Here is a 144,179-nt window from a genome sequence, read left to right as displayed (position 1 = left end):
CCAACAAGAGTCTCTGCCATTAGGAGAAGGCATCCCCCAAACAAGGAGAGAGGATACTCTCCACAAGGTAATCTCTGTTTTTTAATTCAGGAACATGGAGAAGACATGAGTAAGTGGCATGGAAAACCCACCTCCTCCTTAGCAGCCTGGGTACGTGAACTAAAAAGAGGGAAAACTACCACAAGAAACTCATCTAGAGTCAATGCTGCTCCAGTCTCTCGCACACAGAACTCCAGATGGTGTAGGAATGATAACATGACCGATCCTCTTGAAGGGAGCTCAGGAGCATATTCACCAGAGGGAAGAAATGTGTACCATGATCAGGAATAGAGGGGCCCTTCCTCCAGCCAGGTAGAGGAAAAGGACAATCAGGTCTTTTGGACTGTGTGGATCCGATGGCCTGGCACATCTGACCCACAAAAATACACGGCTTTGGTTGACACTGGTGCTCAATGTACTCTGATGCCATCAAGGTATGTGGGAGCAGAACCCATTTCTATTTTTGGGGTGACAGGAGGATCCCAGCAACTGACTGTACTGGAAGCTGAAGTGAGTTTAACTGAGAATGAGTGGCAGAAGCACCCCAACATGAATGGCCCAGAGGCCCCATGTATCCTCGGCATAGACTATCTCAGAAATGGATATTTCAAGGACCCAAAAGGACATTGTTGGGCTTTTGGGATAGCTGCTGTAGAGACAGAAGATATCAGACAACTGAGTACCTTGCCTGGCCTCTCAGATGACCCCTTTGCTGTGGGACTGCTGAGAGTTGAAGAACAAGTACCAATTGCCAGAGCAACAGTGCACCGTGGGCAATACTGCACGGACAGAGACTCTGTGGTTCCCGTCCATGAGATGATTCGTAAACTGGAGAGCCAAGGGGTGGTCAGCAAGGCCCATTCACCTTTCAACAGCCCTATATGGCCAGTGTGTAAGTCCAGTGGAGAATGGAGACTGACACTGGATTACCGTGGCCTGAATGAGGTCACGCCACCATTGAGCGCTGCCGTGCCAGACATGTTGGAACTTCAGTATGAGCTGGAATCCAAGGCAGCAAAGTGGTATGCCACCACTGATATTGCCAATGCCTTCTTCTCCATCCCTCTGGCAGCAGAGTGCAGGCCCCAGTTTGCCTTCACCTGGAGGGGTGTGCAGAACACCTGGAACCGATTGCCCTGGGGTGGAAGCACAGTCCCACCATCTGCCATGGACTAATCCAGACTGCATTGGAAAAGGGTGAGGCTCCAGAACATCTGCAATACATTGACGACATCATTGTGTGGGGGAACCTGGCAACGGAAGTATTTGAGAAAGGAGAGAAGATCATCCAGATTCTCCTGGAAGCCGGCTTTGCCATCAAAAAGAGCAAAGTCAAGGGACCTGCCCGAGACATCCAGTTCCTGGGAGTAAAGTGGCAAGATGGACGACATCAGATTCCCACCGAGGTCGTCAATAAGATCATTGTGATGTCTCCACCAACCAACAAGAAGGAAACACAAGCTTTCCTAGGTGCCATAGGCTTTTGGAGAATGCACATTCCTGAGTACAGCCAGATCGTGAGCCCTCTCTACCTAGTTACCCACAAGAAGAACGATTTCCACTGGGCCACTAAACAGCAGCAAGCCTTCGCCCAGATCAAACAGGAAATTGCTCACACAGTAGCCCTTGGCCCAGTCAGGACAGGACCAGAGGTGAAGAACGTGCTCTACTCTGCAGCCGGGAACAATGTCCTGGAGCCTTTGGCAGAAAGTGTCTGGTGAGACTCGGGGTCGACCACTGGGATTCTGGAGCTGAAGTTACAGAGGGTCTGAAGCCAACTACACTCCCACAGAGAAGGAAATCTTGGCTGCCTATGAAGTTCAAGCTGCCTCAGAGGTAATCGGCACTGAAGCACAGTTGCTTCTGGCACCCTGACTACCGGTGCTGGGGTGGATGTTCAAGGGAAAGATTCCTTCCACGCATCATGCCACCGACACCACATGGAGCAAGTGGATCGCCCTCATCACACAGCGTGCCCGTATTGGAAACCCAAATCGCCCTGGGATTCTGGAAATTATAACAAACTGGCCTGAAGGTGAGACTTTTGGATTATCCTCTGAAGAAGAGGAAGAGCAAGTGACCTGTGCTGAGGAAGCCCCACCATATAATGAGCTACTGGAGACTAAAAGACGATATGCCCTCTTCACTGATGATTCCTGCCGAATTGTAGATGCTAACTGGAAATGGAAAGCTGCAGTATGAAGCCTCACAGGACGAGTTGCGCAAGCTACTGAGGGACAAGGTGGATCGAGTCAGGTTGCAGAGCTTAAAGCCGTCCAGCTGGCTTTGGATATTGCTGAGCAAGAGAAGTGGCCGAGGCTCCATCTCTACACCAACTCGTGGATGGTAGCTAATGCTCTGTGGGGATGGCTGGATCGCTGGAGAAATGCCAACTGGCAGCACAGAGGGAAACCCATCTGGGCTGCTGAGATTTGGTAGGACATCGCCGCCTGAGTAGAGAGGCTGACCGTGAAGGTTTGACATGTGGATGTACACGTACCCAAGAGCTGGGGTAACTAAGAGCATCGCAACAACGAGCAGGTGGACCGAGCTGCCAAGGTGAAAGTATCACAGGTGGATCTGGACTGGCAGCATAAGGGAAAATTGTTCCTAGCTTCTTGGGCTGGTGATGCCTCTGGTCATCAGGGGAGAGATGCAACATACTGATGGGCCTGTGACCGAGGGGTGGACCTTACTATGCACAGCATCTCACAAGGTCATCCACAGCTGTGAAACCTGTGCTGCAATCAAACAGGCCAAGCGGGTGAAGCCTCTGTGGTACGGTGGACAATGGTCAAAGTATAGGTACGGGGAAGCCTGGCAAGTTGGCTATAACACCCTTCCCCAAACCCGTATTGACCACAGTGGAAGCAACCACTGGGTGGCTGGAGACCTACCCTGTACCTCATGCTACTGCCTGGAACACCATCTTGGGCCTGGAAAAGCAAGTCCTGTGCACACATGGCACCCCTGACAGGATCGAGTCAGACAACAGGACTCATTTTAAGAGCAGACTCATAAAACACCTGGGCCAGAGAACACGGTATCAAATGGATATATCATATCCTTTATCACGCACCAGCTGCCAGGAAAGTTGAACGCTGCAATGGACTACTTAAAACCACCCTGAAGGCACTTGGTGGGGGGACCTTCAAAAATTGGGAAGTGAACTTAGCAAAGGCCACCTAGATGGTCAAAACCCAAGGGTCCATCAATCGAGCTGGTCCCACCGAGTCTGAACCCTTGCACACAGTGGATGGAGATAGAGTCCCTGTGGTACACCTGAGAGGTATTTTAGGAAAGACTGTTTGGATTAATCCCACCTCAGGCAAAGGCAAACCCATCCGTGGGATTGTCTTTCTCAAGGAGCTGGTTACACTTGGTGGGTAATGCAGAAAGATGGGGAAACCCGTTGTGTACCACAAGGAGACCTAATCTTAAGTGAGAACGGTGTGTAGAGTTTCATTGTATATATATATATATGTATGCGTGTGTAGAGTTTAAGGAAGGTATTGGTTTGGGATGATGTAGATGGTAATAGAATAAAGGGTGGATAATGTCCTGGGTTGCAGTGTATTCTATTACCATCCTCATGAGCTGTTGAAACCAGGTGGGGCAGTGTTTCCTTGCCTCCTCCCCCCGAACTATCTCTCTGTTAATGGCCTGTCAATGCCTGGCTGCATGGCTCAGAGATAACTCCCTCCGGACCATCTTCTGTTAATGAGCCTAATAAACGCCTGCCCTCTCATGACTCATCATTCCATTGTGAGATGCTCCACCCAGAGGGAGGAACCAAGCATTCCATCCTGCATATAATCTGAGATTCCAAACACTGCAGACAGCCTTTCCACTGGATTTCCAGAGGACAGGAGCTACACAGCCACCACCCGACCTTCCGAGGAAGAGCAGGCCCTTTCTATGGGATCACTGCTTCGACAGAACCACATCCATCACTTCAGGAGGACTGCAGCCCCCATTTTATCGGACTTCTACTGCCACCCTGACTAACAGGGTGTCAGGTTGTATCCTGACTATGTCAGTTTAACCCAGTATTTCCTGCCTTTTTTTTTTTTCAGTATCCCGGTTAAATTGTTATTCTGACTTGGTGCCTTCTACTGGTTTGTTTTCAAACTAGTACACAGAATTAGAAAAAAGTTTATTTATCTCCAACCATCTTGGTGGTATTGTTTCTTTTCCAGGCTGGCATAGACATGCACAGATTTGTCTTCTTAAAGATTTAGAAGATGGTTGTTAATTATATTAATCATTAAGTAATAATCATTATCTGCTTGAAAGAAATATTATCTTCTTTGAAGGAATGATTTTGACTGTGTCTAAAAAATTAGTTACATAAAATTATGAAATCTAGGGAAGATGAATCTCTGTTAAAGGTTGTGGGATGAGAAGAGTCTGCCTGGAGTAGCCAGAGGAAAAGCATAGAAAACTGAAAGAAGGACCTGGGGAAAAAAATTTGATGGCTATTTCTTGACTGAAAACTGCAGATGTTGTTTCAGTCAGAAGTACTTGAGAATTCATGCCACATTTCGGTTGAAAGTTTGCTACTTTTTTTATTATTATTTTTCTGTAAAAGTGATATGTTTAATTTCAAACTCTTCCAAATGAATTGTTTTACTGTCTTTCTTTAGTGAGATATTTTGTTTTGAAATAAGCTCGTAAAATTTTAATGGTAAAAACACAGAATAAAAGTTCTTCTCTTTCTTTCGCAGTTTACTTTGAGGAGATGAAAACTTCTTTTCTATTTTGAATTTCTTTAGATTTACTTTGAGTTATTTCATCTGGTTTGACCAGGGAAGCAAAAAGTCAGTTTTTCACACAGTTCCGTTTCTGAGAAGTCAGTGTACCTATTATAGAATATCATTAAAAGAAATACAGTAAGAAAAGACTGTAGTAGTACACCAGCTATTTTTGTCTCATGATGTGTAACTCGATTAAGGCTATTTCTTCAACTAGGAGTATTTTGTATCCTGGTTTACACTGTGATTGAAGACATACTTTTCTTACATAAAACTGTTATGTCATGTGAAATGTGCATGCTATAAAAACACCTTATAATGAAATCTGCCAAAACTGCTTGAAAAAGCAACAGTTCAAAATGGGGTTGAGAAAGTAATTCTGACCAGGACATCCTATTTTGCTGGTTTGACTGCTCTGATTAAAATGGTCTGTGAAGAAAAAGCCTTTGCGTGATAGGCCCAGATACAAATTAATAAGACAACACTGCATTGACCTACTAAGCAAAAACACAACAGCCCAGTAACTACAAACAGACACAGCTATTTTACTGCTTTGCTAAAAACTTCCCTTCTCCCACCCAAATTGTCTTGCGGTGGCTTCTTTTGGCTGTATGTAAATTGCCCTGTTAAAATGCACACTTCCCCAAACAATCCCACCTGTGAATGATTGCAGCCTTTAACCCTTAGGTTATATTTTCTCCTAATTGTTCACTCAAAGAGGCATTTCATTCTGGTTTTTTTTTAAGCAGCTTAGTAGTTGTATTATATTAACCAAACTGGATGGTAGGGAGCTTGATCCCAAGGTTCAAAACTTTAGAATTTTCCACCAGAGACCTCTGATCACTATTATAATCTGCATCAAAATTATCTCCTGTAACAAGTCAGGGTTAACATCGATCCTGTAACTTGAATAAAATTACCAAACTACAGGTAAGGACTTTGTACTCTCCTGAAGGAGGTGAAATACAGTTTTTATGTGACTAACACAAAATATTTTATAGCATCAGAATAGCAGTTAATCTGTTTTAAGTGTCCCTGTGACAGAAGAATCCAAAATTGCCTTGGTCTCTGCATGAGATGTTACAAGCCTTCTGCCGCCAATATGGACACTCTGACACTCTGCACATCATGTGTTTGACAATTTATTTCACTGAACTTGAACAATGTTTTTTTCATTATCCCTGTGTTTTACTGAAGTTTTGTAACACTGCCTAATCTGTCTCCTAATGATATTTACAGCAGAGAGGGTATATCTCAAATGCCTTTTTGCAAGATAGCTGAACACCTGGATAGTATCAATATTTTAATAGAAATTCAGATTTTTTCTCTTTGGTTGTTAGCTGTTATTTGAAAAAATCTATTTGTCAATATCAGGAGAATTAGACTATACAAGTGAACAGCCATAACAGCTTTCAAGAACTGTTTTCACAAGTAAGTATACTCACAGTATAAATATTAATCTCGCTGTCCAATAGTCTATTCAATTTATTACTTATTTCATTCAATTTTTAAATTCCAAATTTGAATGGACTAATAGTTTCCATATTGAAGGTATTTTCACAGTATAAACAAAATAGGCATTTTCCCATGAAAAGAACACTAAAAATTTGAACAACATCCATCAGGCATGAGGGGAACGGCAAGATGCAATCTTTCTCCAAATGTAGAGCTCATGCAACCTCATGGGACAGTAAGTGCCAAACTGATTGGTGCTCAGCAACAAGACTCATGGAGCCAGTAAATATTAACCTAGAACTGTCTAGCAGTCTAAATTGTCTGAGTGATATGTGGGTGGATAGTGTGTCTTTTCTGTTCCATTAAAAAAATTCTTCACTGTGTTTTAGATGCTGTATGAATCTGTAGAAAAAGTCTATGTTTTGAAATAACTGGCTCCTGGAAATACATTTGGGAGACAGTAGGCTTTAATGTGCTCTTAGAGAATTATTCATTCATGGTTTCAGTTGTAACCAGTCATATTATGTGTAAGAAAATGTAAAGAGTTTAAAAATGTACTGTATAATTCAGTAATTTCCTAGGCTTTCTTGAGATGTAGTATCAATTTTAATTAAAAACCAACCGACCAACCAAACACTCCCCAAACAAACACCACCCAAAAAAAGCAACCAATCCATTACAAGAGAGTACATAATTTAAGAATAAAAATCTTTCATTTTTAATTAATTTTAAGCCTGTTTTTCAGTTTGACAGTTGCTGGAAATCCCCAAAGTATTTTCCTTTCAGCAAAAAGAAAATTTCAGTTAGTGAACAGCATATACTGTATGTTTGAATATATGTTGCTACACAAATTGAAGATTCTGTTCTTGCTGTGACTGCCACAACAGTTCATGAGATGTAACTCATCTGTCCCACTCATCCTTGATTTATTTAATATTACTTCAAATCCTTTCTTTGTCTTGGAAGACAGATTTTGAACCTGGACTGCCCTATTTAAGACATATTCTGTGTCCGAGGGTTGAAAAAATATGTTAAACTCTCATGGTGCAGATGTTTTACTTCCCTGGTGTTACATAAGAATTATTGGGGCCAGAAGAAATGTGGTGGTGACTCCATGTAAAGTGGTGAGGCAGAGACTCAACTCTGAAATACCTTCTAAAATGGAGCAGCAGAATGGTTTGGACTAGATGTTTCAGCATCTCTGATGGCATTTTGTCTAAGTGGAGAATTATCTTTTTACAGTAAAGCTGTATCTGATTTAAACTGCCTAACACCAGGAAATAGTTCATTCCAAAGAACATGTGGTCAGGTTATGAGGTTAAATGTGTAACGTTGTGAGGAAAATGAAGCCTAGAAATGCCTTTTTTTGCATTTCTTACCTCCTAATTCAGTCCAGGAATTTCAATGTTGTGGCTGACTTTCACCATTCCTGTTTTAGCTGGCTGATGCTATGATGAAAATTCTAAAGCCCGTGTGACAGCCAAATCTCACTGACAGGTCTTGAAATGCCTTTTCTAGAAATTAAATTTTTGAGAAGCTCCAGTGATAAGCAGAGCAGAGCTCTCAGCAGCACCTGCCCATTCATCCAGTTCTTTCCTTCATGCCACTTGTGACTGAAAATTTTCTCAGGCAATGAACACAGTGAAATATCAATGGTTTTAACTGACAGCTGACAAGTCTTTCCTTCAGCTTCAGTGGGGTATCAGCACATGACCATAGGATAATTCAAGCTGGAAGGCTTAAAGTTAACTGCAAGCTTAAATTGTTTGCTGACTGCAAGCCGTTAGTTTGTACCTGTTGTTCTAAAGACTCTTCTGTGGTACCAAGTGACTCACAAACACATATTAAAAATTTCAGCTTCCCACATGACCAGCACATTACAGAGCTGGAAAGCAAAGTCTGGAGAATTTATGAGAGTGGCTCAGATAACACAGGAAGCCATAACTAGAATGGAGTTCCTGACTTTTAATAATATTGACTCTTGACTCTGCTTTTCTCATGGTGATATCCGCCCCTGTGGGAATGAGAGCAGGGGTTTACTGACCACCAAACACATTTTTGATTATGTAGCATTTCTAAGAATACTTGCTTCTAGTTTATGTTAAAGAATCATGTATTAAGGGATGTTTTAAGAAGCACTTGCTTCTAATTTCATGGAGGCACATATACTTCCTTAAATTGTTGTACAGATAATTGTAATCAAAGATAAGAAAATTAAATTCAAACTGATGCCTTTTCCTGGTCTTAAAATCAAGAGTCATACACGGTTAGAAGGGGAAAAGGGATTTTACCTTGGTATTTATTTTAAGGATCCTTAGGTGCACACATCCAGGTCATACGCATCGAGATGCACCCCACCGAGTCTCTCCCCCCCAACATTGGGTATAACATTATAGGTTTTAATAATTAGCATATCTATCAAAGATTCCCCAATGAGAGGTTCAAGTGAGCCCACCTCCCCAAGGAACCTTCCCCTGGATGGTTCTATCTTGGTTTACAGAACGTATTCTGGAGAGGACCTTGGGGCCTGGGGCACACTGATCCCTAGCTATGAAGCTTCTAAAATGTTTAGTCTCTTAGCTTGACAAGTCCAAGAATGTAGGCAAAAAGCACTAAGAATACAGAAGTTGCAAAAAGGTACAACAGGGATATATAAAAAAAAGGCAAAAATCTTCATGGCACCAAAACAAATAAGAAGCTTCTAGCTGGTGAAGTATAGGAAGCTCTTTTATCAAGGCAAAATATGTTTATCTCTGCAGACAGTCTGACCAACACAACAGGACTAATGTATATTCTAAGGTCAAATGGTGGCATAACATTTTTCATGACACAAATAAGCGTTATGTATGCACTATATGACAGTTGAAATATGGTGGGTGCTTCCAGCAGTCTGGTATTTCTAGTTCTGCCAATAGGTTGGTATTAACCAAGAAGGGAAAATACACCTTCCTGTAACTCCCAGGCTCTCTTATCTAAATTTTCATTTGGCCAAAGTCCAGGATTTCATTTATGACCTCTGATGAGTTCACAGGGCAAAGCAGAAAATCCACAAATCTCATGCACGTAATCTTACCCATTTCCCTTCTATTATATTATTTCTCATAGTTGCTGTAACTTTCCATGCTTGTATTAACATTGCACAATTTATTGGCAAAGTAGTTTAATTACTTGCTTTTATTAACAATTAATTGATATTGGAAACCCATGCTCTGGGGATATTTATACATGGAAATTTTAGTTTTAAAAACCAGGAAAAAATAACAGCGTGTAAGTTGAACTCTTTTTATGTGGCATATTTTGTAGGGGATTTTCCTTTCACATCTCATCAACTGCCAGTCAAATAGTACTTTATAACATTAATAAAATGTAAGTGGAGAATATCTGATGACAGGAACATTATTTTCTTAAACCGTTAGCTAAACTTAGAGTTTTAATATTATCACCAAAGGTGGGTACAAAAAGATACCTCACAACTTTTTCATTTATATGCCAAACTCTATTTTTCCTGTTCCTTCTTCTTATTAAAGTAAGATTCTGGTTTAATTTAATCCAAAGTAGTATGTTTTATAAATTTCCTGAGAGAGCTATTAATCTGCAGGAGTAGAGTTTATCTAAGTTAGCTGAGGGACCTACTCTAAGTCAGCATTTTTCAACCGTGAGGTGGTAACATCTCTGGGGAGGATTAAGTCTTATAATAGAGATTCAAGAAGGATCTAGGAAAATGAAAAAAAATTTTTTTTTTATTAGATACTTTTCTTGAGGGACCTACTAAATGTTGAACCATTTATTGAATATCCTGTAAGCATTTTAGTTTTCTGTCCTAAGAGCAAGAGAACAGCTGGATAGTTGCTGTGTTTCCCGGGGTGAGTGAACAGCAGATGTGGTTGGTGGAGGAATCGCTCTTTCAGTTCTCGACCGGGATGTGCATCTCCTCTACTCTGCATGGAGGAGGGAGATACGGAGACAAGAGCAGGACAGGGCAAAGGCCTGAGAACTGGCAGGGGCTTTGGGATTTTGGTGGTATTTTGAAGACATCAGGTCATGTGATCAGTCTGTGATCAGTCAAGCTGGACATTCACATAGGTACCATGGCACATGAGTCTCATCCAACACACTGGAGATCAGCGTCAGTTTCATTCTATGTTCTCTCCATCAGCTGGCATGCAATAAGAATTATAAAGATGGTTCAAAATACTGGCAGACACCACTTCAGTACCTTCTCAGTTCCTGCCTGTCTCGTCTCTGACACACAATCTAGCATTTGGCAGGTCCTTTTGTCTCACTTCTGTGAAAGTGGAAAATTCTTTGTGCATGGCCCAGACATGAGACCAAATTTGTATTGAGAGTAAATTTGTGTTATTTCTTCCAATGGTGCAGCTGGGCAAATATACCTTTGAATTTCATATTTATTGGGCTACTCAAGTACTAGGCTTTGGTAGGTCCTCCACAGGCCTCTCAAATAAACAGAGCCTGGGTTTTGGTTGGAAACTTGGATGACTTACAAGAATCATTTTTGACTTCAATGAACTGGGCTATCTCTGATCCATAGGAACTTAGTTTGTATCTATTTTGCAAGCCCCTCTGCATCTTCCATGTCACTGCCTTTAAAAAAAAAAAATATAAAGCTTGGGGTACATCTATTTCCCTGAATATTTGTTTAGATAAATTAGTTTCCTAACTTACGCAGCATAAGGAATTTTTATTTACCCTTTATCAGGTCATCTACTGACACTAATTTAAAGAGGAGTCATCTGATAATAGTAGTGTCCAAGAAATAATTATATTTTATGCTGAAAATATTTCTTTGTTTAATGACTTTTGGATTGCTCACTGGATAAGACACTGGAGGTCAGAGAATACTTTACCCTGTGAGCAAACAGTGAAAGTAAAGGGTCCATACCTTTGACATTCCCAAAACAGAGGCAAACAAGGACAGAAGTAACTCATTTAAGTGCTCTAGTGGCATGCTTAACAATGGAAGGGGAAAAATGGATGCATCACTGTAATTAAAATAGATTAAACAGACATGGAATTTATTAGTCATGGAAAAATCACAGCTTCCAGCTCTTGAGGAGACAGTTTCTGGAAGGCTATTTTGGTGATATGATTGACTCTAAAATGGAATCCACAGTACTTCGGGAATTATCTGGACGCAAGACCAGCAAATGCATTCAAACTCTCATAGATCAGTATTGGGAAAAGGAATAATTTGGAAAAAAAGAATAAATCTTCCAACATTTTATGAAATACCCTGCTACTTGGAAGCTACTGTGGTTGTCTTCCTTTCTGCAGGCTAAGAAAACAGGCAGTGCTCTGCTTCTTTGCATGTAGCATGGGAGTACCAGGAATGTGCAGAAAGTCTGGATAAGGTGTAGAGCAAGTAAATGGAATAGCTCAGGTGAGGCCAGAAAAGTGGGAAGAAATCTAAAATTGTAAGTACAGCTGGTCAAGACAAGCACAGCTCTGTCCTAACACTTACTAGGTGATGCAAACTTGATGACCATGGAGCTTCCTCTCTCCCTGCCATATAGTCAGAGATGCACCTGTTCCTACCCCATCTCTTAAGTCATATTGCTCTCTTCAAGTCAGTTTCTCCATCTATCATATCACCTGTTTACTTGGGACTTTGGGTAGTTGAAGATTTGATCTTGATGAATTTTTTCCACTGAGAAATGCTTTCAAATGCTTTCTTCTTTTATGGCTACAAGTGTATTCAAGTAATAGAAGTGTCAGTAGTAGTAGTAACAACAACAACAACAGCAATAATAATAATAATAATAATAGTAGTAATGCTTGCGCATGAAGAGCTAGACTTTTCCTGAATTAAAGAGTGTTATGCTCATCAGAGTTTTGAGAAATTGTATAACATGTTATATGTGTGATACTTCATAAACAGAATTTATGTTCATTGATTACATGTTGCAAGGAAGCAGATGCATTTTATAAACACACAGTACTAACACTTTTGAAGGGAGCAAAATACTTTAAGCACTTCAATAAAAATATCAACCATTATGAGTAAAAGCCAATGCACCAAATTAATATCATATTGTGTGAAAAACGAAAGGCAAGATTCTGAAGTAACTTATTTCAATATTTCACTAGTTTAACTCTCTTGACCCTAAGAGAATTGGACAAGGTTCATAAATGAGCAAAATATGCTCAAAGTTGAATGATACTTTTAGTTGTGTGATGGGAAAGACTGGGGGACATGAAACTCTTTAAGAAGCTGATACATTTTTTTCAGGTATCTTAGGACAAACAGCAAAATTTAAAAGCAGAGATGTTTATTACAATGTTTCCAGTCTTAAGTCTCAGGGTCCTACCAAAGATTTTGAAATTGTCAGCATGGCCCTTTATAAGTTTATTACTTGCCTATGAACTGGCATGTGTTTTAGATTTGTTAGAGGAAGTTTTCTAATGTACACTTTCAGTGTTTCTCTACTGTAAACAACTCTTTAATACAGAAGGTTGTACTGTGAGCCAAGCTGGACTTCACTGGTCACCAGGGTCAACTGCAGAACCAAGCCTGACCTTCAATCTCTGACTCCAATTAGTCACAGAACTAATTTATTTTTCATTTTCCAGACCATTTGTCTTCTTGGAAACCACAGTGACATATAATTCCAAGAGTTACACTTGGAAAAAATTATTGTAGTGTGTTCATCTGTATTTAGTTTTAACACGTGTCCATACCAGTGATTTATACATTACAAAAGGTGCTAGTTTATTTGAATTAGAAGATTTCATGGCTCTCTGTTAGCTTTTGTGTCTGGAATGTGTTCTCTTCAGGATGAATGTGGTTTGCTTTTGATCTTTTTATGTTTTCCTAAGCATAGGTACATAGATACAGTGCAGTACATGTCAGGTTGTCATGTTTTAGCTATTTGGTTAAATTTTATACTGCTCTATATTGTGAGCAGCATGGCAGAACTTTTTAAATTTGCACTTAAATGCAGCTGGCTGTTCAATGAATATAAGTTTTCTTTGTGCCTATTGGAGATACCATAGCTGTATGATTTCCAGAATTAGCATATCATATTCTGTGGCATACCAACACCATTTTTTCATCAGTGAAGAATTACATTTCCTTTGTGGTGCAGTACCCTGTACACATAATTATCATGAACACTAACTAGAATTAAGCATGTTGTTCATCATGATGTAGGGTAAATAATAATCTTAATTCTCTTTCTCTCTCCTTATATTCTAAATAACATAGAAGATATATGCATACATACATACATACATGACATGCAAAAGTCAAAGTTAGTAGTGGAAATTTAGACAATGACAACCAAGAAGAATAAAATCCTCAGAAAGTTATACTGGATTTCAGAATGTCTCAGAGACTGACATCTTGCATCCATACTGTTTCTTCTAAGTAGGTTGCTCTCAGCCTGAGGCCCAAGCAGGCTTTTTTCTCTCCTGTATTGTACTGGACAGGGTAGCAACCCAGACACACAGGAATCACAGAAGGAACCAGTGACAGAAGGAATCACAGCATGTTCATGTAGTCTAGACACAGCCTCACTCTTCTTTTGCTGAAAATCCCTTTCCACTATAGCCTATTCTTAGGTTAGGCTACTGACTACCTTGTAGCAAGAAAGGACCAGTTTGGGAAACATGCTTCTCTGTAAAAAGAGGCATGCTTCCCTGCTTCACTGTCTCTCTCATGCTTCACTGTCCTTAAGACCTTCCTACAGCTATGGTGCCCTGGCCTTTCTGAAGGTCAAATTTGCAAGTGCGCAATTTCACCATTCCTAGTTACAAAACCTTTTCTCTGATATGAAAGCACATGCACTAACACACTGTGTTTTTCATAAATCTATTTTTAAAAGATTTAAAAAAATCTTGTTGAATGGTAGCAATTTATATGTTAATTTTATTTGTGTCAAGCTATTTAAAGTTTGTTTTTTTCAATTTCTAGAGCTAATCTTGGAACACAATGTCCAGAGAGACAGACGATGGAAGAATTTTGAGGTTGATTTCTAAAAGCCTCCCAATTTTCCCATTGGTAGTGACTGTGGGATTTTTTGGAAGCCATATGGAATGCGCTTTTTTCAGTTTTCCAGTGAAACATCCAGAATGGGCATTCTCAGAGCCCTTTCATACTGTCTAGGTTAGCAGCCAAGCCTTCTCCCACTCAAACATTTTAAGCTCACTAGAGCTTCAGTTGGTAGAAGTGGATGATGACATATCACTTTCAGTGACTTTAACAATCACTGTATGAAAAGCACAGTATTGCTTATGTTTTCCTGAGAAAAAGGAAAGGAAAAAAGGCTAGTGTACACAGTATCAAGTCAGTGGGAAGATGCGACCTTGGAATTTTTCAGATAAGCAGGGGAAATAGGCTAATTAAAACCAGTCAGTGGAAAAATAACATGTATGGTTTAATGTTTTAGGTATTCTGCAGAAAGCAGAAAGCTGAGGAAACCTCAGGATCTCACTGGCGAACCAGGTCCTTTAAAGGTGCCCTTGAGAGACTAATTTCCCATCAAGCAAACACCATGGTAGTTTGCTATAAAGATGACTTTGAGGATCTTCTTGAAAGTTCTCTTGTGAGAGGCATGCTAGGATAGAGTTGAGACCCAGGAACCTACTGTGGTGCGACTGTACTTTGCAGCACTGGAGAGTCTGGGAGATCCCAAGGCTGACAAGGAAATTCACTCAGAATTTTCTTGAGGTCCAAGGAAAAAAGTAGTATCTCAGTGACCTACAGTCATCAATTACATCCTTCAAACTTTGCTATAGTCTATCTGTAATACAATGTATGCCTACTACACATATCCATCTGCATCTGTTGAGAATGCATCTCAGTTACCTGATGCAGAAAATAAGCTAACAATCTTAAAGCTAATATGTAAAGTCTATTGAAAGTCTACATAAGCAAGAAAATGTAGTAAGTGGACGCTGTAGAAAACAAAACATCAGAGAACATTTTCACAGATAATGAGAAAAAAGATAATGATATGCTGTTAGCCTCATTGTCTCCAAGAGGCAATTTGGGATGAAAAAAATCTCATAGATGGATCAGAATGCTTAAAATACCTGATTCATTTTACTTATAAAATGATAATTTATGCAAAATATAATTAGAAAATATAATATCATATGGGTTTCCTTTTCTAAATAGAACCACACCCCAGTATTCCATTAAGGACTAAAGACTTCAGATGAAATGTTTGGAATTTTTTTCCCTGTAACATAGCATAGAAATTTGTGGAAAACAACTTCTGAATTAAGAGAAAAACGTTCTTGTCAGTGTTATTTTTCCTGGAACATACTCCTAAAAATCTAATATAATAGTTTTGCTATTTTTAGATCTGCATCTGTGCAAGAGATATTCAGAGCATCACATTCCTTATTTCTAATGACTTTGACAGATGACCCTTCACTCCATAAATTCCTGCATCCTTAAGTTCACTGTATAAGATGTGAAGCCTGCTTTTTTTGCTTTCATTTTCACCCAGAACTGTTTTTCGTTTACGTTTTGCATTCTTGCTATCATTACTAGTTCACATTGTGAGGTCAGTGGAGTTCAGGATATAGAAAAGAGAAACCTCTGGCTGATTCCTAAAGATGGTGAGCATCTCTTTTGCATTGGATCTAAAAGGAATTGCAGGGATTCTTCATGTTTCAGATAAAAAGGACTCAGTCATTTTACGGCATTTACTAGATTGCTGAATATTTCCAGTCATTTCCCATACAGTTATGGCAGCCAATCAGTGTAAAGGATGAGTAAATAATAAAGAGAAAAATTAAAGGATGAGCAATAGAGGGGCTATAAAGAAAAAGTGTTAATAAAAGTGTAGAACAACAAAAAAAACCCAATCCAAAACAACAGGAGAAAAATAAAGAAACAATCCAAGGAATAAGAAGAAGATGGAAAGAATAAGAAGCTAGTGGGAAGTAGGTTTTTCAGAACTAGCAATATGTGGAGAGAGAGAACCACTATGTACAGAATTTGGAAATGCATACTAGGCAGACGTACAGCTTTGGCTTAACAGCAAGAGAGCCTGAGGCTTGACTCAGTGTTGGATTCATATACCTCCCATATTGCTCAAAATGGAGAGTCTGAATTTAATAGCTCAATCTGCATTTAATATTTAAGTTATCAAGACTGCAACAATGAATTCTCTTATTCTCAAAACAGACACAGGGCTATGGCACAACTCTGTTCCCACTTAGCAAGGCAATGCAGTCATGGATCCAGTCTCAGTCCACACTGGGATGAGATCAAGTCACTAAGTTTGGAATGATGTTTTAGCTCATCTGCTCCTCAGTTCTGGATCATTTATATCCAAGATTTTGCTTTGTGTTCTGTCCTCTTTTCTTTTCTGTCCATTGCCTCTCTGATTATGGGTATTAAGTCTGGGGACTGGGCCCGGTTGTGTTGTATCCATACTTCCATTGCTGGCAAATCTTTAATCATTTGTCTTCCGAAACAGATGGAAATATTTGCTTACTACAGTCTTATGACAGGAATCTTGAAGAAAATAAATTAATTTTACTTTAGAGTGAAAACATCACAAAAGCTTTTGCCAGTAGGAAGGAGAGTAGACATCAAAAAGTGGTGCACCAAAAGGAGGATTTTAGCTTGAAGGAGGCTTCAAGTCTTACTTTAAATCCTATTTTGCAATAGTTTCTTGGCCTGTTCATCAGCCACAGAAAAAGTTCATCAACAGCCAAGCCTTATTGCTTATTCTATTGTGCAGGAAGGGCTGTGATTAAAGCTGCTTATGTTATAAAACAGTGCACTTACAACTGGAGCAAACAATTAAGATCCGTTTCAGTAGACTTGCTAACTTAGTTAGCAAAAATATGTTTTTTACTCTAACTGCTGGAACAGTTCTAAATAGCAGACCTAAGGTAGTATCCCTGTCGACAGTAACTGAGATAGGGAGAAATATTTAGCAGAAAGATTCCTCTGAGACATACATGTGGGTTGTTTTTAAACTGGATTTCTTGCTTAGAGGGTAAGCTACCAGTTATTCTGTTTTCTGTTAACTCACAGAGTTGCTGTTTTCCGAGCATAGAAGTCTTTATTTTTATTTGCCATAAGTCTCTGAAATAAAATAATTCCAGTTACTTACTACTGTTGTTGCTGCTGGCAAGAATACTACTTTTACAAGCCATACAACTAAGTATAATGGTAATACCTTCCTGAGACTTGCTGTTTGACACACCTTTACCTTATTTAACACTGGGACAGTGCCAACTGGGACCACCCATTCTTGGAAATATAAAGGACCAGCACAAATTGGAAAAATGTTGATTGTTGAATCATCGTGTGGTATATCCAGTTCCAGTTCCTCAGGGCAACACTTAGAAGCAGCCCACATGAAATACCAGGTCACAAAGAGAAGCTCTGAGCCTGTCTGTAGCCCTTATTCAGAATTTTTTTTTCAGAAATGGTGCTAACGTGTGTTCTAACAGTTAGCATGTGTTTTAAACCCTTTTGACTTCAGTCGGGCTTTTAGACACATTCATAAGGTCTTGTGGGTTAAAGTCTAAGACAGCAACCATCTTTCCCTGAAAAATTTTATGAAGCTTATGGGACCCTCTGCCAGCATTTCATAGATGCTTAAATTTCTTTGTCTTACTGACACTTCTGCAGTGACATGAAAGTTACTACTGTGTGTTCAAGGATGTAAATATAAAAGCGTTACTCTTGATTTACCCACTGTAGGACAGCACATAAACTTACTGAAATAAAAGGATTACTATTAGTTGGATATCAATACAGCTTTTGCTTGAAATAATCCCATTAATCCAAAAAGATGTCTCAGGACAAAATGTGCATGCAGACCAACAAGGCCTTGGTTTCAACCAGAAATTATGAGGTCATTTAATCAGATTCATAGACTTGTCACTCCTGCTGGGAATTTAATAGAAAGCACCCTTCTCTGGTTCAGCTTTTGGGTACTTTTAATAGGTTCCAGCTCTGGAAAAATTAACAACTTTCATAGTACTTAATATGTTATCAGGGTATGAAAGTACTGACAATTCTTACAATGTATATGAGTAATCGAGCATTGAGGTACCTAAATTTGTAGAGTTAGCTATTAGGAGAAAACAAAATATTGGGAAGGAAGGCAGCAGCGGATTAATGTGTCTTTAATGCACCAATGTGAAGTAAATATGCCAGTGCCACATTTAATAATTAAGGTTATTTGGAAAGAATTTGTTGTTTCCATGAAGTAATCTGGAGAAGATAAGAGTTATGCTAATTCCTGTGCATAAAAGGAATCCCTGTTTCACAAAGTCACCTAGGATATATCTAAGTTAGAAAAGTTGCATTAACTTTTGGAAGAGGTTTCATAATATGTCAAACTCTTTTCATAGCACTGTTTATGAATGGACTTTACTGGGGTTCTGATTTTCCTTGTGGATATAAATTTCTTCAGTGAGATAAATGTGTCTCTTCTGACTGCAAGCTTTGTGAAATTGAAAGTCTGGGATATCTGTAAATATTTTTTTGTCTAACTAAACGAGGATTATATACAAAACAGAAGCAGAGTAATACATTTTAGTAAGCCCTCCCAGACTTCAGGAGCAACAAAGAGGTCTACTGAACTGGAAGAGAGCTGCAAATGGTGCTGGAGCATATCCAAAGAATGGCAACAAAGCGGGTGAAGAGCCTGCAACATAAGTCTTTTAAGGAATGGCAGAGGGAACTGGGGTTGTTTAGCTTGGGGAGAAGCAGGGTCATGGGAGACCTTGTTGCTCTCTACAATTACCTGAAACAAGGTTGTAACCAAGAGCATGTCAGTTTCTTCTCCCGGGTAATAAGCAACAAGAAAAGATGAAGTGGCCTCAAGTCTCACCAGGGGAGGTTTGGATTTGATATTAGGAAAAATTCCTTCATGGAAAGAGTTGTCATGTGTTGGAACAGAGTGTCCAGGGCAGCGGTGGAGTCATCATTACTGAAAGTGTTTAAAAAATGTGTGGATATGGCACTTGAAAACATGAATTTGTGGTGAACACGCTGGTTGTTGACAGTTGGACCTGATGATCTTGGAAGTCTTTTCCTACCTTAATGATTCCATGATTCCATGAAATATCCATACAGCACTCTTCTAGAGAAACACAATGAGATGGAGCACTCAGCAGGGTCTGAAAATGTTCCAAGACATTTACATTTGCATTTAAGCACTTCAGACTTACACCTGCTAAAAGTCCTTTTCAAAGGACTCAGTGAAGCATTTTAATGCATAAACCACTGTCAAAGATTAGGATTCAAGATGAAAGCTAACTTGACAGATGATTATCCAACATGTGCCTATGCTGAAATTCTTACACCTTTCTTTGGTATTTACATCTGGTATTTACAACCACCGCAGATCAGATACTGAACTCTAATGGCAGAACAACAGAATGGCAGAAGTTTGCAATACTTTGAGAGAGTTTATAATGTTTTCCTAAAATATTTTCTATGCTAGGAGGTACGAATATATTTGAATGTACAGCTAAGAGTGTACAGAACAGAACACAGAAAAAAAGAGTGTGTTACATGGCTAATCTGTTAATTTTTGAAATGGTTCTAACATGTTTTATAAGGGGTATTCATTATGTGTATTGGGTTTTTGTATTCCACTAATGACATAATACCATAAAGAATAACAGTTAGCATGGAATCATACCACAAAGCTTCGTTTCAATTATGAGAGGAAAAAAAATATTCTGCAAGTTAGTAACTTTTCCTTATGCCTTTTCTTCTTGGTGTAACTGTACAAATTTATGTAGCATGTCACTGAAATATATATGTCCTTGACTTCTTTATGAAAGGTAATTAGCAGTGAAAAGACAGTAAAAAAATACAGAAAAATCACCCAGTCACTCAAGCTAATAAATCATATTTATTTCCAAACTGTGACTTTTAAAAATGAAGCAATATAAGCACACTAATTTAAACGTCTCTCCTGAAGGAGAGATGATCTTCATTCATGTAATAGTACTGCTGGGGCTCCAAGAAGGTAACCCTTTGATATTATTTTTAGTTTTCTCTGACTAAAAAAAACATAATGTAGGGCAGAAATACCACATAGCGAGAGAACACTAGGTAGTTGTGGAGAGGTACTTATGCTGTGGGTGGGTGGAAACCTTGGTGAATGGACTGCAGTTACTGCACTTTTGTAAGTTTGTTTATGTTAGTGGCAAAGACATGGTTTGTGCATCATGTCTGAAGGACATGTTGCATGTTTTGCTTATCTCTATATCAATTTGGCAAATCTTAATTTATCCACGAATAAAAGGATCCTTTGTCCAAGAATAAAAGGCAGCAGGAGACAATGAGGTATTTTATTATTCTCTCATCACCTTAGTTCTCTCCCTGTATTTCCAAGGGAACCATTCATGTGGAACAAACATGTGCAAAGAACACAAGATCCACATAAAAGGGCACCAAGCATCCTGTTTGTGAATAGTTGTCATGTAGTTGCAGCCAGCTGCCAGCATGTAATGATGATTTATACTTTGGCTACCATTTGCTTGGCTTACTTGTGATTGGCTTTTAATCCTGACTAGATGGAACAAATGAGCAGCTTTCAAAAAACATGGCACTTGAAATGAGTAGTTGTTAATGTTTTTCCTAATCCATCCATCATCTGAGGGGCTCTAATCAATCTGGTTCTAACTCTGGTGAGCAAAACTTACGGAAAGCATAGGCAGGCAACAGAATGCAGCTCCAAGATGAGTATTTGGGCCAAAGGAGAAGCAGCCATGCCAGGTAGTCATGCTGATTTTTCTAGAGTGCTTACAGAAGCTCTGATCAAGAGAGATTTTGAGAAGGATACTTCATCTTGCCAGGAGTATAACTGACAGTGCAGAGAAGAAGGAAAATTCTGACAAAGAGTATGTGCCATTGGCAATCATTTAGGCTGAAGATCTATGAAATGTGTTTGCGTGAGACCTCTGCTTAAAAGGCCAGAAATAGCTACATGTAATTACCAAGTTTTCAGTTGGATAATTTGACAACCTTATGGAACATGTGCAGAGGGTTTCCATCGTCTCATGTGGTCTGTGTGCTTGTGAAGGGTGAGAAACACTTAAACTGAAACAGTCCTGATGTATGGGTTCTCTCCTGGACCAGCATTTTTAACTTAGTTTCCAAGGGTCAATTACTTTTGAGTTGGGAAGTTATGCTAATTAATTCCTAGCCAACATGGCTTCTTGGCTTACAAAACAGAGCAGACAAAGCAGGGACAGCAAAAAAAAAATACAAATTAAAAAAACACCAACCGAAAACAAACCAACAAACCTTTAAAATGTCTTATAAAGTTCAGGTGTTGTTTCTGTGAATAAAGAAAGTTTCTGTGAATAAAAAGAAGTGTCTTGGGAAAGACACTTTCTACCCATGCAGCAGAGTAGGAGTGTATGTCTATTCCTGAATTCTCTGTGACCCATAAAATAGTGCCTAGAATACAGTATCAGGCAACTGACCTAAAAATAACACCTACAGTACGTATAATATGTACTACATGTACATATGTACAATATGTAATATAGTACTACATGTACTATATGTACAACATGTTAACTGTGACCTGAAAAACAGCAAGGAGGAAAAGGATTTTACTCCTTTTTAGTATTATTTTTTTTTTTAGCATGGGTAACATAAGAATTTCTCAGAGTTAAAAATTATTTTTTTAAAGTCTTCAAGATGTCTCACTAGATTTTTCTTCCTGGATGTCAACTGAACTTCATGAGTGATTCTGCTTTTAAGTGTATAAAACTTCCACTTCCTTAAGCTTTCTAATTCTCCCCTTTCCCAACATTTTTAAATAGAAAGAGCAAAAATCTTCCTCTCCCTTCTTTCACAGTAAAGATTTTAAAAATACGGTCCCAAATATGATAGCACAGATTCATATTAAATTTTAAAGGAAAGTTACAAACAATCAACATACCATCGTTATTTTCATGTAAGATTGTAGGTTGAATACAGCAAATAGTAGAATACCATGTACACATGTGTGCCCTCAGTGAACAGTTTTAGTCGGTGGAAGTGTCTACTGTCTGTGTAATTAAGATGTTCTTTCAATTTTATTTCCATAAACGAATGACTGATCACATAATGAGGAACCTCTAAGTCACCATGTCTTTGATCAGGACTCTGTGTCTCATTCTGTGTTAAGCAAAACATGGAAATGGCCAGCTGAGTTTACCATTTAGCAAAAAATTCCATTAATTAATTCATTCACATAAAGTTTCATGAGTAGGAATTACTGAGGGAGGAAGAATTACTGAAAGCTGCTTTAAGTTTCCTTTTTGGCATATGGGAAGACTCCAAATATGAACTCTGAGAGCTCTAATTAAGCCCCCAAAGAAAAACCATTTACAATTTTCTCAACTGAGACTATGCAGGGATTGGAATGGTCTGAATCTGATGTTTTTTATCAGTTGCAAGAGAAATTATTTTTTCAAGAAACTGAGAATATTTATGTCATTTGCAGCAATTTTGAAGTCAGCTACCTTCATCAGGATCTACTTAACTACAGGGAATTTTTAAAGAAAAATGTAGACTAAAATATTCGAACAATGCTGAGCTTTGAAAATGGCTTAAATGAAGCAGCTTTGATTTGTGAAGATTCTCTCTTAGGTACCACTTGAAATGTTCTAGAAAGTGTGAAGCACTGTGAGAAGTCAACATAGGTAACACATATAATGTTTACTTACTAGACTAATTCAGTATAGTCATAATTCTTTTATATTGTAACAATAAATTGGAGGAAGAATAAGATACAGTTAAATCCGTTTAAAAAATGCTGCTTGTAGGAAGGTTGAAATAAAGCAGTGAGCAAAAACAACATAAAAACTCATTATTAAAAGCTATGCAAAATTGGGGTACACACATACATGTGTCAGTGTTTGTTTGTTGCTTCTTTTTAAAAAAAAAAATTAAAATTGGTTGAAAATAGCTTTTGGTATTGTGCTCAAATGTTGCAATTCCAATGACCACTATGAAAAGATGAAAATGATGGGTTACAGATCTTGTCCTTATTTCAGACAAAAAGCAAAACAATTATCTTTTCTTTTTAGATAACTCTTTCTATTTCAGAAAGATTTCTTAGGGGAAAAAAAAAGGACATACCCTCTCTCAGTTTTTTATAAATTTAATTGAAAAGTTACGGACTGATTTTAATAGAGCATAGTTTTTTTGTGATCAGTTTCTAGATGAATATTATAAGGTAATTGTTAATTGGAAAGTGTAAAACACAGAATCTCTTGTTGGAAGGCACATGAAAAAATTCAGATAGAACAAGGATTTTATTTATACTTCAAAATGTTTTAAATATTGAGCAACAGTTTATATAAATATCTTCATTAACTTTAACTATGTTAAGATTTGGAAGTAAAGACAAGAGGAATAGAAAGTAATAGTTGGAGAAGAAAATGTTTTATTGAAAGAAGTGGCAGAACTCATGATAACTTCAATTGTACTGGAAATAAAGTATAAGTCATTGTTTGGCTTTTAGACAACTGAAGAGAAAAATAATTTCTCCTTCCTATTTACTTGATACCAGATATTTCAAGAACTTCTTTCCTACAATTCCATGTTTAAAAGGGTTCAGTTTTGCTTTTTTCCTCTGGTGTTGTTATCTGTTTTTTTGAGTTATGAACAAAGAGCTGTTTGAATTTTATTTTGGCTTAGTGGTAGGATGTTTCAGGGGTTTATATGGTTGTTATTTTCTTGGGACACAGCAAACCATTTTAGGTTTGCTGTGTCCCAAGAAAATGATGGGACACAGCAATCATGAACAGCTTTGAGGGCCAAAAGGTAATTAGTTACCTCAAGATGAGAAGGCCTTTCTCACTAGCATTTGAAAAATTAGCAAATGCAGCTAATTAACTTTCATCTTGCTGTCAGTCTGTCTTACTGTCAATCCACTTGAACCTAGGCACTAATTTAGGCTCTTAAACTAAATCGTTCTTGTTGATTACTTATGACTTTCTTCTGACTATACATGTAACAGAAGTAAATTTGTCATGGGAGTAATTACTCTTATAATACTCTAAGTATTCTTACTCTTAAATAAGATTCATTAACAGAGTCATTCATTTATATTCGGTAGGTATTCTTGGTAGTTCTGGGGAAATTATGGTCTCCTGAAAGGTGGCACTGCTCAAAGTCAGCAAATGTGATGGAATATGTGGCAGGATGATGTGCAGGTGTGAAGTTCATGTGACTTTGTGTAAGTTCCTCAAGTGCGTCCCCATTTCTTTGTGTGAAACACCTATAACATACTGGCACAGAGGAGTAGTAGCAAGTACCTGTATGGAAGATATTTAAGAGCAAATCTAAAAATAAGTGAAAAAACAATAAAAAATTGGACTTTACAGAATGTCACCTTTTATTTTAAGGATGATTATGTCCTATCAATCATTATCCACCTGATTTAGTGGGTGAAACTAATGGAAGATAAATATATTTCACTGTGAGAAAATTGGTGCTAAAATTGTCTAAATTGATAAATGAGACTGCTCAATGCTGATAATTTTTAGGCTAATAAAATATTCATAATTACATTACTGAGAACAGTGACGTTCTTCTTCGTTTCTTTACCATGTGCCACACTTGCTGTAACATACACACTGTGTAAAATCCTAGTGTGAAGTCGGGACTGCCCTCCTGTATGAGATACTGTGTGGGGAATGAAGATATCTAGTTTTCTACTGAACTTTGTCTTTTATCTGTTAAACATCCCTGGGTAAAATCCTTTAGCCCTTCAAACTATTGTTTCTCTTCCGACACTTGTCTAACCTGTTCGGTTCCTTCTTAGGGGTTTAAGCAGTTAAAAGGGCAGTGGGATGTATGAGGCATGTGGATTCACCATGCCTTACACAGCCTAAGCACAACGTATGAAGCCTTGCAACAGCAGCAACAATATGTAGTGAGTGCTATTAAGTACATTTAGTAATATATATAACAAACTGGTCAATCCAGTCCCTCAAAGAGCTCTGTTCAGTCTTGTGGAAATATATACACGTGAGCTCACAGGATTATGGTTCAAGTCTGTAGGGACAATAAATCCGATTGCAAAATATAAAACAAACATGCAGTCAGAATCCTCTATCCACATTGCCTATGCACTAAGTTACTTAAAATGTTTTCAACAATTATTTGTGTTAAAGATGTCTTTTAAAACACATTGTTCTCCTTTTAGTGTTTAAGTGCTTCAGATATCCCTTGGACAAGTGCAGATAATTAATTAAAGCAAAGATTTCCCAGAGTCTCATGAAAGCACACTTGTCAGGCAATCTTTACTATTATTTTAATCTTCATTGTTTTACAGATTGTTTATGTTAATCTTCTCCTGCCCTTTTTACTGTTCCAGGCAATTTTGTGGCAGAATTGAAAGTGGAGGAGGCTGAGACAGACAGCATGAGGCATGACAGCCGCTCAAGCTCTCCTAGCTTGTGTATGGTTTTATGTGCTTCTAATTATCAATGTGTGGGAGTTTTGTCAAAAAAAGCTGGGCGTGTGGTTCCTTTTGTTCTTCTGTGTCTGTTGTGGTTTATATTTTAAATGGGACACAAATGTGATTTATAGTGCATGGCATGATGCAGTTAGGGAAAATTGGTCTTTTCCAGGCAATACAAACATGAGAAGGCGAAAGAGTGCACGTGAACAGTATGTTCCTCTCAGTGGAGAAGAAACACTCCGGTAAAGCTAACAGAGAGTGTAAACAACATGTGAGAAGCCCTCTTCAAAAAAGGAGAAAAAAAGTCAATGGCTTACTTCACTGCATCTAAAAATACACATCATTGAAAGATGGAGCTGTGGGAGATCAAAGACAATAGGCTTTCAGCAGAGTCACCCTGAAGTATGAAAAGCACCAAGATGGCATGGAAAGTACTGTATACTGACCAGAAAAGCAAGTGCTGTAACACCGGGGTTGCCTTCTGGGGAGCCCAGTGCTGGGTAATGCATCTCAAAGTGATCCTGCAAGAAGATTCACACGAGGTTCCTCCCAGCTTCCTGCAAAATGTGGAAAAATTGTTTCTAGGCCCTCAATCTCTTATCAGCCTGTAAGACAGGAGGACACAGGACACAAGGTGACAGATCTCAAAATGTCATTTTTACATTGTGTGATTTGGGAAAGGTAAAGCATAAGAGGAACATGCCTTTTCCTTGTAAAAAAATCACTGCATAAACAGAGTTTCTTGTGATTTACTTCTCCCAACAGGCTGCTAATGAAGAACACTTCATATTTAATTAAATGAAATTAAAGTATGCAGAAGTATATTGGAGGGCTTGATATTTATACAATTTCTAGTTCCTGATACATATTCTCAGAACAACTGAAAAAGAAATTACAAGAAATCTGATGGAACCCACTGGTTTTTGCTTCTCTAATTAAATGGTGCAGTAAGGCACAACACCTGAAGTTCAAGTTTTAGTGCAGAGGTGATCATCCCAAGCCAGGTATTGGAAAGGGCCAGCCTTACCGTACTTCTAAAAGACTTTAAATTCCCTCAAAAAAGTCCCTCAAAAAGACATAGTTCAAGCTGCTTGTTTTACTACTGGTAATTATGTAATCAACAACGTATGAACGTGAAATGAAACAGAGAAATGATTTGTGAGAAGAATGAATACATGGATACCTAACCCAAAGGACAAAATAGGAACCAAACATTTAATTAAAAGCAGTTCTTCTGAAGATAACACTTAACAGCACATCTCTAAACTGTGCAAAGGTCAGTCAGTGGGTGGCAGGTAGTCTACAGAGGCATTTTTGTCTCTGTTTAAGTATGAAGCATGATCTTGCAAAGGGGTTAAAAAAATTCTTCAGGGTGTTTGGATTCTCCCTGGACTCCTTGTTTGGGATCTGTGGATAACTCCCAGCCCTGGGAACACTACAGCCTCATTTCCAAATTCTTTAACTCAGACCTAAGGACAAAAGAATGAAGAAAAATGTGGTTTCAAATGAAAATGGATTCTTGAGTGTGGCAGTAAACAATAAACAAGCAATGTTACAAGTATACATTGTCTGCAATCTGCATTATATTTGCATACAGGAAAAGGCAGGGAAATACTTTTCTGGTTAGGACAGAGAGAAAAGTAAAAACCTATGTGAGAAAAAGTAGAACTTTTTCAAAGTGCATGGGCGTTGACTCTAAAAAGAGACCTGTTCTTTTAGCAACAGCAATATCTACAAAGACTTTCTAGACTTTTGCTCAGCTCCTCATTTCAAGTGTCCCCTACCTCATTACAAACACACAACAAAATGCTGTGCTATGACAAGAAAACTAAAACCACTTCCGCCTCAGGGTATGCATGCTTTACTTTAGTGGATTATATTGCTTCATTCCTGATGTTTCATCCACTTACTTAAATTGTTCACAAAACATTTGATTTGTGTACATTAATGCAAAACACACTCAGCTAGAAGTTTCATGCATTCTTACTCTCCCCACTTCAGGTATTTACTGTTTACAGCTGTGGAAATTTTTTACTTTGGCACCTTTATATTCTGAAGTGTAATCATATTTAGATTTTAAACTGACTGATTTAAATGAACAGGCCTTTATACATATCCGTTTCTAGGGTAGCTTGAAGTATGAAAACTTACAGTCTTCTTTGTTTAAGGTGGTAGCCAAGGTACATGAATGTACAGCTTCTAAGCTCAAAATTTTAGAACCGCTAATAGCAGAAGAAATGTGGGACAAATTTGCCTTTTCTTTTAAAAATCCATTAACTCTATTAAAATTCTTTAATCTTAATGAAAGTAGGAAGATCCTCTGAAATATGCAATGGCTTGTGCCATCTGTGTCCTTTCTTGGTCTTCTATTTATTTAAAGAATTTGATTGTCCAATCAGCACAGATACCTGCAACAGTGTATCTACTTCAGAGTTTCTAAGAATGGTAGAGTCAATTATTTTCCGGGATAATGATTTACCCCAACTCTGCAGATACTCTGTTTACTTTCTTGAACGTTTAAAGTGGGAATGGACATGATTTGCCTTTGCAGATATGCCACTGAATCCAAGAAATTTATCTGTAGTTGCACTGCGAGTGAGTTCAACCCATGTATCTTATGCTTTTTTTCTGAATGATATTGACAGAGTATTTTAGTGTGGATCTAAGGGTGATATTTCCAGCAATCTTGTTTATTGCAGTAGAGCTTTTGTGTTGTCCTCACAGGATGCCTCCTCTCTTCCCCAATGAATTCCCTGTCGAGTAAAACTCCGAGGTATCTCATGTCACATTTTCCTGAAAGCCAGCGAAATCAAATAGAATCCTTTAAACTCCAAAGCTGTGTTTTAAACTGAAAACATGAAATTAAAAAAAAACGTGGAACAGCAAGCTTTTAAAATCACAGCTGTGCAGGGAGAGTATAGTGCAGGTGGGACAGTGCTTTCCCACAGGTGCTGTGTCTGCCTGTGGGGCAAGGGGGAAGGATGGCTTGCTACAATCTGGTTCCCTGTCCCGACACCTGCAGTGCTGCCAGCAGTGCTGCCATGCAGCCTGCCCTCTTCCCTGGGAAAGGCCCTTCTCTGCTCAGGGCTGGCTTTACACCTGCTCCTGCTCCTGCTCCTCCCCAGACAACCCACAGTGTGCCCACGGGAGCTTGGCCAGGCTGCCCAGCTCTAACATGGCTACTCCCTCTGGAAAATTCCAGAGGCTGGGGTCTCTGCTGTCAGGGCAGGGCCATGAGGACATTTTCTGCTTCTCTTCTCAGCTGTGTGTTGGGCTGCAGACTGCCACTGAAATCTGGCCTTGTCCTCCAGAACTCCTGCATCCTGTTTCTGGCTTGTTCTATCTGCCAGGCAGCACCCTCACCTTGCATTTTGCTGCATTTTGCTACATTTTGCTACATTTTGCTATTTTCCTTTGATGCCAATCTTTTAATCCACTTTTCATTTTGCTTTTTTACTGTTGTTTTCTCCTCTTTTTTTTTTTTTTTTGGCACATACCAGGAGATTTGTTTTCCCCTCCATCGGCCATCTGGTGTCTATCCATTATCACCTTTTGGAAAAGTGCCTGATTTTCATTGGGCCAGAGTCTGTTTAGTTTGAGCTCTCTGTAGACTGAATTCCTGGAACTCGAACCAGCTTGAGACTTTTGATTGCGGGGAACTGAGGAGTTATTTTGAGACCTGTACTGCAACATGGAAGGCAATGTAATTACATAGAAATAGGAGCGATAGTGAACTTAAATCCATCTTTTAGACATTTAATCTCTGCTGGAGTGAGTATATGGTGGTTTTTAATGGATATGTAAAATACAGATGAAAATTAATACGCAAGGGAAAGAAAATCAGCAAAGCAACAAACTGAGGATGATTGCATAACAAATAATAAAGCTAACATGCCCCTTTTTGGAAAAACTCTTGCTTTGATCCACTATTATGTTTATCTTGAAAACATATTGTTTATCTAACAGAGTATGTGGTTGGCTTCTGAGGTCACTGTCATATGGTGAAAAGTCCAGTTTGTTGTGAGTAGGAACATTAGGAAAATCTTGTAGGTCAGCCAGGATAAAGTGGAGAGTCAAACCATTGCACACTTTCCCTGGAATAAATGACTAGTTACAGGTCAGCACGTGCATGAGGATTCCTGGCAGTTAGAGAAGGTCACCATCTGTTAAAAGAAAAAACAAGTCCAAAATTAAATAAATGAGGTTAATCACCTTTTCTCAGAGGAGCCCAGTTTTCCCTCAGAACATTAAGGATTAGATTTAAGATTGCTGAACACTGCACAGTAGGGAGAATCTTATATTTGAATGAAGTAAGCAGCTAGCATGAAACCCAGGCTTTAAAAGTCAACGTTTAAATGAAATTTAGCATAAAAACTTATGAATATCTAATAGGCTTTGAAGTACCAGTGGAATTTAGGAATGGATTAATGAGTCTAGTTTATTGGTATCTAGCTGATAAACATACCAAGGCTTTTTTCAGAGTTGGTGAAGTACCATGGCTTTTCCCAGAAAAGATGATTTTTGAACATTTTCAGAAGGATAAGAATTGTGCTCAAGTAATTGAGCACAACTCAAGCTCGTGAATCTGTTAATGCTCATCCCTATGAATACTTTATTATTTTTCATTGACTGGAAGAAGAATTTAAATGTTGTTTCTCTATGACTTAGAAGTCAATAATTGGGATAGGTAGATGCCTAATATACTTAATAGATGTGGTAAGAGCCTGGCAATGTACTTCTCTAAATATACATCTACAGATCCTAGAAAAAAATATGAGTTATTTTCAGTGAGTATTGTTCCTTGTAAGATTACAAAAGTTTTTTTTACAGACCTGATTTTTCCTTTTCTAAACCGTTATTGATTACATCTGGATTTTAGTTGCAGCTGTGGGTTTCAGAAGAAGCCATCCCCTTGGGTTCCTTTCCCAAGAAATTAGAAACAGTATATGCTTTACAGAGACTTTTTTTATATGACCTGTATAATGGAATAACCATAATCATAACATCACTGCACATTGGCCTCTTTGCTATATCTGACAAGGCAAAAACAATGAGCATATTACTTCATCTGAATAGTTTAGTTACTCTTTTGAATAACAGTTTCTGCTTGGCTAAGAGTTTTTTCTGTACGTACATAAAATTCCATGGAAATTGATTGAATGGAAGTTCTTCAAAGCCTTTGAGGATATAAACAGTCTTGACTGTCACACAGTTATTTGATTTTTATGTTGCTCTTATAAATATAGACCAGTTAAGTAATATTTTTGGAAAAACAAGCAAAATTGAAATAAGGTACCTGGTGAGGGCTTCACAAAATGTTGGCATAATAGAAGTTCCAAATTGTGACTTTACAGTTTCTCTTGGAGAAATAAACACCTATTTTCTATTTATTTCTATTTAGGATATAAACCACAGTATACACTTGATTAATAATTAATTGTATACACAGTATACAATTGATTAATCAATCTCCTCATAATTCCCATACTGATTTGTGAATTCTATTAAAAATTTCATATTCTTAGTTCAGTATCTTCTGGATCAGGCCATTTTTCCAGCTGCTAACGTTGCTGTGTTTTTTCACAAGTGATGGAGGACGGCTTAGCGTGTGACCAGCCTCCAGCGTATACCACTGAGTCTGTCTGAAGGATACTCTGTCCATCAGTATATTGCCCAAGGAAGGACAGAAGATAGTGAGAGGAGTAAGAACCATCACCAAAGCAGCATATGGCAGGGAAGAACATTACTGCCAGCAAAGCTGTCTATGAAAATCAGCAGTTCACTGACCAGTGTCAACAGGCCTCTCTGACTATGGGCAATATCTGTATCTCAGCAAATGAAAGAAATTTGGAGTGAAGACAGACAGCGATTCTGTTCAGTTCGTTGCTCAATATTGGTAATGAGATGTTAATAACTTTATTCTAGAGAACAAATATTTTATATTTTTCCTAGATTTTGGGTTGGATCTCTCCTTGAGCATGTAATGTTCTTTATTACTCACTTTACTCATTTATAAATCTCTGGCTAGAGCTACTGTGTCAACTGTATTTTTAAACAGTATTAGGCTTCTTTTTTTCAGTAGGAGGACTGAAAGAATTATTGAGGAGTAATTTATTAGTCTCCCCCTTTGAAAGGTTCGCTATCACTTCTAGAAATATTAATAGGACCTTTAGTTGTATCCCTATCCACACAACATCCAGCTGTGGATTCTTTGGGCTAGGTCCTATGGGTGCTAGAGTGACATACTCCATTTTACTGCTAGGGTTTCATTCTGCTGTCTGAGAGTTTCTTGAGAATGGTTGCATTTTTCTCTTAGTAGTATTTTTGCCATATTTCTTATACCAGTGCCTTCCAGCATTTATCTTTTCTTTGTGACTTACAATTCCAGAAAAATAGGAAGGACTTCTGTGGGATTGAGCATTTGTTCGGGTTCAACCTTTCATTCCACATTTCTCTTGTAGTGCAAGAAATGGAGCAAAGGTCATGTCCACTTTAATTTGCCTTGCTTACTGTATGATTTTCTCAGCTAGCCTGCTGTACTACAAGCAGTAAGGGCTTTAGTTACGGATATGAAACTGCAATCATTTACAAACCTACAAAATCCCTCAGAGGCCAGTTGCACTCTATTATCTCAAATTAATTCTTTCCAACTAAGAGGCTCTGTGAAAAGAAACCCTGAAGCTGTAGAAGTTCCAACAGCTGCTTTGCCTGCCCTAGTTTTAATGATCGGTATTATTCATAACCTTGTGACCCACTGCCCAGTTGTCCACAAACTCTGGTCCATGTACTCCTAATTTCTCTGTCCTGACATCTATATCCTGGCGCCCATAACACTCTGCTCCCATGAAATGAACTTACGTCAACTCAAGCACTGTCAGAGAGATTTCACAGTGTCAGAAGCAAGATTTTATCCAGTAAAAGTAATTTGAGTTTGTTGAAACTCACTTTTTCTTTTACTTCTGAATATAAACAAAGACCTGTTTTGAGGCACTCTAACTGCTGCTACCACTAGGAACATAATCAATATTCAAATTAATCAAAACAACTTGGGAATGTGGTTTCTTTGTGTTGTCATTGGTGTTTGAATCACAACACCTGAATTCCTGCAAGAAAATAGAGACGTGTTTTTAGCTGCATGCAGAGGGAACCCTAAGAATTAATAGAAAATGACACATCCTCAAATATAGTACCAATATAAAACTCTTAGTTGTGACACATGTTGCAGGAACATTTTCTTTAGGGGTCAATTGCTACAATCCCAAGAATCTGAACTGTGGAAATAGCACCCCCTGCCCCTGAATACCTTGTTCATACAAATGAATTTCATTGTTTGGTTACTACAAGAACCATGCAATGGTTTTGAGGCACACCCTGTTCTTTAGGAGCTGACAGCTCCTCTGCAAGCTTTGGCAAGATTTCAGGTAATTTTATGTCTCCCCATTACTTCTGTACCGCAAGATTGAAATGTGATTAAATTTTTTTTTTTTTTTAATTTTCAGTCTCCAGTTCTTTCTCATAGTATTGGAGACACTTTTATTAGAATAAAGTTAGGCTCCACTCCAGGAAATGATAGCTATTTTGCCCACAAGAAACTTTCAGATGACGTGCTTATTTAAAACAGTTTTGTTTATATTCCAGAATGCTTGATTCTCTTCAACAAATGAACTTAATAAATGGAAACATAATTTTCTCCTCCTCTTTTTATGTCTGTTTATTCAAATTCTTGAAGGTTGCAGCAGATAGCTTCTTGTCATAGATACTAAGTGAGCAAACTAGGAAGGTTGCCCTCTTAGGCTTGCTATTTGTGAATAGAGAGGAACTCGTGGGGGCTGTGATGGCAGGTGGCTTGGCCACAGTGATCATGAAATGATTTGGTTTAATGTGTTTAGTGTAAAGAATAAAAAGAAGAGTAGGGTTGCCACCCTGGGCTTCAGGAGACCTAACTTTAAGATATTCAAGAAACCATTTAGCAGACTATCCTGAGAATTTGCTTTTGAGGGCTTACAAGTTTGTGAGTGCAGGTTTGTCTTTAAGAACCACCTTTTAGAAGCACAGGAGCAGGCAATCGCATTGCAGTGTAAGTGAAGCAAGAGGGGCAAAAGACCCCCTTGGCTCAACGGGGAAATCCTCATGGAGCTCAAGAGAAAAAGAAAACTATATGACCTGTGGAAATATGGTCAAGCTTTGCAGGAAAGTTACAGACCTGTGGTTCATATCTGCAGGGAGAAGACACAAAAGACTGAAGTTCAATCAGAGTTGAGACCGGCTAGTGATCTGTTAGACAGCAAGAAAGGCTTTTTTAAGTATGTTAATAAAAAGACTATGTCTAAAGAAGCATAGGACCAATACTTGTTGAAGATAGTTAGCTGACTGCTAGGGATGAAGAAAAAGTGAAGGCGTTCAATACGGCTTTTGCCTCAGTCTTTAATAATATGGATGGATCTGGGGCTTACCAATACCCCTGAGTGAGTGGACCACAAGTGCAGGAACTGAATTTCCATTTGTGGACACTGAAGCTGTCCCCCCACTGAAGGGACTGTATCAGCTGAATATTCTCAGGTCCATGGGGCTTTGTGGGATTTGTTACAGAATACTGAGGGAACTAGTGAATATTGTGGCAGGACTCCTCTTTATTGTCTATTAAAGTCTTGGAGGTTCCTCCTGACTGTAAGCGAGCCAGTGTTATTCCAATTTACAAAAAAGGTGTGAGGGAAGAGCCAGGGTGGTTCTCTCATGGTACTCTCAACTTCAGTGCCCCCATTGAGGCTCTCTAAATCATGGTCTGCTCTCTCACTCCTCCGCTTTCCCTCTCCATTCCAGCTGGGTAGAGTGGAGAATTTGAAGGCACAAAAGGTAAAGCTCATGGGTTAAGGTGAGAACAATTTACTGAAAACAGCAATGAGATAAAAGAATCAGTAACAGCAACAAAATTAATAACAAAACTGTACAAAAGAGAGATTGAGTCATGTGCCAAAATGTACATTGTGGAGCCCATGACCCAACTGCAGCCATGTTGCCCCGAGAAGAAAAGAGCCATTTCTTCTGGAAAGTGACTCCTTTCCTCCTGCACCTGGCAATGAGGTGTTATAGAATAACCTCTGGGTCCTAGGCATGCCCCCTCCCAACTACTGAAAAAATTAACTCTGTCCTGGCCAGAACCAAGACAGAACTACAGACCTGCTTGCTAGTCTAATTTGAGTTACTGGAAAAATTATGTAGAAGATTATTCTAGGTACTTATAAAAAGCATGTAATAAGCAATGCAATCATCTGATGCAGTCATCACGGTTTCACAAAGGGAAAGTCCTGCTTAATTAGTTTGCTATCCTTCTATGACAAGGTCCATCTAGTGGACAAAGGGAAGGCAGGGGATGTAGTTTTCCCAGATTTTAGTTGGGCTTTAGATACTGTTAAGGAAACTTTCCTGCCCTGCCACCCAGGAGCCACTCTGGCAGTCACACGTGCACCACCTGAGCTGGGACTCAAGCCCCTTTCAGTGAGCAGCTCCAGAGCTGCTAAGTGCCCTGATAACTCTGTACACACACCATATTCATACCATCAGACAAGATTTCCTCACTGACTCGACACCATGTTTTCCAAAGTAGAATCTCAGACACCTTGGTCCTTAAAATAATTTAATCTTGGTGCAATAACTAAATAACAAAATCACAGCTCATGCTGGGTGCCTCCAAAGAGATCCCAACCACAGGAAACCCTGGACTTTTATACTATCGTGAGTATAAGCTCTCAAGTGTCTGGGGTCCTTAGCCCTTGCCATGTCTCTGAGTGTTGGTCCCGTGGCTGCAGGTCCCTATGCCCTTTGTTAAGCAAAGGTCAGCAATGCGGGGCCTCTTGCCTGGAGTTTCTGTCACCCAGAGCTCAACCTGCAGCTCCACTGCAGCTGCACCCAGAGCCACCTGCACTGAATCTGTTCCTCAACAATACCATCCCTCACAACATTCTTCTGTGTAAGTTGTCCAGCTGTGGGACGAGCAGGCTCGTGGTGTGGTGGGTGAAGAACTGGCTGAGGGACTGAGCCCAAGTGTTGTAGTGAATGGGGCTACATCTGGTTGGTCACACCAGTGGGGCTCCTCAGGGCTCCATTCCAGGCCCAGTTCTGTTCTGTGGATTTATCCACCATCTGGATGCAGCAGGTGAATACACAGTTACCAAGCGTGCTGATGCCAAACTCGGAGGTGTTGTTGAATCTCTGGAGGGACAAGAGGCCTTGCAGAGGGATCTAGACAGATTGGATTGAACAATCATTAATGGGATGAAATTTGACAAGTCCAAATGCTGGATTCTGCACCTGGGATGGAGTAACAGCAGGCACAGGCATGAAGTGGCAGAGGAGTGGCTGGACAGCTGCAGAGGGGGATGTGGGGCTGGCTGGTGCTGGGCTCAGTGTGGGTCAGCAGTGCCCGGGCAGCCCTGAGGGCAAACCCCCTCCCAGAGCACCGAGCACGGCACAGCTGGCACAGAGAGGGGATGGTCCTGCTGGGCTCAGCCCTGGGGCAGCCTCAGCGTGGGCCCTGCTGGGCTCTGCAGGTGGAGAAGGATGGGAAGGTCCTTCAGCACATCCTGAGGAGGGAAACAAAGCTGGTGGGAAGGCTGGAAAACGTCCTCGAGAGTGGTGGTGGGATCTGGGCTTGTCTAGTTTGGAGAAAAATAGTGAGGGGTGACCTTGCTGCTCTCTGCAGCTTCCTGAGGAGGGGAAGGGCACAGGGAGGTGCTGAGCACCTCTCCCTGGTATGCAGTTACAGGATGTGAGGGAATGATTCAAAGCTGTGCTGGAGGATGTTTAGACTGGACATTATGAAATATTTCTTTACTGAGAGGGTAGTCAAACTTTGGAACAGGCTTCCTAGTGAGGTGATCAGTGCCCTCACCCTGTCAGTGTTTAAGAGGCATTTGGACAATGCCCACAATAACATAGTTCAACGTCTGTGCTAAGGAGCAGTTCAGCTTTGTGAATCAGGAGTAATTCTACTGAAACCAATGACTTTATCTTGGTTCTATTCATTTCTAAAGAAGGAAAAATAGATCTAACATACATAACGACTAGAGAAAGCATTTTAATAAATATGTAAGATATTCTATGACTATATGATTCGTACAAGCAGATTTAAGTTAGATACAGCACCTGGTGTAAGCAAGAAAAATACCATTTCAGAATCCAGGTGCAGTCTTATAAATACTGTTTCTGCAATACCAATAGTCTGATCCTGTTTTATATCCCTCTAGCAAGAAACAAAATTTCCAGAAGTCATGGGAAGTCACAGAAAAGATAACAGAGATTGGAGATGGATCCCGGGTACAGGTGGCATGCTATTATTCTTTCCCAACCTTAAAATTGTCTTATTTTCAGTAATTCTTATCATCATAAGAGAAATTGTCTGTTATTCAAACCATATCAAGCCTTTTCTTACAGTGGAATCTATGCTGCCTGAAAGTAGAGGCTGGTGTGTTGTAGCCTAGTGGATTCAGTCACAAATTTGGTGCAAAGTTCAGGAACCACTCATTCAGTTATAAGACTGATTCTGACAAAATTTCTACTGAAATTTTACACATCACTCAAGAAGGTTTAATTCTCAGAAAAGATACCAGAGCTGCAGATCAAGGTGATTTTATTTCCTTGTCCACAGGTTGTGCCAATGTCATACACTTAAGGCATGGAAAAAAATCTAGCAGATCCAGTCCCTGAATCTGATTCAGCTCATATTTGGAGACAGTTATATATGCATGTGGTGATGCAATGTTCTGCAAAAATATATAACTAGTTGATACTGGAAAATTAATATAAGCAATAAACGTACCTGCCAGTATTCCTGCCCTGCTATGTAAATGTTTCTAGGATTATACAGGCAGCAGTTTGTTGACACAAATAAAAACCATCTATTTGATGCATCTCCAGGTGAATTAAACTGGGTTTTAAGACCTTTGATGAGGAATTCATCTTTCAGATTGAGACACCTAGATTTAGCTGGTTTATCGGTTTATATAGGTGTCTGCATGTACACTCTAGTTACACTTGTATCACAGACACTGGGGTTCTAGTACATACCCTAGAGTTGACCCTAACAATTCAAGCCACAGTATAGCTTTATATACCTTCAAATACCTTTTTAAGAGATTCTTCAGTCCCTTTGCAGCATCAGCTCACATTCCAGACATTTTCCTAAGGCTATTTGCAGGCCATAAACCTGAATATAGTGTACATACTATGGAAATGAAGAAACATATATAGATTTTGATTTATTAATGATCAGTTGTCCTCTTTCAGGCTTCTTTTCTCATTTTGCGCTCTTTCAAACAGGTTTTTGACAGAGTAATATTTTAACTAATATAAATTTTAAACAACTAGATAAATAATGAAAACCATAAGCATTTTGGAGTACATCTTATTTTTCATGGATATTATCCATAATATTTTATCAGAGGTTGCATTTGCTCTTATGTAATGGAAAAGCTTTTCAGTACCACTGAAAGTAATTAGGAGCAGCAGGTTACTAAACAGCTAGAGTTTTCACAGAAATTACTATGGTATCCCTTCTTACTTGATTTAATATAAAGTGAAATGTGCTTGACTGGAACATATATGCTTTGACTATTGTGTTTGAACCACATTGCAAAGGCAGAATTGAAACCATACGTTAATGGAATGCGGATATTGATGACAGGAAGGATGTTCTCATAAACAGAGATTGGAATCCATATATCCCTCCTCCTTCTGCTTGTTTTCAGCTGCTGGCTAAGTAGATGATCCCACAACTCAGTTTGTATCAGTTCTTGGAAATAAGCCCAATAGTACAGTGGACCACAAGAAAGGTAACTGCTTAAGGACAGCAGCAGAAGCAGCAGCAGGGGTTGTAAAATATTAGCACAAATGTGAATTTTTACAAAGTCGTGTGTGTGAGTGCAACCCTCTACTGTCAAGGTAAAAATTTTTTTAGTGCCAAGACACATTTTTCTGCTGTGATATTTAATTGCTGAAAACAAGCACACAAGAAATCATTCGTTGTCAAGCAGTTAATTTTTCTTCATATAAGTGGATTAATAGCTGTATAATATATATATGATTGGTTCAAGACAAGTTTTATCTGGATTAAGAAAATGGCTTCTGTGACATGAGAACATAGTTCTCATGAACTCTGAGAACATAGTTCTCATCCTGACAAAGCAAATAGATGTTTTTGCAAAATGTACTTTTCTCATGATATTCATAATTGAAACTGGCATCTATTTTGCTGCAACTGCGTTAATACAAGCAATGGGATTATTTTGCATTGAACTTCTTATTAATGAAAAAATATTTAAGAGGCCTGATAGTAAATACATTAAACATTATATAAGAATTTTCACCATTTTTGAAAACTTGCAAGAACGACTTTTCATCTCTGTGGTGCATAACAGTCAACTGGCTCTCTAGTAAAATTAAAATTGCATTAGAGTCTTGTGGAAGACTATTTTCTGGAGCTTTAGCATAAAATAATAGCTTGAATTGTTTCCGCTAAATGACAGGCAATCCATAAAATTTCCCAATGATAGTTAAAGAAACCTTACCTTCAATTCGTTGGTGGTTGGGTCCTGGCCATGGAGATAGTGACAGGGCAGTGATAGGAGCCTGTGTGCATCTCTTTGCTTACAGTATCACTTTGCTTATGGAACCTGTTAATGGTAAATCTGTTATCAGTGAATGATAGAATTGGGGTGGGGGACTGTAGAGAGAAGGCTGTGAGTCTTAGATTCAGTTGTTCCATCTCAGTAGACAACGTTTGGCCTTCACAGCTCATGTATTCTTTTTATTAATTTCTCGCAAATGGGATGTAATAAAAAATAAACGTAGGATACAAGCACATCTCCAAAAAGATGATGATTAGATATTAGTTAATTTAAAAGAATGATTTTAAATATGTAAAGTACATATTTATAAAATTGTTCTGAGTAGTGTATAAGCAGCGTGCCTTTCAGAATAGACTAACAAAATTCACCTGTTGGACATATTTATTTCTTTCTGCTTTTGTTTTAATGCAAACCTATCCTGCTTTTCTCCAGCCAGTTCTGTGCTCTTTCCAGGCAATTCTTAATACAGCTATTTTTTTTTTTAAATGTCAAATCCCAGATAGGTTCAGTTACAAAGAATACTTGAGGGGGAAAAAAAAGAAAGATGAAGTCTTCTGTGTTTAATCTTCATAGAAAAGATTCACACACAAGTCAGATGTGGCAGGGTAAGGGTAGGTAACTCTTTAGAGGGAAACGAAAGAGTTATTTTGCCAAGAAATGCACTAAGTCAAGAGAAATATCATTCACAATGAGCTGGATTTGGCTAGAACTTTTCCAGATTCCTCCTTTGTATCATGCCCATTTTTTCTTTCTCTCATACCTTGCCTGTTCTGCATTCAATAAAGTGAAGAAGTTCCTAAAGGTAGAATTTTTATTCTAAAACAAGCAAGAGTAAGCAGTTATGTTGACTCACAGTCTCAATGTTGTCCAATTAGCTGGAAATATTGTCCAGAAATAGCTGTTTAATAAAATTTTAAAAAAGTAATTATATGCACATCTTTCTTTATGTGAACAAACATAACTTCTCAGTGCTACCACATTAAGCGAAAACTATTCAAGTATTTTCTTCACTGAAAATAGCTGAAATTCCCCCCTGGGTACTTAGGTAGAAGGGCCCAGATGATGTGTTGTCTGTGCCCTGCCCCCCATGCCCCTTCCCCCTTCAAAAAACCCCAGACAAGCAAACAACTAACTAACTAACTGTTAAAATCCCAGATACTGTAAAACCAATGCAATTCAGGAGCAGCAAGACAGCTGGTGGACAGAAAGTTGGTAGAGATTGCTTGTACGGGAGAACTTAAATCTTCTTAGTTTGCGGAGTTGTAGATACTCTTCTAATGTCTTCAGTTCATCCTCGAAGCACAAACAAGATTTCAGCTGATTTGTAAACATGAATGCAGAAGATCCAGCTGTGGGAGGAAATGACTAATAAGGAATGCATGACAACTTGACTTACTGTTGACTTCTTGGGTGACCAGTTCAAATAGCCAGAGGATGTGTTAACCAAACCAACAACCAGATTCCAGTGGGTGGAGGTCATGACAACATTTGTCTTTCCAATCCCATGCCTGCTGACACAGATGCAGGGTAGATTTCTGCTGGTTTTGTAGACTCTCTGACATATGGAGCAGTCTCGACGTTTGCATTGCTCATTTTAGCTTTTAATATAGAATAAGAGCAAGGGAGAGGAAGTGACCTAAACAACTAAATAATGAATAGCTCTAAACTCATGCAGATTTTACAATTTCATTTTGATTTAGAATAGGTTGTACATTTTGGCAATTGTCTAGCAAGTTAGAAAGACAAAACTTTATTCATACTTAGTAATGCAGTCAAGATATTCCAGACAAAATGATGCAAAGCATTAAAAAAAAGTATTATGATCCTTCTCTGAGCTTTTCAATAAGACCAGATCTTTCTTACTAGAGTACCTAAGTAAGATAACCTAATTTGCAGGTTCAGAGAGGATTCAAGATCTTAAGAGCCTCTGCTGTGCTCAACAAGAACATACTGGTTATAGATTTTTTAAAATTTTTTTTTAGGTCAGAAGTCATAGAAATGACTTAGAGACACTTATTTTAGTCACTTCTGTTTTAGAAGAGCTATAAAGAAAAAATGATCTCATTGTGACATACAAGTGTACTATTGATATAATCACTGTTTCAATCTGCTGCAAAAAAATTAACTTTGCATCTTTCCACTGTAATGGCAAGTAAGGTACACAGCTGTCCATTTCATAAGAACAGAATGTTCCATGTGAACAAATTTTCTCCTCAAAAGTTTCTATTAAATTTGGAGGTGTTGCCTCACAACTTTTTGTGAAAACTGAGGCAGAGAGTGCTGTGTGTAACCTCTGGTTACCTAAAAAGTCTGAATTAGAAATTCTGTTCAGATCACAAGTAGGAAGTGTCAGATTGCAAGGAAATCTATTTTCCTATTGTTTTTATTCTTTTCAGTTTTGTCGTTTACTGAAAGCTGCTTGAGCTGGATCCCTGTAAGTCTATAGGGCCTGATGGGATTAATTCAAGAATTCCTAGAGCTGGCTGATTTTGTGTCCAAGCTCTCTCAATGATTTTGAATGGTCTTGGGAATCTGGAGAGGTCCCAACTGACTGGAATCTGGTGAACATTGTCCCAGTTTTCAAGAAAGGCAGGAAGAATGACCTTGAAACTACAGGCCTGTCAGTCTTACTTTAGTACCTTGTAAAGTTATGGAGAAGATTATTCTGGGAGGTATTGAAAAACACCAGAAAGACAACAGAGTCATTGGTCACAACCAGCACATCCTGCTTATCAAATCTGATTTATTTTTATGACAAGGAGAGGGACACCCCAACGAATAATAGAGGGCTTGCTAACCACCAATGATATGAGGTTCAACAAGGGCTAATGCTGGATTCTGCACATGGGATGCACCAATGGTGGATGTACAGACAGACTGGGGAATGAGAGGCTGGAGGGCGGTGCTGGAGAAAGGACCCTGGGGGTCTTTGCTGTGGTGCCATTGCCGGCTAGCATGCCGTCCCAGGCACTGGGCAATCTTCTGCCTGCCCCGAAGGGGAGGACAGGGGCTGATCACAGTGCAGGAGGGCAGGCAAAACTCCTTCCTGGGTTCGCCTTGCCCACCGATGGCAAACGTGCACCACAGAGGTAGGAAAGAAGCAGAGGAACTTCTCGTGGGGGAGAGGGTTTACTGAAGAACACAGGAAAACCACAGAGAAGCCGAAAAAATGGGGCTGACATGGGGTTTTATACCCTGACAGAGTGGGTGCAGAAAACACGCTGTAACCAATAATACACCAGCTAGGGGGCGCTACAAAGGCGGGGAGAAGGAATTGCAGCTAATGGGAGAAGGAGTAGGTGGGTGGGGAGTAAAAAGGGCCAATTAACTTCCGAGGAACATAGAATTCTCTGGAAAGACAACCAAATACGAGAAATAAGGGGAGAGGAGAAGTGGCTAATGGTAAGGCACAGATCTAGATATTTTTCACAGCCTTTTGGGTGCTGCCTGTGACTTCAAGGCTTTTGGGCTGTGGAGGTGTCAAACCAATGGACCTTTTGGTCCACTTGATCTGGCTGACCCTGGGGTTGGTCATGGTTCACCACAACAGGTCTTGGTCAGTGGCAAGTTGAACATGAGCCAGCAGTGCCCTGGCAGCCAGGAGGGCCAAGCGTGTCCTGGGGGGCATCAGGCACAGCATCGCCAGCCAGGCAAGGGAGGGGATTGTCCCCTCTGCTCTGCTCTGCACTGGGGTGGCCTCACCTCCAGTGCTGGGGCAGCTTTGGGTGCCACAATATAAAAAAGATACTAAACTATTATAGAACATTCAAAAGAGGGCAACAAAAATGAAGGGTCTGGAAGGGATGCCATATGAGGAGGAGCTGAGGTCACTTAACCTGTTCAGCCTGGAGGAGACTGAGGGGACACCTCGTTGCAGTTACAACTTCCTTGTGAGGGGAATAGGAGGGGCAGACACTGCTCTCTTCTTTCTGGCCAGTGACAGAATTCGAGGAAATAGTGTGAAGCTGTGTCAGGGGTGGTTTAGGTCAGATGTCAGGAAAAGGTTTTTCACGCAGAAGGTGGTTGGGCACTGGAACAGGCCAGTGCACTAAGCCTGCCAGAGTCCAAGAAGCATTTGAACAATGCTCTAAGACACATTGTGTGACACTTGGGGCTGTCAGAGCTGCCCCTGTTTGCAGACTTAATTGGCGTTAATTGACTTGTGGGCTACTGACAGTATAAACTTTTTAGATCTAAAATCTAGACCATATACACATAATCATAATGTCTCTTTATTGCTTTTTTCTTACAGTAGAAATATTTCTTGCCGTAGAAATTACTGTAGAGTTCATTGATGAAATATGTTGACCTGCTGGAGAATAGGAAAGCTCTGCAGAGGGATCTGGATAGGCTGGACCAATGGGCCGATGATATGAGGTTCATCAAAACAAAATGTTGAGTCCTGTGCTTGGGTCACAACAACCCCAGGCAGTGTCACAGGCTGGGAAGGACCTGGGGGTGCCAGTGACAGCAGCTCAACATGAGCCAGGGTGTGCCCAGGTGGCCAAGAAGGCCAATGGCATCCTGGCCTGGATCAGCAATAGTGTGGCCAGCAGGACCAGGGCAGGGATTGTCCTCCTGTACTGGGCACTGGTGAGGCCACACCTCGAGTGCTGTGTCCAGTTCTGGGCCCCTCACTGCAAGAAGGACATTGAGGTACTGGAGGGAGTCCAGAGAAAGGCGGCGGAGCTGGGGAAGGGTCTGGAGGAAGAAGTCTTAAGAGGAGGCACTTAGTATTCTTTAGCCTGTAGGAAAGAAGACTCAGGGGAGAATACATCGCTGTCTCCAACTGCCTGAACGGAGGCTGTAGTGAGATGGGGGTTGGTCTCTTCTGCCAGGCAACCAGTGACAAGACAAGAGAAAATGGCCTCAAGTTGCTCTGAGAGAGGGTTATAATAGATACTAGGAAATTTTTTTCATGGAAATCGTGGTCAAACTTTGGAATAGACTTCCCAGAGAAGTGGTAGAGTTACCATCCCTGGAAGCATTTTAAAAAAAAGGTTATGGCACTTTTGGACATGGTTTTTTGGTGTCACGGTGGTGCTGCTAGGTTGAATATTGGATTTGTTCTTAGAGGCCTATTCCAATCTTAACAATTCTATTATTCTATGGTTTTATATATTATATTTTACAAATATTTAGAGTCAAATTTGGCCAATATAAGTCAACAAAACTGATTTATCAATTAAAGGTTGACTTATCCCAGTTGAAGTCTAAGGTTATTAAAATGTATATCCCGTAATTTTTTTTCTGAACTGCTAATTTTTAAGGTATCAGAGAAGTAAGCTACAAGTTGAATATTAATGGATTTTGAGATGTTATATACAGAGAGACATCACACATATATATGGTGCATATATATACATGTACCTACTCTCTGAGAGTAAGTTAGTCATGATTATGGCACTGGATTGGGAGTCAGAACATCTCAGACTTAGGCATGTCTAAAAGATGCTCACATTCAGCACTGCTAGTTTTGAACAGACTGTTTTCTGGTATTTGTCAGTTTAGATTATGACAGAGGGAAGCAGGTGGCTTAGGCACAGCCTTACAGCAGCATGTAAATTCAGCTTCTTGATCATGTGCCAAAACAAAAAAATGGTTTTCAAATCAAGCTGCAAAATTACTTCAGTTGTATGGACCCACTGTTCAAATGTATAAAGCTGGCAAATGGAAGCAAGAGCAACACTTTTATTGTTTGTATCTTAGATTATTCGAGGTAGTAAATGCTGGAAATTTAGGCATTTTAGAAGGTGCATAAAAAACTTACTGTTAAAACTGTTTGATGTTTTTGGCTAAAGTAAAAATAATCCTGGGCTTATTATAAGGTATCAGTGGCATCCCTATGACAGCATAAGCAGATTGTTGTTACCAGTTGTTTTTCTTCCACCTGTTGGTTTTCCATCTGAATTTCATTTGTTCCTTCTTTGCTCTGTGTCTTATTATATTTGTTTTGTTTTTCTGTGTGTCATTTTCTGTGCGTCATTTTAAATTCACTTTCATAGCAGGATTGTCTCCCTCTCTCATTCCCCTAGGAAGAAAACAAACATGACAACCACAATGTTTGGGTGGCCTCACATTTAAATAAGGAGTCCTTCCACCCTTTCACAAAACACAAAGTACTGGACTAACTGATCTTGGTTATGCTGTTTGAAACATTCAGACTTGCCAGAAGTACTGAACACTGCCTGTCTTCTGATACAGTAATGGTTACCAACCTAATATTTTTGCATCACAGCCTTTTCCGTTCCCATCCCAGGCTCCACTGTTTTGGTGTTTAAATCTTCTGCAAATAATTTTTTTTTTCATACTTGGTCTGTTTTTTTATTATTACTTCCACAGTGGGAGGTAGACATAGAGTGATAGAAAAAATTACTTAATTAGACATTAAAGCTAAAGTTGTTTTCAGTACAAGAAAAATATTAATGGAAATCATGAACTTATTCTTTCACATACTATAAAGTTGGTAATTTCTGATTAGCTATTACAATAAATATTGTATATTGATTCTTAGGAAACTGAAATAAATCTATTCCTTTAATTTAAAACTTCTATGCAAGTAGAGACCCATTAAAGTCACTTCATGACATTTGGCTTTTAATTTAGCCAGACCTGAGGGATTAAATTATTCCATGTGATGTAAAACCAACAGTGAGTCATCCAACAATTTAACTTAGGCAAAAATCTGCCATGCCATTCCATAAGCAATATTACCATCCTTTGCTTCTGTAGCTTTAGTCTCAGGTAGACATTTTGTAGACCATCTGCTGTGCAGTTTTTGGTGGACCAACTGCATACCAGCCTGTAAAGTTTTTCTCCTTGCACTTTAGTATATAGTCTCTGGAGATACAGGGTAACTGAATTTGGCAAAGAAATTTTACAAGATAAGGAAATAAGACAAAAATATGTAAAAATTTTAATGTGATGAGTTACAGTCTGTATCTACATGCATTCTGTTAAATATGTTTTCACAGTTCACTATATTTTGAAAACTAAAAGATATGCTGACTTCATATTTTTATTCAAAATAATATGCTTTAAATTTAAATGATCCTATGTAGAGTACCTCAAGAATACTGTAAACTGCCATAGGACTTGATGGAAGCTTTGGTAAAAGCTGCTAAACTCAGTATAAAATAGAATAGTATTTAATATCACTGAGTTGTTCCCTATTATTCAGTGCTATGACTGGTTAGCTTTAGATAATGGATCACAGTATATGTGTATCTATTCCCAAGCCTGGGAATGCTACATTAGAAAGAACTGAGTAGTCATTGTTAATTAGTCTTAGAAGAGAATGCAGAAATAAAAGATTTTGTTTTCTAAAAATGTGAAGGATTATTGAAGTTAAGAAAATAAACTCATTTCTTAAATTGATGTGTTTGTGCAACAGTATGGGAAATTTAAGGTGAACTAGAAAAAGAAATCCTGCAGTTTATAAAGATGGATAAATTCTAGAGCTCATTCTGGGATCTCCATTACTGAACACCTTAAAAATTGGGTCCAAAAGGCATCATTCAAGAATGATAAAGGGAAAAACTGGCTTTGGCAGTGGCATAGACTTGAAGTCTCCATCAGGACTTTCAGACTGTACCTGAAGGCTTCTAAACAAAGTTGAGAGTTGTGCCCCAGGGTTTGTATCTCAAATCATAAATACTTCATGTAAATATAATTTCATACACAGATGCAAACACTGCTTATATTTTACCATTCTCCAAATACTTTTCTCTTTTAAGCTGCTCGGTTTCAGGAAATTAATTGGAATGTTCTGTAGTGCATATTGTAATCTGGTTTTGGGTTACATTTTGTATTATTTGAACAATGTTAAATGTCAGAATCATGTCTGCCTTTTAGTATTGACCTAATTTTTAAGACCACAGACAGATTTTGTAGTTCTAATAGATCAGAATGAAATTAAAGTATTATCGTGCTTTATTTAAAACAATGAGCCATGACCAATAGTTATTAATTCTACAAGTAAGAGACTTTCTATTCCTAAATTTTTTTGTTTCTATTTTTAGGCACATTAAGTGCAACTTTAAATAATTTCCTTAGAAATTTAATATTACAATGCTTGTTTATTGCACAAAAATCAACTATGTTTGATTTCTTTTTTCCATTCCTGTGTGGACAGGTCAAATCCTGCAGAACATCCGTTCAACATATACTGAATTGAGTGGTGCTCTTTTTAGGTTTTATGGACTGAGGGATAGCCAGAAATATATGGATTCCAGTCTTGATTCATGTATGTCTCTTGTGGATCAGCTGTCACCTCTATTGGTAGATGGTATGCAGACCATGTCTAGGTAGTAGGAGGAAAAGGATACTTCATTTTTAAAGCAAAGAATAGGCTGGTAATGGGTTGTCTCGTGGTGCATGCTTTCTTTTTTTTGTGGCAAACAATTGCCACAGTGGTCTGGTGCAGTCTTGATCCACAGCAGTTCAGGAAAGTCCTTCTCAACTGATACGATTGGAGCTTCACTGGGGTGGCTGTGAGGCACTTGTGTCTGATAGTGTAAACACTTCTGTGCAAATGACCCCATAAAGGGGAGTAGGTGAGGAGGCAGGCAGTCCAGATTTAATTTGGTTTCAATAAAGACTGAAATTAAGGTAAAAAGGGAGGAAATGGGGTTTTTTTGCATGTAAGTAAAGAACCGTTGAATAATAACAGTTGGCTGTATGTAATTAAACTTCCTGAAGTGAAGCAGCACTTACGGTAGAAGGAGAATAAGGATGGAAGTGAGACATTTTGTAGGGGTTATTATTGTCTATCAATTAGTTCTGCTTGATCCCTAATGGAAAGAGAGCCTTTCAATAGGAGTGGCCTAAATGAAAAATGGAAAAGAAAAGAAGAATATAAGAAACAAACAAACTGAACATTCCATTCTCAAAGTGCTGAGCAAATCTGCCTTAAAATATGAGAGGGGTATTAAAGAAAATTGCCCAAAAGCCAAAGACTCTTTTCCATTCAGATCACAAGAGTTCTACAAGCAATGATGACATTTTAATATGTTTGCCCTCTTGCACAGTCAAACAAAGTGCAGAAGCTGTAGGCATGAATGCAACCGTGCAAAGGAGAATAGAACTGCTTTAAAACCTGAGTTATTGCCTACTCAGTAATAAGACATTTGATATCTTTCAGGGAATTATAATGTGGTTGTAAAAATGTTTTCCCAGCCTGACACTTAGGTATTCAATCCAGCAGCACATTTGTTTTCATAATATTTGAAAAACCCATTTGGTTCTTTTTCAAATTACAGTAGTGCAAATGAATAAACAGAAATAAAACTAAAAAGAAAGAAAAAGGAAGTTACAGCTTTCAGATGTTCTTCCACACTTCTCTTAACTCAAACATTGCATTGTTTTTTTAAATGTAATTTTGGAAGACCTTCCAATCCACCCTGTAGTTGTTGTGGACTGGTACTTTTGGCTACTCAGAGAAATAAACATTTTAAAATAACTAAATGCATAATTTTGGAAAAACTGCTCCTGCACATGTTTAGCCACAACATACTCAACCAGGAATGTCAGGCAGTTTTAAAACTGGAACATGTGGAAGCTGCACTGAGACATATAATAATAAGCCACAACAGGGGTGCAGATTAGCAGATTGCCGGTATACTTCTTGGATGTGATGTTAGTCTGGAGACCAAAGTCTGAGAGACTTCAGTGTCTTCAGAAGTGGGTTAATAGCCTTCATGATTTAACTCCAGCTGGCAACTAAGCCCCACACTGCCACTCACTCTCCCCCACAGGGGAATAGGGGAGAGCACTGTAAGAGTGAAAGTGAGAAAAATTGTGGGCTGGGACAGAGACAGTTTAATAGGGAAAGAAAAATCTGCATGCACAAGCAAAACAAAACAAACAATTAATGCACCACTTCCCACAGGCAGGCAGGTATTCAGCCATCCCCTGGAAAGCAGCATCCCTCATACATAACAGCAACTTGGGAAGACAAATGTCATCACTTCAATTATCCACTCCTTTGTCCTTCTTCCACCAGCTTCACATATTGAGCATGACATCGTACGGGATGGAATATCCCCATGGTCGGCTGCGATCAGCTGCCTTGGATGTGTCACTCCCATCATCTCGTGCACCCCCAGCCTCCTCACTGGTGGGGTGGGGTGAGGAGCAAAAACGGCATTGACCCTGTGTGACTAAAAGATCCCTTTATAGTCAACACTGCTCTCAGCACAAATACAAAACACAGCCCTGTACTGGCTACTTTGAGGAAAATTATTCTAGACAAAATCAGAACATTAGAAAATTCCTGTACATCATGATTAATTTGTCTTACATGCAGCTTGCAAGTTAACATATTTCACTGTAGAGTTTCATGTATTGTGTCTTTTCACTTTTAACAATAAAGATCAATAAAAGAATAACTGAAAATATATATAGTATGTAAGTGTATATAGAATATAGAGTGGTTTAAGTAGTTTAAGATGCAACTGCTATTATAAAAAGAAAATTTTAAAAAGCAGCAACTAATGCGGATTTTTGAAGAGACCTGCTTTAGCTTTTGCTTGTGTAAATTTAACTATCTGTTAATGCTCACTCCTCTTATGGGCTCGATGTTGCATGTCAGTAAATGATAGAGATTTAAAATGGCTTAACTCAAAAATCTTGTACGGGGTTTCAAATGTTCCAGTAGATTTAACTCATTGAAAGTATGTGGTTTGTTCGAATGCTGTGTACCTTTCCATGGGCAGAATAGAACTCCTCTCAGGTCTCCAGTTCTTGATAACACTATGCAAGAAGAGTAGTAACAAGATTTTAGTTTTCAGAATAGATATTTGCTTAGAAGTGACTTCCACCGGGATATCCATGTGTAATCATACCAAAGGTATTTTGTAATCTCCCTCAGTCAAAAACCCATAAATTTCGTATATTATTTCTGCAAAATACTTCCCAGAGAAACTGCAGAGTAGTACCACATATCACTCGATTTTAGTGTCTTTTGTTTTGTGTTTGGTTTCTGGTTTGGTTTTTTTTTTGTGGCTACAAAGTGTCATGTGTCCAAAGAATGCCTGTTGGTATATCTGAAAGTATGTATTTCATTCTGTTGCAAAACTAAGGGTGATATTTTCCTCACCTGTTCTCGTAGTCTGAGTGAGTACCCCGATGGTCAATGGTAGGAAGTTGTTACCTTTGGCGATCGGCTTATATCATCCTAAAATGTTACTTTGTACTCTGAATAAAGAAGGATCCCTGTTGCCATTTGGATGGCTGGAGAAAAACCAGATAAACATATATTTTACAAAGCTATCTATATCCTCTGAACCAGCAAGTTTAAAAATGTACTTCAGGAAGGAGTTTCCTACTTAGCACACTTTTTGTATAAATAAAATATATGGAAAACAAAGATATACTATCTCTGAAAAGGCAGTGAAAACTGCAAATGTATCTGCTGAATGAGATAGAATGATGTTAAAGGATCAAAGTCAAGTATAATTATTTACATCTTTGTGGTTTGACAGACTGTCCATTGTAATGAAATTAAGGTAAACCCACAGCATTACAGTACCATTCCTACAAAGAATGATAGCATTCTTCCAGATGTCATGAGCAAATCCTAGTCAGTCTAAGATAATTGATATGGTAAAAGGATCAACATTTGCATCCTGCTTTTCCAGTGGTGTGAAATTACAGTAAATTGTTGCATTGCAATGATACTCCTAAGTGTCTTAAGAAATGTATGTATGTGTTCTCGAATTGTAATTCATTTTTACAAGAATATAAACAAAATAAATAATTCATTTTAATGTGTCATCATCTACTAAACTAATATATAGAAAACAAGGATTCATCTTCTGGGCTGCTAGCCTAACTGCAAATTCTTTGTAAAATACCTGGATCAACATGTACTATTTACTTTATGAGGACAGGGAATGCCCTTTGGCATAATTATATCCTTTTTTTTCTTTTTCTTTTTATATGAAGGAGACTGAAGATAAAAAACCGTGAATTTTATTCAAGCCAGACCTCTGAGTACAGCTACACACAGAGAGGTTTCAAGCAGGCTGATACAAGGCAGAATTCCTTTCTTTTCTCCCAATTTTTTAGTGCAAGCTTGTCATACAGGAATTCTCAGTGCTTTTTCTGAATGACAAATCTAAACATTATAAAAGTTGTTTGGTTTATGTGACTAAGTCTGTGCTGTCTTCATTTTCTGTGAATTACATTTTGAAATTTAAAAGCACCTTCAGGTTTTCAGAGACAACAGCCATTTTTCCTTGAGTAAAGCTCAGAGGGAAAACATACCAGTTTCTCACAATGCAGTGTCTTTTTCATTTAGCTCATTTTGCAGCTTTCACTGTGCAGGAGAACTCAACAGAGATTCAGGTAGTACCTTGGAGTTAACACAGACATGCTGACACAGATCCTAAACAGCTTTAAGGCAGCAGAGATGCCACAGAAGTGAGTGGAACACTATCTCATGTCAGAGAGGGGTCTAATCAAAGGTTTCTCTGTGGTTTCCTTTAGAACTGAAACCAAATGTAAATGTTCTAAACAAATCTGAACACAAAAATAAGCCCAGAATTTTTTATTCTGCTAGTCAGAATGGATTCAGAAGGAGTGGTTAAGAGAACTGTAGACCCTTGAACATGACCTTGTGTCATGCACACTCCATATCTCCACATGTGCGTACAAATTGCCAACAGCAATTTTGTGGCTATGTGCAGTCCTGGTAGTAATAAGAAAATTAAAAAAAGAATGGCAGGAATGGCTGTTTTTCTGAAGATTTTGCAATGAGAAAATTGTCAGTATTTTAAAATCAAGCTGGCAAAACTAGAATGTTCTCAATAAAGTCAAAATATGGGTCTGGTAAGAAAAAATGTGTGACTCAAAAGTTAACAATATTGAATCCAACAATAACTCAATAACACTTCTGCCAGAGTAGCAACAAAAGTGTTTTTTTATGGAACAGAGTTATGCTGTCTGTTGCACTCAGTGAAAGTAAAGGCAGCATTTCTTAAGACATATTCACAATATTGAAAGTACAGCATTTTCAGGTTCTGTGGAATTCATGTGGAATTAACATATTACAGATTTATTTTCCTAGTAAAATGCAATCACAAAACTAAGTAAATGCTGGTCTACCACTGATGAAAAAGTAAGTAAATACCTGCGGAGAATTTTTGTAGGGGGCAGGCATTTTAAAAAAAATTAAAATAAAGTATTTCACAGTTATCTCTTTTTACCATTTTCACCTTAAACTGAAATTTTCTGATCAAATATTTTCAGAATTTCTTTTAATGCTTGCAGACACCTTTGAATCAGATCCTGAACTAGTCTTTTTCAGACAGGAGGGATTGCACAGTGCACATAGTAGTTACAATTTTCAGATGGTGCTTATTGTTCAAAGTATTTTTCTTTATGTTAATATATAAAATTACTCTTGCACAAGCTACTAAATCAGACAATTACTGTCAGGTGGTATGTTTTGCTCTTGTTGCATTAAGTTAGGGATATGACTGTGCTAAGCCAGTTTAATTTCTTGTTAAAACATTTTATCAAGACATAAAATAAATGAGATATGGTTTCTGCATACATACTTGGTCAATATTACCTAAATGGGAATAAATCATTGGGAACTGAGTGTACCATTAAGTAGAAAATGCAAAGGTTTGACCATCAGATAATTTCTTCTTTTTTTTTTTTTTTTTTTTTTTTACTGTAAACCTTCAACTCAGCATTTCCAGCAATTTCATGTTAGCATGTAGTCTTAGTAGGCTGCAAAGCAAAATGTCCTGCTGGTGATATACCTGTAGACTGCCTTTTGTTTTATAGGGTTCTTTCCATTACTGATACTATCTCCAGATCTAGGCATTGTGCAATGGAGCAGAAAATCCTCTGCCTTCCTCTACTTCACATCCGGAGCCAACACAGTAAAAACATTGGGAATAAATAAGACTGGAATAATTTCTCCAATGTCTCAAATGAAAACACTTTTTATAGAATTATTAATTGAAAATTATTTAAGAGTAAGCAAAGAACACAAGCAAGAAAGTATAATTGTATTAGCAAAATTAGAACATATTGATGTTGTATTCTAATGTGTAAAGTCTGTACCTCTGAAAAACATTCATAAACCCAATTACAGTAAATAAGTGCTTTGTGCCTTTTGTTCTTTGTGATACGTTTTAAGAATCCAGGGGTAACATAATTAAGTGCCACTTGCCAATATTTTCCAGCACTGTGTAAAGTTAACTGCACATATAAAACATATTGTCTCCTGCTGCTGACTTTTTATTGTCCTGTGTCTGTATTAAATGCTGGACTGGTGTGCTTAAGGATATAATTCTGTGCAGGAAACCACAATAAGGTCTGGGAGTAATTGCAACACAAGATCAACATTAAAAGATAGATTTTTTTCAAAAATCATTTGACATTTTTATCTAAAGGGTTTCTCTAAATACAGTAATTCTGATGATCAGTTCATGGGTAACGGTAAATGTGAGTGAGAGCAACTGACAGTTAATGTTGCCACATACCTAAACAGTTATATAAGGCTTGATCAAGCCATGACATCACCTTGTCATCTGGCTCAATGCTCAGTTTGAAAACCATTTTGTTATAACATTTTACAGTTTTTCTAGCCATGAACAGTTTGGCTTTAAGAGCAGGAGTTTGGCTCAGTTTTCCACTGATGGAAAAGTTCTTGGGAGCAATTGCCAGCCCTGGAGATCTATGCAAGACATGGTTGAACATAGTCTGTCTTCCATTATAGTTTGTTCCAATAAAGATTTTCTTTCTGGTGTATGAGGTCAGGAGAAAAAAATTGTTAAATAAAAGAGGCCGCTTCCTCTTTTTTTTATTCAGCAGGCCCGTTGTCCTTGATACAAACTGAAAGGTTACCCTAGACCCCTGACTCTTGCCATTTTGCGCAAAATTCCCTTTGAAATACGTTTTTATTTTAATTTGAGAGAGAGAAGAATTGATTTATGGTTCAAATGTTTCACAGACAATTCAAACTGAGTCCACAGCAACAGAACAAGCAACATTGTAATCCATACAGCATGTGCCATCTGTAGAGGATGTAATTGCAATAGTGTTATAAGCTGTTCTCTGTCCGCCAAACATGTGGAACATTCTCTAGATGTTATATTCGACTGAAAATGTTTAATGCCGTGGTGTTTTGATTTGGGATGAACATCCAGGAACAATGTTCTGATCCTAAGCATTGAACAACAGCATCAAACAGAGCATTTAAAGACAGGCTTGTAAAACACAAGAACTTATAAACCCCATACAGACTTCCTTGGGGTCAGAATGAAGGAGCTGCACTTCAGGGCTTCAGTATGAGATTAATGAAATATGCTTAACTGCCTTTAAACAGACCAATCTCATCTTGATCTGAGGACTTAATTCATGCCATTGAGTCCAGTTTGACTGAAGAAATAACAAACAAGCAACTACTTTCTTTCTGTAGAGGGCAAAGAGTAGAAAATGTCAATTATTGCTTTTTGATGTTAAAATTGATTGCTTAAAATAATGCCTAAACTTAGAGAACTCATAACTTTTAATGACAACACCTTATTCTTATTTGTTGCCTCAAATACATCTGCTGTCTTCCACAACACAGTGACTGGCAGAGTTGTTTTCCTTATCTATCACTCAGAAATGTGTTCTCAGAACTCTGGTAAGGATGACCTTTTCAGGGATTCATCCACCCTTGTGGGAGAAACTTCCACTCTCTGTCACATCACAATTGCCATATATATTTTGTTGATTTGTTTTTGCTGATGTAAGATTAGCTGTCCAAATCCTCAGCTCCTGTGAGTACATCACACAGAAGGAAGACATGCTTAGGAGGCAGCTTGAAGCTTAGATAGTGGATCACTGTAAGAGGTACAACACATAGAGAGTTGGGAATCCTGACCAAAAAGAGTAAAGTGCCTATGGGATTTAAGCAATAAACAAATAAAAGTTGTCAGATTGAAAGTGTAGAAGTGCATGGTGTGTGACAAAGAAAAGAAAGCTGAGTAATACATTTCTTATAAAACCCACCTTCTAACTACAAGGCGTTTCTGAAAAGCAGGTAAATAAGATTACAAACTTTGGTGCAGTCATCATATCTGCCACATATACAGTTTTGAATCTTTTCCATAGGCATTTTTATTTATATTTGTCTCTACCTATCTTTCCAAGGTCCTTTATAGCCACTGGCAGCTGAGATTTGAGGTCAGAATTCCAGTCCAGTGTCTTACTCACAAGATTATCTTTATGCTTACACACTAGAGACATCTTTTGAAAAGTTTGGTTTATGTTTAAGATTGCAAACATATTTCCTTTCTTCTACAGTAAACACTTCAAAGAAGGATAGCTTTTGGTTTGAGGTGACATGAGGATTTAGCACTCAACAGTTGCCCTTCAGAAGTGGAGGGTAAGGCTGCGATAATGTGTTTAATATGGGCTTTCCCCATTCTCCGTAGCTTCAGTTTCACTCTGTCAAAGCCAAATAAGATAGCACTTTTATATTTTTTAACCTGCTTTCATCATTTGAGGTTCCTTAATATTTCAGTGCTCATACCACTCAAAACCAGTGCTGAAATATGGTTTAAAAACAAGCTTTTCTGAGACTCTAAGTTCAGAATTAAATAATTGAAAACCCAACAAGTAATTCTGTAATTAAAGAAACAGATTTAAATCATATCAGGGCACCAGTCTTTACATCTTAGTTTCAGCATCAAGCAGGTTTCAGTAAGACACTGTTTACATTCAGCAGCCTGTTCTCAGCATGCACCATAATATCAGAGCTTATCTAAAGATAAGCTAATCTTCATACTGCTCATTTATCACCTAAACACAACCCAATGTGTTTTAGAGATCTTTCTCTCTTCCATTCTCTTCCGACCTGTGTCATGAGTATTTTAACCTTTTGTTTCACTGGAACAATGGCATGGAGAACATCCCAGACTGCATGTAGCAGAAGTGATAGCAGGCATATTTACAATGTTTTCTAAAAGATGTGTTGCAAAACTGAAGGATGTCTTCTTTTTAGCTATAAATTTTGCAGTGTTACAGACCTTGCAGCTGAAGACTTGCTGCTTTTTTTCAATAGGTTAATGGAATCAACCATTCCATAATTGGAATAGGTGAAAGAAGAAAATGAAGAAATTTTTTTGGATACTGATGGTCTGATTTTTCATACGTGGAATTAACACTGCAGGGTATAGGTGTAGAAGTACATGGTATGTGATCTTAAAGAAGAGAAAGCCAAGTAAAACATTACTTATAAAACCTACCTGCTAAATGCATAGTGACAGTTAAATAAATGATAGGTAATTAAGGCAATTTCTTGGTATGTAGTCTAGCAAGTACAGTTAAAATCCTGAATGAAGAATATTAGTTCCCTCAAAATTAAGGGGAAGAATTGAAGTGGTATTCTTGATGGTCTGCACATCAATGTGATGAGGATGTAGTAAAGGACAGAGTCCTAGGCTCTGTTCCTTAGACTCAGGACACTCTCTACATTAAAAAGCAGGTGGATGTAGGCATTAGAATCACTCAATATCTCTCAAGTTGGACATATCATCACAAGGAAAATAACAGAATGAAATTCAAACTTCTTGTCAACCTTCACATCTCTTTTCAAAGCATATTGGTTCTAGAATTGTTCAGAGTAAGCCGCTGTCATATCATTTAACAATAGTGAGTTTTAATGATGAATATTGTTTGAACAGTATTATTTATCACTTTTGAAATCTGGCTTTTTGTTCACTAAGTCCAATGAAAGTTAATTTGCTATTTGAAAAATAGTTAGCAGAAAACTTTTGGGTGGCACACAATTATGAAAATTCTTTTTATTTTTCTCCTCTGTGGAGTTCAAGATAAGTATCCTAAAATGTGACATTAATTTTCCTTAAAATATTCCAGACTCATACCATCATTTAGCTTGGAGAACACCTTTTAGATCATCTAGTCCAACCATAAACCCAACACTGCCATATCTACCACTTAACCATGTCCCTAAGTGCCACAGCTACACATCCTTCACACTTGTGCAGGGTGGTGACTCAACCAGTTCCCTGCACATCCCTGCACATCCCGTTCCAACCTCAAGATTGGAAACCCTTTCAGTGAAGAAATTGTCCCTAGTATCCAATTGAATAGTGAGCATTTCAGGGACATATTCCATCAGTCCTGTCCTAAGGCAGAGAAACAAAAACCTTAAAGGCTTTCTAAAGCTGACCTCAACTAACTATCTGCTCATAATGATAAAAAATATTCCTGGGGGTTTTTTATTATATAATATTAGGAGTAACGTTCAGAAAATGGCCTGTTTCAACAGACAGGCTAACTACTTATTTAGGGATATTTAAAACAATATCTGGGATTTGTAAGATAGCTCTAGATTATTATAGATGCAGTTAGCTCTCTGTTAGCTTGGCTTGGCTTGGCAAGTGTTAGAGTAACATAAACATGTTACATGTGTTATATGTTAGAGTAAGCTAACTAAATTAAACACTTGTCTATATGAGGTTTATATGAAAATTGAGGCAATTTAGCTTGACGTACTTTCTGGATCTCAGGAAGCAGATGTGTTAACTAAACTGTTAGAGAAGGAATAGGATAGGACATAGCTACAAGTCTGTAGTGAGTAATGTTGGAGGGCAGAGAGAGGAAATTCTTAGTTCATAAAAATTTTGGCTCTGAGTCTGGATTAATATTTATCTGTACTGTATAGATGCTTTCCATGCAACCCTCTGTTCCATGATCAATCAAGTCGAGGACTTATGGTTGTCAATGAAACTGATATAAAGTGAGGTCACTGATAGTTGAAAGTTCTCTTACCTATTGTTCACTGACTACATGAATAGGAAATGTGCAAGGACTGGCTTGGAAAATGCAGGAAAGAAGCTGGAGCTACATATGCAACTGAATGTCATTTATAAAAGACGCAAATGACATTTCAGATAGTTATTAAAAGCATGTATCTCATTAGATTTAAGATATGTTTATTTCATGCTACCTTATACTGATGAGCACTTTTAGAAGAGGGGACACTTTTGCTGAAAGACACAGAAATTGGAGATAACTTGTCATAAATAATACAAATGATAAGCAATTTAGAAAACATGACATCCAAGGCAGGTATGAAAGAATTTCATTTGTTTAGTCTGGTAAAGAGAAAAATGAAGAAGGGCTATGATAACAAGCTTCAAATGCATAAAAGGTTATTGCAAAGAGGATGGTGATCAAGTGTTTTCATCTCTGTAATAGACAGAATGTGAATTAGTTAGATTAATTGGTAGCAGGGACCATTTATATTAGATACTAAGAAAAACTTTCACTCAAAGGGCCAGATTAACACACAAGCAAGCTACTTGAAAAAGCAGCAGAATTTCCATAAGTAGGTATGTTAAACTGTTGGATGAACTTCTGTCAGAGATGGTCTAGGTATGGATTATACCTTGGAAAAAAAGGTCTGGAATAGAGTCAGGGTTATATCTCCAGCTCACTGATGAAACAATATTAGTAGTAATAAGTACTAGGCAAATAGAAAATTAACTGTCAATTTCCAGAGAGATTCAGTAATTAATTGCTTGGTTCTTTTACTGGGTACTGCCAAATTTTGCGTGTGACTCATTAGTAAGTGATTCATAAGCAACAAAACCAGCATGAATTTTCTTACTTGCTATGTTCCTGCAGCAAACTTTTGTCAATGATTAGATGAATCATTCTTAGCCATTTGCAGATTCAATATAAATGAAGATGTGGACTTATATTCAGCAAATTACACATATTGATGCTAGGTTTGTTTTTCTTAATCCTTTGGATTCTTTGGGAACTACCTACACAGGCTATATTTGAAATTATTGAATTAAATCATGTCCCTGGTACAAAGCAAATTACAAAATTGCAATTATCTTCTGAAAGGCATGTAGGACAACTCCATGGTATATAAACCATCCAGCATTATATAATTTCTGCAACAAGATTTGTGAACCAGAGAATGAAAGTATTGTAGTAGCTAATAGGACTCAGTGGAAATTTAGACCTTATGAAGTAAATGAGATTTTCTTTAATAAGAGAACAAGTTTGACAGATAAAAGTAATGTGTAGATATACTATATTTTATAAATTTTCCATTAGGCGTGATATCTTATTGCAGTTAAAAAAGATCTAAATTATGAAGTAGCAGTAAAACACATGTTAAATAATATACCCATTAGCAAAAGGTAGTAATCAGAAAAAAACAACTGAAAAGACAGGAGTTCCCTATTTTAATATATTAATATTAATATTAATATTTTAATCATTGCCCTGGACATAAACACCAATTTCTTACATATCTGTACAAACTAACTTCATGAAAAGCATTCTTTGGCAAAAGGTGAACTAATGTAATGCTCCAACTTATAAGTAGGGGTAAAAAACTAGGATTTTTGATTTGCATCTTCGTGGTAGAATACTGCAGATGCTGTCACCAAAAAAAAAAGAGAAATAAACTCTATCAGAGGAGGAGGAATGTGCCTTATGCTGAGCAACTGGAAGAATTTTTACTATTCAGAAACATAGGGAGTGACTTGATTTTGATCCTTCAAAGAGAGTAAAACACAAGCTATCTCTTCCTTTTAGCTACAGTGAAAAAAAAAGGAAAGCTGAAACTAAGATTTGCATTAAACCAGAAAAACACAATTTCAAATAATAAAACTGACAAAACTGGACTTGCTCTCTCTTCAAATACTCCTGTAGAGATAAGATCATTTTCAAGTGGATATACTTTAGTCGAGCACAAGTTAGGCAATAGTCACTTACAAACTGGTTGAGAAAATACAGCCATGACAGAGAAATTTGTGAAGATGAAATGATATTCCACTCTAGTTTCATGCTTTTTGGATATGTGAAGAAAGATAAGAAGATAATTGTCTTGTTTGAAAGTGCAATTACTGAAAAGTTCTTTAACTGAATATGTATAAAAAGCTGTTGTTCAGATACTCATGATCAAAGGCACAACAGTTGTGGGAGTCTGGAAGCAGTGGTTCATTCAGTGTGAAGTGTTTCACTTCAATCACGGAATGATTGTACAGATGGAGTTCTCATGATCACTGCAGACAGTAAGTACAGATAATTGCACAAAACCAAGTCTGGTAGCCCACTGTGCAGCCAGCTTCTTGCATTTTCTATTTCAACTCTTCTCTTTTGTCTTGACTTCATTATTTGTTTCTGATTTTTACACTTCTCTTGCTCTTATTGGTCTTTCTAGGAAGCACTGTTTAGAGCAGAGTGAGGGGCTTACCTGAACATGTCATACAAAACACTGGCTATATCAGATCTATTTTCCCTGTTTGCACCTTGTTAACTATCGGTTAAAGTTGCCATTCTTCCAAAAAGTGAAGTCTGATGTTGTGTGGCAACAGCTGCCAAAGTGAAGAACCTCTTCCCTCAGAAAGTCCCTGGATTTTCTAAGTCTGTTCAATATTAGAGATATGGTTTATAATGCATGCTAAACTGTCTGAATGTTCCCTGTAGAAGCACCTGGATTGGCACAGGCTCTGTCATGTACCCAGGTAAGCACAGATTGCTGCACAGACCCACAGCCAATGCTGTGACTTCGTACAGTGCTGGCTTATGCATTTGCAGGGAAGACTAAGAGTGAGAGTGTGCCTTGTTCAGTTCTACCTAGGTGGCAGGAAATCTGTTGTGGATTTCATGCTCAATAGAAAAAAGACAGGAAATGGCACAAGATTTCTATGTATTGCAAGAGTACTGCCAGCAGTCCTCTGTTTAATTAGGGCCATCCTCATTACATGGTGCTTGTTTAAAATGTAATCTGGCTCAAGTTAAGAAAATTCTCCATATTTACACAAAACACAATAATGTTACCAGGAAAATGTTTACAACGTGGACAGTGTGTGAGGGCTTGAAACAAACAAAATCACATTTAATTTAATATTTAGAAGCCAACAGCAGCTTGCTTCTAGGATTGATTTTGAAGACAGTTTCAACTTCTTCCTAGGGCCCAGACACTGCCCAAAACTTACATTGAAACTTTGCTGTGAGGTTCTGCAAACTTAATTTAACTCATACTTCCAAATACTACTTATTATCACTGCTGTGTTCCTCGTCTAGTCACATTTAAATTTTTCTGTTGCTTTCGTGGTACGATGCCTGTCCTGGCCTAGCTGTTTTTTGCAGTGATCTCCTATTCATAAAACTCCATATATCATCTTACTATGCTTAGGGCATACCTTCTAAGTAAAAGATTAAGGCTCTAATTTGGCTCTACAGTGTTGTTACAATCCCTATTATTCTCATGCATTATAGCTCTGAGCTAGCAATTTTCTTAAATAAGAAGTAACTTGTGGTAAAATATTTTCAGTGAAAGTTTTGTCTGTCTCTAGATTCATCCACTCTCCCCTTTCTGCAGCTCTTTGTTGACATAGATGATCCTGCCACTTCTCAACAACACTGAGCATTTATGTTGGTCATTACAGTGCACTGGCAATGTTCATGTTACACTTCTCTGGAATACATGCAGTATTTTCTTCCAAAGCACAATAGACAATTACTATGTTTTTCTCCCTAACTTTGTTTACTGAATTAAAATAATGGAGTCTTGTCTAGATACTATATTCCAAATGGGTAAATATTAATTTACTTCTAATTCCTTCCTTGAACTTTTGAGTAAGAAAGATGTGCTGTGTGGTGAAATACCAACATGGTGACATACTTCAAGGACTAAACTCTATTGCTATTTGGCTCAGATGCCAGCTGCACTGAGTCCCCTTATTATGAGTATTAAGGACGCAGCTGCTCAAATCTTTCTTCTGTCACAGGGCTTGGCACTCAATAATTGTCTTTCTGTCTTTGCCCACCCATAAAGAAGAGGATTTTCCCTGATAGGTCTTACGTGACTTACATGGTCTTGAGATATTAGCTGTGATTTATGCTTCTGAATTTTGGTAAGTCTGCAGGGGTTTTGTTCGTGTTCTTTCCTTTGGAATAAGAAAACAAAATCTCCAAATGAAAACCTGTATAATTTTTACTTTATTTTCTAATAAATTACTCCTTGAATTCTATCTCTTCAGTAAAGAGCATCAGCCTAACCTCCTTAAAGTGTATCTTAGAAGTATGCATAATAATACTTTGATGATCACACTCTCATTTATTTATTGTTCTCTGTCATACGCCACCATATCAAACAAGAGATAAGTAATCATACTGAATCATTAATGTGTATTATCTTTTATTTTTTGGCATCTAAACCAATGGAGTTTTGATAACAGGAGCAGCTGTAGCTAACAATTGTATTTCTACGATGAACAGCAAACTGATAGCTGTCAAATAGTGAAATGAGAACACCTGCCTTAATGATTTTGAGGTACAAGACTGTCAGATGGAGTTGTAAGGGCTGTGAACTTTAGAGATGGGCATTATCTCTGAAGGTTGCTGATTAAGCAAACTTCCTACCTAAGTTGTAAAAGCAACAGCAGTGAATAACATCAGTGTTCCTCCAGAGCTAAAGAAATGAAAACAATAGAATGAGTTTGGCAGGGAACTACCAATGGTACAAGCCTCTGTGCTTGTGTGTGTTATTAATAACTGTTGGATATAAATATTATTACATGCTATTATTACATGTTATATATATAAACATAGAATTAATTCAAGAATATGGCAATAGAACGTGCAGCATAATATATATTTCATGATATATCCATATCTGTTAGTGCTACAATTAACTGCAAGAATAATTTTGCCCTCTTCTCACTGTATTTTAGTCATGCAGAATCCTTGCCATGCTTGCAGTAACAGAATAGTCATGACCACTGTGTATTTTCCCTCTTTCCTAGAACAGACCTTTTCACCCTGCATATAAGATGGTGATACAGTGTGTCAGCAGAAGAAACTGTAAGGGGCTGAGCTCTTCCCAGTAAAAATAGAGGGCTCTATAGAATGCAGGGTCAGTCTGTTATTTGATCAACTACCACACCCTGTTTAAAATTAACAGAAGAAAACAACATGAAATGAACTTTACAAATTATTAAGCTGCCATCAAATCAAAATTTACATTAAATATGAAAAATTTGTGGAAGAAATCTTCATTGTGAGTATGGTGAGGCACTGGAACAGGTTTTCCAGAGAAGGTGTGGATGACCCATGTCTGGAAGTGTTGAAGGCCGAGCTGGACAGGGCATTAAGCAATCTGGTCTAGTTGGAGGTGTCTCTTCTCATTTCTCATGACAGGGAGGGTGGGAATTAGATGATCTTTAAGTTCCCTTCCAACTTGAACCATTTTGTTGTTCTGTGATTCTATTTACAGGTTTATTTATAGTACTGTTAGTTAAAGCTGAAATAAGTCAATTTTCTTGAACAATATCCATAAGTCAACTCCTATTAGGACATGCATTTTGAGGGGGAGTCGGTTAATGAAGGGTTTTATTCATTGTGGCATTATTCTTGCAAGAACCACTGAAAAATACAGCAATTATCTATGAAAATTATCTTTTGCTTTCTGTGCAAGTTACTGAGTGTTGAAAGGAGGTGGGCACTGACCTTTTCGTGTTGTAACTGCTTGTGCCAGTGTTGTCTCCTGCAATGGAAGCTTGAGTCAGATGCAGATTGCATCTCTCTACAAAGGTTAGTAAGATGGGACCAAACACCAGCTTGCCAACATTTCCCGGAAGTGTGTGCCCTGTTGAAAAAACTTGTTCTTTGTCTGCTTTTAGTCACTCTGATTTCTTTTACTTAGAAAGACTTTAACTACTAATGTTTCTTTCCTGTTGCAACACGCTTGTGTGAAGTAATTGGGCAGCTGTATGGCTCTGGATAATTTTTAGAGGATCTCTACATATTACTGGCTTGAGTTTGAAAATGTTGGTAGTGACTGGAATTTATGCCTGCTGCTAATTGTCTTGTGTTTTATATAGGTTCAGTAGATGGTTAATTGGATCATACAAAATATCACTGTAAGGAACTTTGCAAGTGATCTACTCCATGCTCCTCTCTGAGGAAGAATCAGCAAGGTAAACCATTCCTGACAGCTCTTACATGCCTAAAACTCTGTAAGTTGTACAATTACCCTAATCAGTTTACTTCAGAGCTCTTAGTGTTAACAAGGTTTTTCCAAATACTTTGACTTAAATTTCCCTTACTTCAGTTTGATAATTTTATTCTTAGATTAACCGTGGTTAAAATTTTACTTATCAACCTACTAAAATGGCCAGCTCAATGTGCATCAAAAATCAATGCCAGTTTTGACTGGTCTCAACATATTTGAAGAAGTAATTTAATCTAATGTTTCCTCAGTAGTTTTGAGGTCCTACCTCAAAATCAGATGATTCTACAGGTAGATGATGATATGGAAATGATCTCATATGATGGTCATAAGCATTGTGGTTTTTGAGAAGATCTCATTCTGTAGGATTATAAATTTCTTTCTAATATCTTATTTAAACCTATTCTCCTTCAACTTAATTCAACTTTTCACAATTCCCCCTTGTGAAATGTCCCTCTCCAGCCTCTAGTAAGCCCACTTCAGGTACTGGAAGGCAGCAATGAGGTCTCCCTGGAGTGTCCTCTTCTCCAGGCAGAACAACCCCAGATCTCTCATCCTGTCTTAACAGTAGAGGTGTTTCATTTTTGTGATCAGCTTAGTGGCTATCCTCTGGATTTGTTTCAGCAGAACCACATATTTCTTGTGTTTTGGACCCCAGAGCTGGACAGAGTACTCCAGGTGGTGTCTCATGAGAGCGGTGTAAATGGGGAGAATCACCTCCCTTGACCTGTGGTCAGGATTCTTGATAAAACTCAGGGTGCGGTTGGCTTTCTGGGTTGCAAGCAGGCATTGTCCTGTCATGTTAAGCTTTTTGATCACAAACATGCCCAAAACTTTTTCTCCTGGGCTGGTCTTGATCCATTCTCTGCCCAGTCTGTACTTGTGCTTGGAATTGCCCTGACCCAGGTGAAGGACCTTGCACTTGGCCTTGCTGAACTCCATGAGGTTTGCATGGTCCCATCTCTCAGGCTTGTCCAGGTCTCTGTGGATGGCACTCCTTCCCTTCCCTGTGTCAACCACCCCACACAGCTCAGTGTCATCAGCAAACTTGCTGAGGGTGTCCTCAATCCCTCTGTCCATGTCACTGACAGAGGAGCCAAAACGTGGCAGTCCCAATATGGACAACTGCTCTCCACAGCCCTTTGAGTGCAACCATCCCACAATTTTTTTTTCTGCTGAGCAGACCATCTGTCAAATCCATGTCTTGTTAGTTCAGAGACAAAAAAATTTGCTTCTAAAATGTTTTGTCTCCAACAGTGAGCACAGAATTATAGCTGGAGGGATTAGCAGAAGAATGGAGAAATTTTATTGTATTTCCTTAATGTACACTTCCAAAGTCCAGCACTAAGAAGCTCAAGTACTTCTTGTGCCAAAACCTTGTGTCATTAAACATCCTCAGTGGACAAGCTCATATGACTGTCTGAATCTTACTGACGTCCTTCATAACAAAACAGATGAAAAGTTTGAGGAAAATCTAATACAAGCAAGTCTTAACACCAAGCATAATGCCTGTCACGTGAGTGCTGAGGACTGGTCTGCTTTTACATTCAGTCCTGTGTGTCACAGGCAGTTTTCAGCAACAGCTTGTTTGCAAGACTCTACCTGAAGGTTTTAATTTGCTGTTTTTCATGTCAGTTTTCATCCTTAGTTGGTACACATAGGATGTATTGTTAGAAACCTCATGCTGTATTGCATTTCATCTGCAATGAGGAAAACTGTGTGTCAGGCCTCTGACAAAAGTCCAAGGAAAATGTTAAATGTTACAGAATGAGGGGGAAAGAAACAAAAGATTGCTGCAGGTCGCTTAAACTTGGCCACTGCCACTTTCTGACTGTCAGTAGAATTACCTTCACATTCTACATCTGTACATGTGATCAGATTCAAGTTTGTTGTGACTTTGATGTGGAGAATGGTTAAGACACTAGAGTACAGGGCCAATCAGAGCTTCTGTATTCCTCAATCTCAACACCCAGGCATTCATCTGCAACTTGATGGTGGCTTTCAGTGTGAATATCGGCTGAACCTTGCTGCAGGAGTTTGTATTAAAGCACTTTAACAATTCTGACACCGTACCTTCCCACTGCATCTCCCAATTACCACAGAAATGTAATAATTATGGGTATCAGCAAGACTTTTCTCTCACACTGTATCGTTCACTTCGTAGCATTTAAGAAGCAATCAGTTAAATAAATAAATGGGTTAAATCTTATCCATCTCCGTCAGGCAAGGGATACAGTACTCATTTAACATGATAAACAGAGCCATATCTCTTCTTCCAATGCTGGAATCATACAGCTCAAGTTATATTTAAGTGAGCACAAACTGCGTGCTATATCAGTAGCACTCAGTAAGTTGAATTTGCTGACCATAAGGAAGAGAAAGAGATTGATCCTTCTTTTACAAGACTGCTGATATCTCTATCCTATTTCATCACTGAAGCGAGATTCAGTCAAAGACCACAACAGGTCATGCATTGGCTACCAATTAGTAAGAACAACGAAGACTGTAGTAGAAGTAGTAGTAATAATAATAACAACAACAACTATAATAATAGTAATGATGTCATATCTTTTCCTCAAGAGAGCCATGGAAAAGGAAGGAAGGTGGAAAATATATTTTCATTTGCAATGTATCTTGTGTATAGTGGTTGTTAAAATTACCAAGTTATCCTCAATGCATACTTTTGAGCCTAATTTGTATGTTTACTAGTAAGTGTATGTGAAGTTTCAGGGGAGAAAAGGGTTATCAAAACACTACGGCGTCACAGGCTCTCTATGTCATGTTCTACATAGAACCAAAAATTAGAGTCTTCTGTTTGTGATATTAATGACAATGTACTGCAGACATCAGCAGTGTAAGTTCCCTCAGTGAACTATTTAGGAGTCTTGCTGTTACAGGTAAAAAAAGGAAGAAATCATAGGAAATGACCATAACTGGACAGGAAATAAACTGCACATAGCAGTGAAAGAGTGATGCACATTTTTGAAAACACGGGCAAGTGAAACTTCGAGTATTTCTAATGAAGGAAAGTATAAAAATTTTCTGGGCATCATGTAAACAATGGAGCAGAGATACTAACTTTTCATTCCGTTCACTGAATGACCCAGCAATGTGCACTCACAGCCCACAAAGCCAATGGAATGCTGGGCTGCATCCAAAGGAATGAGGCCAGCAGGTCAAGGGAGGGGATTCTGCTCCTCTGCTCTGCTCTGCTGCTACCCCACCTGGAGCACTGTGTCCAGCCCTGGTGTCCCCAGCATAAGAGGGACATGAACTGCTGCAGCAAGTCCAGAGGAAGTCACAAAGCTGACAACGGGACTGGAGCAGCTCCCGTAAAAAGATGGGCTGAGCAAGTTGGGGCTGTTCAGCCTGGAGATGAGAAGGTTGTGTGGAGACCTCATAGCAACCTGCCAGTATCTGAAGGGGGACTACAGGGAAGGAAGCTGGAGAGGGACTCTTTGACATGAACTACAGTGATAGGGCAAGGAACAATGGGTACAAACTGAAAGAGGGGAAATTTAGGTTAGACGTATGGAAAAAATTCTTTACTATGAATGTGGTGGAACACGTTGCCCAGAGAGATTGTGGATTGCCCCAGTAGTGGAAGTGTTCAAGGCCAGGCTGGATAAAGCTTTGGGCAGCCTGGTCTAGTGTCCCCACCCATAGCAAGGGTGGTTGGGACTAGATGATCTTTACAGTCCATTCCAACCCTTAACATTCTATGATTCTATTCTGTTTTAACAAAATAGCATACAGTGGCATCACTAAAAGTCCTGCTGAGGAATTTCAGGAGTGGAAATTCTCTTCATTTGTACTGCAGTAACTCAGAAATCACTACTCCCTTGTCAGTTACTTGAGGTTTAGTCATGATTTGTTTATTTTGTCTTTTGCAGGAGCATATTTTTATAAACTTCTGTAGAGGACAAAGGAGATATAACTTTTTTTTCTGGGATTAATAAGTGAAAATACATCAATCAGGTATGAGATGCACTGTGTTTCACTAGAAAATCCTAAACTTATTCCAAGAAAGCTCCATATAGCTAAACATGAGATTCAAAAAGTTTGGGAGGTATAACTATAAATCATAATTTACAGGTTGAAAACTAATTAATTTCTCCTATTCTATATTTTGCTAACAATGCCATGGAAACAACTTTTCTTTGCTTCGTTACTTGAGGTTGCACTGAAATTGTTTGAGTCCAGGATCTTTTTCTGAAAAATACCATTAGTATTGACACATTGACTAGATGGAGCAGAAAGTGTTTGTTACGTGTTATACTTTTCTTTCTCCAATTTAATGGGAAATCAGGGAGATTAATTCAGTCCCACAGTCTAACTTAATGGACTAAATAATGATACTTGGTACTTCAAAAGAAGGGTTGTTTTCACACATTAGTTTCAAGATGACTCCTTGTTACTGTTTGCGTGAATAAAGACAACCAGTTTCAGGAGGGGCATGAACTACAAAGTTGTGCTCCTACTTCTAAAGCTTGCTAACCGATAGTGAATGTCATAACCTGAAATGTCTTGAATGAACTCTTACACAAAATGTAACTATTTTTCCATATCTGAAGTTTACTTTAAAAAAACATGCTCTTCTTCCTAAACCCCTCCAGTCTTTCATCAAACATGCTTCCTCTGAATTCATTGCTTTATTCCACTATATAAAGCTAGATGGATTCAAATACAGGAAGAATCTGAAGCATTTGGTTGTTATTAGTATGGAGACAGTGGCCTCACACATACAAAATATTAAAAATACTTAGAAATGTTCAAAAGATATTTGTTTAGGGGGTATACAGCATGAAATCACAGCCCGTAGTACAACAGATCTTTTTCTTTTTTATTTTTATTGTGCAGTACAATTTCAGGTTAATAAAACAAAGACAATACTTTTATTCTCTAATCCCCACATTTTATTATTTTTATTTAAATATAACATACTATACATTGTTGCTCAGTGATTTTGGTATCCCTTTTATTTTCTAAACCCCTCCCCCTGTTTTCCTTTTACTCAGGAGACTCTTATGCTCAGGGTGACAGAAAACAGAGCTTATGGTTGAGGATCTGGGATACTCTAATATCTGCAGTTTGCTCCCACTACAGTGGGTGTTACAGTATACCAAACACACAGGAATCATTGATTCCTTCAAGGGTTTTTTATTTTGGTGAGTTTTCAGAAACCACTACTCATGTCACAAATGGCTCCTGGCTCACTTTGGGAAAGTGATATTTCCTGATCTTGTCATTTGAGCAGCATGGTGTTTTGAGTACTATGATAATATTTATGCATAATTCTCCCCTGACCAAGTCATCTAGGTAATTCTGTAAGAAGAGAATTTCATTTGTACCCTAAATGTTCTTTAAGTGGTCATTCAAGACTGCATTCATCCAAACTCATACTGAAGGTTCAGTATGGGTGGTCCATTATGTCTTGTCAGTTTTAATTACTGATTACAAATTTAAACAGAAACTCGCTTTTATCATGGTAGTTAAGTTTTGCTGTGAGCTGCAATTACATTTAGAATCTGAAATTCTTATTTCTCTTTCTAGAAAAATGTCATTTGTGAAGAAGAAAACTGGAGATAAAGTACCATGAAATACATCAGCTATCAACTAAAAATATCTTGTCTCTCAATGAATTCCTAGTTTTAAAACAGCTGACTTTATGTAAGGACAGGAAATATAATCTGACCATTCTGTATTTTATGGGAAAGCTTTTTTTTTTTGCTTTTTTTAAAAAAACAGCTAATATTTAAATAACAGATTAAGATTGAAGTGCTGGTTAAACATTGACTTAAATAAGTTATAGAAGATTCCAACAACACCAGCCTTTATAGAGGTTAAACATTCTCAAAAAGACACATTAAGCAAGGCTCTCCTTTGTACCAAAATACAGTCTCCAAACAATAAAAATAAAACCAACTTTTTCACAACAAGAAATATTGAAGATAAACTGCAGCATCAATATAATCTTATAGTTATCAGTTAAAGTATTTAGAACAAAATAATATTACACTACTTTTGTTTCTTACTAAAGACACTGCAAAGGCTTATTTATTTAGTGGAATACAATGTGAAGACAGTGGCACAAATTGTTTGATGTATTGTTTCCTATTTATCTGCTCTAACAAAATGAATCTCAATATGGTTACACTGGTGAGCTATCCAGAGCTCTCTAAAATTACTGAGTAAAGCAAAATATAAAACAAACCTTATGTACCTTTAATTGAACAGACTTCATATTATGCTTAACTTTATTATACTGCAGTTGCTCAAGTTAAGCCATGGGACGAGTAACACTTCATAAAAATGTGCTGGATATTATGTATTTTGAGCCTTCAGTTACTGTGATGGTTATGAAAGGCATGCTAAAGCTGAAAACCAGCACAGCTTTTCAGTTGGCTCTCATATATAATATACACGTGAGTAATAATCTCTGAAAAACGCACGAGCCTGATTTTGGATCTCCTGTCTTGCAGCCCTTAGATATTGCTCCCATTATATGCCTGTGATTCTACAAGTTGGGTACCAATGGCAAATGGGTTGAATGAGACTATTAATTGAATAAGGAGTGCAGGACTGTGTTGCCTTCTTGCTTACCTTTCAGAGGCCAAATGTTACACTTAGGAATTACACACTAGAGTTTTATTTTACCACTTGCAATCTCAGTGATTTTAACAGGGCTGTCCACATCAGGGTTCCAGCCCAACATGTGCTGCAGAATATCACACTGATAGCAGTGTGTTAGATCCTAGCTCCAAACTGAAATCAAAGTCAGATGAATATACACAGATGCATTGGCACCCAAGTACAGATGTGGCCCCTTCTCTCAATTTCAAAATAGCAGAAAGACCCTTTGAACAAAGTATTTCTTGAAGTTTGTTCTTGAGTGCTGATAAGTACAAATATTTCTCCGATATAAAGATACCCAATACCATAAATCCAAGCACTGCTTGTTTGGTCTTTTGCTTAAGTGCAAGACAGTTCAGGAAAAAAATGGATTATACACTCTAAATTCTGCCTTTAAAGCCTTGTCTAATACCTATTCTCTGAGTACTTCTGAGGTTTTGACATTTTAATCTATCAACCTCTGTGTGAAGTACTAAGAAAAAGGGAAAATAAGAAAGAAGCAAATGAGGAAACATTTCAAATAAAAAAGATATTTAACATCCTATTAAATAAATAACTTAGAGAGAAATAAAAAGAAATGAATTTAGGACATACAAGCAAACCATACTATTCATTTTGTTAGAACAGTTACACACTACTTTGCATATCCTATCCATTTGTCCACAAGGCTTCTCCAGAAATGTCATTATTTGTGCATATGACCCAAGTGCTTCCAGTAAATGCTTGTGTGTCTAACTGTTCATTGAATCATCAGGCTTGAATGAGCAATTAAGGACTTTGATATGAGTTAGTATTCCATAAATAGCATTCCCCATGAAGATCACGCAACAGATTGTCTTATGTCCATCAAGGTCTGCTGCAGTGACTTAAAAAAAAAAAAAATTCACACTGGCAATAAATTCCATCCCCTTTGATCCAGCTTGCATTTTGATTATAAGATACAACAACGAACTAAATAAAGGTATTTCATGTGCCAGCAATAAGTACAAAACCTTCAAAGGCTTCCCCTGCTCTCATCTCAAACATGCAGATGTCTGTGCTACTTCTCTGAGTCTACCTTTTAAGAGAATTACCAAATATTCTTGACATAACAGCCTTTGGTTCAACTGCATCAAAAAATAGTTCGTTCATCTATGACATGACTACCATAGGAAGAAAGTGAGCTGAAGTGTTTTTCCTTCTTGTTTTCTGTCCTCTCTTTGTGGTTCCCCTCCCATTCAGGGCCACAAACATTTGCCTTCCATTGTGCTTCCAATTTAAGGATGCGTATGTGTTATATCCATTTTCTTCTATTCTTTCCTTCAATTTGCAATCGCTATTAAACTCCTTCTGTTAAAAGAAGAAAAAAACCCCACAAATTGAGAACAAACATAATATTTCAGCATACTGAAGGCAAATACTTTTTAAAAATGTTTCAAAACTTGTAGTGTTCTCTATGTGACACTCTTAGGATTCTACAGTATATTTAAATGAAAGTTTCACTGTGTCCACAGCATATAAAGCAACATCAGTTAAACTGCAATAACAAAAGATATAATTAATTATTCAATGCATAGATATAGCAGTGTGGAATATGGCAACAATACTAAATCAAATTCTTGGTCATAAACCCAAAAGTATGAGGAAGCAATCTTGGAATCATTAATCACATTTCAGTTCTAACAAATATAACTCTTAAATATCTTGAATGAGATTATTGATACCATATGTTAAACAAATATGTGTGGAATAGGTCTATTTCTTATTTAAAGTAAGAATCTTTAGACCACATGGGACATGAAAAAGGGCTTTTTTTAGATAGGTGCAAATCACTGTTATGCTGCTATCACAATTGATGTGAGGCCTATTCATTCAGCTGACCTGAAGAGAGGCTTAGCCTAAAAAGGAATCATATATGACCTTGTATCTTATTGACTAAACAACATTGGAAGTAATTTTGTGTACAGTACCAGGGATTAAGGTTTTCTATTTTTAAAGGAGAACCAGTCATCAGGCTGTTAGAAGGAATAAAAAATACAAGCCTGTGGAAGCATGTAGGGGAGACTACTTTTTTCTATACTGTTAAAAGTACTTTTACACAGATACACTTTTCTATACTGAAGCGAAGAATACTTCTTTTCATAAACAAGTCATTCCTACATATAAACCCATCCAATTTTAACAAACTACTCATATTCAATTTAGAAGGCTTTTAAAAGTGCAGTGTTTAAAATGTAACTAAATTAAAATGCTCTTTGATTTTACGATTGGTAGTTATTTGAACAATGGTCAGTAAGGAAAACATTATTAAGGCAAGACTCTTTACAAAACCACTATTGACATTGCCTCAAAAAGCTATATATAGATAATTTACCAGTTATTTTCTGTAATATGTCACCTCCGGCATCAGGATATTAAAAAGGCAGGTGCTTATCAATCACAGTTCTACACACCACAGTAACTTCTCCTATCTGCCAATTTGTTAAAGTAGATTAAAGAAGTTTATTTTGTTAAAGAAACCTAATAGTGAGTCTTCTTTCCCTCATTTTAACTGAAATCAGTCAAATGGAAAGGTATTTGATTAACATAGAAGTGGCTTTACTTGTTTTCCCAGATGCGGAATTGTTCTCAAATCCAACTTTTAATTCTATTCTTAGATAATAGAGAAAAGATGATGTTGTGATGTGCTTAAGAAGTCTTACTGGCAGGGGTCTGAATGCTACACAGGACTGCTTTGCTCATTTCAAACAAATTTCAGCATAAGCCTGCACCAGTGTCTATTGTGCACGTGCTCAAGGGTGTTTTTACAATTTATATTGGTTCTGGTATTCATATCCATCTGCAAGCTGCCACACTGTAGTAATATGAGGCTAACTGCAAATCCTGGGATTATGGGAAAAATAATAACAGAAGCATTCTTGAAATCGCTAAAGTATTATGGAATAGGTTTTGATAAATCATTATGTTGTGATTTTATGATGTGAATATTGAAAAATTATCTCAGCTGGAATTAAAAAAAAGGTTTCCCACATTCATATCTTCCTGTCAACACTATTTCTAATACAGTATGAATTACTGAATCCTATGGCAGCAGTTTCCATGTATGGTACATGAAAGCTGCTTTGACATCTTTTGTACATGTATAGTTTTGGGATAGACTCTCACCACACCAGCCAAGGCAACAACTTGGATAGGAAAGCCCGTCTTGGGTTTTGGGATGGACAATCACAAATGATGCACACTGTAAACTGAGATGTGTGAATTGAAGATGGTGATTTATGTTAAAACCTTCACCTATGAACAGAAGCACACCCATGACCAATGACTGTACTGAGTAACCGTACACAGTTTTATCTCTCAGTAAGCACTGATCATCCTGTATTTTTGACCAGTGTAAATCTAAAAATTAAAATCTACATTTACAGGAGTTTAAGAAAAATTTCTTTGTTCTGGTGTTTCCTTAATGTGATTCTTTGACACTGTCACAGAGTTTAGAAAATCAGAATTATATTGTTGAACCAGGAGTGACTAGCCATAGTGCAGATGGGGGAGGACCATTTACATAGTTTGTATGAACTAAACATACCCTGTAGAAGTGTTTCCTTAAAAAAGAGGGCCAAATGACTGGAAGCCCCTGAGTCTCACTTGAGATTATCATAACTTCATTGTTTTCAGCAGAAATAGGAGGCCTAGCTACATTGCTTAACAATAAACCCAGTTCCTACCTGCAACCTTTTTGTATAAAACATATGGATGATATGAACATTAAGCAACCTGCAGATTGGTTCATAACCTTTCCAGGAACAGGCACAATATTGCAAAATTGCAAACCCAACCAGATGTAATACCAGAACAATCTGGTGGTTGTGTAATCATGGGAATGTGTGAGGATATATTTGAGTTTAGTTTAAGGATTTATACATCATATTGCTTTCCATTAAAAATATTTGGATAGTTACTGAGTTTTCTCAGGTTGCTTTGTTTTTGTTTGGTTGATTACCTTTGTGTTTTGGTGTTTGGATTGTTTTTCCCCCTGAAAGTATCAATAACCTCAAACTTACACAAATACTAATAAAGTATATATGGACAACTTTCAAATGTTACCTGAATTCTGCTCAGACAAAGCTTATCCACTGATATTTAAGGTCATGTCTCTCTGTACTGTCCATAATCTTACTCATTTATCAATATAGTCAATTTAAAACCTTCTACTCTAGGAATCTTCTTCAAGGTTTTAATCTGATAACTTGGAGTGTTTACTCCATCAGCTCAAGTTTCTGTGATTTCAGGTACACTTTATCCCCCTTCCCCCCACCCTTGAATTACTGCTCAGTGTGACTGCACTGTAGAAAAAACAGGGAAAACAAGCCTTAAACATTACATTTTGTAGGACCCTCTCTACTGAACACTCCTTAATAAGCGGTGTGACTGAGGCAGTAAACATGCTAAATCCCAGCAGCTGTGTTGGTTTGACATGAGCTTAGCAAGCAACAGGAAGCTTGTGCAGTGGGGTGATCCTGGTTTATCAGAGGATGAAATTTTTGATGAACAGCTCATTTCATCTCTAATTAGTAGCAATACACAGACAAGCAGTGTTTTCAACAGGCAAGACAGGGAACTGTGCTGACTACTGAAATCCATTTGGAATGTAAAAAGGTACTTACAGAGCCGTAGACTTTTCCTTTTTTGTTCATGGCTAAATAGTAGTTGCTCTTAACAGACTTAACTGCCACAACACCAATTTCTACAGATGTTATCTCCAATATGCCTAAAAAATAAAAATTGAGCTATTTAATCACTTTGTTACAGGATTTTCTCACTGTGGAAAAGATAATAAACCTGTAAAAATTAAATTAATCAAACTTGTAATATTTAGCACCAACTGACCAAAAATTTCAGCAAAAGTATTCTTTAAAGCACTGCAAGAATATACACAAATATTTTTTCAATTAACATGTTTCTTTTGCTAACCCTGCATTTTAAACCCCATAGATACTGAAACAACTCCATTCTTCTTAGCACAGATTTTACTAAAATTTATCAGAAAAGACATTGAAACCACAGCATCAAATTAAATACATAGCATATGTCAATAGAATATTAGATTTCCCCCAATCTTCAAAACCTTTGGTACACAATTTATTCCTTCTAGGACATTTAGAGAAACTAAATATCTTGGTTGCACTCAGCTGATAAATTCACTTTTGTCAAGTGTGTTGACAATGTGGGAAATAATAAGACCAACAGTAATGGCCACACTATCTTTGTCTTCCAGATACCAGAAACATTTTCCTCTGTTTGTAATAAATATGATTTTTTTTCCACCTTTAAAACAGATTCTTCCTGGGACACTGGATGGTTCAAGGGACCAGTAATGGGAAATACATCTTTTCATCTCTGTTTTCTGCCCAGGAGCATACTGATTTGGGAGCAGGAGACCGCATACCTGGCTCCAACATTTCTCCTGTTCTCCTGACATTTATGTAATAACAGTTGGATCAATAGCCCAGCTAACTCAGTGTGGTACATGAAGGGTGTACCAAAACTGCCCTCCTTATTTAGGTTGTGATAGCTTACATATACCAGGGTCATGCCATTGATAGAGGAATATCAGTGAGTCCATACTTGCCAAGGTCTGTTATCTTTATATTATTCTTAAAATGTTGCTCATTTTCACAGCAAAGAAAAGCCAAAGTTGCCTTCTTGATCTTCTGAGAGAGCATTGTTATAGAGAACTGAGCAGCTCTCCCAAGTGACATCTGCTAAAACAATTGTGCTCAAAATCAGAGTTAAGTGGACTAACTTGTGGATGGCAAACTATTAGAGGGCAAGTGCTACAATGCCATGAGTGACACATTTTTTTTGTATTTTCCGTGCCAAAAAGTGATGAGAAGAATTCAGTTAATTCTTTCTACAGAATTGCATTGCAGTAGCCTGAACTGTCTGGGTCCATTTCTAACAGCAGTAACAAGACGAAAAACCAAACCAAACCAAACCACACCACAAACAAAGAAACAAAAATAATACTGGCATAACACATGCTATTATAATTTTTATGTTGAAAGGCACTAAACTGATATAGATCTTGCCATACAATCCTTGAAACAATAACATATTAGACTATTTCAATTAACTATTTCACTAACAGCTGAAGGAAAACACTGCTTAAATAAGAAACTTTTACATAATTAACCAATTTTAAGTGTCTTTCACTTGAATGATGGACATCACTGCTTTTCAGTAAAATATTTAAATAAAAGTAACACAAGTATTCCTGAAATTAATGAAAATATAGTCTGGTTTTTCTAGTAAAGTTTGTTTGCAATCTCACAATCCATTATATTCCTGTTGGACCAACTGTAAGGAGGTCATGAAGAGAAATGTTACTACATTTACATTGTATCTTCCACAACTAGCTTGATTATACCTAGTTAAGCTATTTAGTTGTAGCCAAATATAGCAGAATGCTTCCAAATCAGGTTGATATTATCATCACCAATGATCCTGGAGTTATTCTCACTGAGTGTGTTCTGTGTACTTGAAAGTTGAAAAATGCGTAATTTTCATTGAGAATTTTTCATATTCTATCCTCCACAGTACTTCTTTTGGGGCAAGTGGAAATTTTAATGGATGTTTTTCTTTCAAATGAATTTAATCATGATTTGTTAACCCGTGGGTAATAGGGACCTAATTTGATATTTTGTGACTTTCTGTACTCCCCCAAGACTTCACTGGAGTTACCTGCTAGTTACAAGCACAGTTATAATCTAGATTTCTGTCTAGATTGAAAATTATTCAGCATTATTTATAGATTTTCCCAGGAGAAGCTCTAATTTGATAGAAGTCTTTTGAAGGCAATAGGAATCTTTCATTGGTTTCAGTGATGTAGACAAATTTCAAAGGTCAGCAGGAGAACATCTACTCATCTGATATGAATCTGCAATAAGACCTAGGAACTTTCTAGAACTTTGAAACAATTGAATTTGAATAAAAATAAGCAAAATGCTTTTGATGTAAGGGCAAAAATACACATTTGATTATTCTTGAAGCACTATTAAATTCAGCAGGAATATATTAAAAAAGGAAATTGAAACATACAATATGAAGCTTAAAACTACAGTGTTTTCCCCTTTTCCCTTCCCTTTTTTTTTTTTGAATTTCTAATTCTATTCCCATCATTGTTAATTTTTCTTTGGAGCTCTTTTTTTTTCTCTAAGACTGAAACAAAAAAGGCATTTCAACATGCTTCCTTGCATGCTTCTTGTATCTGATTTTATACCGTTGCTTGAGCTTAGGTATCTCCATACCTTAAGACTTCACTCTAAGAAGATGTGTAAATAATTTCTATGATATAATGTAACTTGTAAGTATTCTTGATAAAAAGCAGCACAAAAAGATTATTGTTATTGGGGTAAAAGTCTTAGGAGTTATTCATCCTGGTTTCATACTTCTTAGGAACTTGGAAATGAAAACAAATTAATTACAAAAAACCAAACTCTCTAGCCTCTATTATGGTTTTAAACCAGATAGCACATTATTATTTTACAGCCATAACTCTGTAAACTCCAGCAATTACAACTAATCCCCATTGACCACATCCACTGTAAAAGTATAGCTTTCAATATCCAAACCATTTCCAAATCTTTATAATTAGAAAGATTTCAAATATCAACTTGAGATGTGCCCTGTAGCTATGCATGTGCTCTCTTTACAGGTCCTGAAGGCTTTAAACATATTCCCAATAGAACCCAAACGTATTTAACTTAAATAAACTGTATTTTAATAGTTTATAAAAGTGATCATTATACATATTATGAGGCAACAGAAACCTGTTTGTCTTCTTGCTTTGCACAGAGGGCCTGTAAAAAATACAAGTGAAAATTGCACTTACATGATTAGGCATATTAATCAAAAATATCCTATATTTTGTAAAAAGGCTGATAATATGAAGCCAAAAAATTAAAAAATATCCTAGAAACTGGGTGAAATTATGTCAAGAAATTCTTAGGAAAGACAATTTGACAGAATATCAGATCTATTGTCAAGGCAGTAGTGCAATGGATGCAAACATACTCTGCAACAAGAAACACTTGATTCTGGGACCAAGTTCAACTTCTTTGCAGTGTGAGGCAGTGATCATTTTTCTGTAGTTGTGTCATTTGTTTAAGGAGTTCTTATAAACACATTTAAAACATCTCCAACACTAGTTGCAGTCCTCTCAACATAGAAGGACGGGACCACCTTGCATCTTCCTACACATTTCAGAGATTATCTTGTATATGCAACAATCCACAAATAGTCCCTCCTGCCTTTGTGTTTTCTTCTGTTTGCAAAAATATTGCAGATGAAGAGTGAGTTCAGCTGGATAGAAAGTGATAATGACTGACAGCTTCTGAAAGTTTTTGGTTTCCCAAATGGCGACGAGAAGCTGCTGGGCTCATGGAGGAAGCTGCAGCTCTTGGTAGGTAACTGGACAAGACAGGGCTTGGTGCCACTGCAGGTGAGACTAAAATGACTTTTCAAAACTTTGGCTTTTGTGCCCTACTGGGAGTTTCTCTGAAGGAGTACCTTTGACTGCCACTGGCTTGAGTCAAAACAAATTGGTGTTCAGGCGTAACATTGAAGACATGGTAGTTCAAAGACCTGTTCTTAGAAGGTGGCTTGAAAAATGGTGTTTTGAAGCAAATAGATTTGTTGGATGTAGTCATGGAAGAGTGAAGTGCTAAGGTGTTGAGGCCACTGCCTCTGTTTCCACTCTGTTTCAACAATTACACCTGTGCAAAGCAAGTTGAAAATATACCGAAATGACAAGTTATACTGATATTCCTATATTTTATCTGTATTTAGTGATAACAGAAAAAGGAAGATGATGGATTAATAGATAAAACAAACCTAGGAAACTGAAGATGGCAAGCAAGTCTTGCCTTTGAAAGCTTTTTCAGTGAACCAAAGTAGTTCCACTAAAAGGCAGTCTTACAGACTCTGTGCTTGACTTTGAAAGGAAGCCTAAGATCCAAACCTCACAACCCACAATGCCACAATTATGGGCAGAAATCTCAAATAATAACCAATCTGAACCATAACCTAAGCTTTGACTTAAAAATAAAACTTTATTGGAATTAAAACTAGTTCTGTGGTTTTTACTAATGCTTAATATTTTCGAGACTGCCATAGCTCCTACTCTAAATCAGAAGTTAATGCACTGAAAGACTACAAAGCTATCTGCTAATATGTCATATTTAGATCAACTATAGCCAAAATATTCATGTCCCATGAACTTTCTTGTCCAGTTCCCACATAGAATGCATTTGGATAAGCCTGAGATATGTCTCCAAACTTCTGAAAGATTATGGTAACCAAACCTCTGAGCCTTCTTACATCAGCATAGTATCAGCATAAGATGTAAAAATCTCCACAGTACATAAAAATCACATAAAACACTAATGGTTGGAGCCCATTCTCAGATCTGCAGAGTCTGTACCAATTCCCTTTTCATCTTCTACTGCTTTTATGGCTTTAATTTCAGAGCAGAGCACAGAAAACTCCACTGATGGTTCTATGTAGACCAAGCAAATGGAAGGGTGACAGCAGTCGGGCACCTGGGATGAGAGAGAACCTCTTAGTGATCAATAATGAGAGCTGCTGGTTAGCAAAGGGGGAGTTTAGGTTTAGCTACAAAACTGGCAGGAATCAATTTAGCTAGTATACATCCTGACATGTAACAGAAACAATTAGTTCAAGATCACAGTCAGCCTACATTTTTCCCTCTTGTCAGTGAAGACAGGCAACTTCAAAGGACAGTTCTAAACACCGCCACTCCCTCTATTAAGTTTCCAAAGCTAGATGGGTTAAACTGAAGCAAAGGAAATGCTGGAAGTGACTTTGAGGACACATCTATGTTGTCAGTTATGACGAGTTCAGATGTTCCCTCAAGGACACTTTCATCACTAACACACAAGCATGTAATCAGATTTAGCCGAAGTGCTAGGGAATATAAACATGTTTGCTTCCTTCAGATGAATTTCGTTCTTGTTGAGATGGGATGGCTACACGTAGAGCCAACTGTACCTAGTTCTGTTAATCAGAGCTCAGATTTCTTGAACTGTGTGTTTCGAGCCAAGATGGGAAGACATAAAAACAGCTGCGTGAATTTTGATGGAAAATGCTGGTGTCTGAGCATCTCAGCCTGCTTGACCCCAACACTGCAACATTTGGTAACTTTTAGATTAGACACGGAGAGCGTAGGAATACATTATCTAATCTGGTTTTGGGACAGAGGAGCTGTAAGTGACAGGTCCTACTAACCAAGGAAGAGTAGTGATGCCAAGAGAAAAAATAGAAAACAAACCACCACCACAGTATAGTACATATGATTAGATGCAGGGTTGTAGTTATCTGATTAGATCTCTTGACAAAGATGGCTTAAGGAGTTTCAGCCCTCCCTTCCCCCTGATACTTTTTCCTGCCTCTGTGCTGAAGTTCACCAACCCTTCAAATGTAACTGCTTGTGGAACAGCACTATAAACAAAATCATTGGAATGATCTGGCTTGGAAATAACTCAATAGAAAACAAATCAACCTAAACCCCTAAGGACTAAACAACCCAAGTTTTTTCAGTCAGTTTTAGTAGTATATATTTTCTAGACCTCCTATCGCTCTCCTTTTGGTCTCTTTCCATTTGGCTAATTTTTTTGAAGTGAGGTGCCCAAGACTGGACCAATGTTCTAACTAAGGCCTGATGGGTACTGACTTGAGCAGAATGATTACTTCATGTGTTTATAAGGAAACTTGGATCCTAATCCAAATCCTAATCGAAACTTGGCAGTCCATGTATGTTTCCATTTTGTAGACAGGACCAGGCACTCAGGATTTCTGCCAAATCTTAAATTTCCATGTCTCTACAGAAACATGCAGGAGAATGGAAAGCTCATAAGTGAGTAGTACAGCACAGTAAATTTTCCAAGGGCTGTGTGGACCTGCCTATTTCAACCTGCATGAAATCCCAAGTTATCTTTCACATTAATGATTATTATATTCACCTCTTGCATTTCACCACTTGTATAAGATTCGAAGTGAATAACTTTAACTGGAAGAAACTGAATAGAGGTAAGGCTATTCCATTCAACATCCATCCTAACAGATTAGGGAGGGATAACACATAGCTGCACTGCAGAAGAAACAGTCCAAATGCATGGCAACTGACAGAATTATCTGTATACTCCTGGGGAAGGGAGGAGCTTCTAGCTGGGTGGAATGTAATGGCAAAGGAACTAATGGGCAGAAATTAGGTAGCAGATCCAATACACATATTTGCAAATGGGGCGCAAATGACAATTAAATGGAGCCAATCACTATTTAGACACTGACAAGTATAAGCAGATGGGAGTGAGCCTTGGTGCTAAAGTGGTCAGAGTATGCACAAACAGATGAAAAAAACTCCTATGAGGCATTATATAGATGTCATGGGACAGGAAACTCGTTGTGCTGCAGATGTCCTCTGCAATGTGTCTACCAACAATCTTTATCCAAATGACAAATTTGTTGTCTGCTACTGAGACTGTCTGACACATACTGTGGCTGTTGTTCTAGCTAAGGCTGCTAGAAAAACAGCTAAGTGGGACAACAGTTCTCTTTCATCAGTTTTGCTTCATTTTGGACCTCATTTGTCCTTATGATGGATCCTGACTTCCCTTTGTGAAAGAAAATAGGACTGGAAAAATATAGTCTGTGATCTCCTCATCTCAAACACTTATCTTCTTGTGGAAAGTAGGAGACAGAAGCATAACTACTTGCATAACACTCACAAAGCATTGCACTACCTGTGGCAGGTAGGATCCTCTCCTGAATCTCTATGGACATCATGACCTAGTGATGGGGTAAAATAGAAAAAATCACAAAATTCTACAGGCTCCTCTTTAAAATACCACGACTAAGAACAGTTTCTAGTAGTATTCTTCTACTGCTATGTTTCTCTGGGAAAAAAAGCATGTTTTAGTGTTTTCCCTGCAAATCAGAATGTTGCCAAACACACTAATCCACAACATCAATTAGTTGTTGGTTCTAATGGTTTATGTCTGTCTTTGCCTCACACAGGAAAAAGGAATCCATGGTATTTTAAAATATGGGATCCACATGTTTATAATGAAAGATTACCCCTGGACAGCTATAATGATCATTCTTTTTCACATAATTATATTTGGTGGTAGTTACTCATCAACACTTTCAGCAGTTTTCTTCTGCAATGCCACAAATATTCCTAATGTTACTTGGTTATAATAATCACTTTTGCAAGAAAACTTTATAAGGACTCTGGGAACAGAATGAACATCTGAGAAGTGTAGATTAGGGCAGCTGTATGGCACAGGTAATCAATATTAAGAAAATGAATACAAACAGTATTTCATTATATCTAAAAATTCCTTAAAATTCCTATCTTTTTTTGTGCCTTGTAGCTTTTTTTCTCGAGAAATTTTTTTCTTAACCAGCCTGGATATGATCAAATAAAAGGCAGGCCTCTGACCTTAATACTTATATAGCTTAGGACAATGTTGTATATGATTTGATGGGTGGTTTTGAGTAGCTCATAACCTGGTGGATACTTTGCAAACAAACTACTGTCTAAACTTTTTCAGACAAAATATTTATTGAAGGAGACAATTGTTATAACACTTGTTATTCGACAGCCTTGGAGAAAAGAAAGAGAAATTAATTGCAAGTTGTTATTATGTGAGAAGATACTAAGGCCAGCAGTTTAGCAGCTGAAAAGAACTCAGTGACCTGTGATCACCAGTTCACTGCTTTATCCATTAATTGTTTTGCTTTCTCTGACATAAGTAATTTTGTGTACTTAATTAATCCTAAAAGACGACCAATCAAAAAGACACCATTCAATAACTCTATTATTCTTCTTACAATGCTATGTGACCCGCTTCTCTATTTTTTAATGCTAGATTTATACTTTGTCTTACCTATTCTGTGCATTTTTTTCTTCATCAAAGGTATGCAGTAAAAGCATGTAACAAGGTCTGTACTCTACACGTTTACACATGTAAACTATGGCCTGCTACACTGCAAGCACCTGATATATGTCTTTCACAGTGTTTTCATCTTTAATACTTGATCGTCTCTAACCTTGTTAGACCTGGTATCTTCAGACTGCTAGTACAAACAGTTCTTTTTAAACTTTGATGAGCACTGATAAGTGCTGTCTTCTTAAGCATTCATTCAACACCTCATAAAAAAGCAGGATGACAAAATCGTCAATCTTGCACAGAAACTTAAAAGGTTGATCTGAAGAGCACAATCACTTCACACCCTTCTGCTTTCATTATCTTCAAGTCTCCTTCTATATTGTTTCCATCTTCCCTGCTGACATCCTCAGATAGCAGCTAACAAGCACGTTTTGCACACAGGATTATGTGATCTATTTGCACGTGCTTGCAACTCAAGTCTTGTCGTTTTATAAGAACTATGGTTCCCTAGCCTGGACTGCTAAAACCTTTTTGGGGTTCCTTTTCCTTGAACTGTGTGTCTTGCACAAGTACTCACAAAACTATGCTTGAGACACTTAAAACACAATCCAGAAGGTTTGATACATTATTTCCAGCTTTTCTGCTCAACATTCTGTAATTTAACAACACAAATCATGCTCAGCCAACCAACGCCAATCAACCACTCAGATGACAGTGAGTGTGATTTCTGCTGTCATGCAGAATCCATGTCAGGAAATGTGTAGAAGGCAGGCAAAGAATGTTCCGTCTTCTCTACATACTTCTGTGTCAGGTTCAGAGGTACCTTTGCTTATACCACTGTCTAACACTACAAAGAGAACCTGTCCTGAGGCCACTTGGTGGAAACTGCCTGACAAGCATATTCACACCTTCTAGGGTTGGTCTGGTGTGCTCCTGAGAGGGCTTGGTTCAATCTTCCTCCTTCCTTCCTCTAGAGACTTTACCCAGAGGTCAGACACATCTGTGGATTTCCTGTTCTGAGTGTCTGACATATTGTGAAGATTGTGTGGTAGCCCATCAGTTTGCTGTTTGCGTAGTCTGATGGCAAGGTCATGTAGATGCTGCATCTGATGCCTGGCATCAAACTGTTAAAAACCAAAGGAACTAAGACTGGCTTGTCTGTATGGTCCCTGCAGTGAATTATCTTGAAAATTTTATGGAAGTTGATCCCAGAAGAAAATAGTTCATGTCAAATAAAGCTAAGTGTGAACTAACATGTGCAGTGTAAAACAGGAGTGCTAGATCCAATAGTCATCTAGGGAAATATGTTATTTGATAGTGTAGACCTGCAGACAGCGACGGAGATAAGCAGCTGAAGAACAGAGCTGCCATACAGAGGGATTTTGCATGTGGGTACAGAAACACCTGAGAATGTCAGGTCAATGGTGAGCACACTTCGTGTACAGCCTCTGCACAGGCATTAAATGTAAAACTATCTACAATGTCTCATTGCTTGTGCATGACCAGCTCCACTATTGTATTCCAGGTAGCATCAATTTTCTATACACATGTTGTGTAGCTGGTGTATAGAAGACAATAAATAAATAAGCTATGGGTTAAAAATAGGGGAAAAAAAAGTAATTTTTCTCGGGAAAGTAATCAACAAAGTCCTGGTATTTTCTGTGCTCAGCATATTCATTAATTATTCACAGTATTGCCATGACAAACCCTGCTGATTATAATAAATTATTCAGGGTACTAAATCTGAAGGAATTTGGAATAATTGCAAAAGACTCTCAGAACCCAAGCTGATAAGGTAATAAAATGCCACAAAAAATTCAGTGTAGGTGAATGTTGTAAAAAGTGATGCACAGAGGAAAAATAACATTAGGTTTATAAAGATTGAATGTGTTACAGAATGGCCTATGGCCCAGCTGCTAGTTCTTGGTCTTATAATAGATACTAAAAAAAATAAGGAATTTACTGGAGAGGAGTAGGGAATGTTTAGGTAAAGAAAAATACAGCCACAAAGTTTAAATCCATCCATGATTGCATTTTGAGCACAAATGCTACCCTTGTCTCTTGTCTCATGAAAGATAGAACAGAACTGGAAAAGCTACAGGAAAGAGTAACATGCATGATCAGAAATAAGGATTAACTATTATTTGAAGAATAACTAAACCACTGGACTTTACCAGGGTGGAACAGAAATGGTTTTGGTAGGGAAAATCAACAAAGCTGGAGGTAACTGAGAAATTGGAGAAGGAGCTACTATGCACTGAACATTAAATGAAATTATTGGCCAGAAAGCAACAATTCGATGTTTAAAACAAAAGAAGTGATTTTTTCACACTTGTTAGGTTACAGCAGTCACTGGTAGGATGTCAGTTTACCTGAACCGAGAATCAATCTGAGCAATTAATTCCAAAAATATGCTTCTAATAAAAATAAATCAATACCATCATTAGTCTCTGAGTTGCATTCTGATGCACACTAGCGAAGTATAGAAGGCAGTTAGCACTGCTTGCTTGCTCTTCTCCTCTTTGGGCTTCTCCTGCTGCTCCTGTCAGAGACAGGAAACCAGACTGACCTTTCGTCTGAAGCAGTGGAGTCACCCTTTAATTCTTACATATACATCACCCCATACAGAGAAATGAAAGAAAGCAGAGAAGCAGCCAGCAAAGACCTGTCAAGAGCAAATTCCATTAAATCTAATCTGATTTTATAACAGCGTAACAGGTCACGTCATGAAAAGGGTTATGTAGCTGGCTTTTGACACAATCACATTACATTATCATAAATACACTAGTTTAATATAAATTTATTTTAAGTAGGATGAAAAACAGGCTAGAAAACTGTATTTCGAGAATTGTTGCCAATGATTCACTGCAAAAATGGAATGAAGTGTAGAGGAACTGCAAATACAAGATGAAGAAGAACAAGGTAACTATTTTGCAGAAACTGGTGTACACTGTGGCCTTGAGGGAGCAACATGAAAAGTGAATAGCTTCCTAGAAGATCTAAATGTGTTGAAAATGCAAAAGAAAATCTTTCCATATAATCCAGAATTTGCAAGAATTCATCTGAGCTCTATGCTCATTTCAAGATATGTTTAAGGAGGGCAACCAGCATAGTGATAGGCATATAAAAAAATGATTTGTAACTGAAAGTTAAATAAAGTTATCCTATTTATCTTAGGCAGAGGAGAATTGGAAAGAAAAAGTGTAACAGTAACTTTCAAATACTTAAAAATTTCTGGGAAGAGGATGGAATATTCCATGCAAGAGATACCAGAAATAATGGGCTCAAGTACACAGAAGAGTAAGAGAGGATGTTAAGAATAGTAAGACTTTAATAAGGGTGATAAAAACTCTCCTTATTTATTAAAGATGTTTTGGAGTGTGTGTAGACTTTAAGAGCAGGTGATAAAAGTGTCCAGCTGAGTTGATGATCGATATGTTGTGGGACAAGGGGATGTACCACATGATCTCTTGAGAATGCTTCCAAGCCCATAAAACTGTGTTTTCACACACAGGAAGTCAATCAATTATTTCTGAAAATGTTGGACTTACTACACTGCAGAGCAGTATTTTGTGCAGGATTTGCACTTCAATGTACTTACAGTGTGCATGGTGTGCTGCTGATTTTTGGCTACAAAGAAACCAATCAGAACTCCTGTATGGTATTTGTGACTAGTGCAGTGGAATTCCAGAAGTGCAAAGAAACATTAAAAGGACCAGGCAGCAGCAGAAGACAGTTCAGATATGTGGCAGTCCCAGGCAATAATAGGAGTGTGATCATTTGTATTATGCTCGCAAAAAAATTCAACACCATAATGGTTTCAGATTGCATTGCCTTTAGAGATTACATATACTTTGGATACTTCCCTCTAAATTGTGAACTTTATGTCCCTCATCCCCATGTTCTTCATTTGCTTATTTTGTGCTTATTGATCTGATCAAATGCAACACTAACCATATTTCCTTTTTGCTTTATTAGAAACCATTCAAACACTGCAGTCAGAGCTGTTTATACATGAGACATTGATTTCTGTAAATGAGTAATGATTGAGAACTGTACTAGCACTGTTAGACTGAAATGTGAAGGGACTTGTACTTAAAAACAAGATAAAAAACATGTGTTTGAATATTGGTAAATCCTACAGAACTTGTGATTCAGTACATGAAAACTAGACTCCTGACGCCTTGATGGGCTACCTAAAAAGAGAGGCTACACAAAATTAACAGAATAAAAGCGGTTATATTTCTTGAAGGGCCTTCAAGGTACATTAGGGCAGTCAAAGTCCCAGGGGCTACACCCAAAATGGACAATGGCGTCACGGGTTTTCATACTTTTATAAGTTTGGTCCATTTGCGTATTGGGGGTTAATCCTCCAACTACAGCTTTAGGTAGTAAAGTCACTTACCCCAAGTCTGCTCCCCCTAACCCACTTCTGTTTACACTTCTCAGGGCCTGAGACAGTCAAGGACTAAGGTGTCCTTGAATTTCAGGCCTAGAGAGGAATCATTTTGTCTGACCAAAATGGGAGAACAGTAACTAACAGTCTATATGGAGTTTAGAATTATACACTAAAGAATTACAGGATATGAAAAATATAAAAGCTAAAATCCTAAGGCATCACTCCCAGCTGCAGTTCCTACAAAAACTACAAATTTGTGGGTCTCCTTTCACAAATCAGGCTCACAGACAGCAAGTATCCTACAAGGCAAAGCACAAAGATACCATGTATGAAAATTTGATTCTTAATATCCACGTTTTTCTGCCTGCCTCTACTGAATTTTTTTTTTATTCTTTACTTTCCAATGCCTCTTTTTATCCTCAAGCCCACACTGTAATCTCCTCCCCTTTTCTTGTAGACACTAACAAAAGAACTTGATGGAAAAAAAGTAAGTTGAAACATATGACTAAGGATCACAGTGGCTTTAATCTCTCAGTCTATTTATTTACTTTACATATTTTGCTGTTTGAAAAATTTTGTGCCAAGACCATGCTTTGGGAGCTCCTTGCTGGTTTTAAACTAACACAATAAACAACAGTTACAACACTCCTGAATCTATTGTCATGCATCTGCTCAATCGTAATTCACTTCCATGCAACTGCAAAGCAATTGAACTGCCTGACCCCACTCAGTCCCACCAGTTACATTCTCAGCTGCCTATGAAAACACAAAAGCCTACAGAGAGAGAAGAAGATAAAAATCTGATGGGAAAGATGAAATAAATTGTCGTATCAGAGTAAAAAACTGTATTCCAAGTATCTTCTTCGTTACAACAATAGCGTAGCATCATTTGACACTATTTGTGGTAACTTTTAATTTCCAGGTCCCATGTGTTTCGCTAACATAGTGAGCAACAGCAAATGCTCTGTAAAATCTTTAATGATGAAATTCCAGTTGACAAACCACCTTTGCAGCTCTCTGGTATTAAAGTGGAACAGTTCTGGTGCAAGGGGATCTATCATGTTGCCTGAAGTATCTCAAAGCTTCCAGCGCCAGTGCTAAAATATCAGCTGACAAGATCCAGCATCCACTGACCTCAGAAATCCATTCTAACTGATCTTACATCTTTAAATATCAATCTCTGATGTCAAAAGCAACAATTCCAGTGCTAATGGTGCACCTAAAAGGGAGATGTGTGGCCACGTTCCCAAAGAGACACAAGCTACCCACAGTCAAGAAGATGGTGAATTTCCAAAGGGTGATAAAAACTTATGCCAGATTTACCCTTCCTGTTCAAATCCCATTTCAACAGGACATATCAGATGAATTGTAAGTGACCAGTCAGTCACTGTTCTCAGCTGTTTTGCCATTGTTTGCTCAAAAATATTTTAAATCCCATGCCCAGAAATAGGAAGATTTTAATGGGCAGTATGCTCTGTTTTATACAGCCTTATCTCTTCTTAGACGTGTAACACGTAAAGCCAGCAATCAGTACTATCACAGATTATACTGCAATATAATTTGCAGCTGATACTTCAGCAATTCCTGATTTCTGTGCTACTTCTAACAAAACATACATAGTTTTGAAAACTATACAAAATACCTTCTTGCACATCTGTAGCCTGTGGTGGATTAAAATCTACCATTTTTCTTAGCACAGAACTAAAAATTTGTAACTTCTTGGATTTCTTGCCTAGTTTCTCACAGGAGCTACATCTTCATTTATACACAAACTGAGCTATTCATTAACAAAACTGAATAAAAATTTCCAGCATAAGTGACAGTTATTAGGAGAAGCCAACTAATACTTAAACTTCACTTCTTCAAGAAACATGGCTTATCTCTCAGTAACAAGCAGCAAAGGAAAATCACTGATGGATTTGTTATGGGACCACTCTATGATGTCTTCCCACTTTACCCTCATAAAAAGGTTTTTATCATGTACATTAAAAACAAGCCATTACCTCTGTAAGTGTTAACAGACATGTCCCTGAATGCCATTTCGACTTATTTTTCACATATTAGCATACATATTACCACACCCGGAAAGCGTGCGACCCTCATTGCAGGATCGTTAGCAATCAAAGCCAGTAAGATAAGTTTGTGGGTCTCCTTTCACAACAGTTGATTCAGAGGGCTGATTGATTGCTTTGCTTCAGTGACCTAGCAGAATAATAGCAAAGCCTGAAAAAGGCACTCTGCTACCTGAGATCTATGTCAGCGTTTCATGTGGTGACCCTACAATAATTAATAAAACCAAATTTTCCTATTTATTTCAAATGATTTGAATATCAATCTCTGAATCCCAGCTTAACAATTCCAGTGTTCTTGGACATAGCAGAGATTTCTAGATGCCCTTTCAATTCAGACAACACTCCAGGTTGAAAAAGCCTTTGAAGGTCTTCTGGTCAAAACCCCAGGGGCCAAATTCAAAATTTTCATATGTTGTTCTATTTCTTGTTTTTATTATCTATGTTATATCTGATGAGGCTGTCTTGAAAAAAAGTGACTCCTGTGACTGACGATCATTAGAATCTATCTCTATCAACTGTATCTTTCCAAACTGGATCTCATATGTGAACTGAAACCTCAGTTGAAGGCAATGTGTTGAAACTGGCATCAGATTTAGAATCTGGTCCTGATTCCACTGTAAATGAATTAGAAACATTAAGCTCAGAGAAGATCACTGACATTTGACAAGAAGGTGGCTAATGGGGCACTGTAAAACATATGCAGAGGACAGTGACAGCTGATTCTGATTTCTCTTCCAACATGTGGATTATGTTACACTCACCCAAGAGCTAAGCTTTCATCTCAAACAGTTGTGAAGGTGAAGGCTTCTAGGGGTCTCATTCTCTAATTATGCCTGACTTAGAATTCACTTAACTTAGACTAACACAGATAGGAAGTCAAGTTCTGTTAGCTGTTCCACCTTTCACCTTACCACACATCTGGGAAATATTCAGATCAAGATCATAACCTTGCATTTTGGCATTAGCTACCTAAAAAAACATTAAGATATCACCAACAATTTGCCTTTGACTGGGAAAATTAGAAGCATATTTGAGATGTAAACACTGTTGTGGCACTAATATTGCTGGTAATGATTAAAGGCTGCTACTTTAACTATAATGGAATAAACCAAACCTGACAGTCTTACTCCATGCCCATTTTCAATTTAAACAAGATAAGGAAATCCCAGTGGTATATCATATTCTGAATGAGGAGGAAAGCTGGGAATATTTACAGATGAGTATTTTCAATGAGGTCTACAAATGGAAAGCAGTATGTGTGAAGTACTGCAACAAATTTGTGGTTACAAAGCAGAAGTGAAGATAGTACCCAGCTCTTTCTGCTGAAAGAGACCTCTCTACCACTTGAACTTATAATTGTAAACAGGACCTATGCACATCCTTAGGATTGTTGCAGTAGAGGGCTGCATTCATTAGGCAATTTGTTTCATATTAATTAGTCAATTTATTAGAGTATCTTGACCATAATTATCACTTTATTTCAAGAAGAGATATCAGAAATCAGAAGCTAATAATATAGGAGTTCAAGGGGAAGAATACCTGGGGCATCTTTCCACATGAAGGAATGGGGAGTCTCAAACTCCCTTTCCTCTATAGTTTCCAATTCAAACTACAGAACTGATGTCTAAAGTTGGGCTATGTTAGACAGGATTTGCTCTTACAATCATAGTGGCTAACTCTGCTCACTTCTAGAATTATTTCTGTGCTGAGGTTTCTGCTAATTTAAAAAAAAAAAAAAGTTGACTGCCTAATATAAAATACTAGACACTCAGCAGAGACTGAATTGTAGAGGCTGAAGTCAGGGAAGCTCATTGAGAAAGAAACCACTTAAGTGAAAAATTTGGATTGGGATTTGGTACCACCTAACAAACAAAAAATGAAGTTTTTCTAAATACTGACGTATAACCCAAGATTAATGCTTATCTGGCTCTATGATTAGCCATATATTAACGATGCTAAATGTGTATGTTTCTATTCTCTTTTATAGTGTTAAAGGCAATAGGCTGCAATATATGAACTGTCAGACAAGATCCTATTGATTTTTTCATACAATAAAGAACCTTAAGATTTGCCTTATACTAGCAATTTTTTATCTATTTATTGCATTTTTTCTTTTCTTCCAACGTTGCATGTTTAAGCTATAATTCTTGTAAAAAATTCAGAATTTCATACTGAAACAAGTGTTTCTTACTCTATCAAATTCTCACATTAATAAGCAGGAAAACAGTAATTGTGTGAAATCATGAAGCTGTATATGCTGCTAAAGATTGTGAAATGAGATACAGCAGACATTAACAAAAGCATCTGTCTTGCATGTTTAGTTTCTTAAACCACTGATGTGTTTCAAACATCAGCAGAGCCTTCTCCTCATCTTCCCCATTGCAGTGCAAGTTCAAAGAAAACATAGAATAAAAAAGCTGAATTGTAACAGAAGCTTTCTAGCATCTTTGAGCTGCCACATACAGTTTAGCAATTATAAGAAATAGTACAATATCTGAGGTAAGTTTATTAAACTTTTTTTTGTTAATTGGTCTTCATTTATTTTCCACACTATGGTAGAAAGAAACTAGAGATGCTCGGGGACATCAGGAATATACGGGCTGTACACTGGCTGTAGGTTTCACTGTGAAAAATCCAGTTCTATAAATTAAACATAATAAAAAGTCCAGTCAGAAGAAAGCAGAAAACACCTAGCATACAAAAATTTTGTTCAAGATAAAAATACCTGTTTTATCTATAACCAAATTTGAATATCATTGCTTCTCATGAAAGTGATACCATAGCACATACATGAGGGAACTACTAAATACAGGCAGCACTCTGGAAAGGGTAGAAATATATACAAAAATTTGAGGCAGGAGTTTGCCTGCTAGAGAGAAATTAAAATATCACAGCGTAAACAGAATACAGATCTTCTGTAACCCTTGGAATTCATTAGTGTTTGGGACTAGAGAAACTTGGGCAACATCACTTACCAGAACAATTAAAACAGAACTACAAAGATTATGCAACAGCTGGGGCAGTAAAGAGAATATTTTAAAAGAAAACAGGCTTTGTCATCTCAGTATCTGAGAAACCAAACCTACCTGTGTGACAAACCCCCATGCAGGCTAGGAGCCTACACTGCTTAATTTAAATAGTTCAACTTGAATTTAATGCCTTTAGGGATTACACTGTATCTGAAAAACACCTCTTCCACCAAAAAAGCAAATAATATGTTTGATCTTATACGCTTTATAAATATGTACATGCTTATTTGCATAGGTTAAATGTATTTATTACATATATTTATGTCTATTTTGTGTAACAGAACACATTTTTTTCAGAGCAACTGTTTTGTATTTTGTACTTGCACTGCATTTATCATAAAGGGATTAGCACCATGGGGCATTGGAACTGGATGATCTTTAAGGTCCCTTCCAACCCTGACCATTCAATTATTTCTAAATGCTCATTATGCCACTGTGTTAGCTCTTCAGAGGGATTCAGCCCTGTGCCTTGATTGCTGCTAGTTCTTAGGCTAGCTTGTTTAATGCTAACTTAAAAATCTTTTTAATACTGTAGTGAAGAAATACTTTGTCTCTTCTCTAGTCTAAGGCTTGCCCTTTCTGTCTGAGTAATTCTATTCTCTGTGTGTGTGGGCCATTGGTCCAGCTGAACAATGATGTTTCTACTTCTGTTCCTATCTTATCATGTCATAAATGATAGCATTTGTAGACTGGCATCTGGCTGTAAAGGCTAAGTTGACACAAATAGTTTTACGTTACTCTTTACTTGAAAGACACCAAAAAGCAAATTAAGTTCAGCAATAAAACTGAACTGACAGAGGTAATATCTTCACCTATGCACCTGCTAGTGTCTACATTTATTGTTCACAGAATTAAATCGCATCAAGGAAAAGGGTTTTTTTCACATGTGTATTTTTGCATATGTACTAAGCATAAACATACTAAATATTGTATATGAATGTACTTTATTGTGTTGCTGATATGAATGTTGGCTACTGATGTACTGTTTATGAAGACATATATACATATGCACATATATATACACACACATATTGAGCATTTCACATTTAATTTAAATATACTCCTTAGCTCTGAAGTACATTTACCTGGATGCAAAATCCCTGGTGTATTTCCCATCAGAAACTAAACTGCTACATAGCTGTCAAATTGTTCATACTCTCAAGTTGGTTTGAACTTGTATAAAATGAACTAGCCAGTAATTAATATTTTTGATACAAAAAATGATGTAGAAAAAGAACCATTAAGGGATTCTACATGCAAGCACAATGATAAGTGACATACTGTAAATATTTCATGTAATCCAAGGGCGCAGGGTGAATTTGTTTCCCTTAGAATTTGATATATTTCAGCACAGGCATGAGACACCATTTATCTTCCCTTCTCATATTTCTACCCACAAGACAGATGTCAATGTTGTTTAATGGATAGATCTTGTCTAAGCTATTTCCCATCTGGAAGTAGGCCAAACAAAAGCAATAACAGCTAGAATGAGAGAATGATATCTTTCAGAAAGTATTCCATGCTGTTCACTAATTATGGGCATCTTTTCAGCTTAGTTGTATTTAGCTAACTTTTAGCAAGCATCTATGAGAACCATGATTTGGTTTTGGTGACATCAGATAACACATATGATTACATTGACATATCCCTGAGATTGATATCTACTATTAATAATCTATTTTATGAATATTAAGCGCATTAATGTAGGTGTTTGTATCTTTCTCCACACCACAGAAATTGTCTGTCAGATGTCCCAGTGCATGATTTTTCTGTATATTGTAAATAAGCAGAAACATCATTAAGTGACATAACAGAGAACACATAATGAAAACTGAAATTGTTGGACTATATTCCAGAGTGCACTGCGGCACAGGGCTGAAGTGTATTGACACAGGATACTCACAGACAAATTGCAAATACACCACCAATGCACCATCAAAAAACACGTCTGTAGAAGGGACACCTCATTAATAAAGAGATAACAATGAAACCTTGGGCTTGCTTTGCTTAAAGGGAACGGTGAAATGTAATAATTAAGGGCAGTATCTGACAACAGGTGCACATAATGGCTCTATTTATTGATTTTCTTCCTGTGAACCATAAACACAGCTGACAAATATAGTGGTGACAGCAGTTTTAGTAGAGGTGTGTCAGCTATAGTTAAACGTCTTTGTCCTCTGACTTCCCCACATAAGATATTTTCACTTGCCTGGATGTCTTGTAAACCCTGGAAAACATCTACTTGAAAAAAGCCTGAGGGCCCTGAAAATACCATGAATAATTAAAATAAAAGTTTAGTGAATATTGCAGAATTATTACATAATATAGTACACAAAAACCCTTACAGTTCATCCTACAGTTTCCAAGGGAACATTATTTTGCCTTATTTTTTGCAGTAGTATTTTATTTTTGCCACTAGAGTGGACATATAAACGCACAATGACTTTTAAGGTTGGTCTAAATCTAGAAAGTTCATTCTTTGCTAAATCTGCTTCCACTAAAATCAATGTGGTACTCCTTTCAACCCTGGATTGCTCTATCCCTTTAGAATACTATGCCTCCTGGGTATCTACTGATTGAGCATTTGGCTTCTAGGTCCATCAAGAGATACTACTTTGATTGTAGTAGGGTGTAATAAATGCAATGTTGGCCTTTTTTGTACTGTTTTTTGGCTGACACGGAGTTAAATTTCTTCATAGTAGCTTGTATGGTGCTGTGTTTTGAGTAAGAGGTGAGAACAGTGCTGATGACACAGGGATGTTTTAGCTACTGCTGAGCAGGGCTTACAGAGCCAAGGCCTTTTCTGCCCCTCACACCATCCCTCCAGTGAGGAAATGGGAGAGCACAGGAAATTTGAAGGTGACACAGCTGGGACAGCAGACTCCAACTGATGACAGGGATATTCCACCACATGGTGCGTGCCATGCACAACAATAAAACTGGGTTGGGGAGGGTGTTTGGCCAGGGCTGCCATTGTTCAGGGACTGGCTGGGCATCAGTTAGTTGGTTTTACCCCTCTGATTCTCTCCCCCATCCCACTGGGGGAGGGAGTGATCAAGTAGCTGTGTGGAGCTTTTGAATCATCAAAGTTGCTTAACTAATTCTATGAAGTAATTAATGGAAGTTGTTTAAGTAGCCCTATGATTCTATTATTTAGTAAGAAAGTTTAGTTGTATGACAACATACTAAGACTGAAACTAAAATCATGATATTAAATGGAGCAATGCACCTGCTAATAAAGTTAGGCATCAAACACTTAAGTAGTAAAGGACGTGCATGAAATACCTTAGATCAGAATTTTAGCAGAGAAAATAACTTCATTATGGTTTATTCAACTTATTCATGACAGTAAGTCATCCATTCAAATTTAAGAAGTGATTGGGATTTTGAAAAATAGTGGAATTTGTAACAGAAAAGAAATCAATGACTAAAAATAAGAAATAAGGTGTCAGAAGATGAGTTCTACTACTTAAGAAAAAAAAAAGGAATTGTAACTAGAATCAGCTAGTTTAGTAACTATCTGCTTGCTCTTCTTTTGCTTAATAAATTAGTTGAAGTTAAATGCAAAGCAATTTTTGACAAATTTTTATGCTTCCAATAGAACGTACTTCTTATGCATCCAACATAACGTCATTTAAAGCAATTTAACTAACAAAACAATGTTAAATTGTTGGGTTTGAATTTTTTAGTCACATGCTGATTTCTTTCCAAATGTGGCTTGACAAAAGCCATATGTAAATGATTATCTTGCAAATAACTAACTTATCATCCACCATTTTCTAACAAAACCAGAAATGAAAAATTATGAATCTGAGTAGCTGTTCATGAAGTCATATAACTATGCATATACAAATCTGCAGATACTTTGTGGTTAGCAAAAAGAGTGTTAAATAGTACCAAACACTACGAACCAACAAAATGACTAAAACCAACAAAAGAAAAATGATTTTTTTTTAGATTACACGTTCCTGTTGGATGCTTTAAATCATAGTTGTAGAAGGAACTAGTGGTAGTAAACCTGAGTTAAGTTACTTGTGTGAAGCAGCCACATCATACAGTAATTTTATAAACTGATAAAACGTAATTCCTGCTTACGTTTTTGTTGAAGTGTATTTCAATCCCCTGTAGGTACAGTTAAAAAATAAAAATTCCAGCAAAAATTTTAAAGGGTCAGTTTTTATCCATTTTCTTCTGTATCATTGCTTTCTCTTAGTGTAAACCGTCATCTTGTTCCATTCAATATCTGTGGGGTTACTCCTTTTTATCTTCTTGCTTGGACACATTAACAGAGAAGTCTTAAATCTTCTTTCACCTTTCTTTTGCTTGGTTAAACAGGTAAATTCTTTTCAGACTTCCTGCTAAAACTGTGCCTCTCCATTACAGAGCTATTCACAGCTTCATGTCTGCCTCAGTTACCTTTTTTTTTTTTTTGGCTAAAATAATGCATTTAATTTCAGATGAGCTCTTAGGAGTGGCAGAATGGAACCACAACTGCTCTACCTCTGCAGGAACTCTGTAATGTAGAACACTACAAGTCTGTGTTTATATTTTTCATGGCTGCATTCTTATTCATTCTCTGATGTAGATGTATGCTGAAATCCTGCTTTCAGATTAACCAGTAGTTGTCTATAACAAATATTCTTGTTCCTAGCCCATAATGGTATGCAGAGTACATTTAAAGAGGACAGCTAAGAATTAAAATGTGGTTTAGCTTGCAAAAAAAAGCTGAAAAGACGAGATGGTCATATCCCTGTTTCTTAGAATACCCCAGAAGATTCCCATTCTCTGTTTCCAAGATTTAATGAACCATAAAAATTATTGTATGCTTGGGATAGATGACAAAGCATCAAATTTCTTGCTTTGCCTTAGAGACAAGCATACATCCTCCTGAAAAATGATCTTAGATAGCAATTTCGACATGACTTTGAACTCAACCTTGCCAGCATTTTAATCTGAACTTTGAGTTTTATCTCAAAGGGTCCTTCTGGACAAATGGCTGTCCTCAAAGATTTTGGTCTCTGACATCTGGAGGAATTGCAGAAATCCTTGTATATATTAAGTTCAGATGATGCATAATTACAAGGTCAGAGGAATAATTTTGTCTCTTTATTTTTTCAGTTAGTATATTCATCCCCTACTTATGCATTTACATGCACATTTGGGTTGCATGAAGACAGCAAGGTTGTAATTTGACTTCCATCTGTTGATAAACAAGGACAGACTGTGACTCTTTACAGTGCCTGTGTGCTTGTGTAGGACAATTTTTGTAGGTAGCTGGCCACACCTGTCATTTACATATTCTGTACTGAGTGGAATAAAAATATAAATGGAATGCTTTACCACTGGATATTAGCAAGAAAAAAAGCCTCCCAGCAGTGTTGGGATTTACTTCTGTAAGAAGACTACTCTTAGAAATGCTGACATAACACAAAAATCATGGTATAAAGTTATTCTCCTCTTCTACATTCACTTAAAATGCATGGAAATAAATGGAAAATGGCATAAAAATTTAACATGCTTTTTCCAAAAGGGTATAATGTCAAAGTAATCTGACAACTTCCTTTGATGACTTTGATGATGGTTGGTTTTTTTTTTGGAGAAGAAAAATAAATGGGATACAATCTATCTAGCTGGAGTTCAGGAGAGTTGATACATTTTCCATGCTTTCAGTAGTAACCTGAACAACAACAAATTAAATTTGGTTGTGAGACATTGAAAAATGGCATACATAATGTCTCGGGGTGACTTTATGGTGGTGTATCCCCTATCATCTGCTCTATGTCAGACATAAATTCTGTGCCTTTCTGTGTTTTTAAGCTGTTTCTCAGGAGAGGGGGAGAGAAGCCAGGTGAATTTTTCAGAGCTCAAGGACACACACTCCCCTGCATTCCTGAGGCAGAGTGGAGGAAGCACCTCCCTGCTTTTAGCCAGCTTTCGTCTCTGTTTCTCAGGAGAGAGAAGGAGAGTTAAACTTCGTTTTTTTTTAGTTAGCCTGCTAGCTGAGGCAAGAAAGTTTTTTCCTTGTGACTTTGGCTTCTTCTTCTCTTCTGGGCTGTTCAGCAACACCAGAACATCACCGGGAGGCCCCACACCGTGGCCCAGAGGGGCCCATGTCGAACCCCAGCTCCGGAGAGAGAGCAGAGCAATGCCTACAAAGGACTCTGAATTTACCAGGTTTTCTCCACAGCAAGAGGCTTTATTATTTAACATCATTCTTATTTCCGTGCCTGCGTGCACTTTGCTTGTTAAATAAATAGGGTTTTTTTCACCTTCCTCTGAGGAATTTCTTTACGAACCTTGTGGGGGAGGGGTTGCTGAAATCGGCCTTCTAACAGAAGGATGTTCATTTTGGACGTTTTTCCTCCAAATTTGTCTCAAACCAGGACAAATAAATTTGGTACCCAATGTGGGGGCAGAGGAAAGTGAAAAACTGTGATAATTACATTTTGGTTTTAATTACTTTGTACTAGGGTAAAGTAGTCACCATGTTGGTTGAGTTCATAATGTCTCTCTGGTTTGATATACTAATGTCTTTTGGGTCCCTAGGCCTCTTTGAGGTACTACTGTCCTTCTAGTCCCTAGGCGTGTTTGCCTATCCACAGATAGCTTCAATTTTGTCCCTGGTACGTAACTTTTACTGAGCAGGGGCAGAATCCAGATTTCTATATTGCTGTGCTCTGTAGTAATGATTTCTAGAAAGAGGTACTGGGGGTTGCTCAAAATCTGTATGATCTATTGTTTTCCCATCCTAGTCTCTGTCCTAGTTTCAGTAGCCTGTTTTGGGGGTTTATCAGTAATTGCACCCAGTTTGTTACAGAAGGAGGAGGGGATGGGGTTTCCCAGCCTTTCGTCTTCTTCCCCTTTAAATATGGTACGTCACCTTTTGAGAATGTTCCCCTGGATGTTAAAGAGACCACCTTCCCGGTATTTTATCTGGTAGGCTTCCTCTATGTGGCTTGCAGCTTGCCTAGAATCAGGGCTGAGATTTCCAGGGTGGCTGATGAGACACCTGACCCAGGCGTGGAAAATCCTGAGTGGTGTGGGGAATGGGAGGATATGGGCCAAACCCTGAAGGAATTCTCTGACCCAATAGCCTGGAATTTCGCCCCTGAACAAATTCAGAACCCAGCTGAGGTGGGGAAATATTTGAAAGAGAAGTGCAATGACAACTCTAATGAAAAAAAAGCAGTTGTAGAATACAGGAAGCATTTTATGAGACTGGTGAGTGGAGAGGTGGGATATAATTTGATCATTTAAAGAGGATACACACTTATACATCTGGGGTACTCTATGAAAACTGTACTTAAAACAGGTATTCTGCCAAGACAGCCATGCTAGAAGTTGATTTATCTGGAGCTGCATTTAAATGTGATTTTAAAAGTCCCATTTAAAAGTTAAAGAAGCTCTTGAAGACAAAAGGCTCAAAGGTCAAACAAAATAGAAGTCAGCTCTACAAAATATTTTCCCATCTCCCCACGTCAGAAAGAAGTACCTGCTTTTTAATATCACATTATCAATGTAGGAATAAACCTCTCTCATATAAAATAATGTTTTACACAGGAGAATCGAAATTCAAGTGCTTAAGCTAAATGTTGGTATTCTCCAACCAAAAACTATAGGACAGTATTTCTGAGTAATCTAAGAAAATAAGGCAACTTTAATTAGAAATTCATTAGGTATCAGATTTAAAGTTCATTGGAGCCAGTGGAAAAGTTTCCATGAACTTCAGTCTGGATCCTTTAGTGGCACATATCTCAGTGAAGTCCATTTCCTTGCAACTCAAACTCAACTCTTAATTAGATATGTATTATTTTATCACAATCTGAAATTATACACACAACACAGAAAATGTCTGTAAGATAAAACATAGCAAAATTATGTATTAATGTACGTTGATTATCAACTATGTCTGTGCCAAATGCAGTCAACAGTTGTTTTTAATCAATCTACAGTGAAGGACATATTTTCTTCAAAGAAAAAAATTATAATCACTCTATCAACAGCTCTCAGCAAACATATACAAGAGGACACTTCCTATTTGACCTCTAAAAAGGAAATATTTGAATACCAAAAACAAAATAGCAAAATACTTCTCACTCACAAAGACAAGCAAAAACTTAAGTAACTTGGTAAAATAAAGGCATCAAAACCTCATCTACTTGATATCAAAGCTGCTCCCTTGGAATCAGTGGAGGATCCTCTTTTATGTCACTATAGGCTTTACACCATTTTTTAATGTTATGTGGGTAGTATAAAAAGTTTCTTGAATATGAGGTCGTTTGGACTTTGTGAGCATGATGATGTGTAAAGGCATTGTTGGATCATAACAGAATAATGAAGTATTTGATTTCTGGAATTTCTGTGATTTAGTGACTTTCAATTATGTATGCTCAGGGCTTCTGTCACTTGTTGAACATTGCTAGCAGTCCACAGAGAACTAACGTCCTGAAAATGTTTTTCTTCTTTATTTCTACGACACCAAATTTAGAGGCTACTTAAAACACACATACACATACAAATGGTCTCAGCAACTTCAAAAGAGATAAGTGAGCCTGAAACCAAGGCATGTAAGAATCAGTCTCATATTTGTCAGTTTGCACATTGCTACACTATTGCAGTAGCTGCTTAAAATAAAATATCACTGTAAGACAAAAAAGTTAATGTTTTCCTTGCTGCTGATGATGTAATCTCTATTGAGATCTGCTATGCTCAAAGACCACCCTTGGGAATGCCTCTGTCAGTGACCATCGAGAGCACCATTTCTTCAACTGGTTATTTTGTATGAGATAAAATCTGCGTGACACTCTTAACACTTGAAGATTGTGAAAGGTAGTTCAAATGTTGCTTTAGAAGTGCCATTCTTCTCCAGAAATCAGTGGTTTACACTCTAGAGAAATGTAAACTGGCCTTAATCCCAATGAAGTCAATAGCAAAACTACAACCGGCTTGAAAGAGAACATTATCAGCTCCTGCAATTCCAGCTGCTACTTTCTTACTGTGGTGTAATACAGCAAACAGATGCATAGAATTTGCTGATGACATGATAATGACTTTGTCTCTGTCAAAAAACTAACTTTTGCCAACTTAGGAAAGAAAATGAAAAGAGTTTATTTTGTTACTCTATCACTGATAAGATATTGCATCACAGTGTCATGGAAAGACAACTTTAATTTACATTACAAAGAAAATGTTTGTCTTGGATTTAAGAAGATGTTCTAGAAGTGTTCTAGTGCTTTTCACCAAAGAAACAATCAGAATTATGCTTATTGCTTTCTCTTTTAAGGTTTATTCTGATTTTTTTTTTTCTAAATGAAAGGCACTAACATGCATGAACTGCTGAACTTTCTGCTTCCCTTGCAGTCAGTTGTAATATTTAATATACCGCCACTAAGTTACTCAAGCAAAGAGAGGGTCAAGGGCTCTTTCTACTGCTTTTCAGTGCTCAGCTCCCTTCATTTGATCTAATTTTCTGAGTTCTCATCAAGAACTAGCCTCCTCTTATCCCTTTCAACAAACTTGGCAAAAGTGCTTTGGGCTCAGCTTACTTCAGAGCATATTGCAGTTGTTCTACTCAATCTTCTCTTACACTAAACTTAAAACTGGAGAAGGAAATGTTTTACTCCTAAAACAGGAGCAAATGCCTCATTTTGTAAGGTTAAGGTCCTACAATTATTACAACAAATCTTGAAATCACCAGTCTGAAAAGAGTTCATGACATGTCCTCTTCCTGCTCTTGTCCTTGCTGTATCTAAAGACACAGGTGAAAGACTTGTACTGAAAATGTGGTTTTTTGTTAGTGCTTGTACAGCACTTCAAAAACCAGCCCTTGTGGTCCCAGAATCCAGCATCTTCATAAAAAGAAAATTGCCCCAAATCACTATAAACAACTAGAAATCATGAAAGGACAGCCTGACCTCTTTTCAGTGTCCTTTCAAAAATATTCACTATTTCTTTTAATGAGAAGACTGAATCAGTATAACGCCACTATAGAGGAGAACTATCTCATGTCTTTAAATTACAAAACATACATAATTCAGGGAAATCTTTCTTTTAATTGCACAAGCTGAAAATCAGATTCTTTTACAAGTTGTTCTCTTAGGAAGAAGGAAGTTGCATGCCTTAGCTGCTTGATTATATATTAGGTGTGAGTGTTGACCTGCTGGGGGGCAGGAAGGCTCTGCAGAGGGATCTGGACAGGCTGGATCCATGCGCTGAGGCCAGGGTTCAGCAAGGTGAAGTGCTGAGTCCTGCACTCCTGTCACAACAACTCCAAACCGTGCTACAGGCATGCGGAAGAGTGGCCGGAAATCACCCAGTGACATTTGTGGTCAAGGTGGCCAAGAAGGACAATGGCATCCTGGCCTGGATCAGCAATAGTGTGGCCAGCAGACCAGGGCAGGGGTTGTCTCCTTTTGCTGGGCACAGGTAAGGCCACACCTTGAGTGTTGTGTCCAGTTTTGGGGCCTTCACTCCAGTGAAGGGCATTGAAATGCTGCAGCATGTCCAGGGGGCAATAGAAGAGTCTAGAAAACATGTCCTATGAGGAGCAGATGAGGGAATTGAGATTGCTTAGTTTGGAGAAAAGGAGGCTCTGAGGGGACCTCATCTCTCTCTACAACTGCCTGAAAAGAGGTTGTGGCCAGGGGAGAGTTGGCCTCTTCTGCCATGTCTCAAGTGAAAGGACCTTCTGTAGAGTGCAAGAACTAACAACCCCAGGGGCAAGAAACCAGGCAAAGAAGGCAAGGGACTGATATGGCTGAGTGGGAACTGCTGGTCAGACTAGAGGAAGAAGCAAATGCATAAATAGCTGAAGCCAGGACTGACAGTGCAGGGAGGATACAGAGACAGAGTTCGATTACATAGGGATGGGGTGAGGAAAGCCGAGGACAAGCTGGAACTGAAGCTGGAAAGAGATGCAAGGAATAACAGGGCTTCTGCAGCTATGTGACCCAGAAAAGGAAGGTGAAAGAAGGTGTAACCCCCTCTGATAAACAATGCTGGAAAACTGGTAAGAACAGATGAGGAGAAGGCTGAGGTAGTCAACAAGTGTTTTGCCTTGCAGTAGCACTTGTGGAATAATACAGCACAGTGAGATGATGACAATGTTCATGTAATTTTAAGCACTTAGGGAAGAGAATGCTTTGAAAGCAGTCTTAAAAGCAAAAACTCAGAATTGAGCCAGATGATGCACATTGGTGTACCACTGTGAGGTTTCTGCATGGACACCAATAGCTGTAACAGCTTTTATATTTTATATTAAATCATACAATGTTGTCAAAAGCTACTGGTTTAAAAAACATTTTGGCCTGTGGGTAAGAAACCTCCCGTGAGCTCCATGAAATGGGGAAAAACTCCTAGCACAGCAATGCCTATGATTTACTTGGGCCCCATGAATATGATAAGAGTGGGATAACAGTAGTCCATGCACCCTGCAAGGGAAGAGGAGGTCACCTGCTATCTCCAGCCAGGGCATCTACCTTTGGACCAGGCCACAAGCAAAGTCACAGTGTGTATTAAAGGCCTCTTGCATCCTAGGTCTCAAATGAACCATGCCTTCCTTATTCTTTTGCTTTTCCACAACAATTTAATAGCAGTATTTCCTCAAAATAAGAGAATAAACAATATTTGCCAGAAAGTTATCTTCTAACTGAGCTAAGATCTGTTTGTACTGGACTGGAAGCAAAAAACTTCTCAGCCCCTTGAAGTATATTAATAGCAAAAGTCAGGTACACATCTAAAATTCCTGGATTCAGCTCACAAGTTAACACCGCAAAATATGTCACACTCAGGCTGGCTCTGGCCAATCATAATAAAATGTAAGACATTTTCAAACTGGTATTTATCAGTTTCAGGATGACCCCATTGCTCTAATATTTCTGTGCCATGAATTTCTGAGGAGTGCTGACTTCAGAGCTGACAGAGAAGCCAAAAGCTGACTGCTCTCTGCCCCCCGCTATGTACACAGAGCAGTGCAGCGCTCTCATCTGCAGGAGTCAGCCAGAGGACTCTGTTTTTGTTGGTTCTTTTCTTTCTGCATGGCTAAGGTTTTCAACCCTCAGAGTCACCAATTTGCCTCCAGGCTGGAGCTTCTAAATAAAGTCTTGGTGCCAGGATTTTGTACATTCTATTCTCCCTCTAGTCAGGATGAGGAAACTTTCAAAATAATTATCCAATTTTAAAGACAAAAGTAACAAATGGGTATCCGAAGAGCTGTAAGTTTCAATATAGACTATTTCATCATACAGCTAATACAAACACCAGGCCTAAGTTTAGCAGTGATTAAGACTGAAAACTCTGCAGAGCAAAAGAGAAATAAAACTGTATTGAGGGAAACTGCTGTGGTGGGAAATCGGCCCTCTACACACATTACCACCCACAAAGCCATATGGGGATTCCATGGATAAATATGTGACTGCTAGTGAGAGCTGGGTGGGAAACCATCTCTCTAGCCCAGGAAACACTTCCAGATTTCCAAAATGTTCCCATTCTGCACCATGGAGGATGACCAAGCTACTGCTACCACTGATAACAGATAGGTGTGCATTTGTGTCCAAAGTAACACATGGTACAGAGCAAAATACATAGTAACAAGATAGGTTTCAAAATCTAGAGAGTTCGGGAAAAAAATTAATTGAATGTAAGACTTTCTCTGCCCCTAGAATCAGAGAAGAAAACTTGGATAGGGAACATCTTATTGCAGTCCTGACAGACTGGCAAAAACAGCATACAGGGGATTGAACAAAGCCCAGAAAAACCACACCACGCTTCCCCTTTCTCTTTTCAAGTGTAAGTTCTTTAGTGTGATAGGATCTGGTCATTGGATCGTTTGGGACTGAATATCACTGAACAGATCCAGAGCACCATAATCAAGCTGGTGGCCTATGCCCTGCTGCCTTCTTTCCTGATGGCTCTGTGACTGGACCCACAAAAAATCTAACTGCTCTGATGTGTGCTCTTGATCAAATCATAGATGCAATTCCATTCCTGGGTCAAAGGAATGGTGATGGGAGCTCCTTCAGTGCCTTTCTACTTTTCCATAACTCTAAACAAAAGTTTTCATCATAGATTTCCAACTACATTAGTAGACTGACAGTGGAGTATTCAATACCTCATTTTACAAAGGCCCTTGATAAACAAACTCCATTTCAGAATACTTATAAACAGGTGAGTTTTAAGCATTTTAAACAGCAGAGATGGCAAAAGCCTGAAATTTGGAAGACTACATAGAGGTAAATGATGACTACACTTGCCACACTATTACTTCAGCTAATACTCAAGACTATTTCTCGTGCAGACATGAGAAACCTGATTATGTTATCCTGCTACATTATATTCAAAGCACTACAGGATTTTTATTGCTTCCTGTGCTTCCAGAACATTAATTAGCTTATGCTGCTATGGCTTTGAAAATTTGAAGTACAATTACTATATATTACTGTCTTCAACAGGTTGATGGGTATTAAATTTAATTTCACAGTTTTGATATTTCAAATAATAGACATGTAAAATTCAGGATAAAGAGGATTTTTTTTGATTGGTGTAGTGTGCCTCTTTTGTATTTTTTTGGCACACCTTATGCCAGGAAGAAAACAATACTTTTTCCAAAGCCTCATGATTTGTATAGAGAAAGAACAATCTTCTCTAAGGATAAAAGACATTTTGGAATGCTGTGTTTGAATCCAGTGCTGCAGCATCATCACAACTAAATGTTCCTCCTGTATATATAGGAAAGGAGCCATCAGAGCTCTTTGGTGAACTTGAGTGTCTGATGTATACAATGCAAATATTTTAGTAGCAGTGAAACATTGTCCAGCTGTCTCTTCTAAGTTTTCAATCCAGTTTAGCAGGAAGCCAAGTGGTCTGAGGCTGCTACATAAATTTGGTGACATCTGAAAGAAGTGGTGTGCTCAGTTGGACAGACAGGTTTTGCATGGGAATATGTCGCATTAGGAAAGTTATAAAGCAGCTGGAGATTTAATATGGAATCTGTGATGGATAAAATCCAGGGCTACTGGCTGTGCTACTGCCTACCCTTAGTCACACCATCTCTATTCAACCAACACATGCAACATATTAGCAATGCAATAATTAGTACACATTCCTGTCTGCTACTTAAAACTTCACTCCCAGATGCTGCTTTGGTCTGATCTCAGTTTTTTTACCTTTGATGATTCCCTGCACTTCGTAATACCAGGCTCCATTGCTATTCATTAGACTCAACGGTGGTTAGGCAGACACTAGTTGAAGCCAGGTTTCTAACAGAAATGACCCTGCTTTTATTTCATGTGGCTAACTCTGTAAATTACTGTAAATCCTTCCTCCAAATTCCCTGTAATATATGTTCATGCATGTGTGTATCTGGGAAAAACAACTGCAGCCAGGAGAACAAAACCAGGCAGCTAGATAACAACACCTAAATGAAAAAGAAAACCAAATCAAAACAAAACCAAACTGAAATGAAAAACAAACCAACCAAAAAATCCCCTGACACAACGCAGAAAAAGCCAAAAACCCTCTTATTTTGAAGTAAACCACCTTGTGTAAGATATCTTGCACCCCCCCTCTACTCTTTTCAGTTCTCTTGGTTTCTCTACACCCGTAACACTACAAGGCACCTAATGCCCTCCTACAGCTGGGCAGTAAGACCTGGTCATCTTATATAAATATTTCTGCTAAGCAAATGTTCATGATCTGTATGTCAGTGGTGATATTTTTGTTTAAGGTATTAAGATATGCACATTTGGACATGGCATTATCAGCATATACCCAAAGACTTAGTGTCTAGCATCAAAGGTTTCAAATTTCTTTTAATTTAAAATAAATATGAAGGGAACGGTTTCATACAAATACAAACTGTAAAGGTTTGGCTTGGATTGATCAAAAAATGATACTTTAAAACTTCTTTACCTGCCTCTTTGCTTATTGCTAAAGCAAAATATGCTATGTTAAAAGGGAAAAAAACCCATAATTACCTAGTTTGCAACAACTGGAAATATTCACAGTAAAGCCAGAAATTTTGAGGCTTAGCAGACGTTGACTTTAATGAACATCCTGGGACTGAGTTGTTGCAAGTGTTTATACAAGTCTTTCAAAAAGGAATGGAGCTGGCATTTTTGTCTGTATGGAAATATTTTTAACATTTTTATTCAGTAAAACCCAAACTAGAAAAAAAAAACTGTTTAGAAGAAAGACTAGTATATGTCTCAACTGACAGCACAAACCGTTTGGAAGTCCTAATGCTGATTTCCAGAGAACTTTATTTCAATCTATCTTAAGTAGATTACATTTTCAAATTTTGACTGACTTTCTTTTTGCCTAGGTAAGTATTTAATTTCACTTTCAGTTTTCTGTTATATTCGTAACTACAACTGCAGTCTTTCCCTAGCTTTTTCTGATACGTATTTTGCAAACGTCATCTCTCATTGCACAATGAACATGAATTTAAGAATGGTCCAATGGTCAAGCTTTTGTTACCTATGATGAGAAATTATTCAGCATGGACATTTCACATAATTTTGTTTCCAGATATGTTTTACACTTCTCTACTTACTGAAGGGATGGAATGGAGTAAACAAACAAAACCAACAAGCTACTCAAATTCTTTGGATCAGACAATGACTAATTAAGTGTTAGTGTCCATGAAGTGTGTCAAACCAAACAAGGGACGACCGGAGCTAGTTTGCCACACTCTTAAACCTACTTATGAAACATATAACTGGTCATCTTGATAGTGGAAAAATAAACAACAAACAACTCATAAAAGTTGGGGGGTACAGATTTTGTTCAACTGAAAGTGCTTGGGCAACTCACAAAGAAATGCAAGCTGATCCTGCAAACTCCTTCATCCAATTAATATTCAAACTCAAGAAAACTATCCAAGCAACTACAATAGGGTCTTGATATAAAGAATGTGATCCTTAAAATTGTACATGTCCTCTACTTAAAAAACCAGAAAAGACCGCACTCATTTTGAGAATCAAGACTTCATTTGATATATGATAATAAGGTGTGCTACATCCCACAGGCCAGCTTCTAGCACTGAATATTTAACTCTCCTTTTTGGCTTGCATTATGAGTTATAAGACCTTTTCCCCAGTATGTGGTTCCCCTGGGACCAGCAACATCTAACATGTCCAAAAGGGATGTTGGCTACACAGGCTCTTGCTTACAGGGAATAAAAGCTCCACTTAAGACTGTTCTATTTCAAAGCATGCACTTTCCATGTTGCCCTCTGAGAAAAAACTAGTGTCACAATCTAGTTAATTGCTATTTACAGGCAATATTATATCAACAGCTTAGTCAGTTTCAATTAATATGAAATAGAATTCAACTGTTCTTCCACCCACTCTCCTAAAAGAACATTAAATATAAACTTAATTTAACAACACTCTGCCAAAATTTAATAATTTCATTAACTGGACTACCTAACACTCTTTTATTACACAACATACTAAATTTTATAAACATAATTTTTGGCGTATGTGTATTTTAATTCAAAACCAGAGTTGGACAGCACAATGCAACAATTGGCAAATCAAAATCTTATCTTGGCTTTTGTAGTAATAGTGTCCAAACAAAAGTAGACATTTACTGGCAACAGCAAACAGCAGAACTCATGTCTTTTTCTTTTCACAATTCACAGTATCATGTTGGCATTTGTTATACGTTTCTAAGCACATTTTGACAGCTAAAAATGTCCCACATCATACCTCACGGTAATGGCTGTTTTACATTATATTTTTGTATCTAATCCACTTAAAAAAATGATGATCCAATCATTTTTTGGTACAAAAGAATTCCTTAGAAATTCTGGTAATTAAATCTAACAACCTGGAGAATTCCTTGAGTGTTCTATGATTTTTTTTTCTGTGACCTCATATAGGCAAATTCAAGACAGCTCCTATGCCAGCAGTGTCCAAGTTGCTTCAAGCATACAAGCCATATCAAACAGATTTAAAAGATTATTGTGCTGCTGCTCTGAAGAAGCAAGAATGAGGTGAGACAGAAGTGAATTGCCACACTTTGAGCTCACTGGCTGACCTTCCAACCCTTCCTCAACTTGTTCCTGCACACTCCAAAGCATAAAACTGCCTCCTCTCTTCAAAAACAGTAAAGAAAATGGTGTTGGAATGTAAGAAAACATTATAACAAGAGATAAAGGGAAGCGGCTACTTGCCCTTTCATTTCTTTGTTTTGCATAAGAGATAACTGATTTAACTGGAGTTTGGTCTGAACTAAAGTAATCTTAAATGATACACGATTCTCCTGAGGACTGTGTTTGTTTGAAAACCTTATGCTGTTTTTAACATAACATCTACATGGATTCTATTAGAAAGAAAGCGATGGTTTATCAGGATGTTTGCACCACACTCTTGACAACACTTCTGTTTAAACAGTTTTAATATTTTCCCAATGAAATTTAGCCTTCAGCTAAACAAAGAAAAAAAATTTCTTAAACTTGAAAAAAATGGGCCTACAGAACCTCAAAAGTTCTTGACAAGAACAGTATATGCAGGTGTTCTACCAAATTTACTACAAGCTTTTATTTAAGAAAGAAAGATTAAGTACTTTAAATAAAAATGAACTTTTTAAAAAGGACTGCTTAGCTGTTAAATGTTTGTAGGACAGGTAGGAATCTTTTTGCTTATATAGATGAAGGAAATATCACAGAGAGGCTATGCAGCTGACCTACAAATTTATTTCTATGCATAAATGAGTCATGCAAAATGTACAAGCATGTATGAAAGCTTCCAAATGCAAGTGCAGGGGCTGGGCAAGTGCAGCTCTCATGCTTTGCTAATGATAGCTTATCCCAGATTGTTTATGTAGTGTGCTGAGAGTGTCAACTGATGTGGAGAGCACTGGAAACTTTCAGGCGTAATTAACCTCTGCAGCCTCTTAATGTAGTTTCACCTATAATCCACAGGTCCATATCAGAGAAGAGCGAAGAGTTTGTTCAGGCCCAGTTGAAACATTTCACAGAGAACTGACTGATTAAAGCCAGACATACAGACAGTAAAAGAAAAGGAAAACAGAAAAAAAAGAAAATAGTCATGTGGTGCCCATTATCTCTATGTATCAGCTGCAACAGTCCACACTTCTTCTGCGACATCCTGATGCATCAGGGGAGGACTAAGAATAGCTTTGGCTGATATATCCATCTTAGAATGACAGGAACAGGTGAAATTATACCTAAAGACTTCAGGAAATAAAATTTTTTGTCACAATATGGAAAAACCCACAACAGTCGATGTATTCTTCTCTCCCCTCATCAACACACAAGCAAGGGACCTGCATTATGTCACATGCAAACACACAACTACACCAAGAACACTGTTTCCTAAAGTTCTTTAATAAATACAGATCTGTTTCTACCATAGAAAAGATACAAATTCATGAAAAATCATGCTGGTTGCTCAGCTTGCACTATATCCAGAATAAAAGGCAGTTGTCTTTGCTTCTCCTGAAAAAAAAAGTCAGGAAAAACAATGCTTTGCTTGGGGAGGAGCAAGCAAGCATATTTCCTAATGTTTATACTAAATCCATTGATTTAGTAGGAGGAATGAAGCTAAGGAAGTAAAGGAAGTAAAGGTAGAGCTCTGCCTGTTCCCTTCTACATGTGGGACAGAGAGAGAATGACCCACAGGAGGTTTCTGCAAGAAAATCAACAATTCTGTGTACCGTGTTAAGCCATTATGGGTATGTGCTGCAATTCTCTAGTATTTCTAATTCAATAACCTCTAGAGACAGAAGCTACCTAAGCACTGGCTGGAAATGTCTACTCCTTCAGTCATACAGGCATCTGTGCCTTGAACCTCAAGTACTGACTTAGGCATTTTATAAACTGTGAAACTTCTTGCCTGGACCAAGAACTTGGACACAGGCCTGTGCAAAACACAACAAAGTCATTCTCTGCCTTTAACATTATGTCAGTGAAGAGTTTGATTATTTTGGCAAAGAATACTACAACTGTCTTCTGAGCATTTATTTTTTTCTTCCATTATTTTCCTTTTTTGAATTAATAAGCTGTACATGGAACTTTTATAACCAAACATTATTTCATTTGAAAATATCACTAAATTAATTTCATTTCCCCATAGAAGTAATGGGCTTCAAACGAATTTGCGATTCAACTTTCTAAATAATATGATAAAATTAATTTTTTATACTTCTAAAACAAACAGAGAAACATCTTGTCAAACTTATGATAGAGAAAAAAAAATTAATTTGGACAGTTTTCATTATATATTTCTAACTAATTCCCAGAAAATGTCATGCTTCATCTAAACTGACATTATTTTGGACTTTGATTTTGTAAGAAAATGTTTCTCAATATCTATTATTTACTCTATTTGGAAAATGCTTTGGCATTTCAATAGATTTAAGAAAGTGGGGAAAATAAGTTATTTCCCCAAAATATCCATTAACTAACATAGTCCTTTCAAATTTCAAGTGGTTTTATATGCAAATCAATGATATTTACATTTTTGACATTACACAATAAATGCCTTAAATTCACTTTTGTCTACATCACTCATTTGTCTACACCACTGTGTTCTGACCATCAATCTTGACAGAGTACTTCAACCTTTTCAATCTTTTGCCCTGTCAAATATACTGTAAACCAGGTCTGGGCCATACTTAGTTTACTAATTGGGCAGAAAGTAGCCGTTATGAAGTGGCAGAAATGAGGTCTGTTTCAGAGGCTTACTAGTTTTGCCAATCTTGGTATTCTTCTTTTAGGTCTGGGACATGGTGCACAGTTCTAGTTTAAGGCCAGGCACCTAGAAGCATCTCTTGAAAGACATGAAATGAAAGCATTACTTCACAAGAAAAGAGTATGTCTAGACAGAGCCAGCCCGAAGATCAACAAGAAATACTTCAAATGAAATTGCTCCAGAAAAGCTGTTAAACCTGGGATTGGAAAACAAGACGTCTATGTTTTCAGGGTGCCACATAGTAATTAAAATGCTCCAACAAGACACATAGCTTATTAGCCATGTGAATGCTACCTTGCTTTGCATTCAGAACCAACAGGAAGATCACAGAATAACAGAATATTCTGAGCTCAAAGGGACCCACAAGGATCATCAAGTCCAACTGTTAAGTGAATGGCCCATACAGGAATTGAACCCATAACCTGGGTGTTATTAGCACTGTGCTCTGACCCACAGAGCTAAGCTCAGGGTCAGGACAGGGGGCTGTATCTTAGCACACTCTTCTCTGTTTAGGAATGAGCTTAGAGTATTAAATTTAGCAAAGGAAAAGGAGAGAATGCAACTGCCTCCTACATGTACATTTCATAGTAAACTGTAAAGAATAAAGTCTTTGGGTCAATTAAAGACGCTACTTGGGCAAAAGAACTGAAAGGGCAGCTCTGATTATCAAAGAATCGTAGAATCAAGGCTGGAAAAGACCTCCGAGGTCATTGAGTCCAACATTTGACTGAACATCTTGTCAACTAAACTGTAGCACTAAGTGTGATGTTCTGTCCTTTCATGAACTCTTCCAGGGATGGTGAATTCAGCACCTCCTTGGGCAGCCCACATTCCAATGTTTAACAAACATTTCAGAGAAGGAATTCGTCCTGATGTTCTATCTGAGGCCATTTCCTCTTGTCGTGCTGACAGTATTTTGGTTGAAAGTTAAAATTATTCGTAGCCCTTAGAGGACTGAGAGTGTGGAACAGCCTATATCCAAGGAACATGATGAGCAAAGCTACCCAGCGTTGACTGAATTTGTTAAACTTCTCAACAAATTTATAAAATGAACACTGGTCATAACAGGAGCTTTTCTTAAGGTTTCCAGGAGGTTTTATTTAGTCCTCCTTTTCTGTGATTTGACACATTTTTAGTTAACAGACACACAGTTATGAAGTATAACAAATCCCCATGTCAAGGCTGTTCCTGCAACAGAGCTCCCCAATCATCATAAATCACAGAGCAATGCTGTTTCCTTCCTGATCCTGGGACACAACGCCTGCCTGGCTACTTTGAAGTGATCCACTAAAAGCTGATGTTACAAGAAGTGAGGGAAAGATAAGCAAAGATTGTTTTTCATATGGTAAATTCACTGGTAACCTATTACATGGCTTTGCAGAACTTCCCTTTTCTAGAGCAAGAGCCAGAAACCACTTCCCACCTATCCACAGCTCCCAAATAGCCACAGACAGATGTTTGTAGGTGGGAGAGGCCATCTGGGAGTGCCCATCTTGTGGATGACAGTGCATCCTGGAAATGTGGTAAAGAGGCAATTGGTACTGTGCATACTGTTCCACAGAAACTGCCTGCTGGAACTATCCAATAAGAATGGTTCCAATACGGTTTTGCCTTTGAAATTTATGCAGATAATGAGAAGACAGAGTTTCTACAGTAGCTGGAAGGAGCAAAAAATTGAGGAGTTTATTGTATGAATTCAGAGTATTCCTACCTCCTCATTGTATCTTGCAGCACAAAGAATTATTTTTTAATTTCCTTTTGCTTTTTATCCCACAAGTGACCTTTTCCTTTGGCTATTTCAGCTTTCTGCAAAGCTGACATCTGCAACTTTTTCCAGGACTGGCACAACTCATGAAATCAACTGGATATTTACTCCTGGACTAGGTTCTAAGGTGGTATTATAAGGTGTTGAAATGATACTCTTGATAGAAATTGTGGGTATAAATTGACTACTTTACACTGCCAACTTCAGAGAAACACTAGAAATGTGTAACTGAAATCCTGAGTTTCTGGACTGGGTCAAAACACCATCCTCTCTGTTCAGAGTGTAAATGATTTTGGTAATTTTATTTCAAATGTCACTTTACTCTTTTTTTCCTTTTAGAACATCTCACATCCCCTTTATGAATCATGCCTAAAGGGAAAAAAAATCTATACCAGCCACTCTTTATGCTATTTCCCCAGATGGAGCTTAGCTGTTCTGCAAACACTCCAATGTATTCTTGCTTTAGGTAATATAATTCAGAATGGCTGAAATCTTGTATTTATGCCAGTAAAGCTAAGATGCGTGATTTTGCTTGTGGGAAGATTTGAAATGCTAACATGAGCTGGTGAGATTTAGTAACCTCCAGCTGAGTAGTCAGAACGAGTTGCTGGAGGGCTTCTCCTCTACCCACTTCTGGTAATGATTTCCTGATTGCAACAGTCTCTCTTCAGACCTGTTTCTCCTGTCTTTCTGTAGGCAATTCTCCTTGATTCCTGGGTGAATATCTTTTCTTCTATTACATCTCTCTTAAACATTACCCTACCTATACAAGGTTAACAGTATGAAAAGAAAGCAATTAAAACTATGAATTTAGAATCCATATGCAAAATCTGCTGGTTTTCGGACTAATTTCAAAAAGGCAGACCCTCTACAGGTGGTATCTATAGTGAGTATTTCAACAGCACTATAAACATATATCTTCCCTGATAATTAACTCAGCTCCCAAAGTCTTCCAAAGGATACCATACAGGTTACACGCAGATCCTAACTTTGCTCATTAAGAACACCTAATTATCAGACATTGCCAACTTTATTTACTCTACTGTCTGATGGGCATTTTTACCAAGAGACAACACTTTCCAAAACCACTGCATTTAAACAGAATTGTCTATTTTCTCTAATTACTTTTGTAGACTTTTCTTCTATATTCTATATCTTTAATTAGTGTTGAATTTGTCATCTAGTCTGTCATACATGTACATCTAGGTTGGAGAAATATTCTGCTACACAAAATGAAGAGTATTTATCTTTTAATTCCCCTTTCTACTAAGAATGAGAACATCATCCTTTGTATTGTGAACACAAAATAATAAACAGAGTAGAATCATCAGTCTATGGATTTACGGTGGAATAAGTTTGAGTGAAGATAAAATAGAGAAAAATACTGATCTTTAAACTCTCTGCCTCGGTCCCTGTCTCCAAAGAAGAGGAAAATAACACAGCCATATTTCAAGTTTGGATTAGGGAATGACTGTAGAGATGAAAAAATCTAATATGGAATAGTGGACCTGGGATCTATAACATATTGTTAGATTTTCTGTAACACATTAGAATTTAAGTACTTGTTACAATTGTTTTTGCTGCAACTCAACAAACTTTCAGCTACTACTACTTATCAAGAGTAACCACGGGGTTATTGTTCTGAATATCACTAAAGTAAAACAGACTGTTAGCCTAACACAGGACTCTTTAATACTGTCTCTTTCTAAAGAACTCTTACCCAGTTGAAAAGTTCACCTTACCATATCAGTTATTTTTGTTTAGAATATATTAACTTTTTGTTCCTAATGGAAGCCAGTTAGAAAAATGAGGGTGAGAGGTTAAACATACATCTGGCCTCCCTATTTAACATAGAGGTTTATCTTTTGCATGTTGCTGATGATAATTTAGAAGGGAGGGGGGCATAAAGGAAAAGCACATTTGTATATTTTTCTGTTATGAAAACGGCAGCCTCAATTTTTCATTTGACATATGAAACAGCTCTGCCACAAAAGCCTGTGCTTTTCAGCTTTGTGTTTAATTGTTGGAGCCAAGAAAGGGACATGAAGAAACAAGGCAGATTTTACTTGGGCTGGTAGGACCAAGTAGGCTATAGCAAGCATGGCTCTCATTATGCTTAAGTGAATTAGTCTGTTTCCTTTAAAAAAAGGAGGGGGGTAAAAAAGGAGAGATTAACAAGCCACCAAGGACCTGCTGTAAGACTTTGACACTTTTAGTGGCTTGTGACAAATGACTTGTGAGTATTAGCTCTCCTTCAGAATCAGAAAACAAATCTACCATTTGGATAAGGAATGCAAAAAAAAAAAAAAAAAAAAAAAGAGGAAGGAAAAAAAATAGCAACAGCAACAAACTGTGCTACAAGGTCATGCTGACTAGGACTCATTACCAGCAGAACAAGAGAACTGAAGAACAGATAAGTTCTTTAACTGACATAAACTCTGAAATTGTTATTAGATGTCTAGAAGTCTCTCACATTTGTCATTCTTTTCTAGATAAAGCATCTGTTACAGTCCTTCTGAAGGTATTCATGTGTTCAAATACTGCAACCATGGCAGATATTTCTACTTACTCTCAAGAGGTGTCTTGGGCCTGGGATCAACTTAGAGGCTCTCCTCTGGACTCATTCCAAGACCTAAATCTTTTTCTTGTGCTGGGGCAAAATATAAGTGTGCTCTTCAGTCAGGCCTCTACAGATTCTTTGGAAACTTCATCTTACGTGCTACATTAGTTGCATTGTCCTGCAATCTACCTTTGCATTGTCAGTAGATCTGTAAAAGGAGGTATTTTGCACATAGAACTTCTATAGCTTAGCACACAAAACACATCTGTAAATGAAGAGTTTATATATACAAATATATATATATATTTTCATAACTGGCTCTTTGGAAAGCAGAAACATTCTGAAACCTCCATGAAAAAATACTTAGTTGAAAACCCAACAGTAAAAGTACTAGAAAATGCCAGACTGCAATTGACTCAAACACAGAAACTAAGTTCCCTTCCCCATTATGGGTTTAATGAAAAGAGTCTGGTAACCTCATCTAGAACTTCTTGCATGAAGCACAAAGTAATAGAGAGAATTATTGTTTTTATCTACTGTTTTTTCTGCTAATCATTAGATACTTTTTGAGTCTGCACTGTTGTGTGAGCACATGTATGTACACCTCACATCTGTGACCCCATTTTAAAGATTTTGAACTGTGATTAAGGTTTGGAGGTCCCTGGATTAGAGACCTGACTCCACTTCCTCCAGTGACAATTTTTTATAACATTATTGAACTTAATAGTTCAGATGGCACTAAAGTTCTTCAGGAATATAAGCACTGTGTTTTGGTTTTTTTTAAATTTCATTTTGGGTGAAAGAGTTATTATGAGTCAGTCTGTACTGAAAAGCTGTATCAGTCTTTATGATGTCCTTACTACAATTGGAAACAAAAAGGCTATGTCTTGCTGAACTTTATGGTCTACTGTGTATATGTATAAAACTAATGAAACCAAAAAAAGGAAGAGTTCTGTAGAAAAATTAATATAGATATTTTACAATAGTGTTTGTCTCTAAATACTCATCTTTGCAAAATGTTTCCTGTTTCATAAGCAGAATCAGCTGTAAGCAGAGTCCACAAATGCATGTGCGGCAGAACTAAAGGAATAAAGCAAGCATGGTGAATTTTGAGCAAATCTGGGTAATGCTTTGAGGAATTATTTGGTGTGTGGTCTGAGGCAAGAAGCCACAGAGAGGCGGAAGTTAATCTTATGTACTCCCCAGCTGCAGATATGTCTTTTTGAGAGCTGACTGCAGCAGGAGAAACTGAAGAAATGACCAAGAGACCAGATTAATTCCACATGAGCCAAGTGTCAGCCTCATTATAAGTGTTTTCACTAAAGTTGAAAAGACTTTAACTTGGATGGCTGTCATTTCAAAGCAAAATTGTGACATGTAAAAGTAATTGTAATAAATTAAACTGAAAGAATAATGTCTGTGACACTAAAGGGGAAGTATCAATAATTTAAAAGATGGTAGAAAAAAAATAAAACGCAAACAAATAATTCTAGTAGATTAACTCCAGTACATTGACAGCATTTCGGGGAACTTAAGGAACTTCCAGAAATACTTAATACATTAATAAAATAAATATTAGGAGGATATCATGCTCAAATTTCTTTTACTGATAGGCCTGATCCTTGAGCTGAAACACCCTAATGTTCATACCTTCAAAGCAAAAGAAATTTTAACATTGCTTGTGATTATAATGTTCGCGCGGTGGAACAAGATCTAGAGCTCAGTTTGACAGGACAGATCCAGTATGTGCCTCCACTCATGCTATTTGGTTAGGAGCTATGTGGACATTAATTTTTGTTCTATGCTATGCAAAAAAATCTGTTGGGTAATCTTGACAGAATGCTTGCAAGAAGGGTTATAGAGCAATTTTTTTTTAAACTTCTTTCCTGTTGACAGACAAAAATACCTTAGTCTGACAGAATTAAGAAGTAGCCTATAGGAAGACAAAACTGCCCTTACTATTCCTTATATCCAAACCTTTCAGTGAAGAGGATGATTACCCTCTGGGTGGGTTTTTTTTTTTCCTGGCACACATCACAGTGTTACTGGTGTGTTTCACAAATAATTGGCTTTCATAACACCCTTCCTCATACAGAAGTATTGCTAACCTCATTTTATAGGCAGCAAAGAGCCAAGGAGAAATTAGACTCAAATACTCTTAGAAATTTTTATGTACAGTGGATGACAAACATATAGGACCTATTATTTCCTAATACTTTACAGCATTTCTTACACTCAAAGACTGATTCATGTAGACTATCCTTGTGCCAAGTTGTCCAGTCTTGTATCCTCTCCCCTGAAGCAGATTCCTCCTCTGTGCTACCTGACAATCACCATGAGGACCGTGAGGAACTCCAAAGATTCCCTCAGCTTCCTTTATTCCCTCAGTATCTTCACAGCACATGGTGAAGGACAATCATTCCCACAATCCTACATCACTACTCCAGCCCCTATCTGTTTCAGTCCAGTTTTGAGACAAAAATCCACCATGGTCATTAAGAATCTCTCTAATGTTCAAATACCCTGCAACCACTTCTATAAAGCAAGATGGTTGATCTTTTCTTTGCCAACCAAACTCAACTGAGTAGCTGTTCTGTGAGGTATATCATTCAGATAAAAAACATTTTATCATCCAAAGCCCTACAGCAAGGTATTTTACACACTACATTTACTGACAATAATCTTTCTGCCTTCCATAGAGTGTCCTTAAAATATTTTCAGTATGTCAGTGCATTCAGTCTTGTAGCTCCTTAATATAAAATAATCATCAGCTTTGAAGTAATCAGCAGTCACTATTTTTGACTGGTTTATGTAATGAGTAAAGGAAGTACCAAGTAATAACTAATACAGAGTTGCTATGTAGTTTAAATGCCATGGGATGTACAGGCTGGGTTCCAGTTGCCACTTCTCCAGATATTCAGACACAGGAAGCTGTGAATGAAATGGTCTGTTCCTAGCACCTGGAGCACAGATCTTTTTTTTTTTTTTTAGCCTTGTCACCTTTTCCCTGTCCTGCAGTATTTCCCATCATGTGCTGGCAATAGGAAACATCATCATTTCCAGGGTGGATCAAATCACCAGTCTGCATGATTTCAGCATCTCCCTCCATCATTCTTGGCCTCAGACTAGGGCTGCTGAAAAAGGAAAATCCAAGAGAAGCAGCAAAACTGCTTACATTGATTCTACTTTTAAGCCTCAGAAAGGGCACAACTTTTACCTCCCAGTACTTACCTTACTGAATCTTCTATTAGCTGCTTAAGTGGTATAAACAACTCATTGGACTAAGAAGTGAGTCATTCCTTATGTGTGCTCATGAGTGTTTGGAAGCAGAGGTCATGCTGCTTTATCAATAAAAGCTATCAGACATGACATTAAATGTGACCATTCATAAGAACTGTACTTGCTCGTGCTTTCATCAGCATCCTCACCTCTAAGAAGCTGCAACAGTCATAATTTCCTTCCATTTCTTACATGCTACTTGCTTTCTAAGGTATTTCTGCCAGAACTAGTGAAGCGAAAATTTAAAGAGCTTGCAATGGTCTGAATGTCAGAACGGCCAGTGAAACTAGGTTTGTGACAATTTTCTGCTCCAGTTTACACATGGTGGTGCCTTGACTCAGCCTTCAGCCAAAGTATGAATTATTCACCCATCTACTTGTAAGGGTAACACCAAAACCACACATGTATCTTGTATGGCAGGTTATCTTTTCAGCATCAGAAGAGGCAGAGTAACCAGGCCTAGACACCGAAGCAGGTTAACAGACAGCAACCCCAGCTTGGATGATGAGGTAGGCTCTAGACTCTTCTTCTTCTTTTCATGTTACCATTAGTTTTGCAGTTACAGATCCTCAGTGAGCACAGAATTTCTGTGTTGCAGTTATTAGCACTAGTGTTTTGACAAGGGAAAGGTGTCCTGTCATCAGAATGTGAACCACATGCACCATCCTGCTTCCTCTGAGACAGGGCAGAGGGGCAGAGTCATGAGCCCAGGTTACAGTTCAGGGGAAGGTTTTCATTAGCTTGTCTCCAAGGGAAACGTGCCACAGGTACTAAGATAATTCATGTGGATAAGAGAGGTACTTCCAGATCAACTTCCAGATTGCCCTGTGCGGGATCAGAAGCTGGACACAATAGTTGTTGTGAGATCCTTCCAACTCGGGATATTATACAGTTCTATGGCTTTATGACATGGTTTATAAATTTGGTGTTTACATTCAGGAAAAAACATAGAGAAAAAGTAAGTCTCTGGGAAATAAATGAGAAAAAAACTTTGGTCTGTTAAAGTTGAAAGATTGCTTCAGAGAACATCAGAAGCTTTAGCATCCCCTAAAATGTAATAAAAAAATTGTGAAGACACTAAACCTGCAGTCCTGTAAAATGTTAATCATGTTAAATGCAGTCATCTCCTATTCCATTACAGAGCACACATTTTCCCTTGCTCATTGTAGCACCAAATTTGTAACTATGTAGCTGCTTCAAATCTTAATGATGACCTTTCAAAATATGAAATATTTGATAACACTAAACATACCAGCAACCAAACAAAACATCCTATTCCACCCTATTCTATTCTCCAAAAATCAAACCACTTGGAATTCTAGGATACCTTGGTATCCTTCAGGTATTTGTTTCTCTTAACAAATACAGTGCATAGTATTAGAATAGTGAAAAATTTAAGAAAACCAACCAAACAAAACCCCAACTCTTTTTTTTTTCTTTAATACAGAACTTGCAGCTTTTTCAAATAGTTTATTGCTTTCAAGGGCCAATTCACCCACCCTTTTGCTTGCAAGTTGTCCATACTGAATTTGATATTAAGAATAAAGCAGGTTATTAATCCTCTTGAAGAGGATAAAATGTAGAAGAAAACCCTAGAGCAGGTACCAAATAGTACCTAATATCTACAGAATAGGATCAGAGAAGACACAATGAAATTGGGAGTGGAAAGTTCGTACCCTAACACACTTTTATACAAATTCAAAAGGTACCTTATTGTCTTCATAGCTTCAGTCTGTGAGCAAACAGATGTTACAACAAGATCAGACAACACAATTCAACATCACTGGCAGTTCACAGCTGCCAAAAGGGGTCAGCCATGCTCCCCCTCTCCCCACTTCTCTCCCACTCATGACATATGCTGCCCCTATTTCTTTCTTGTCATCCTTTCTAGTACTGATCTGGTACTTGTCACACGTCCCACCCACTTCCTCTAATGCGGGCACAATATCATTGATTTATACCCAGCCTCCACTTAGCACTGTGCCTTAATTCCAATTAAATAACATCCTGAACGATTCCAAAATGCTTCAGCATTCCCTCCCCAACTCCCACACATGCTGACTACAGCTGCACAGCTGTGTGTCAGGAACCTAAAAGAAAACTCACATTTCATTTATTTCTATGCAATGTTCGAACCTCTAGTATCAGTGGCAGAAGAAAGAAGAGCAATGAGACTCCTCACAATTCCCCCTCTGCAACCCCCTCATTTTCACTTCTGCTCCCCATGAAGGAAGACGAGTCAGGAACTGCAAAAACCAACTAAACTTACTGTCCTTCACATATGTTTTCCACCATGAAAGGAGCAGGCATCATATTGCTTTCCTAAATCTAGATTTATGAAAGATCTTTATTTTTATATAACATTCATAATAATTCATTTTTCTACTATCTGTAACCTTTTATTCTCTTGCACAACACCAAAAATTATGGAAGAGGGGAAAGAGAAAAGAAATAAAACTTTTTGTTGTAATTTTAACATTTCCTTTTTTCTTGAAAGTCAGCTTCAATGTGTGTGAAAATTCCTCTTTAACTGTAGAAGATATACACTACTGACAGATTATTTAGAGGTAAATGTGAAAGGGGACAGGCTAATAATTCTTTAGGCTAACTATAAAATAGGGGAATGCTTTACAGCTGACATTGTGAGTATATCAACCCAGTAATTGGATGCACGTGTTAGTAGCAGTAAAAAGGCACTGTCCAGTTGTCCACCTTACATGGGAATCTACTTTGAGCGTATTCTTTGATTTACTGTTGCAATTAGAACTGAATGTTCAAAGAAAGAACACAAGTGACCTAATTTAAAAACAGTGCCTTTAAAGCCACAATTTAGTATGAGACTTGGCTTACTCGTAACCATTTCTTTCCCCTGCAACTTCCATTTGTTGCACTGTACTCACAAAGCACCAAAATCAATTTTATCAATCTGCACAACTAATGAATTCAGCTTTAAAATCCATTCAGTGATTAAAGATTTAGCCACTTCCTCCTAACTCATACTCTTGAAGATTTTAATTCTCTTCATAAACACAGAGAGCTTTCCCAGGGTGACTTTTCAAAACTTCATGAAACACTGTTTCCTGTCTCCTTTTTACTATGTTGTCACCAACAGAGATGTTTTACAACAAATTGGCACAAGAAACAGAAGTAATTAGGGGAGCTAGGAAAGGATCCTTCTAGTTAACAGAACCAACGTTGCAAGCACCATTGACTACTTTTTCATGTTAAAGAATCTGAGCAATGGAAGGATGCAAGACAGCAAAATATCACATCAGAATAAATTGTCAAAGCAAAAGAAAGGAAATTTGTTTGACAGGTACACACAGTTAGACTGGTGGCACGAATACACCTACCAACTGAGAAACAAACATGTGCTAAGGTTAACTAAACCTGTCCTCCAGTTCTGATCTGGTAGATTGGTATCCACAGCCCAAAGCAAGCAAGGGTTACTTTTCCGTGCAGCCTCATCAAGCTGACACTGGTTGGCAATGCTGATACACAAACTATTGGTGTTGTTCCAAGTGATGAAGAGGTGATTAGGTGATAAACCCCAGAATATTAGAATAAGGTAGTTCAGTGATGCATGCAATTGCAAGCAGTAGAAGCAAGTGTTTAAAATGAGCAAACTGAAATTTCAACTTTGTGCTACTTCAGGGAACAAGAGACTGTAAGAGCTTGATTCAGAAAGCTCTCCACAAAACAGGAAACAATGTTTTGTTATGGCCTATCAGTGTCAAGAAGGGAGCATATAAGAAATCCCAAGCTGACCACATAATTTCTCTGCTTTGTTGACACTATTCCTATCAGCCCAAATACTAAGCCTAAAAACAGAAAACGACATTATTTACATATACATTTTTTTCCTATTTAGAATCTCCCTTGTGCAATTATATTACTTTTTCAGAGGAAGAGTCAGCAATCCACACCACATGAGTTGTTGCTCTATGTTCATACAGGTACCTGTAATTTTTAACTTAAGACACTGGTTAACAAGATTTGCACATAGAAAGGTTTTTCTTTTTTTAAAATGAAAGGCTCTCTTCAATAAATGAATACTCCCTACTGCAGGATCTGATCTGATTCTCATTTGAAGTGAAAAGGCCCCTATTCACACACAGTTCAAAGACATCTGAAAGTCATCTTAAAATGCCTTATTTCAAAACAGAGGATCTTATCCTATGAGTGAATGCATCCAAGATGTTTCAGAAGTGTAAGCACATTCTATAGTGCTCACTCAGCTAATGCCATCTTCAAGGGAAGTTTTGACCGAGCCACTACCTGTGAACCCTCCCATTAAAACAGAAGCATGGCATCTATAAACCTGTATGCCCCTTGTTTTCTTTCTTCTGGGATTTTAAGAACAAACTTCCAGTTGCTCCTAACTCTTTCAATTTTTTTTTTCGAAGTGGCTATAAGTTAGATTTATGAAGACAAAAAGACTTCTTACAACTGTGTATTTTGAAAAGATTTATGACAGGGCTACAGTATCAGCATGGAGGGTCCACAAGGCAGGAATGCAGTAACGGTAACAGGAGAGTGTCATGTAGACATTAAATAGTACAATTCTTTCCACATTCATAAATCCTAAGTGCCTATGGTTTTATACTGCTGGTTATAAATTATATAACTGAGTCCTACAGACAATTAAAAAAAAAAAAGAAAGAAAAAACTGAAAGTGAGAAATCATGACCTTAACAACATATACATTTCACAGTAAGGAACCTATGTTTCAAATTACTTCACTCATTATAATTTGCTATTTTAAGTATTTTGATTGATAAAGCCATAAAACAGAACTCTTTGGAGGGTAAATCAACAAAACATTAATCAGTCTTCAGAAAAGCAGTGAAAAGCTCTCACATTAATTTACAAACACGTACGATAAAGAGTCAATAATCCCAAACAGTTACTTTAAAAAATATACAGTAGCAAAAGAATGTATTTTACCAATTATTCTAATCTGCTTGGAGCTTCATAACTGATGTTAAGGTACCTATGGCACTTTATTTTTTTCCTGCACCTGAGGTATGATGAAAAAAATGAGTATCAAACGAAGTTTACTCCAACAAAACACATTTAATGCTATTTTTCTGCATATAGTCCAGTCTATAATACAAATCTCTATTTATATATCATGTATATATGCGCACAATTAAAATCCTCATTAGTAATGTTCAGCATTTCTAGTAGTTAAGAGTGGTTGTTTACAATCTTTTGGGCTAAAGAATGAGGCTCAAAACTTTCTTGCTCTCACTCACTATGTTGTTAAGCTTATCCCACGCTAACTAAAGCAAAACCAAAGTCTATCAGGGACTTTGAGAGTCCCTAGTGCTTTGTAAAAAAGATAATTGAATAGTCAGAAGAAAAGCCCGTAATAGGTTAGCTTGTGGGAAGTACCTAATTATTTCTTGCTAGCTCCTCTGACATACACTTTTATTCTGCAATGGAGTGCCTTTGCTTGAATTAGTCCCCTTAGGTTGGTCAGAACGCAAATTAATAGAATATCTGCTGGTGCAAGCCCTTTTGGCTTTGCTCGAACTAAATCCGCTTATACAGTTGAGGATGCAGACCCTTCCTGTCCACCTCGTTGGAGCAGAGGTGACACCAGGCAGTGGCTGTGCCGCCATCTACTGTAGGTTTTGAACAGCACTGCTTGGTCCAAAGCCCGCAGTAATCCCTCCAGCAATTCTTCCCACTCATCCTCAGGCTCAGTGACACAGACTGCACTCCCTAAACACGTACCTAAGCAAGGGCCTGATCCTGCAATCTTTGCTCAGGTAGAACTCCCTCCACAGACTGCAGGTTAACTGCTACTAACGAAGTATTGTGTATTTTGTTATTGTTCTTCAACTAATAAGGTCTGTCCTGCAAATTTGAAGTTTGTGTGCTTTATAGTACTGTGAACATTTGCCTTAGAAGTCAGCTGAAAAGTGTGTAGCACTGAGACGTACGTTCAAGTTTTCTTGAACCAGTTTATCATATATCATGTAGCTTTAATGCATGCCATCCATTAATCCCAGAGTTTCTCTATCTTAATCAAAAGAACTGTCTGTGTGAGAGCAAAATCAGAATCTGCACACACACACAGTTCCCTTCCAATTTTAATATATGGCATAAACTTCTCTTGGTGATCCCATAGCTCAAGCAATAGTGAAAGCTTTTGTAATTGCTCTTTGGAGGATTTTTGGATTTGTTTTTCCCCCAGCTAGTATATAAGCCTCCAGAAAACACTACAGCTGTCTTTATTTGTGCTTGCAAATGACTCTGTCAAGAACATGGGCAAGGGACTTCACAGCTGTGATGCTGCAGGACAAGGTAGTAGTTGTATTTTGAGGACCAACTTCCAGATGTAAGGAACAATAAAATAAAGAGTCCTGCATCTATCTAGTGACAGACACCCTCCAGTTATGCCAAGTGCTGCAAGTTCCACCAGTGTTCTGATACAACAGTCAGGAGACACCTGGTAGTCTACAGGTAGAAAAAGGATGATGGAATAGTTCCAAGCAATCAAGCTGAAATACAGCTGCCAGAGTAAACTTTAATTTAGTGCACTCTACACAATATTTATAGAGCAAATCTATGAATGTTGCTTGAGCCATTTAATGGCTGGAGACTAAATTCTGTTTTCTGATGTTTATTCTGCCTTTCTTCAACTGTTCTTTTTACTTGACAGTGCTTAATTGGCAGTGAGCCATGAAAGCTGTTGTCTAATCACACAACATATCACAATCTTACAGACCTACTGATAAGGCTTTACTGCAGCATAAATGGATTTTAAACATTAGCATATGGGAAAATTAGCCTCCAAATTAGAATATTTCAGTCTTGTGCACCAATAGTCACATATTTGTTTAGGAAAACATGGTTTCAGAAAGAGAAACTAATTTTAGAGATTAAATAGCCTGTAATTTAAACAGACTACGATTTAGTGGCCTGTCTGGCTAACTCTATGCATGGCAGAAATCTATTCACATGTAATTGCTTATTTCAGACCATATGAAAGATACAGTATCTTTGCATGGAATCAGTCCAGCTGGGGAGAATAGCAGTATTACGACAGCACTGCTGCATGTGATGCTATGAAAAACATAGATTTAGTGAATTCACTTACAACATGTTGCTACACAAACAGCCTTGAATAAAGGCACAATAAATATATTTTTAAATGGTCTCAGACTGTTTTTACAGAAAACAAAATTTCACACTGCATATTACAATGACTATTAATCAACAACACAGAACTCTGACTTCTGTCAACTGGATGGTAATTGTTTTGTACTGGAGGATGTGCACTAGGTCTGCCTTTGTGATGTAAATGCAGTAGGGAAGCTACAGGTTTTAAGATGACAGCAGTCCTTTCTTCACTGCACATCATCTTCAGTGATAGGATACAATTATGTATAAAAAAGGCATTGTTTTGCTTTTATATGAAACAAATGACATTCTCCTCTCTTTCAGCAGACACTCTGCAGATGTGAGAATAACCATGACATCACTGAGAAGGCCAACTCTTTTTCTGTTGCACTGACTGGAAAACCAGGACACAACATGCACAACCCCTCCCATAGTTGCAGGGGGTTTTTCTTGCATGTAGCCTGAAAAGGTACAAGGATGTCTGTGTGCATTTCAGTGTACTCTACCTCTTCTTGTCAAGATTTTGCAAAAGTTCAAGCATGTGAACAAGATTACCCACTGAGCAACTCTGCTGGCTAAGTGGGACTGCCCAGATGCGTAGTTTCTTCCCTGAGTACAGTGCTGTCAGAGCGGGGCACCTTACCCTTTTTGGCAGCAGTGTTCTACATAGAATGGTTTGGTGGTCTCAGAGATGCACACAAAGCTTTCAGAATCCCATCTTATGGGTGCCATTCTCCTCCAAATCCAAAGGTAATCTAAGAAACGTAGTTCTAGGATCTCATTCCACACAAATTCATCAAAGTTAAGCCTCCCTCACAGCTCTGTTTTTAAAGAATTTGCTGTTCTATGAAATACAGAAAGGGAGGTGGTAAGATTCAGCTGCTTTGGCATCTAAAGCATTTACAAACATTAGAGTGCATGATAAACCATGAAGTTGCAAGGTGGAGCAAGTGAAGCAGCAACATATGATACTCCAGCCCCTTTCTCACTGTTTGTAAGGTTATATTATGAGTATTTACTAGAAATACAGCTGAATTAACAGCAATATCTATCACGGCAACCTGCTGAAATACTCCATATTTTATACATTACCCAACAAGGGATCTGCTTAATTCACTTTCAGTTGTTTTAATTTAACAGCAGATTTATTCCAGGTTTATCTGAATTTATGTAAAACAACACAAGAACCAAAATGTGGTTCTTTACCACAAAGGAAAGTCTGAGATTTCCTCGAGTTGCATAACAGAGCTTACTTTCTCAGCATGTTTCTATAGTGAGACATAGTCACTTAAGATTTTCAAGAGAAAGCAATATATTGTGATTTAGTACAGTTCAATTTGAGATTGCACAGGCAGAAAAACCAAGTAAAGGTTACATTTCTAGCACTAACAGCCAAAAATACATTACCAGAAGCATGCTATTACTAAGCGTCTAATTAGTTCTAGAGAAAAGTTCGAAACTTCAGCTGTGGACACTGCCATATGACTTTTGCTCTGAAATAATTTATTAAAAAAAAAAAAGAAGAAAGAAAGAGGGACAAGGACAATGAAACGCGTGTGAGGTCTGTGGGAAGGCAGCCCCAGATGTTTACAATGGAGCGAGTAGCGGTATAGCGTCGCTGCAGCCCGGCACCGGCGGGGCGCAGCACGGCACCGCCTCCGCCACACCGCGGGCGGCAGCGCGGCCGCGCACCGGCTCCCAGCGCCGCCGGGCACCCCTGCTGCGGAGAGCGCACCCGGGCAAGACCTCGGCCCTCAGGAATAAACACCCCTGCTCCAGGAGCGGGGAGCAGGGAGCGCGGAGCGGGCGGCTCGGGGACAGAAGCGCGCACGGGCAATCGATTAATTGTTCCAATGCAGCGCTCTCGTCAAGGCACTCTAATGACAAGAGATAATGATTTTCAGATTCAGGAGACAATGTCCCCCCACACACTCCGCGCCACTTCCTTGCAAATCTTTCTAATTTGCTCCTCTGCTAGGCGAAGAAACAAACGGTGCTCGGCAAGGCTATTTGCAAAACAAATGTAACCGGAGAGATTCGCAGATGCGGGCTGGCGGGCAGCGGCGTCCCCGAGGAGCCGAGCTGAGCCCACCCGACCCTGCCCTGCGCCCCCTCCCCTCCGCGGCGCCACCTCTCCCTTCCCTTCCCTCCCCAGCCGGGGGCTCGGGCGCTCGGGACCGGGGCAGCCGCGCCCGGGGGCGCAGCGGCCGCTGCTCGGCGGAGCGACGGCAGAGCCGTACTTACTGAAGGGGCAGTTCTCCTTCTTGGTGCCGCTGACCTTGCCGTTCTTCTCGATCTTGAGAAAGTACTTGTTGTAAGAGTAGAGCTTCCTCTTGCGCACGTCTCCTTGGAGGTGATTGTAGCTCCGCACGTGTCTCCCCGCACTGGAAGGAGAGGAGAAGGACGAGGGGAAGGAGGAGGATGATGAAGAAGAGGAGTTGGTGGCCTCCGGGGACAGCATGTCCTGGCCGAGGTCATGGCAGGTGACAGGCACAGAAGACACCAAGAAGACCAGCAGCAAGCAGCAACAAGGCAGGTGGGAAAAGGCTGAGGCACCATTTGTCAGTATCCATTTGCACATTGTACTGAAACTCTGGGCGCTGGAAAATGTCTTATCAAATGAAACATACTGGAAGGGTAAAACCTGGTAAAAGGCAAGTGGAGAGACGGTGGTTGCTGCTTCTGGTTAGATTCCTCTGAGCTCTGATCTGGCCTGAAGTAAGTGCACCAACATCCATAACTCAGGGGACAAATCGCCTCAGAAGTTGCTGCCTTTTAATCCTTCGAGTCCTCCCTCAGAAAAAAAGAGCTGCTGGTTGTTGGTTTGTTTTGGTTTTTTTTTAGGTGGGGGGGTTGCTGTGGTTAATCCTCTTTCCTTTTTCCCTTCCCCACCCCCCCACATGCATACACACTCCCCAACCTGGTTTGAGACTTTCCAGTAGTTATTTTGTTCTCTTCCTCACTCCTTTCTTCACCATCTTAGATGCAGAAAGGTCTGAAAAATAGATGACAGCAAAGTCAATGACAACAACAAAAATAACAACTAAGATAAATAATAACCAGCAGATAGGGGTGCTGGAGTGAATTTTTCACACATACACCTTTACACACACACGCACTCACACTTTGTGGCTTTGCACCTTCTTCTGATCCCCACCCTCTTGCCTTTTTGCAAATCCCAAACCAGTTGCACAACTCGTCCTTTTCTCACTGACAACCCCAGAGGAGGAAGTTTCTTTGTTTTGCTTTGAATTCTCCAGAACAGTATTAAAAAAAAATCCCGAGAGAAAGAGAGAGGGAGAAATCCCAACTTGTCCCCCCGCCCTTCCTTTCCGTTCCTTTCCCTCCCCCTTTGGTTGCAAACAGGTTGGAAGCTGTAGCCTAAATGTCAGCGATTACAAGTCAGAGGTGGGATGTGCCTCTGGTGGTCAGCCCTTATTTGCAGGGGGTCAGGCAGCGGTGGGACATCTGAAACCTTTTTGTAGCTGGAGCGAGCGGTGCCTGCTGCGGAGGCAGCCCCGGGAGCTGCCCTCGCTTCCTCCCGGGCTGCGGCGGCCGTGGCAGCCGCCGCCTTCGGCTCGCTGCTAATTGCTCCTAAGGCGTCCTTCTCGGAGCGCCGGCCACCAGCATGGCTTAGAGACTCATGCTTTACTAATTTCCCTGTCTTCCAAGTTGAACCAATCCCCTCCAGGGCGGCTTCCCTCCCCCTTCACTCTTCCCCCACTCTCCCTCCCTCCCCCCAAAAAAGCCCCCCAACCAACTAACCTTCTCCCATAAACCTCCCCCCCGCAAACTAACAAAAACCAATCCCCCAAAACCCCAACTTATTTTCTAGCAGAGGGTTTTATTTTATTTTTTTTGGCAGAGAAGTGATTGAGAAAGCCACCTGGAGCTTGTTGCCTGCTAGATCTCCCCCTCCCCCCCCGCTGGAGGAGGGGTTGGGTGGAGAGGTTGGAAAGGAGTATATACTACAGGCAGACCCTGGAACAGCAGATTATATGCTGGTCAGAGAGAGTAAAAAGGGAAGAGACATAATTAGCTCCTTTTCCTTCTTCTCTGCCAGCTTCCATGGAGGTCTTTCTCCCTCCTTCAATGAATCACTGATTTCTCGCTTCCGTTGCTGAAATAAAAAGTTCACACTTTAGCCTGCTCTTCCTTTTAAGCCTCTCAAGATTTATTGTGTCTCTTTCCCCACCCTCACTCTCCTTGTCTCAAAAGAAATCAGGGCCCTAAATGACCATTTTCTAATTGCTAACATGAGTCGTTTACTGAATCACGCATCTGACTTCAGAGCAAAAGGGATTTTATTGGCATTGCAAAGGTTTCCCCATAAAATCTGCCTGAATATTTTGCTGTCTTTTTAATTTTTTTTTAAACTAATGCAGTTTCCCTTGCCAGAAAGGAACAATTTTTCCATTTTCAAGGCTATTTTAAGCAATTTTTCAAGCTATTATTTTCCTGGAGGGGCATATGTTGTTGCTTTTTCCTATGATTGCATCTCTTCTAGTGGATGTATCATTTCACATACTGAATGTTATGACAGATTCATATTTCTAGCCCATCACTGACCTGTCAACTTTCCCAGTAATTAACAAACATGTTCCATATGACGTATTATCTTTTAACACCAGAATAAAGCATCAAGAACTGACAGGATATGGCCAGCGTGCAATATATTATATTTAAATCAGTGTTCAGCATTGTTAAATACCTGTTTTGGAACACAAGTGGATGGATCATTTGCTAAGAGAATGGAGAATCAGAGAAATAGGCACAGAAACACAGTGAGTAGCTCAATAAGAAAACCCAAAACTTCTTTGAAATAGAGGCCATTAAATAATTCAGATCAGTGGAATTTCATGGAAAACCTCCTATGCTATTCCATTTGGCATTTGGAGTAAATTTAAGTTTAAACAACAGAAAATGCAGGAAAGAACAAACCGTTCTAAAATTAAACAGATTCATTAGATTAGGATGTTAAATATATTGTTAACTTCACAACAGAAATTTGAAATTATTTTGTCCAATTATGGTGTTTATTCTGGAGAGAGTTGGTTCCTAAATTTATGTGTTCAGCTGCTGGGGGTGACATTTAAACAGCCTTAGAAATGAAACCATTAACTGTTAGAATCAATATGTTTTACAATGTTGTTTATGGTACTTCAGAGTATTTATTCTGCATGTATTTGCACTGAGTGCAAGGCATTTCAGAAATCTTTTTTTTTGCAAATCTGATTTAGGCTTTCCTTTTGCCAAAGGCTTTTCCTTTTGGTAATTAATTAAAAAAAAATAGAGAAACAAAACAAAATGTAAAGCAAACCCTCCTTTCTGTGAATGCCTGACAGCTTACATGTGTGTCTAAAAAGCTTATGTCAATGTTTGAGTTCTGCCTGGATACAACATGTTATTTCTAAAATTGAAGTTACTTTGATTCCAACAGCTTAAATTGTAAACAATTTCTATAATATCTTAAAATTTTAGGTTTGAAGACATCTTTTTCTTTTGTTTTTCTTTTTTCCCTGTCACATGCTGGAAAATAAAGTGAATTGGCATTTTAGGATCTCTGGTGGGAGTTAAAAATAGTTTGGGGGTTAAACAGGTATAATTAACCCTGAAAAAATAGGTACTGTCTTGAATTTACTCAAGAAGCGTTCTGCTTAAACGTGATTATGTATATATTGGTTGTAAGATTTTGTGCTTGAGAGCAGAAAGTTCAACATGTGCAGAATTTCATATAAAATCTGCTTCTGCCAGCTGCAGTATTCAGGGCAGTACTTGAAACTACTGCAATGCATAGAGTCCTTTTTTATCCTGTGTGATGACAAGGGGGGCATTTACAAAACGGAGTCCAAATGAAAAGCTGACATAGCTTTTTAGATTATATCTCATTCTTTTTTCTACTTTCTGTATAGCCTTTCTTTTATAGCACAGTTGAATCCCTAAATACCCCACTACTTTGCATTGTCAGGTCACCTCTTAGGTTAGCCTGAGAAAGCCTGAGAAAAGTTCCACAGGAAAGATGCACTATTTAACGGAATTCAATCTGTCCCAATAGATTTGAATCACTAACATAAATGTATGAATGTAGATTATATCTCTGTAATGAGGCCTGAATCATTCTCAGTTACTTCAAAGGCCTGAAATTCAACCTTCCTTTTTAGCAGCAACAATCAGACCTTAATGGGTTTCTTTATTAATTGTTCCATTGCTAAGCTTGAAAAGCAGCTACCTTCAGTACAAGCCCTGGACTAGAAATGGTACCTGCTGCTTCAAAAACAGTGCTTCTGTTTTGCCTTTTACCACTGTAAAATTCTGTGAAATATTTCCTGCACTACAGTTTTATAAAAGATGAATTAAATTGACCCATCTAGAATGAAATAAAGAAAACACTTTCTAAAAAACTTTGTAAAAAGTAGAAAATATATTTTAAGAATTTTCTTTTTGAGCTGTTTTCTTTCTAAAGAATGTTCAGGGAAATGAGTTGCACAGGTGAATATTAATGAAAAATAGGCAAAATTTAAAAAAAATACGGCAATAGTTTATGTCATGATTTTGTCTTTTGATCAGCAAGGAGGGATGTTTGGGGTTTTTTGGGTTAGATTTTGGGTTTTTTTTTTCCTGCTCAGTAGGTGACTTGAATCAGACAAGGAATATTTTAATGTAGTTAGAATAAATATTATTTCCTTTAGTCAAGGCCTTATCTTTTTTTGCAATGTAAATAAGTTCTGTGTATGTCTTTGAGTGTTAATATAATCAACTCACTCTCAGATGTCACCAGCCCCTCAGTTTAGATTGCTAGATTGCAATCATGAACATTTGCTGCTTACAGTATGATGAGAGATGCACATGCATTGGGTCATAGGACCCAATCCTGTTCTTATTCAAGGTGTTGGGAAATATGCCAGTGATTTCATTGAGAGGGATTTTGGCCAGGATTGCCACTGCCAGAGAGGCAGCTGTGCCAGAAACAAGATGTAGAATGCCAAATGCCATCGATGGCTCAGATGCCTCCCTCTGTACATCAATTCCAAACTGCAGAAGTCAATGTTACTGTAAAACACACAATCACAGAATCGCAGATTCAGTTAAGTTGGAAAAGATCCCTGAGATCATCTAGTCCAACCCATGACTGAACACCACTTTGTCAACCAGACCATGGCACTGAGCTCCACGTCCAGCCTTTCCTTAAACACATCCAGGTGACTCCATCACCTCCCTGGGCAGCCCATTCCTATGTTTAATCACGTTTTCTGTGAAGAAATTCTTCCTAAAGCCCAACCTAAACCTCCCCTGGCACAGCTTAAGGCCATGTCCTCTCTTTTTGTCACTGGTTACTTGGGAGAAGAGATAACCCCCACCTGGCTACAGCCTCCTGCCAGGCAGTTGTGGAGAGTGATAAGGTCTCCCCTGAGCCTCCTTTTCTCCAGGCTAAACACCCCCAGCTCCCTCAGCTGCTCCTCACAGGACTTGTGCTCCAGACCATTCCCCAGCTCCCCTGACCTTCTCTGGACTCCCTCCAGTACCTCAATGTCCTTCTTGCAGTGAGGGGCCCAGAACTGGACACAGCACTCGAGGTGTGGCCTCACCGGTGCCCAGTACAGGGGGACAATCCCTGCCCTGGTCCTGCTGGCCACACTACTGCTGATCCAGGCCAGGATGCCCTTGGCCTTCTTGGCCACCTGGGTACAACTGGCTCATCTGTCAACCAGCACCCCCAGGGCTTTTTCTTCTGGGCCACTTTCCAGCCACTCTGCCCTGTGCCTGTAGCACTCAGTGTCTGAATTATGAAGAAAATTGATGGCACCAGCCATCAATAAGACAAGTTGTTTGGTTTGACTTACAGTGCTACTTGCTGAAATATTTACACTGCAGTTCATGCCCCCTAACAACAGGGACTGAAGGCCACTGCATTTTACCTGATAAAATATGTCTTAAAGCTTGAGAGAAAAAATTATAATTCCAAATTTTTTCTTCTGAAAAATCTTCAAAATGACAATTTAATCTCTATGTGTTACCATTTTATGTACCTCTGTGACATTAAAAAAGTGTCAAAATACTGGTATTATTCCAACATTATGTACAGAATGAGGGATCAGATAAACTCTTAAGTTGTCAGACATAAAGACTGGAGGTGGTGTAACTCATCTGTGTGTTTGTAGCTGAAGTAAGACATATAAAACCAGAATACTATTTTAGCTGCCTGTAGTGGGACTTGGTAGTGAGAGCATACTCCCTGGCTCCTCTGTGTACACTCCTTTCCAACCAGATATCCAAAACTGGAGAAGAACTCAAGCAGACTTTAGCAAAAGTTAATAAAATGAATGTTTTACCATTTCATTTTTATTTCAAAACCACTTGCGTTTCTGGGTCAGATGTAACAGAGATATGGAAAATGTGTCTGAGATAAAATGTAGTTCAGCCAGAGCTGGTTCCAGCCTAGAGTCAGTGGTGAGAATGGCCGAGTGCCCTGCCCAGGGCTGAGTCCTCTATCATATGAGTGAGACGCTACTCACTCTCTGAGATCCGGTGGAAGAACAAAGAGTTGGCTAGGCTGGCACTTCCACAGGTGATAGGTAATGATTAGCTGGAATATACCCTGTTCCATGTTTTTCTTTTGAGAAACACAAACACAAGGTAGCAGCCCTTAGGACTACACAGGTCATCATCTTGTGAATAGACATATAAATTGTGGGACCAGGAGGGCTTTGCCACGTTACTTGGATTAATAGTATGTGTGTCTTTCTCATGGATGCATTGGCAAAACTGTCTGAATGCTGTGCTTCAAGCAAAAAATTAAGAAAGGGGTTTAGTCTCTCTAAAATGCTTATTATAGTTATTCCCTCAAAGTACATTTATAGTTACGTAGTGTCTGCCAAAATTACAAAGAGATGTATGACATTTGAAAATAACTGCATGATTTTTGTTTGGTAAATACAGCTATTAAGAGAAGACTAAGTAAAAAATGCATTCTGTGAAGGTCAGCAAGAGGAGTTTAGAGACCCCCAGACACTGAGCTGCAGCACCATAAATAGCTATGTGTGTGGGTTGGACAATGTCTGTGTTTAGTAATGGTCCGCTGGCAGCCAGTTTTGCCTCTCTGTGGCACAAATATAATCAAAAAGGCAGTATTTTCAAGGAGGTACTTTAATCTTAGAGGACTTGTTTTTCTGTTTTCATACTACTATGAATGGGGACCACTTAGATTCTCATATAAATGTGAGCAGTTGATAACAAAACAGCCAGAAACAGCCAAGAAGAGACAAATGTCCATTAGACCTTGGCAAATTATTTTCTCCTCCCACTCAGTGTCATCTAAGCCTACATTTTCAATGGATAATCCTACCAAAGCTTTGAGGAAATAATTCCTGCATTCTGACATACATTCCACATAAATCTACGCACCTGTGAGTATTCTATGTAATGTAATGTAATATAAAATGTTAGTGGTAATGATTCCCCTCCCCTCCCTGTTACTGTTTTATCTAATTATTTATACAACTTTTTCTCAAGATACACCGTAAACATTTTCACTAGTCTGGGATCAAGGAACTTCATTCAGCTGAAACAAGGTGTCAGCTCATTGGTGACACTGAAGCTTCCATTCCCTGGAAAAAACTTTCCAGAAACAGAGATAATTTGGTACTCAAATATCATCTTTGGATCTTAGAGTGGTGTCTGTTTACTGGAAAAAAGGTGATTTTTTTTGTGGAGGATGTGACAGATAAAACCAAAAAAGTTACACATACTTTTTCACACACAGGGGGATGTACCCTGAAAGGTGCTAACTGTCCACTACTCTACCTGGATCCAACCACGACCCCTTTCAGAAAGGCAGCAAAGCCATACTAAAACTCCACAGCTCCATCCTTCTCGAGTGCTCCTGAAAGGGAGTGAATAAGTCACTTCCAGGCTTTGCTCGTGGAACTATTTGAAACAGAGCTGACAGCTAGGAACATCAGCCCAACAGCTGAACACGCTTGCCTCACCACAGGCGACCAGGGTAGCCAGCTGGGCTCCCTCTGAGCTGGTTAATAGCTCACACATTGCAGGGGGAGCTCACACATTGCCTCTTCTTTGTCAGTTAATTTGTAGCAGTCACTGGGATAACTTCTGTGAGTAAGCACCTCTCAGCGTGAGGAAGGGAGATGGAAGCAAGCCCTTGGCTAGCAGAGAAGACTGGGGCATGGCCGAGAAGGAAGGGACAGCTCCCTGTGGCTCCCGCGGAGCTGCTGCTCAGCCAGGCTGGGCAGGTGTCAGCTTTCCTGAGCATGGCATCACCCAGGAGATGTGTAGCACAGGGTCTCTCACATGGTACATTCCACCTGCATTTCCACAAAATTCCTGTGCAGGGTTGGACGCCACCTCTCTGAAAACTATACCTTTTCACATATAAGTGACAAATGTGTCTCACCAAAGGTAACATGGAAGAACCAAAAGTGGAGTCAGCTTGAACATATGGGATTTTTTCCTGAAAGCTTTGCAGCTTAGGACATACCAGTACCCCTAATACTGTTTGTAAGAACATGATGACTCAGATATAATTGCCCAGCTAGATACACTCTTATTATTTAGTCCTGGATTTCAAAAAGGATAGCCAGACTCTGCTGCTTTCTAGGCTCTGTATCAAAGAATGAGTCCCCCAAAGTCAGTTTATTGCTGAGTTGTGATCTTTTAAAAGATGATTTTTGTCTGTTATGAGGTACTCTCCAACTGCTGATTATAGTTTTGAAAATGCAGCTTAATTAGTTCTGTATTTATTAGCAGATTGTTTAACTTCTTATTAAGATCAAACATAGAGACAGAGGATGACAATGTGGTATCTTCTTTCTAGCATTATTTAAAATGTTTGCAGCATGTTAAAGATTTAAGTAGCTCTCTGAAGAGCAGTCATCCATTCTTCAAGGCTTAAGGAGATTATTTTTCTTTATGGCATATGGGTAACAACTGGCCACACAGATCCAAATCATTGCAGATCTTACCATGTTGCCAGTTACTGATGATAATGATTTGCTCCTAAATCCCAGGTTCAGTAAAATTGACATAATATATCATGTATCCTACTTGTAGTTCAAAGCAAGGAACTTTGAAAATGACACACTTTTTTTTTTGCATGCCAATAATTGGTAAAATACCTTCCCTGGATATTTCTAAATACAAACAATACTGCTGCAGTTTTTCTCTTTTGGTGTTTTTTTGTTTGCTTGGTTGGTTTTTTGGTCTTTTGTTGTTTGGTTGGTTGGGTTGGTTTTGGTGGTTTGGTTTGGTTTTTGGTTTTTTTTTTCATTTTCGGTACATCTCAGAGGTATGTATCCCCTAAAGCAGACTGGGATTTGTAATACCAAGAGACATTAATGATCATAACAAGCAATAGAAACCTGTATATAGAGTATAAACTCATTCTGAGTAGCTTTCAAAAGTGTGCGAGAACTTCATGCACCCAGAGAACCGAGAACGTCAAAGAAGGAGGGTTTACATTCATTCTTTCTCTTCTCTGCTTGTGATGCTGCCTTGCCTCTCATATTCCCTCCAGCTCTGAATCATCAAGTTCTCCTACTCATGTGATTGCTATGAAAAGAATGTAATCTTGGAGCCATTTCTATCTATCTAAATGATATAAACAGAAAAGGGCAAGTTATTTAGTTGTGGCAAATGTTCACTGTTGATTACAAAAAGCACTACTTACATTCAAAACCCTTTCTAAGCAGAGAGCATATGGAAGGACTGAATAGGTAGGCTAATTTACAACATCCACAGATTAAATATGGGTAAAAAGATTTGCTTAGCTTCTGAAGCATCTAAGACCAATGCTTTTAATGTGTTCTGAACTTCTGTGAGTCTGTTGTACAAACAGTTTAACAAAACAGTGGTGACCCTTGCTTCAGACTGCCTCAGCTTGGCTTTGCTTGTTGGTGCTTGTGTCAGATATACATCAAAAGGCAGAAAACACTTCAGCTAATTAACAATTCTATTAGTTACTTAGTTAGTTAGCTAGTAAAGTGACAGATTAATTTCCTACTAAAAACTCTAGGCATGAGAGAGAACTAGCTAGGTTCAAGGTTATTAAATGGCAATTAAAAAAAATTAAAAGCATTTACAAATAATGTATTGATTCAAACCCTAAAATTTGATTACCAAAAAATCTTTCTAATCATGGCCTCCTATGGACATGCATATGATTTTGTCAAGAAATCATGTCATCAGATAAACCACCAGAAGTCATCTTTCTGAGGAAAAGGACAAGAGGGAACTAAAGCTCTTTGTTTCTCTGTGGTTTGCAGTAAATTGTGCTCCTCCAGAAGTCTAAGACAGGTAGCTTGCGCATAACTGTAGTGTTCCCTGGTGGCCTTCAGAAGAAATGTCTTGCAATTGTTTAATATCATCAGATGGGAGCTAGGGAGTAGCCATGCATCCTCCAAAATTGTCTTTGAAGACATGTTTAGAAACTCACAGTATTGTGGACCCTGAAAACAGCCTATCCTATTCCTGTCATGAAATGTTGGCAGAGAAATGGAGGCTGGGATGTTGTCTCCCAATATTTTGATTGATGAATGACACATGTAGATGCCATTTCAGAACACTGAATAGAGCCAGGAGCACAGAGTGGCCTGCCACCTAGAATGACTACATCCAGACTAGACTTCTCACAAAAGCAAATCAGTCAACATCAGCTAATGTGTAAAACGTATTGTCCTCTACAACAGGAGCAAGTGTTGAATACAAGCCGTATCTATGAAGAGGTCACTATTGGGACTGATGTCAGAAAAGTAAATACAAGTCAACTCACAAAATCATGACATAGAAGATATAAATAAGGTCCTCTAATCTGTTAGAAATCTTTAGCCAAAACTGGGCTTGGCCCTGCAAAACTTTGAGATCTTTGCTAGCCTTCTAGAAAATTTCTTAGATGATACAAAACTGGGAGGAGTGGCTGGTACCCTGGAGAGCTGTGCAGCCCTTCAGAAGGACCTCAGCAGGTTGGAGACAGGGGCAGAGAACTATCTGAACAGAGGCAAATGCAGGGTCCTGCACATGGGCAAGGAATAACCCCATGCACCAGTACAGGCTGGGGGCTGACCTGCTGGAAAGGTCTTCAGAGAAGGACTTGGGGGTCCTGGTGGACAACAAGCTGTCCCTGAGCCAGCAGTGTGTCCTTGCGGCCAAGAAGACCAGTGGGATCCTGGGGTGCATTAGGAAGAACATTGACAGCAGCTCAAAGAAGGTGATCCTGCTGCTCTGTTCCGCCCTTGTGAGGCCATGTCTGGAGTGCTGTGTCCAGCTCTAGGCTCCTCAGAATGAGAGAGACTTGAAACTCCTGGAGTGAGTCCGGGAGAGAGCTGCAAAGATGATCAAGGGCCTGGAGCATCTCTCTTATGAGAAAAAGGTGCGGGAGCTGGGCCTGTTCAGCCTCGAGAAGAGGTGACAGAGAAGGGACCTCATCATTGTCTGTCAGTGTCTGCAGGGAGGGGCCAGAGGAGGGACCAGGCTCTGCTCAGCAGTGTCTGAGGGCACAAGATACAATGGCAGAAACTGATGCACAGGAAGTTCCACCTGAACATGAGGAAAATCTTCTTTACTGTGCAGGTGACCACACACTGGAACAGGTTGCCTGTAGAGGTTCTGGAGTCTCCCTCATTGGAGATACTCAAGAACCCTCTGGACAAAACCCTGAGTAACATGTTGTAAGTATAGCAGGGAGGTTGGACCAGGTGACCCACCATGGTCCCTTGCAACCTTACTCATTCTGAGATTCTTTGTGGTTCTTATGCCTGTCCTTAAGCAGCTGCATATTCCAGTAAATTTCAACATGATAGCACCCATTTTCAAAGCTACATGTGCAGTTAAGTACTCTTAGGGCAGATTTATTCATAATTTCCTACTCATAATTTCAGCTAGCCTGTAAAAAGTTTCTCAGATGCTGAATTCTTTTTCCAGAAGTCTGGGGATCAGGAGTGAGATGATAAAGACTTTTAAGATAGCAAAAATTACCCAAAATGAAAGACTCAGAAAATTTTTTTTTGAGAAGCACTTTTTCAAGTCTGAAAGACACTAACATTTTCATAACTGGAAAGAATGGTATCAAATTAGCCATTATATGTATCCTCTCAGGAGAAATTCATTATTACGTGCTCAGTGTTCAATTATTTTGGAGAGCATTGGAAAGAACTAGTAGGTTGTATGATCATTTTCATAGGAAGTTTCAAAAGGAAGTTAGAAAGGAATTTGTTGGGTTGTTCTAGGTTGACCTGATCTGGTGTAAGGACCTGTTTAAATGATTGCTGGATTCTTTATCTATAGTTTTTCCGATTTTGAAGAAAACAAATAGATTTCAGTTAAAAGCTTAACAAAATGCTTGCATTACTAAGTGACAGCTCCTGCAAAACTACAGCCCAAGGAAGAACTGAACAAGCTCTCTCATCCTTTCACAATAATTTATTTTCCATTTCTTCTCATTAGGATCCTCTCTCTAAAACTCTTAATTCTGCTAAACTTGGAGAATAAACAGGACTCAAATTTCAGTTGATGCTGGGCAGATGACTTCAACAGATTCTGTGTGGTTTTCCTGCACTGACCAAACTGCAGAAGATACATCAGTGTGTGGCAATTCTAGAAATTCCCTGGAAATTCCCAGTACTGACTAAGGAAGACAGTAACTATTGCTCATTCAATGTATGCTGATTCTTTTTTTCACTGGAATTGCATTTTTTCCAGTGTCGTATAATTGTGTCATGTGTGCACATCCACTAAGAATTTGATTTAGCATTTTGTTTTACACAGTACACTGAATACTTGTGAGACAGTATGAGTGTTTGATCACATCTTAGTGAAAAAGATCAATACTGTAACAGGAAAAGGCTTCTATTTTTTATTTCTAATCCTTGGGGTTTTTTCTAGCTAAGTAAGGGTTTGCTCTCTGGTAAAAAAAAAAAAAAAGGAAAGAATGCTAACAATCCATTAAATTCTAGGACATGAATTTCCCCTAGATTAAAAATGACATTTGCTTTAAGTACTGGTTTTTTCCATAATACTTTCTGTGTGATTTTGATTTAGAAAGACAAGTGAACAACATTTAAAGTCCTCAAGACTAACTATTGCATTACTGTATCATATGAATAACTTTGCTTGTTAAGTGAACATTTGTAACCAATTAGTCTGAAGAATGCATCCTTAGAGCTGAGAAAAAGAGAACCTCATCAACTACTCTTGTTCTGCTGCCTTGGGCATGGGTCTGCTGTGACAGCATAAGTTGAGCTGTGTGTGATGCACCAAGGTATTTAGCTGGGGGTGATGGTAGCAGATAATAGTAGGTAGCCTAAGTTCCTTTAACTCCCCTAGTACTGAGCTAGAGGAGGAATCTTTTGCTGGTGATATTATTAGCCTTCAAAGAAAGGGGATAGTTAGTCACTATCTCCAAGATATCAACATGCTATCTTACTCGGAGTGGCTTCTCATGTCATGATGCTGTTTATTTGCCACTCTTACTGAAGGCACATTACCAATCCAGGTCCTGTAAGTCATCCAAGACCAGTTCTGAAGCCTCTTTGCTCATAGAACCTCTGCGGGTTTGAACTGTGTCAAAAATTTGACCGTGCTAATGGTATTGAGCCAGATTTTTGTGCTATTTTCTATGAAGATAATGGATATGAGAAACAGAGAATTACACCAAGGATCGCATAATCAGATATCCAGCATTTAAACGAATAATTCAATAATAAAAGCTCAGGAAGCTGCAATTTATACTGAATCAAACTCTTCAGGAGTGTTTGTGCATACATACACCCTCACTCCCCACCCCTCCTAGCAGTAGCTTTTTGCAACTTTCTAGGAATTAGCTGTAATAAGTGTGACAGCAGATTAAGGTACTAAGGACCTGAACTAGACACATACAATGTTTGACTCAGATTAGTTGTGGATTATAACTTGACTGTCAGAATGTCATTTCTTACTGGTAAGTGTAAGATACATAAAACATTCATTTTATGAGAAAATGTATGAACTACAAAGTTGGAATCTGAGCTGAAACACTGCAAGAACTGCCGAAAATTACATGGTATCTGGAGGCACCTTCATGTCAAGAGTGAGCTCTGTTTCTGTGCAATGCAGCTACTGTGAGCATCTGTTCATAGTAAAGGGTTTCAGCACTTGTCATGTTCGTCATCACAGTCCCTAAGTATCAGATGCTTGGTTCCCCTAGAAGAAGCTACAGCTTGATGCATCTAATTTGTTGTCTGTATAGATAAGAGAAAGCATTCTGTTGCAGTTACCACTCTGCAGGAGGCCAAGGTGCTGTTTCTGTACAGGAAGATCCCTTCTTCTCATTTGAATTCATAGGC

The 144,179-nt window shown here is 38.2% G+C and overlaps 1 protein-coding gene across 3 annotated transcripts; it reads right to left on the bottom strand.

Annotated features, from left to right (window-relative positions):
* Positions 1-69,484: 69,484 nt before the first annotated feature.
* On the bottom strand, positions 69,485-131,490 carry FGF10 (fibroblast growth factor 10). Of its 3 annotated transcripts, none has more exons than XM_042028387.1 (4): positions 131,324-131,490; positions 130,093-130,843; positions 75,586-75,689; positions 69,485-72,271 (listed from the first exon to the last, which is right to left on the bottom strand). In XM_042028387.1, the coding sequence occupies exons 2-4, from the start codon at positions 130,427-130,429 to the stop codon at positions 72,074-72,076; spliced, it is 639 nt and encodes a 212-aa protein (XP_041884321.1). In that variant the 5' UTR covers positions 130,430-130,843; positions 131,324-131,490; the 3' UTR covers positions 69,485-72,073. The 3 variants fall into 3 exon arrangements, with proteins under 3 accessions (XP_041884321.1, XP_041884322.1, XP_041884320.1); XM_042028388.1 differs by lacking the exon at positions 131,324-131,490 and adding an exon at positions 131,248-131,262; XM_042028386.1 differs by lacking the exon at positions 131,324-131,490 and adding an exon at positions 130,972-131,173.
* Positions 131,491-144,179: the final 12,689 nt, after the last annotated feature.

This window comes from Corvus kubaryi, unplaced genomic scaffold (assembly GCF_017639235.1).
Source record: "Corvus kubaryi isolate FWS band 111438036 unplaced genomic scaffold, C.kubaryi_AGA036_p1.0 37308, whole genome shotgun sequence".
NCBI lineage: Eukaryota > Metazoa > Chordata > Aves > Passeriformes > Corvidae > Corvus > Corvus kubaryi.
The sequence above is the reverse complement of the archived record's forward strand: the minus strand, read 5'-3'. Positions and strand labels throughout refer to the sequence as shown.

Excerpts from the sequence above, each read along its gene's own strand:
- FGF10 (XM_042028387.1), bottom strand. The coding sequence starts at position 130,429 with ATGTGCAAATGGATACTGACAAATGGTGCCTCAGCCTTTTCCCACCTG. Across the intron at positions 75,690-130,092 it reads GAAGGAGAACTGCCCCTTCA|GCATATTGGAGATAACATCT; the intron begins GTAAGTACGGCT and ends TTTATTTTTTAG. Across the intron at positions 72,272-75,585 it reads AAGGAAAAGTCTACGGCTCT|AAGGAGTTTAATAGCGATTG; the intron begins GTAAGTACCTTT and ends TTCTTTTAACAG.